Raw genomic sequence first — 121,896 nt, forward strand, 5'->3', positions numbered from 1 at the left:
ATATTAAGAGTTGTTTCTTAACCTCTAGAGTTACTTGGTAGCAGAAAGAACTGGTGGGCAGGCAATCAGTTTGTTGCCCCCACGAGAATACTGACAATTACACAGTAGCTCTAGAGGAGTTCTGCAAAACACACATGGGTGCACCCACTACTTTTTCCAACAGTACAATGCTGGGTTGTTATGGCACCAGTGTACACTGACAGCAAAACCACTTGATTGGTGAAGAGCCGGAGTAGCTGTCTACAAGTGCTGCTGAATAGAGATATCCAGGTGCTGAATCCCACTTTTAGCTTGCAAATTGTCCTTTAACAAAAATAAGTAATAATCCACCACTGAAATCTGAGCTTCAGAGATGACTATAAAAAGTAAAACTTGCTGATGAGAGCTCATGGTAAAAAAGAATGGTCAGCAAGCCCACACTTTCCTCCAGAAATAACATGTAACAGTACCAAAAAAGAAAAAAAGGCAGAATCACACTAGAAAGTTCACTTAACATTCCCATGCTCCTCCCACTTCTTTTATCAGTGGACAGACAGTGGGAAAGCAGTGGCAGCTTCTGCCCAAATATATTTCATCGATCCAAACTTGATCAATCTTAGAGGAGACAGAACCAAGAGGAACAAAAATGAGCTGCCATCTGTGGTGTGCAGTAAGATTTTGTGAGTGAGCTGACATGCATGTCAGACAAGAGATGCATGATACTTTAACAGAGAAACTTTTGTATCACTCTATATTTAATTTTTATAATCTATACGAAAGAAATATTGATGCCAGGAGAAGCGAGCTGATCTCCTGTGAAGAATGCTAACAAATAACTTGACAGTTGCTGCACAGCACATTAGCACGGCTGTCATAGCATCTTCACAGTGTGACACAGATCAACCCTGCCTGAAACTACAATTCACTACCAGCAACACACACCTGGAAGTAATTGAGAGCTCCTCACATGCCTGTTCATTGCAGGTGTTTGGACGAGATGACCTCTGAAGGTCCCTTCCAACTCTAAGAATCCTACGGTTGTATGCCCTGGTACTCCAAAAAGATCAAAAACCATGCTGAATGCACACAGTGAGGGAAGCTGCTAGCAAAAGCCCATCTGCACTAAAAGAAGTCTAAACCATTGTTTTCAGAGATATGCTCATTGATTTTGTGCAGTAAAAGTTGACTGTGGAAGCAAAAATAGAAAAGTCACTAAATTCACAAGCTTCAGTTTTCCCTTTAACAGACAAACATAACAGATTAATTACTGAAGTGTCATCACATCTCTGACAGAACAGACCCAAATGGTGCAGTGCCTACACCACTTACACAGTAGTCAATCTAAACCTTAAAGTTATAGCTCTTTTTCTCCTAAGACTTCCATGTAGGCACATCACAAGTATTTATTGGTATCTGCCAAGATCTTCAGACAAGAGACCTTTGAGCTACCACCTGGAACTCAGCAGCAGCACCTTTGTGCTCCAGTTAAACTGTTGTGCTACTGAGTGCTTCTGCACACAGCCACAGGAGCAAGAAAAGATGAGAGCAGGTACAAGCTGCAGTAAGAATGAGGGCAATTAAAAACAGAAAGATGAAGACCAAAAGGGAAAGAAATCCTGATAAAAGACAGCTAGGAAGCTCAAGAGAGGAGTACAGAAAGAGAGGGACATAGGAGAGAGGAAAGAACCACCACCTCAGCTCTGCAAGAAGCCCAGGGAGAACACAACCAAAAACTGAGCCACCATCCATGTTCCCCTGCCTTGCTGGGTCCTCTGGCTGCTAGGACCAGGCTGTTCCTGGCAGAGAGTGCCCAGGCCTGCTAGAACCCCTCTGTGCATCCAGAGCCCTGCAAACCACCCCAAAGCATGGCCTCACTGACATGAGGGCGAGCACCGTGCTGGAGAGCTTATGTAACTCTCTTCGTCCTATGGGATAAGCATGAGGTGACATCCAGCACAGCCCAGAAACACAACCATCACCGCAGCAGCACAAAATCCTCCACAACCCCAATGAGAAGGCACAGGTGCCCTCCTCCTTGCCTGCCAGGCACACAGCAGCCCAGAGCCCACCACACAAAACACGTAGTTCGCTACTAACCTAGCTCACGGCGTCCGCAGTTCCACCAGCTATTCCACACACCAAGAAGTAGAAAAAAAATGGAAGAAGTGCAGCGCTTTCCTCCTGCTTCTGCTGCCGACCCCTCCACAGCTCACTGAAAGCTCAGGTGCCCCTGCTTCCCTGCCCCGCTGCAGCTGCCTCCCCTTTGTGTGGGGGCCGCCCTGGGGGCAGCTGGCACCACTCAGGGCGTTCTGGAAAGTTCCACTCAGCCCCCTCAGCTCTGCACTGGGAGCTGCACGTGGGTGTGGGGGGGGTCAGCAGGGCTCCCAGGTGGTCTCCAGAGCCAGGTGGTGGCCAGTATCTGCTGACTGTGCTTCGACAAAAAATTAACTTGATCCAAAGGCAGAGCAGGTGTTGCTTGGTTTAAAATGACCTTCGTTGATTAGCAGCCTGTGCACCACAGCGACCGCTCAGAGGCAGGGAGCACAGAGGGGATGTCTCTACAGGGGGTCCTCTGGTCAAAGTTTCTGAAAACAAGGGCAAAGGCCAGTAAATTACCCCTAAGTTATTTATACAAGGAATATCAGAGGGCCTCCTCTGTAAATGGAGGGAATGGATGAACTTTCAAAAACGAGAAGAAAACATATTTTGCCCCAAATTCAGTTGAGCTGGAGGCACAAGCCTGTTGCAGAGATCTTTAAGAGAATGCCATAGAACTGCAATAGAGCAAAAGCTGTGTTTCTGCTGTCTGACCCAGTAAGAGATGTATGTGGGACCTGCAGTGTATTTGTACACCCAAAACTTACAGTTGGCTCCGTATCTCCACAGCTTCAAGAGCAAAAGATTTTCAGAATTTGCCTAATAATAGGTAGCCAGGCAGAAAATGGATTATTACATTATAAATAAATGGATTATTACATTCAACAGCCAAAAGAAAGTGGTCAATAAATACAGTAGAATGCAACTACAATGCAACATACAATGGTTACATTACTGTCTTAAATATCCCAAACACCGCTTCTTACACTGGGGTTTTGATTTCTTGCCCAGCTCTCTCCTGCACGGCTCAGTCCTTCCCACCCGTGGAGCACTGCTGCTGAGCTGCCTGTTTCTCTGGGAGCTGCTCAGCAGAAGCAGGCCATGCCATCAAAGCCAGACCCCAGCCCAGGGAATTCAAACCACTTGCACTGGGGGTCACGCAGATCAACTGTTTCTTCCAGAGGCAATTCTTAGCGATCCCTCACGTGAAAGTTCACTGAATTTTCCGCATTTTCTCCCACAGTGTACTCAAAAATGCAGGAAGTTCAAACTAAGTGTAAGGGTTTTTTGTTTTAGTACCAATTTTGCTGCATGTGTGAAGGTCTGTATTTAAACTAGAGAAAGCAATGCCCTCTAGTGTTCTGCACAGAAATCTGGAAGAAGGCTCCCAAAAGCCTTACAAATTTCAAGCTTAGAGCTGCTGTACTGTCTCAGTCATTGCCAAAGTTTTGAAGTCTTATGGCTAACACACAACATGCTTAAAATGTTCTGCAAATAAGCATGACAACAGAGCTGTTTGGGATCTCTTCCTTATATTTCTGATGCCTGCTACAGAATCCTGTCAGAAGTATTTTGTGGGCACACACTGATGGCTTGAGAAGCATTTGGGAACGAGAGGACTTTTCAAAACCTGATCCCTTCCTCCTCAGAGTTCACAGAATAGATTTATTACACCTCTTCCTTTTATCTCCAAATATTATCTGTGAACAATTTTATGTTTTTTTACTGCTTTCCCACTGACACACAAGTTTTTTTTACTGCTTTCCCTTGCACCATGTACACACATTTGGCAGGTAGTGACTCACCCCACCTCAGCATGTGGCACTCTGAATGTATTGATGAACTGCAGACAGAGCTATGAAACTAAAGAGGTTTAAATAAAGAGTACAGCATTCTCACTGTTACACAAAAACTACAGAACTATCAAAATGTTCATTTATATTCATATAGATTTCAAAACTCAACTTCACATCACACAAAGGACTGGAAGAGGTTTTTAAAAACTGGACTTCAGAAGAGCAGAAGATGAATTCCTTGCTGATGGCAGTCCTTAAGTGGGCATCTAGAAGTCCTTAAATTTCACTGTGCAATTACTCTCCAAAGACAGCTGCTTGGACTTAAACCATCTAAAATGAAAACTTGCATGCCTTCAATTGAACTTTTAATCACATAAAATATTTTTTAAACAATTTAACAATAAAAGTCACAGTTGACTACTTGGTACTTTATTACATTACGTGCTATTAACCTCAGCAGACCAAAAATTGCAATAGGAAAAACAGCAACAATGAAAAAAAAACAATTAAAATCACACATCAGTTACACCTATGTTCTATCTGAAATAAGGGGACAAAAAAGGTGAAACTTATCTTCTAACCTAAGGGGTACTGGTAGAATTAGAAAATTGTCTGATGAGTCTGAGAGAATCTGAAGTCTTTAGGATAGGCATCACTATGCACCTCCCAGAGGATTTTATGCATAATAACAATGGAAAAGAAATAACAAGCTTTGTTCATAGAAGTTCTACAAACAAAAGCCTGCCAGACTGACTGTAGTTCTACAAGAACGACTGGATGCAAGTGAAACATCCACCTCACTGAGATTACACTTAAAGAGTAAATTCTGGGCTTGACCTGGCACACGTGATTAGTCTTGTAGGGCACTACATTTGTAGTCCTCGTGTTTGAGGCTGCAGTACTGAGTTTGCATGTAAAATTGGGATCAAGTAAGCTTTTTTTAAGAAAGAAAAAAAAAAGATGTAAACTTAGGATCTCTGCTTCAGAATTTGAATTACATTCTCCTTTCCTCAGAAGGGAAACAATGAACCTTTTAGTTAAACAATCAGATTGTTTTTCCTCTAATAGGGAGTGATTAATATTCTGCCTACAACAAAATTACTTCAGATCTTGTTATATGTGTAACTAAATAAGGGAGAAAAGAAAGCAGTTTAGAGGCTATCTAAAAGACAACCAAGGTAGAATGACCACTGCATCAGGATCTGTTGTTTGTTAAAGGTATGACACAATAAAATCTGACTGATAATGTGCACAGAATACAATCCTCAAGAAATATCTTGGAGAATCAAAATCATACAAAACAAACAAACAAACAAACAAAGCCCTCACAGAAATCAGTTTTTTCCTCCCGTGTTGTTACTCTATTTGCTGGGAACTGCGGGGGAAAGGAACCACTCAAAATCCAAGACACAAACAAGCAAGAGGAAGACAGACATCATCATAAGAATTCACAATCCCCTGTTGGAATCAATGAAACGTTGTTTGTTTTTCCAGTTCTTTTTGTTTATTCATCAGTCCAGTGTCTCTCAGACACATTTTTACCTCCTCCAGGATGAAGCAGAACAATCTGAAAGAGTATTCTGGAAAATGCTCTAGCATTCATAAGAAAGAGACCACATACACATATTGCCATATCTTGAGAAGATCTGTGCTGTGCAGCGGGGCTGGGAGCACTCTATCATTGTTTCACTTTGCAGAGATTCCACAAGTGTCAAAGAAAGACACTTCAACAATCTGAAAATTGCATATTCTCATCAGTGAAGCATCATTTTCTTCTGCTCTTCCCCCTAGCTGTCCTCTTCTATAGGTGTTTAGCTATGAGATAAGCACTGGTGCATTCCCCTTATTGTCTTTTTGCATCACCATCTGCAGGTACTTCAGTCGTATAGGAGGGAGTTGCTCATAAAGGTCAAAGCCCAAAGGGCTCTCTGCATTCAGCAGTTTGTAGTAGAGAAGGTGCTTTTTCAAGGTCTGAGGAGAGAAACAGCAGCCATTAGACGTGTCTTAAAAGTACAAATCTAATCTTTTCTCCTACTTCTGACATAACAAAGTAAACATGACAGACAATGCAACTACCACATCCAACATATTTAATTGCAATGCTTTCAACAGAAGAGCTGTAAAAAAAATAATCAGTTTCTTCAAAGAAAGTCTTTTGATTTGCATGAGTTTTCCTCTTCTGAACTCTTTCCTCAACAATCTCTCTCAACAGTCCCCTGCAAGAAGCCCAAATGGGGTTTTGAGTGGGAACTTATAACAATGGACTGAAATACTAAACAAAATTACATAGCTATGTTACACAAATGATAAACTTCAGCAAGATCTGGTATGGTAAGGCAGGATGGAAAGGTGAAAAGTAGAAACTTAATATCTGTTTAGTTCTTCTGTGGGGGAAGAATTCAACTAAATGTTAAGGGAGGTCTGTGCTGGCTGCCTGTTCATAGCTGTGCTAGAACCAGCCCTGTAGGATCTAACACTACACAGAAAAAACTGCTCAGGCAAGGAGCATGGAAATAGAGTAGAAGAAATTCATAGAATCACAGAATCACTAATCTATGTTCCAGAGGGCTCATTGTGTTGAGTTTAATTGTAACAAGAACTAGATAACACTACTGGTAGATACCGTATGTTGAAATCCTGCTGCCAATCTCTTCATTCTCAAGTTAGCAATGTAGATAAACAACAATTTCAAAAGCCAAAATGCAAATCTGTGAAGTACCATGCCTGAAAAACCTCAATGGTACACATTGATCCTTACAGATCTTACCTCATCCACCAAGAGCCAAGTCTTTCGCAGCATGCTTTTCCGAGCAGCATCAGCCTCCTAAGAACAAAGCATAAACTTCAATTAATATAGCACAATGCCATCTCTGCCCACAGGCCTTGCAGCACTCTAGAACAATGCTATACTTATTAAGACGATGGTCCAAAGAACAGCATGTTCTATCAAAAAAGCTTTAAGGTGGCAAACTCTTGGGTCCTTCCCATTCCTCCTTCCCGTGTTGACATCTCAACAATCAAGTAGAATTGTAGATCAGAGGAGAAAAGAGTTAGCAGGAGGAACCAGTGCTGGAGATCTGAGACCACGGTAGGGCTCCTGCTTGGTTAACTCAGGCAGCGAGTTATTCAAAGAAGGTAAAAGGAAAAAACACTCCATACCTTTAGACTGTCCCTGGCAGAGGCTAAGACTATTACAAGCCCTCTCTGCATGGTCAGCAATTTCATTACACGTGCTTCATTCTTTCCTTTTATACATTCACCCATAGATGCTTACATTCTGTTTCTGTAGGATTGGCTATGATTAGTGCAAGCTTCTCAGGATATTACAAACAACAGTGGCTGTCTACTGTCTCCTGTGTGGATTCCAAATTTCAGATCTCAGACAACTGCACAATCCTCTAGCCATACTTATAATCTTTGTTTTCAAGTCCAAGGCGGGTGATCCATCAACAAATCACTATGGTTACTGGGGAATACCAGGTGCAAAATCCAAAGCTCCCAGCCCTGAAGCACTGATATTCCTTACCTACCTGAGTTGTGACGTCTTGGGAGAAAATAAAGCTGTTCACATGAGCCACGGCCACCACATAAAGAACGGGGCACCAGGTGCTGCGCAGTGCACCTGTGACCAGTGTTCGGAAGTAATGTCGCAGGAGGTTCAAGTTATCCTCAGCAGGGGAAGTGTATCGCTCGAGAGACACAGGAAACTGCAAGAAACCCACCCAAAAGGCAACATTACCTTCTGTGGCAGAATCTAAGCAGTGAGGAATTCCCCAGCTGTTAAGGCACATGCTGCCATGTAACACAATACATTTCATTGGCACAATTCCCATTCAGAGCAGGACTATTACTGCCCAGGCTGACTGATGTGACATGCCTTTGACAAAGTGCCCTCAAGATCTCTTCAGCCTTACAGATAAGTGTTTTAGCAGACAAGTGATGGTACTTGCTTTTTGGCACAGGTAGGAAAAGGTGTTTCAAAGTGAAAAGACGAAGTGCTTTCAGCAGCACTATATCTTCTGCTAATGTATCGGAGAGACTTACAACAGCCTATGCATTTAGCAAGAACAGGAAAGCAGATATATATGCCAGAGTTAATGCTGCTGTTAAATTAAACTTCCAACATTTTCTGACTTCACTGTCTGACTTTGAAAAATAGGTTAGAATCACTTTCAATAACAACTTAGTTTTGTTCACTTCTCCATTCTCCCAAAATCCAAACTGCCACCTTCTCTGTTTTCACAAGTTCTGTAGGTCTAATGTTACGTATTTCACTTTGAAGTATTTTCTTTGCCAGACTAAAGAAAATCATTGATTCTACACATTTCAGCAACAGTCTTCAGTGCAAACACAGCAACTATGCTGAACTTTTAGCGTTTGGCGACAAAGGCAATATTACTAAAATTTTTTACTGCTCACTAAGGTAAGTTAAACATATCTTAAGACAAAACAAAAGAAAAAAAAAACCATCTCCCTCTACATTGATTTTGCTCCGATGAAACTAGAACATACATAGGGAAGGGCTACTGGAAGCACCGTGAGTACAGAGAGCTTATCACAAAAGCAGGCCAGAGAATCCTGGCTTACTTGGCTTAAGAAACTAAGGCTCATCTGGCCGTAACAATATAGAAAAACTGGCTGCAGGGCCACTACAACCAGGACAAAAGCACTGCAATCACATGAGGCAAAAAACTGCTAATTCACAATTTATTTATTTTTTTTTCAAAAGTTGTCTTTGTATTAGCAAACTTTAGGTTAAATCAGGCATCATCTGCTATTTGGCAAGTGACAAAGAACATAAAGCCAGATTAACTCAATCTTTTTTGCTCTGCTCATTCAAAAGAAATGCACTCCTGCACTTTACAGATAAAACTTTCTCACCTAGTGACCCAGTCAAGCACAACTCCAGTATAGCCAACTGTAAACACAGTCTGAGAAGAAAAATGTTGTTTGCCCATGCACTGCATAGGAAGATTCTCACCAGGCTGAGAGAAAAGTTAAGGGAAAGGTAACTCATGCAAGAAAAGCATGGGGTGCCAACTAGCCCTTCATACATAGCAGTCATAAATTAGGAGCTTCTCAGCCACTCGACCAAGCAGGACATGGGACAGCATCCACTGAAGACTGAACAATCTCATAGCTCCCACCTTTCAAGTTATATGTATTATCAGCTCCCAAAACTAAGTTCAAAATCTTTCTTGAAAGGATTCTTTAACAAGGGCAATCTACAGGAACTGGACACTATTCTCCAGACTTACAATCAATAACATTGTTTCCCTCTCCAAATCCCTCCTTCCATTAAAAAAAAAAAAAAAAAAGCCAACAGGATACACTGCTGTAATGTATCTCAATAAAAAAAAAAACAAACAAAAAACTCACTGCTCTCCATTCCTACTTCATTTTACATTCCATGCACTGGACTTTCTTCAAGGAGAACTTGTAAGTGAAGAAAATGAAGGAAGAATGAGAATTCTACTGGACACTGAGTAGTGCTGGAAGAATGACCAAAACAGGGCTGGAGAAACACAGGCAAGAGCCCAGTATCTCAGAAGTGTGCAGGCAACAACCATAAAGCATGATTACCTGCTGGAGGGGCACTCCCAGTGCCCGCAGGATACTTGTGTGCTCCCCAAAAACAGAGAGACGCAGGTGAACGCTGAAACGCTTCTGCAGAGGTAGAAGAACAAAGACTCCAAAGAGTGGATCTCCAAAGGAGACACCTTCAAACTGCTCCAGCAGACTTATATAGAGATCATGGAAGGACGCCAAACCAGGGAGTGGAGCATCCAAGTTCAGAGAGTCCAGAGCCTTGGGCTGACAGTACACAGAAAGAAGTGCAGCCGTGTAACAGTGGATTGGTGCTTCTAGAAAGAGGTCACCGCCTGTGAGGAAGATGCACATAAGTCGTGCAAGTTTGGCAGCAGTAGGGATGGTCTGAAGGGTTTTAGGACGCCAAGTTTCCAGCAACAAGACCCACTGAAGGTTCCAGGTCACAGTGTTGACTAGATCAAGTGGGAGAGAGTTCAGCACAGCCCCACGCGTCTCTGCATTAGTCACTTTGTTGTAGAGGCTGATAAGTGGAAAGAACGGCCAGTCTGAAGGCAGGATGGGCCCTCTGACTTCAGGAAGCAGCATTGATTGGATGAGGTAATTACGTCCTTGGTAGGATGCTTGGGAATGTACAAGGGCAGGCTGCAAGTGAACAAAATGAGAGAGGTAGCAGGAGCGGATGGCAGGCAGATTCTGGTATGAGTCTCTCAGCAGGGCGCCACGAGTAGGCTTTGAAAAAGATGCTGCTGCAGAGCCAGGCTGTGACAGTTTGGCACTGGTACCCAGATGCAAAATATCAGAAAAGTCAGCTGCTTCTGGCCCTCCAGTTTTCCCTTCGCTGTAAAGTAAAAGCAGACATCAGTTAAGAAAATCCCAAACACATTATGCATGGATTATCTTGATATCTACAGGAAATTCATAGAACTACACTTGGAACTACCAACATAAATACAAAATAAAAATAAAATGAAAAACTTCCACAGAAAGCCAGTGGTCTGGTGAGGAGGGTGCAATTCTATGTCTAGGGAGACAACTTACCTACCAGAACAGATGTCAGGGTGCTGAAGTGAAATACTGTATATCATATAAGGACACCTTGAGTCAATAGGACAACTCCTATAGTGGTAGCTTTGCACAGTAAAAAGAACCACACAGACTGGCAAAAAGAAATTAAGGCAGAGGAGCTGTCAAGCTTGTGTGCCACAGTCTCAGATCACACACTTATCATGGTCTCAGATTACTTGCCAAACTTTTGCAAAATGGCATATAGCAAGTATCTGCAAGGAGGTGTGGGGAAGCTTTCCTTTCTTAAAGGAAAGTTTGCTGGAGATGTATGGTATTTCTTTGTAGCTGACTGTGAGGAACAAAATAAACTGCTACCATCTTGGTCAGATGGAGGATGTGTCACATTTGAGGTGCTCCATATTATTTCTAATACAATGTGGAGAATACATCATAATCAAATAAGAAAAAAAAAAGTCTGTAAGAACTTGCTAAGCCTTCCTTTTAACCCTTACTGTACAAGTTTTTCAGAATAGGTCAGGATCCCATGTGTTTCTTAGCCTCGCTACCATCAGTGCAGTAGATGCTGGACCTTAGTGAAAATGAGTTCTACCAGAAATCACTGGACTCTTGCCTCTGAGGGGATCAAAAGAAACTGGTCATATTTCTCAACATGGATACAACCAAGATAAGTTTACAACTACATTGCTGGTCTGACTAGGAGGCTCCATGACTTAAGAATACGCCAGCAAACACCTGAAATTTGAATAAGCCCTACTGAAGGTCAAAAAACATGACCAAGTTCCATTGCCAACAACTGCTTTTTAATCATTTTCAAGTCTTTCCATGTATCAGACTAACGAAAACAAAAACAGAAAGAAAAAGCACAGCTTACAGAAGAAACTCTGGATTAAAAGCAAGATCCAGCAGGATCTCATAAGCCAGATGCTCGCTCCCCGGCAACAGACGGCTCAGCAATGCCATGGCAACACAGTGATAGAGCGAGGCATGACGGCTGTAATCCGGACAAGTGCCTGCCTGCACAGGAAAGAAACAGATAAAACCACTGTTTGTCAACAAGGCATCAGCAAGGACCATGGTGGGGGAGGCAGCTGAGGGAGAGATCTCGCTGAAAAGTGAGAGGCTGAAAGAGGACCGCAAGAACAGCATTCTTGTTCAGCATTCACACAGACATCTTTCAGGAGTTTTGCTAGAAAAGTTGTTCTCACTCTAGCCCAAAGACAGGCAAAAATATAATTTTGCCATCTAAAGTATTTTGGATCTAAATCCCCACGTCAGTAACTATAAAGATATTACTTGCTCATGGAGCAGAATAGTCAAGACAGCAGAAGACCAAATCTAGATCAGCTATGCGGAAAGACCAGCTGCCAGAGTTAGAGAAACTAAAGTGAAGTCAACTCCAGGAGTGAAAGAAATGAAAGAGCCAGCAAGGATACCATTTTCCTAGCCAATACTAAAGCGAAGTACTGCAGATGATACTCATGGCGCAGCATCCATGCAGATGCGGGAGTTACTGAGGGGGGTGCAGTCTGCCAGCTTTGATGCAGATAATCCTTCAGGCCTTCAAAGCTCAGCACAGAGCTATACTATAAAGGAAACAGAAATGGAGACAACTATTACTAATACAGTCTGCACTGATGTCTCTGATGTCTATCATCTCCTGCTTTCCCCTTAAGAATTCCTGTTGGCTGCTATAAGATTTTCAGAAATGGCCTGAGAAATATCTGTACTTCTGCCACAGTGCTCACACCCGTGTTCAATATCAGAAGAAGGAAGAAATTTCCTCTTACGTTTAGTTTGATCTCATTTTTCTTTGTTATACATCCTCCAACCATCTCTCTTTCATTATCTGACACTTTAGTTCAGCCAAACAGTTGTTTAACTGTTCTCAATGTTCTTTATAACTCCATCCTTTAAGCTGCATCATCATTTGGCACCTGCTCTATAATCCCAGCTTCCCAGCATGAAGTGGATATGGCAATTCAAAGACTCGCCTGTTCTGAAAATGAAAGTATTCCTCTCGAAAGTACTTTGATATTTTTACATTAAAAACACACCAGTTCTATTTTAATAACGTGGGACGATACAAATACTGATCTCCTTCCAAAGCATGCTATCATTCACATAGAACTCATAGTGAAAAAGTATATTCTCACCTTGCTGATTAGTCCTTTGTGAATATGGGTGATGCTATTGATGAGAAATAGGAGGGCAGTGAGGAAAGGGAAAGGTGACTTGGAGCCAACTAGGCTCAGAGGAGGTTTGCCTCCAGTACAACTCAAAGATACAATGCTGAAGACAGATTCAGGTGCTGGGGAACAGGACAGAGGGTTGCACAGAGCAGAACATGGCCTGTGTGAACACAGAACGAAAGAGATTAGGTCAAAAGCACTCGTATTACTGAAAATTTATCCTGTAGGAATGTTACTATCCAAACCATGCCACACATTGCAGCAAAATGAAAGCCACAATGACAGCAAAATAGAAAGGAGAAAAAACAAAGCAGTATCAACAGCTCATCAAGTAAGGACTGTCACATAGAAACTAATGCCAGTGAGCTGTCACAGATTCTAGTCTTCAGCTATATTGTTCACAATGTGCAGAAATATTGATGCAATGATGCACCTCTGGTGTCAAACATTTGAAAGCTTTGGACCTTTATTAAAAAAAACGCACACTTCCCTACATGCATATGTAATCCAGGCTAATAAAGCTGCCCACATACTTCGGACATTTCAAAAATTATCAGACAGGCAAAGCCAAAAAGCCAGCTCATATCCAAAACTGCCACTGCAAAAATATAGCCTTGTGCATCAGAAACTTTGGTGCTAGAAGCTTCAGAACTCAGCTCTCAGTCATGAAGGAACATGAGCCAGATTGGTGAGCATTCAAATATCATCTGAAATCAAAAATTTCCAGTGTTGCTTACATAAGACTGGATGTTTCCCTCAATACAAGTCAAATTTCTCAGTTTACTTCTCTCCAGAGAACTGATTGTAGGGTGGTAGTGAGGCTCCCTCTACAGCAGAAAGAGGGAACATCCACAGCACTGAACAGTGCCCAGAGCCCGAGATCAAACTTATGTTATCCAAATGTCTGAAAGGACAATTTGGTATCCAGCCTTTCACTTTCTGTCCTGCAGGGCCTTTCAAGGAGCTCTGCAAGAACTTAAATTATTTTATAAAAGTAGTTCATACACAGCATTTGAATGGTGCATGTACTCCCACTGATGTAAGGACTCAAACTGACATTGCTTTGTTCTTGTTTTTGAATCAGGGAAACTAAAAAAAAAAAATCAAAGTCAAGAATGGATAAAATCTATTTGAAATTAAAACAAAATACAGCTACATGGAGGGGTAGAGAGGCAGGCACTGCAGCAGTATCAGTAGGCAAGGAGGAACTGGAGAACCTCTGCAGTAGATGCTTTGTGTTGCGAGGAGAGAAAGGACAAAGAAGGGGTGTAGACAGAGCCTTATTGCACTGTAATTCATCCAGCTTTCAGTATCACACATATTTATCTTTTAACGTGTGTACCTCATAAGTGGGAAGGGAGAAAATCATCTAAAACATAACTGTACTTTTTGATGTATTCTAGGCCAACATTAGAAAATTTCTTTGCTGTGAGTGGATTCCCAGCCCCTGGAACCACCGTGTTTCCTGCCCTCCTGACCGCGCAGTATAGAAATGAAGCAATGAAATAATTTCACCTGAGCAAATCCCACATGCTGTGCATGGCTGGCTGGCTGAGCAGGGGCTGCAGCACCTCAGATGTCAAACGTTCCAATTCCTCCAAGCAGTCAACTGGATTGACTGATGGCTGCATAAAACAAGAGGAAACAGAGGAATGCAAAAATACACTGATTTAGTTACGTTCTTTTTTAATGTCGTTACGACACACCACATCATCTACATAACAGCACTGCTATAGGTTAGAGCTTAACTGCTGAGAGCATGGAAGCTGAGAGCTGGCACCTCAAGGTGTCCTCATACTCAAGTATTAGAATGCATCAGAGAGAACTCTTATTTGGCTGGAAGTAAGGTATGGGATCTTTGGGAGAAAATTCCCTAAATGTAAATTTGCTCTATGTGGTTGACATTCCCTCTTCTTAACATTCTACCTATATGCTGATGATCTCATTTAACAACACAAAGGTGATCAGGACTACCTTGAGAAAACAAACTGGCATCATGAGGCTCTCAGGAAAAAAATAAAAATAATAATATTCGGCTGTATAGAGCGCAATTAACCTACCCATCCAGACAAGGCTGTGGATGAACACTGTACAGGGGAGGATCTGTGGTTTTGTTTTGTTTTGTTTTTTTAAGAGAACCATCCAAATTCTTCTGACCCTAGTAAGCAATATTCCAGATTGAACGAACAGGCTGGCACTTCTTTTTTCACTATACTTTGCCTTTGTTAGAGAAATACTCATTGCTGTAACAAAATCTGATTTTCTCCCAGTTGAAAGCTGTCTCCAGAAATCAGTCAGCAAAATCTAAATGTTATCCTTAATTCTTTGTAGTCTAGGAAAACCATCCCATGGAGGTCCCTGTGTTCACTAGTCTAGTAACCATACAGGTTGATTTTTTTTTTCTAATTTTACTTTTTTTCCTCTTATCCATTCAAATACACTATGTGTAATTTTTATTTTATCTTTAAATCAGATCATCTTAACCACAGGCTGCTGCTGCTGATGATGATTATTATTATTATTTTAAGTGGAAGTTAAAATTCATATGGCACAGTTCAAGGACCTAAGAAATTATTTAGTCAGCTGCTTTTCTGGAACATCTATTGAGAGTAAAAAGGAATACTAATCTCTTTGAATGGTCTTCCTGGGTCTCTAAATATCAGGACCTAATGACAGCAGGTCAAAGGAGCTAACTACCTTTGGAAAATTGAAGATATCTTTGAAAGACACGGGCAGTTTCCACCCTAGCCAAGGCAAACAAATTCATTTGTTTCAGACAAATTTCAGTGGAGTTAGAGAGGTCTGAATAAATACAGGCATTAAATTATCCCCACATCTTGAAGATAACTCTCCCAGGTCAGAACTTGGGCATATCAGCTGGGCAGTAAAGAGGAATCCTGCACTTATCTTCAGAACATGAATCTTTAAAGTAGCAAAACTATAAGACACTGTTTTTTCAACAGCATAGCACTGACTTGCCACCTTCAGAATACTCTGCTAAAAAGATGGTTACAAACTGCAACTGTGACCGGGTTACAGAATTTGACTTTCAGTGTCGGTGGGACAGTAAATAAATTCATCTTTTTTGCCTCCTGCCCAAAGTTCACATGGTATGACCCTCTGTGTTCTATCCTCCTACAAGGTTCTTGCAATAACTGTCCACATGCAGGATCTCAGACCTTCACAAATGCAAAAATGTGCAACTTAATTTAGCCTACGAGGAGGAAGGACTGACAAACTGAATTAGGTCATATTTACTGCATGCTGGGTATCTCTGCAGTAAATCAAATGAGTCATTGCACTACCACACTCCTTGATTGAGATTCTGAGCCCAGAAGAAATTAAGACAGTGACATTTGGCCTTGCCAATGTGAAAGATCAGCATCCAGCCTAGGTAACGGGTGCGGCAAACAACATCTAGTCCTCATCTGTGCTCTTCAAAGCCTTCCTTTCTTTTTTCCAGGTTTTCAGTGGTAATACAGAAGTGGATACTGGTGACATGAAAAGACAACCTATGCTTTTTGTCCTTACCTGTTGACTGCAAGCACTGTAATAAACTCCCAGGTAGATCATATAAGTTGTGGTCAGAGGCTGAAGAATTTGCCAAGTTTCTGTCCAAGATATCACCTGCAGGAATTTTTTCATACTGGTCTCCAGAAAGGGCTGTAAGCCTGACACTTGATTCCATGTTATTGGAGGAGGTGGAATCTGTTCACTGTCTTCACAGCTATTATTGAAACACAACGGAAGAATGACACTGGACAGTGAGGATGCCTTGAAAACAATTCTCTCTAAAATACCATTTTAATAGCAAGATTTCTAGTTACATGTAGCATGGAAGATGGATGACTAATGACAGCTACTAGGGGAAAAACAACTTCACACATTCCCACAGACCAGAACAAATCATTTTAGACAGAAAAGTCAAATGAGAAACTATACGTGAAAGCTAAAGTTTCTTCACCTGCATTACTCTCTCCTTAGCTAAGCTTTGGTTTTACTGAATTTACCCCTTTATCCAATAAAACTAGCAAACCCACAGCCCACTTTTCTTAATCCTCTTCCATCTTGTTCTCCACAGCTTCTTTCCTCCAGACCTCAGAGAAGTCATTTCCTTTTCCCTGAAGGAAAAGACAAAGGAGTTCTCCAGTTCATTCTGGCAGGAATGCTTTGCTAAATGCAGATTTTTACCCCTCCCCCTTATCAGGTATAGCTATCTACCAGTCTTCAATCTACCTCTTCTGTCCACGTGTCAAAAGCAACACATCCCACCATGCAGGGACTCACATGTGGGACAGCACGCCATATGAAATGAATGAATAGAGAAGGGTAAAGCCAGGTCTCCCAACTGAAGAGAATACAAGACAACTGCTCAGATGCACGAAACAGGTGACAGAGGGCCCACCTGCTCAGTTTGGCCTGCAGCTCCACCGTGCATCCTGCAGTTTGTGTCACATGTACCAGCAGAGTAACCACTGCTGCAGCTCTCTGGACAGATAACTCAAACATGGGATTCTTCTCATGGCTAGTGCTGAGCAACTCAGGCAGGGACTGCAGTATCCTCACCAGCACAGGATAGAGATCCCTACGGTTTAAAATACAAAATATATGAGGTTGGAAGTAGTCCAACACCTTGTTCAAGCTTAGTCGTCTAAAGCAGGTTTGCCTAGGAACATGTCTAGTTAGGTTTTGAATATCTTCAAGGATACAGAGTCCAGTCTTTCTGAAAAATCTGTTCCAGTGTTATTATCTCCACAGTAGAAGTTTTTCCTTTTACTTAAGAGAAATTTCCTTCATCTTGATTTGTAGACACTGCTCCTTGTACTTTTCCTGCTATCACTGGGAGGACTTGGCCCTTTTTCCCCCCGAACACCTTCTCATTGCACGTTGCTAAGATGAGATGAGAAACACCAACATCTCCAAAACAGAACAATCAACAGACATGTAAAAAATGAGAAAGAATTCTATCATTTCCAACTCAGCTGAATCTACCCTGCTTCCAAAGATTCCAACCAACTCTTGAAAAAACACAAAATATTTTCTTTTTTTCCTCTAGTTTTCAAATGCTCAGAGTATACACAGTTGTAATGATGCAAATTCAAGCAATCTGCTGCTGCTTCTCTTTCCTCATTATTATCTACAATGCTAAGAAACGACACACTGCATTTTACTTTATTAACCAATACACTGTTGTACTCAAAATGCTATTGCAAACAGAATTTCCCTTCCAACAATTACTACTGGCCTCTCCTCCACTCCTCTTCAGGAGAACTCCACAGCTATCTCCATGCTTTCAAGGAAGACTCAATGCTTAAGGAAGGTCAGGTTTATTCCAGAGCAGACCTTGAAGTTCAAGTACAAGAACTTGAATTTTGTACTGAACTGAGAGTCGATGCAGAGTTTGTCTGCACGAGTCTGCCTCAATTTTCATACATGCTGGGGACTGCTGCCCAGACTACCTTTAGCACATCATATTCAGTCCTAGGTCTGCTGCACTCAGCATGTCTTGAGGTCACACAAGCACAGCTGATTCAAAAGCCTCTGAGGGGAAAAAAGATGTAGTCCTAAAAAGTTTAGGTTTATCCCACAGGACAGAGAAGAAAGAATAAATTAAAAGTGATTAAGCACAAGAAATAAAAGAGAGCCAGAAAAAGAAAAGAACTCAACACTAACACCTTCAGAAACCGAATTTTACTGCAGGAGGCCAGAGGAAGGGAGGTAAGACTCCCTGAAGGGAGTAGCAACTGATTCTAGAGATCCCAAATTCAACCCTCTGGAACGTGATGCCTCAGTTGTGCTCTCCACCCCCACTATTTCCACTTCTCCAGCTTTGGACTGTACCGGTAGAGGTCACAGGCCTGACCATAACCAGCAGCCACTGCCCACAGCCGGAAGGCTTCAGTGTTCAGTCTGATGGCCTCTTCCCTTGGCAGAAGCAGATCCTGCGGATCTTCAGCTGTAAATCGAATTAACCGGCTCTTCATTTCAAACTTGTTAAGCTGTAAAACAAATGAAAACAAGTAAACAAAGACCAAAACACAACCAAAGAATAAGAGACTTCACTCACATGCGTTACAACAGTCGCTAATCTGACACACCAAAAAAGCTGCGGATTTTACTGCACTTTATTCTATTCCCCTAACACTGTTTTCATCTTGTGTAATCTTAGGGAGCTTACTACAAAGAGTCAATAAATCATTAATGGTAATTCAGATGGATGTATCCCTGAAAGAGATGCCTGGATGTTATCTAATCCGTTCCACACAAAGAGTACACTTAAACCACAGAGGTTTGCCTGACCCCCACACACTCTTGTTTTAGGGACTCTTTGCAGCATTAATTGACTTTTAAACAAAACTTACTCTTCCTTAACTAGTCATAAGTCGAACTCCAGTAGTCAAGATTACACTGAGATTTATCTTATCAAGAACACTGTACACAAAGATCACTGAATGGCTTCTTGCATTCCTCTTAAGAGGTTACATTAGATGACTTTCAGAGGTCTTACAATCTGAATCTTTCTATAATTCTTTGTTTGTTTTACAAAAAGGGTACCTCCTGCCTATTAGTTTTTTAAAAAAATATATAGAATTCTAGTGCTTTGAAAATGTTCTGAGGTTATTTTAGTATTTAATTAAGCCTGACATGACTCATTTGCAGTTCTCCAGAAATAACTTTTATCCTCCCCAACAACTGGATATTTTTGCTTAACCATAGAAAAGAGCTTCTCCTTCCCTCTCCCACACATACAAAAGCTTATGTGAGCTCTGTCTAAACAAATGCACCGACAATGTCTTTCTCACAACACAAGGACACATTACAGATAATTTAAAATTCAAATGCTTTAGAGCCATCTTGTTGGGAAATCACTGCACACCCACAAGAAGCAAAGGAGCTGATGAATCAAACTATGAATTCTGACACCCCTCCTACAGAACAGAGGGCAAAGTTAAATTTACTTCCTGAGGAGGAAGATAGAAGAATTCTGTTTTTAGGTAAAATTCCTACGCTATTTTGTTTTTTAGTATCTTCCACTCCCATGTTCAAGTGCCTGCAACTAGTCATATGAGAGTAAAACAGAACCAAGCCCTGAGTGGTAGCAACCTTGTAAACAATGTTTGCATGCCTGGAACACCTGGACTACTCAAAATCCAAAAGAGAATGAAATGTAGAGATTTTCTGTTATGCTCCTACCACTACTTACAACTTTAAATATCCCACTATTATCAGCACGTTTTTCTATGTATTTTATAGCACAACTCAGTATTCTCCTGCTGATGCTAGCAATTTCCTGCATAGCCATTTATTAGATGCTATTAAGAATACTGAACCAAAACACCTCAGAGAAGCACACTGCACTGTAATGGGTGTTGCTTTGAGCTGATGCTATGTATTTATAGCACCTGTGTTGCCCTGTATGAATGAATACAATTAGCTCTGAAATGGAAAACCTGTCCAGAAGTAAATAAGAGGGGCTGGAAGTACTAGCTGGAATAACCTGAGCTGTTCAGGTAAATACATGGCAGGAAAGTTCAACTAGGGCTGTAAAACATGAAGACACAAATAAGATCTCTGGTTTATGAAGTCCTAAGCTGCCTATCATTGGAGCCACAGGAGAGTACAGAGCAATACATGCTGATGTGCACTCTAAGCATCTGCTGCTGGCCAGTATCACTGAGCTGTGCTACATGATTTTTCATAGTTGCACTACACAGACCTTCCAACCTCAAAAAAAAAAAAAGGAAAGAAAAGACTGAAATAGCTTCCCCAGTGCTATACAACAGAAGACACATTGTAATACTGTCAACAATTCCTTCAGAACACATACATGCATCTTCTTCACAAGGATTATTTTGGCTTCTTTATTTCAGCTCACACTCTGTCTTAAAAGAGATTTCTGAGGTTTCCCTGCAAATGGCAGAAAATACCTATAGAGGTAACCTCACAGAGACTGTAGTTAAGAGCTACATTGTGCTTGAACCACCAGCAAGTCTAATTGGAGACTCACAGAGTCACAGAAAAGTTGCTGGTCAGAAAGGACCTCTGGAGACAGCAGTTCTCTCTGTTTAGAGCAGGTTGCTCAGAGCTAGGTCCAGCAGAGTTTTGGATTTCTTCACAGATGGGAAGTCTGCAGCCTTGGGCAACCTGTTTTTGCTAGTTTCACCACTTTCACTTCAGAAGCAAATTTCTATTTTTAACTGTCTTTTATTTCAACTTGTGCTCACTGCTTCTCATTAGTATATCCACTGAAAGGGTAAATTTTGCTGTTTTCTTTACTCCCTCGACAAAATACACATCATCACCAGCTTTCTATTGCCAAGCCTAAGCAATTACAGGGAAAGATTGAAAGCTGTATGTCAGATACTTCAATCTCTTACTCATTTAAGTGGCCCTATTGCTTCCATTCACCATAGAGGGAGACTGAAACAGGAACCCTAACCACGTATCTCCCAGTTTCATATGTACTGGTCAGGTCTGAATCACGTTCTTCAGCTTAGCCACCCCCAGTTAATTATCCATCATTAGTGAGGAAGCAAGGCACGGAAAACAATGGTATTTGATAACCGAAAAGCTCTTTGATAATCACTCACCAGCCTGGCTGTTGCACTTCTGCCTCCAGATGCCAATACTCTGATGAACTTCATAGCAGCAGCGCAAGCAACTCCATGGAGACTGGTGAGTAAACATCCTGGTTCAGCCACATGAGGATCCCATCGAGTAGGGAGAAATTCCCTGACAATGGTTTCAATCAACCGAGGACAGTCAAGCAGCTGCAGAGAAATAGCAGGCACCACAAATAGCTGAAAGCATGCAATTCCAGTAGCCATACATAAAGAACACCCAAGTTTGTCTTATCTCCTTGTCATAACCTCATCTGCTTCTTTCTTCCCTTGTTCAAATCCTTTCCTACCATTCCTCCTGTACAATAACAGATTTACCTGGATGCATGCTTCAGAGGAGTGCCTTGCTATGCGAGTCAGGATGTGCAGGATATCCAGGACAACCGTTGGAACAGGTCGTACCACCTCAAGGATATACCTCAGCCGGTGCTGAATCCGTGTCTTCAGAAGTCCCTGGAAGGAAAAAAAATATTCATTATGCTCTTATTAACTGCTCTCTGAGAAGCAGTCGCAGGAAGGGAAAAGCAGATGCACGTAAATCTTTTGCAAATAGAAAGCATTAAAATTACCACTGGGGAAATGAAGAGAGAAGCTTCTGTAGATTTGCAAGCTAGTATGCTAGCAAACAATCAAAAGTTGGCCCAACAGAGCAGGAACATCTGAACTTTTGTTCTGTATCAGACCACCAGTGAGCTTTTTGGATAGTTGTGTTCTCCAGAGTTTGAAACTGCAAGTAGCAGGGAATACCTCTCTACAAATGACTATTAAAATGTAATGTGGCTGAAAAGGGTTCTCATGGCTTTCGATTCATTTTGGCTAGCCACCACCTTCATCTAACACAGTACTCTTTCTTTAGTCCTGACAGTGCTTGTCACATTGGAGAAAGCTAACAGAAGTGGAGAACAGATACCAGTTTCTATTCTGCAGTAAAAAAAGACAGATGCAGATGGATTATGTGATTCTGTATTGCTCACAGAGCAGAAGATCAGTGACTATGGTAAGAATCAATCTTAGTGATAGTGTTATGCACTTCTAGTTTAGGGAAAAGGTGCAACACTTGAGTTCATAGGACTGATACTTTTAAAAGTTGCAGCCAGGCAAGTCGGAAGCTCTATGTTTGACTGGATTCAGCTGCTCGTTTAAATATTATTTTTCCAATATGTGGAGCTGGGATGTAACAACCAATTAGCAGGTGTGAAATGGAATTTATTTCACAACAGCTGGAACAACACAGAATTTTATGCCAAATCTCTTCTGAGTTCAAACCATGTAACTGTTTGCAGAGTGACAAACTGACCTCATCTCTTATCTACATCTCTTTTGTTAAGCCTCTTAAGCAGCACAGCCAATTAGAACAAATCTGAACTCACAAAGTCACTAACTGAAACCAGATATCTAAGTACAGTAATTCATTTGCCCACTGAAGTTTATAACCATTTGCCATTCAAATACACAGACTAAGAGATGCGACCACGGACCTTAACAACAGCAGCTTCAGCAGGGTGGAGTTTGAGATGGTAAAGATTACTGTTGTTAGATCTCATATTTAAGCTAAACTTCGCATCCCTGGCATATGCGACACTGATTCTGAGAGATGCAACATGAAGAGTGATATTAGGGAAATGCTAAGTAGTCATTGCATCAAATGCAAAGAGAATGGCATTGTACCATTCTAATTCAGAACTATGCAGCTGTAATTCTCTTGCTTAACTTTAGTAGTGTCTGGAACTGTTTCACTTCAAGCTCAAGTAAGCGAACATGAAAATCATGTCTGCATTCAATCTTTCAACAAACCATGGTCATCAGCATGCTCGTTGCCAATTTCCCTACAGGAAGCTAGAGATAGTTAATGATGAAACCACACTGGTCAAGTCTCAACATTTTTAGAGGTTAATATATTCACACTACTGATAACGTATGACAGAAACAGGACATCCAACAGCCAAGGAAATGTTCTAGTTTATGTTCATAACACTACTAACACACACAGAAGAGTACACATTTCCCAAGTGCACACAGCCCTGTGCACAGTCTATTCCAGAAAGATTTCAGGCCAAGCTGTGTGCTTACCTTTACAACGTCGTAACGGGCTACGTCTGCATCTGGCTTGTTTTCATCCTTTTGTTTTTTATTCTGAGACTTCTCTGTTCCAGTTAATTCTTCTTCTTCTTCTTCCTCTTCTTCTTCCTCATTGTTGGGGACAAACGGGAATGCAGCCATCCCTTGGTACCATGAGAAAGTGCAATCAAGATATTTCTATGAGGAGAGTAAAAGCACACAAAAATCTCTCACAAAGAGATCACATAAGAAGAAAAAAAAAAAAAAAAAAAAAAAGAATTACAGGATGCCTTACGGATTTCCACCTAACTCAGGAAAATAGGAACACAATAAAGGATACTCTAAACATTTACAAGTAGATGAAATGATTTTTCAGAGAAGTGACTTTAATCTATGACCCACAGACACTTGGGAAATCATGAAAAGCAATTAATGTGACACAAATTAAATTCACTAGACAAGGAACAGAAATGCAGCTTAATTGAAAAATGTTTAAAATAAAAATAAATAACCACCAAGGGCTCTAGAAGTTAAACTGGAATTTGACGTTTATTAGCTCCATTCCCATTTCTGGGTCTGCATGGTAGGCTTCTAGAGATCTAACCACTCTTTTCTAGCACCATTCTCTTTGCAGCTTAACATAAAAGGAACCTGAAACACAGGCCACAGTCTGCTTTGCCCACAATGGCCTGCTTCTTTTCAACCAGGAAGACTCTTTAACCTTGCTGTTCAAGGTCCAGTATATCTGAACATCCAAAAGAAGTTCCAGCTTTCTAACAAGAGAAAAAGCATCAAGGAGAAAAACCCATAAGAATGGAAAAATAGGTATACAATAGTGAAAGAAAAGTATGTGAGAACAACAAATGATGGACAATGATGGAGAGAGGCTAGTACTACTGTGAGGCCTGACAAAGCAGCAAAGCAGGGATAATACTTAGTCACTAATTTGTTCAGAAGCAGGAAAACTGCACAGCAAAACAGAACAACAACAGAAGAGGTTGTATTAAAAATAAATCGTACACACACGCTAGAAGTAACATGCTCTATATTTTAAAGGTGTCAAGAAGAAAGAGAACTAGCACAACTGTATGCACTGAATTTAATCATAGGTAGAACTCATTTAAATAGGAGAAAAGAGGACTGAATCTCTTGAATTTGAGTAGTACAGTCCTTTGTCCCAAAGCACAGAAATAGCATTCTACTGACCATTAAGCTAACCCATCCAGCAAGGCTTTTTTAGAAGTTACTTACCTCTCTTTTCATTCTGATTCTATAAATTATTCAGATGATTCAGAATGAAACCAAAGCCAGGGACGTCATGATTTTCTCACCTCATCATCAGATGACACCAGCAGAGCTCGGAGAGCACCAACAGATGCTGCCATGACATTATCCACAGCATCATCCAGAGAGAAGCGTAGCAAGAAGAGAAATCCAGCATCGAGAAGCAGACGCAGAACACTGCCCTTCAAGGAGGAAGCAAATTCTCCAGCCCTGGCCTGCAATGTATACATACCATACAGAGATGATGTTAAAGCTGTCTCACCTCAACTGTGTACAATTTAACATCTGCATGTTTGTCTCTTCCCAGTTCTACTGCAAAGCAGCTACACTGTGCAGTCAGCACAACCAAGTGCTCTACTGGGTATTCTCCAAGGAAACTTTAGAACCATCTACAGGGACAGAAAAATTTTGTATCATTCAGTCCAAAGTAGTGATATAAAAGGACAGAAGAAATGCTTAAGACTTCAAGGATCCTCAAAGACCTACAGTGCCAGCCATGCAGGAAAATCCACTTAAAAACCATAAAATTAGGCACCTGAGTCAGATTTTGACCACCTGCTGTTTACATCAGTTAGGAGTCTTCCATGCTACCTAACTTCAGGACATCACAAACTGATGCAGATTTGCCAAATTCCAGCGCTGCCCCATACAGTAGGTTAGAAATTGGTAAGAGCTCATAACATAAACGAGAGAACATTTTGATTTCTAGGGAACATTGCCTATGGATGAATGGCTCCTGTTTCTGCATTACATACTCTCTCTCTGCATAAGTGAAGGGTCACATACCCCAAGTGCAATTACAATGTGCAGACTGGAATCCGCCAGGATGTACACCCTGCTTTGCATGCTACAAACACCTCTTCCCACTTAAAATTCTATGACTCAAGGGCCAGGCCAAGAAAAAAAGAAAAGTTCTAAGAGAATAATTGCACATTCCTATGGTATTTCTGTAAATTTGTGGTATATTTCCTATTTGGTTTGGAGGACAAGAAGTTCTTTTCTGCTTAGATCAATAGTGGGACTCCATCTTTGAGTAGTCTACGACTATACCATAATGATGCTGCTGCTGCTTTAGGCAAGTCAGCTGTTTCCAACAGAACAGGTTTTAGGAAAGTTGTTTTGTGCCTCTCTAGAGAATGAGGAGAAGAGAAAATACAACTCCACTTCTTTAATGCAGAAAAGCTTGCTTTCTTATGTCGTCTGGACACATATTATTACTTCATCCTGTTCTGCCCCATCTTTCTTCTCAAAATCATGCTGCTACTTCATCTCAGCCTCCACTGCTGTTAAAGGGAAGGTTAGCACTTCCCCCAAGAGTTGGGTGGGCAAGTGCGTGGAGCTAAATATTCATATTGCTTTATGCCCTCCACTGTAAGATTAGGCTGGCTCATTTTCACCACCTACAGAACAATCACATCACATAGCTGGCTCAGGCAACAAGAACTAAAGGGTCACTGCAAATGGGAGTTTTTGCCACAGAAGTAACACTGTAAAAATAACTCAGTCCAAAGAAACAGAAGAACATAAATTGCAGCACTGCTGCTGAGCAACACTTGAAAGCTACAAAGCTTCTTCCTGCAGAGAATCCTGAAATTCAATTTGCTATGTACCAACATTGTAACTTTTCTTAGCAGTGAGATCTTTGGTGTAAAAAGAAACACTCTGTCAGTGATTTTGTTCACCTGCATTAAAACAGAAGACAAACAACTAGCATCAGAGAATCTGGACCCTGATGCAGTGGAAATGTCAGCTATGGGGTGGAGTTCTATGGAAGTGACTTACCTTTTGAACAATACGACCCAAGACCTGCAGGGCCAGTGTCCTCTGCTGAATAAGTTGGCTGCGAGACAAATGAAAGAGCTCTTGGAGAGAATAACCAGCCCTCTACATGGGGGAGGAAAAGAAAAAAACAACAAACAACCGAGTATAGACAAAAACAGACCCCTTAAAATAAGATTTGCTGTAAATAGTGCATAACAGGAGATAAATTGCAACACAGTTTTGTTTGCTGTTTCACATCAATTGCAGAAGAGATTGCAATAAATGACGTAATGGGAGAAAACTGTACTTAAAAAAGGACGTGTACTCGTTTTCCATCACCACAGATCCTTAATGGCATTGAAGAAGAAAAACATTAACAGAGTTGTCTGAAAACAAAGAAAGCAAGCTAGTGCATGGCAACTAAACTTCGCTTCAGAAGCTTGTTTCCAAAGGAAACCACCCATCTACACTTTCTTGAGGTTTTTGTCACTAAAACAACTTGACACAAAAGGAATCTGACAAAATAAACACAGAAAATGGAAATGGATGTGCTCTTTCCTTTCTGCTTCATTACACCTACCTCTGCCTCTTCTCCATGGTGATGCAGACCTAGATGAGTAGGCAAATCAGCATCTGCAGGAATCAAGTCTCCTTTTAAACTGAATCGAGCTTGCATTCCCTGGCATAAAGAAAATGGTGGAGGGAGAGAAAGATTATTTTTATTGCCTTACTCTATTCACCACATAAAATTTCTGAGGTGTCACCTAACAGCTGATTTGACAAACTCCCCAAATCAGATCTCAGATTCTTAAAAAAAAAAAAAAAAAAAAAAAAATTTATTCCACTTTTTTTTTTTTTTCTTTTCTTAGCTTTCAGACCTGTTTCACCACAGGTCATCTGAGAGTTATCAAACTCTCACTTCGTAGCTCTCTTTGACACTATAGGCTAAAGTGATCATATAGCATCCCACCCTGTGAAGAACACTGGGTCTCCCCTCAGCCTTACAAAATCTCTCAGATTGAGAAACCAGGGGATTATTTAAGAAAACTTCAAAATTGTCACTGGTGAGAAACATGAACCAGACAATTCAGAAACAAGAAAAAAAAATCAGTTTCTGCTTTTAAACCTTTTTAGTTTTCTTCTGCCGGGGTGAAGGCAAATCTTTCATCCACTCCAGCTTCTCAAACTCCACGTTGTCCATATGAATCCATTCTTTCCTTGGCTTCACAGGCAGATCATCATCTTCGGGAGAGAAAATGACAGCCTTACCTTCCAGAGCAAAGATGAAGAAAATCCTATTTCACAGAATCACAGAATCGTAGGGGTTGGAAGGGACCTCCAGAGATCATCGAGTCCAACCCCCCTGCCAAAGCAGGTTCCCTACAGCAGGTCGCACAGGGAGGCATCCAGGCAGGTCTTGAACATCTCCAGAGAAGGAGACTCCACCACCTCCCTGGGCAGCCTGTTCCAGTGCTCCGTCACCTCACTGTAAAGAAGTTCTTGCGCAAATTTCCTACTTGAAAACCCACTTGGCTTAAAGTCTATATCAAATAAAGGATCCATGTAAAATAAGGAGAAAACAATTTTCTAACGAACTGCTGACTGATGCATAAACATCAAAGACAGCTGTTTTCATCCTTCAAGAGAGCTAGAAGAGAAATTATGCAGCACTGTAACAAAATCCACAGAGAACACTAATTAGGGTGAAACTGAATGAAAGTTGGGACACAAATAAGGCCAAATGTTCAGAACAAGGGCAGAAAATATCAGCTCTACTTTTGCCAATTAAATGAGTATCATTCAAGAAGGGAAGCATTAGGGGAGTCAAGAACAGTAGCAATGCAAAGAAGGCTAAATGAATTACTGGCCTGGCACGAAATATGGTTTTAAAGAAGCCAGGATAGTGTCAGCCTAGGTACACTGAAGGGAGCACACCACTGCTACCACTCATGCTTCCATGGCACTTCCATTACTACTCTCTATTCTGTGCCTCCCTCTAAAGAACTGAGGAAATCAATTTGCAAGGAAAGAAATAATAATAATAATGATGATAAGAGAAAAATTGACTGAAACTGAGAAACAGCCCAGTGGGAAAATGGGGCAGTTGAACAAGGATCTCAGAGGTGAAGGCACTACAGGAAGAAATGACTGATTTAACTTGTCAAAGAGTTTTGACCAGAACAATTTGAGAAACAATACATTTCTGCTTGACAACACAAGAATTGCCCTAAGATCAGCACATGGAAAAATATGACAAGTGAATGGGCAGGAGAGATTTAAGTGGAAATTATCTAAATGCTAGCACAGCTAATGCCTTGCTAGTACAAAACTGTCCCGGGCTGGTGTGAGAAAGGAGAACTAACAAGTCCTTGCTATCTCAAGAGAAATCACTCAGTGACAGAAGCAGGCGGACTGAGGGCATGGAAAGCACGATCATCACTCCTACTGGAGCAAAACAAGACCAGAATTCATTTGCACTGTAGCTGTTAATCCTAATGCTCTTGTTTTCTCTTGTGAACAACAGAGTGTCCCACTGAGATGCTCTTCTTTCATCAGAGATTTCCCTGCTGATAAATGGCCTGAAACCCAACTTTCTACCTTCCTCCAATTAGCAAATAAACTTTCAGAAAGGGCACTCATCATTTCTAGGATGAAGCTTCACCCTTATGATCAACGTGGCAGTGAGTCAGGCAAGGAACCAAGTACACAGTTATCTTCCCCAGCCAGAAAGCTGTTGCACAGAATTTCAGCCAAAGGCTCAACACACATTTTAATTGATGGAAAAAAGCATCTGATATGTAAGAAAGTGGAATGTCTGTAGGTGGTTGATGCAAAACCAGAGGAAATAAAAATCAACAGGAAAAAAAAAAAAAAGAGATCGATTGACATTTGTAATTCAATAAATAGTTTTTTCCTTCTCCATTAATCACTAAACTGGATAATCATTCTATGAATAGGATTACGCATATTATCATCAGCCTGTAGCATTCTGATCTTGTCAACAAGGAAAGACAGACATACATTCCAAGGCATCAGCAGATTGCTCAGTTACTGAGAAAACCATTTACAGAAACAGCAGCTGGCAGTTTGAACGCAAAATCTGTACTGAACTTTTCAGAGCTGCATTATATTAAAGACTACCAACCAACTGCTTCCTTTTCTTGTTTGCTTTCCCTTTTGTCTTGGTGCCAGGGTTTGTTTTTCTATTTGATAAGATTAGAAGTTGCTACATAAAGGCTTTACTGTCTTCTTTATTAGAGACAGTTGCCTTTTATCTCATTAGAGAGGCAAGTTTGACTTTTGAGCAATCCTGTTCTTTTGTGTCATCATCCTCATCCTTAAGAAATTCTGAATGACTGTTTCTGCCAGATTATTCAGATGAGTTAAATTCTGGGCACCAGCAAATGCAAAATCCCAACACCTTTTTAGAAAGTCAAATTAATGTTTTATGTCTCCTGTGGGTCAAGATGGGCTAGAAAGGCTTCCCTTGGTTTCCTAACAGCATTCTAAATCACTCTTTCTTTGTTATTTCAAATATTCCAGGAAAACTCCATTTCTTCTTCAGTCTGCAGTCTTGTAGCAGTAAAAGATGTTATCAGCACACATTTTGTACACTGAGCTTTTCGAAGAGCACTACTACAATTTTGTTCAGTCTCTACAGCTAAACAGCCCACTCCTATTGCTCCTATGAGTAAGAGAAAGTCACTTAATCTGATGCTACTTTTGCACTCAACTGTTCTGGGAAAGGCATTAAAGCCTGTTATTTTGATTAATGCGAGTTCATGAAAAACAGAGACCTGGGAGAAACAGCAAAAGTGTTTTCTTGAGTACAAGGCTAATCATCTTTCCTTCTCCTGCACATGTACACACACACACACAGATTCATCCCTCCCATCAGGAAAATGGTAAACACTTGTTATCTCTTGCAAACACCAAGCTAAAATCCAAGAGAGATTTGGAGACCTCTTTAATCAGACTGCATGTTGCAGTGGGAGACAAAAAATGCATCAGAAGAGAGAATCAAGAGATGAAGACAGCCAAAGATTAACACGAAATTGGAAGAAACGCATGCTAATAAAGAAGAGATGCTTCTTTCACACACGCTACAAACAAAAGTGTTCTGGAAGATGTGAGTGGGAGCCTAACTAAGGAAAGAATCACAGAATCACAGAATTGTAGGGGTTGGAAGGGACCTCCAGAGATCATCGAGTCCAACCCCCAGAAAAAAACCCAAAGAAGAAAGCAACAATAAGAGAAACATGAGGGATAAATGCTTCTTTGGGCTGTCATGAAGAACACAAAGACTGTTGTAGCTGCCTGCAAGAAAGCAGCTTTCTTCTCACATAAGCATAGAAACTGCAGATCCAACACAGCATCAGTGCAGGCTTCCTTAGCACAACTGAAGTAAGTCAATACTTACAAGTAGTTAATTAAGCAAGAGGTAAAATCCTCCTCTAGTAACTCAGCAAAGACTCCTTGTGTCATTTAGTAAGGAAAATAAGAGATGTGAATAACGTGGAGATTCACAGGCACGCAAACCTCAGTGAATGCAATTCTGATATCAAAGTGAGCATACAGACACACTCAGGTCTCTTGCCAGTTGGATGGCAAAGATAAAGATTCCCATCTACAAACTTCTACATCTTCATTCTTTTAGATACATCACCACTCTTCTATCATCAAAATATACAAGGTAAAATTGAGTATTAGAACATCGTTGTAAAATGCAACAGCTCTGTACGATTCTTCTGAAAGAAAAGAACTCTCAATAAGTCAGCATCTCCTTCCATCCACAGCACACAAAAGAAAGAACCATAACTTTTGGAAATGTTTGCATGGGCTCTGCGACACAAGCCACACAGTGGAGCCACCAGGAGCAGTCTCACATTCAGACAAACGTGCCATATGAGCTATTTAATGGGCTGTCATCTCCATGCTATCCTGTGAGCACAACAGCCAGTCTTTTTAGGGAGATCGACCCACCAACTGTCCCAGTGAAAAGAAATCAGTGAGAATCAAGTGCTGCTTGAATATCACGCTCTTCTATTTCTCTGCTTACATGACTAAACGAGAACAGCAACGATGCTTACTTTTAAAACACATTTTCCTTCAAGTGATCTCAGAACAAGTTTCCAAAATAAAGCAAGACCTGTTACTGCATGGCTCACCACCTCCATTATGTAGTGCATCATCCTTCTAATCTAGAGCTCAGCTAGAAACCAGAATGCTCTTCCTTGAACTCAAAAATCTTTAAATATCATGATCAAATTCTGATTCGGATAATTAACAAATTAACAATTCCACAGAACTCTAATCTGGGTCGATGCAAACACCATAAAAAACCTTACATTTACGTTCAGAACATTAACGATACGTACTACGTGTCTTACCTGTGATTTCCATTTTCATATTTTCATCCCTCCTTACAGATTCTTCCAGACCTGACTCCTGCATGGCAAGTGACGTTCCTACACCGCACTGAGGCACAGTCAGAGATTCCACAAACTCCTCCGGTCTGTTCTGTTCCATTTTTATTTCGTTTTTCTGGCCTACATTACCACTGCGTCGTGACTTTAAGAAAGCAACTAAACTGGGATCTGCAAATATTGACAAAGAGACGGACAGATAAGTGTCAGCCTCAAAATACCTAAGACATCTACAGATACATCTACGTCCTGCCATTTGCGTTTTAGTCTTTCGAATCCCATTCCACAAATCCCTTCTTCTCTGCCAACTGTCACTCGTTTTCAAATGAGGCATTTAACTGTTTATGTTCAGCACATAAGCTGAGGTCTACCAATTGAAAAAAAAAAATAGTATATATCCTTCCCTTTTTAAACTCCAAGTGTTTGCCTCACTACAATCTGTTAGTGATTGAGCAGTACAGACAAGGAGCAAAGGTCACAGATCAGTCATAAAATGAAAGCGCAAAAACAAGGTATTTTTCATATACATGCCATTGTTATAATTAGTGAAGTTAAATGGCAATAATTTTTGGCATTTTTTGGCATACTATGGCAATCTTTCTTATCTGCTTCAGAGAATTATCTTTTAGGTCCTCAATACACATACATGTAGCCAGGTATCAGATGTGCAAAGTAACTGTGTGCATGGACCATCTTATTCCACAGCAAAGGCGAGACGGGACGGTCTTCAACTAAGCTTCCTCTCAAATTTCTTCACACTTGATTCTTATTCACAATGATACAGATATGAGATGGAGGTTTAGCTATCTCCATATGCAATGACTAGTGATCCTAAGCTCCCAACTTTGATCTGCAAATCTGTTGAAGTTTCAAGACACCAGTGTGTACAGTAAGCTTTCATACTTCTAGGAGAATTCACTCCAAGAAGCACATACCAAGCTGAGCCAGAAGCCTTTCCTGCTCCTTCAGGATCTCTTCCTGGGACATGGACTGTAGTTTCTCTAAATTCTCTTCATGAATAGCCTGAGCTTCCTGCTCACTCTTTTGACATCCAAGCCCCTCTCCCGTTATGATACAAGGCCGCTGAGAGATGAAAACGTCATCAGCTTTATCTGAAAGATCCAGCAAATAAAGCAGTTAGTCACTAAGTATTGAGCTCATAATGCTGTCATTTAGATTTTGTCATTAGCAAGCCTGCACTGAAACCTTAGAAGCCAAATTAAAAAGTGTGCAAAGAAGCTTATCTGGAAACAAAATTAAGTGATCTGGGCTTTCAGGTTTTCATCGCATGTATCAATAAAACACCATTTCTTTCTTGTTTCTTTAGGAGTTGGAGAGGGACAGAAAAGAAAATATTTTGTTTCTTTAAAGCAAAGCAACAAAAGGTAAATTCACGCATAATTCACAAATCAGGATATTATTTTGAGTTAGCTTCCTTCTCTGCCCAAGAAGACCTGAACTGGTACCTGCTGAGCAAGAAAGAGAATGAAAAGTACTGTGTAACCCAGTTTCCAGTGTGATACAGAATCCACCCCCAAAACAGGCAAGCTTTCCTCTAGCAACTTTCTGTATTCACTTTAAAGGTTAAACATAGCAGAAGCTGCAGAAGGGCAGATATTTCTCCTACTCTGAACAAAATCAAGTCTCCTTTATCACCTGATCTAAGGGCTCATTTCATTTAACCATAGCGGTAGGATAACATGTTCCTCTGGTCAAACTGAGCCAGACTCTCTTGCTGGCCCACTGTACAAGGACTTGTCTTTGTAGCTTTATTCCACATATTGTTTTGTTTGGGTTTTCACATGCTCCACGTAGCAACCTGGATAACCCGTGACCCTAAACCAGCCCATGAAAACATCAACTCTTGTTCAATCAGCACTAAGGTCTGATGTCATTTCCACAGCAGTTGTCTTGCATACTGAACAAAAAGAAATGAGAAGACAGAAAGGTCTGGTAAGAGATTCACTAAACTTTTTACCATTCAGCAACTCACCTGATTGCTACCAGGCACTACAAGAAATATGGCTATTCTTCTTTTGTGGCTTCTAGCAATCCTCTCTCAAAAACTCTTCTCCGCAATTTGGCAGAGGAGGACACACAATTTGCTGATCCCTCAGTTGTATTAATACATCTATCAGTGTTCTCTGACTTCAAGAGGGTCACAGCCAGAGGACAACTGTTTCTCAAAGGGTTTCTCAGACAGTAGTACATGTGCACACTTGTAACAGGGTACATAGCAAACACAGTAATGGACCTCAATGGTGGATCTGTGCACACACAGCACGATTCAGGGTTTTCTTACCAATTCTGAGAGGGGTCAGCATAAACAGAAACCTTACTCAGATGGTGAAAACCTTCAGACGACATCTGGCATCCGTTCCAATGTGAAAAAGAGGATGTCAGGGAAAAAGACAGACATATTGGTCCTAAGCAGATAAGACTGCCCAAGACACCTGCACACCTAGAGATGCCAGTACCACTTGAATTGGTTTCATCTTTCCTTGTCACAGTGCTGTCAGATAAATAACTGCTGGAGGTGGCACTGACTCATCAGTGCTGCCTCACAGCATTCCTTATGGAGCAATGTGACAGTCTCACAGCACAGCAGAGAGTGATGGAAGATTGAGCTTTCAATTTCTAGGTAGGTAAGAATGAGGACCTGCATCAGAGGTCATGCACAAGATGAATCCTTCTCCAAAAATTGCAGAAACTACTGACAGAACAAGAAATACTTTACATGTGACAAACAAAGGAAAAGGAGGGCAAAAGCCTTGAAAAAGAAATCTATTTGACCCTGTGTAAAAACAACAACAAAAAAAAAAGAGTGATACAGCTACTCTATCTCTACAATTTTAATTTGGATCTCTGGCCATTTCAAATCCTTGCCATGTTAGAGATCTTCCAAGTGAACACAGTTTCTGAACTAAGGACAATAGTGCTTCTCTGACTTAAAGACTAGGTGCAGTAATGTAACAGTTACTAAAGCTATGGAAGTATAGTAGGCTGTATAAGCAGAACCTTCTCCACTTACTGTCCCCATTGCTGGAATTAGCCCCTGGTGCCTCTTCTGCTGATCCCTCAGGATTCAGAACGTCCAGAGAAGCTGATGCTATTTGAGTGCACTCAGCAGAGGGAGCTGTTGCTGGCTTTTCAGCAGCTCTTCTTGCTGCCATCTTTTGTGCAAAGATGCTTTTTCTTCCAGATCCCACCTTCACCTGCAAACAAGGAAGCTATGTGTCACCACTCTCCTTCAGACTCCCCCACACACCTGGCATTAACAAGTGTATAGATCTGATCCTAAAGACATTTTCAAAAAACACTTTGGGATGTGACATGGGAGAAGCTACTGGCAGCCACCTGCCCTTTTCTGTATGTGTGCTATTCTATTTTAATATTTTAATGCTAGAACAGAGATAAAACATATGAATGTTTTTGCTACCTAGAGAGAAAAGATGATTAATCGTAAGTGAATTGAGGCCAGGAAAGTATACCTAAAATATCACCAAACATAACAGTTCCAGATCTCCTGCTGCTTAGAAACCCCACATAGATGAATACTTTGCATTTCTGAGGATAAATGGAGCAGTACTGTACTGTGCTCACCACATGCTTGGAAAAGGCTTCTTATAAGGTGATTAGAGAGCACCAGGGTGAAAAGATTTACACAGTAAGAAATGGGCAAGTGGTGCTACAGTAATCCTGACTAAATTATTGTGCTGCTCGCCTAAGCAATAGAAGACCAAGGCTCTGAACAGCTTGGTACACAGGAAATCCAAAGCACACTGAGCAAAAAGTCTCTTGCATATCCCCAGCCCAGAGAAGAAGCTTAAAAGGCAGTCTTAACGTTTAATGGCTACTTCGTACGCTCCTGCATCACGTAAACAGAATTGGTAGCTTTAAAAAGTACTACTTTTTCCTCTCAAAAGAGTTGTCCTTCAAACTAAACTCTTTTTTTAAAGCAACTGCAGCTATCAATGACATTCAATTTCCAGCATTTGATTCCCACTCAGCTAGCAGTTCTTGCTATTACAGTAACTATTCTGACAACAGCAGCCATAGGTTTCAGTTTTACAGCCTTAGAACAAACGTTTTCTCAAAATGCAAGACACTGTAAAAGATAATCCATACAACTGCATTCAAGTGTCATTCCAGGAGGAATCAGAGGCAACCTGAGTAAGAACAGACTTATGCAAATCTGGTGGGCTGAGACTGAGATTCACTGAGATTGTTCCTCAAAGAAAAGCAAAAAACAACAGGGCAGATTTGAACCTACTTCAAATTTACTGCTTAAGTTATGTGAAGGAGATTGCCTTTTTTCCTAACCTGAAAGGATTCCAGTATTATTTAACTGTAGGGTTGTATGGGAACTGCTGAATCACAGCCTGAACCTCTGATTGAACACCTGAGGTGAGCAATGAGTCGGCCAGTGAGCAGAGGTGAAGGCAATTCACCTGTGCTGCTGGAAGGGGTGGAGCCTGGCTACACCTCTCCTAGACCCATTTAAGAGCTGACTGCCAGTGGGAAATGATCTCTTCTGGAGAACCACTCTGCTGGAGTTTCATAAGCAAGCCCAGGATATGGGTTAAGTGTCCTATCTATTCTCTTTGTGTTATTATAATCTGCTTTGCCTAACTCTCTTGTTTATTTCATAATTATAACATCTTAATATTCATTGATTATACAAGGGTATAGACTACCTACTTTATGGCAGTTCTGTAAGAGAACTTTCTCCTATACTAGAAAGCAATGCCATGAAGATGCTGAGCCACCTTCTCATCTCTAGCATGTTAAGTCATGCATTCTGAGTCCTATCACTCACCATGCATTGCCTTTTGTAGTGGGAAAGTTTTAATAGTTAATGAAGACAGCATAGAACAGCTGGTCCTGCTCTTACCTCACTTTTTATCTCAGAACGGTGAAATATCCTTGGAAATGGGTCTCCAGTGGGCACTGGCATGGTTACTGCTTCTGCACTTGTGTCTCGCTCCTGCATCAAAAAAAATCCAACTCAAAACCACCACAATAGCCAGACACGTTTGTACCATTTTGCTGAGAGTAGACTAAGCTCTCAGCTCAGCAGTTTGCAAGATTATTCTATGTAGCCATCAGATTCAGAACACCTTGTGCTTACTTAGAGCCAAAGTAAAGCTATTTTCCAAAAGGCTGCGCTGCCAGCTCCACTGACCATCAGAAAACTCAGCTAAAAGGAAATTTGGGCCAGCACACAGCAACAAGAACACCCCACTAGAGAATCAGAATTTCACTCAAATTCATACTAGAGCACCCAGCTGCACGCAAGCAGCATGACCTGTGGGCAGTCTGAACTGGAAAGCAGGTTCAAACCCATGTTTAACTGACAGCAAAAATATACTCGGAATTTTCCCCAAGAATGCTACAGGACGCTGGTTTATTGTGCTACTACTGCTTCATCATGTTGCAGAGATAAAAGCAGAAACAGTACTCTACATCCCTGCCACCACTCAATTCACAGCATTCAAAATACGCATCACATAAAAGTTAGACGTACAATGATTTTGCTGAAGACTGCTGTAATGTGTTGATCATGATTCTCTAGTCTTTCCTCTGGATCTTCATCATCAAAGTGGACACAGGCACTTTTGATTTTGGACTTTTTTGGAGGACCAGGAGTTAAAGCAGGGAGAATATCAGGAAAATCTGTGGAGGGGAAAGAAAAAATATAAAAAGGAAAAAAGATCCAAGTTACTCATATATAACTACTGCACAATAGGCACCAGACCAAACAGTCTTCAACAGCACATATTATTGCTCTGATAAGAAATAAACAAGAAAAAGAAGCAGTAAGACAATTATACAAGTTTCATCTCTGACTTGTGCTGAGCATTGGAGAGCAATATGCCTAAGAGCTTTATTATTTATGTTTTGGCATCAAGGCCATTTCAAAGGGCTGCGTAAGTGAGAAAGTATATTCAGGCCTGACTTCAAATATTAAAGGAAGAGGCAAAAAACTATACAAGAAACAAATTGTATCCTTGCAATTTGTGCTCACAGAAAAGCACACTTCCACTGACAGCTCCAAGTGAATGATTAGCATGATCAGGAGCAAGTCAAGGCTTTTCACTGTTCATAAACAGGGATCATATTTTCTTACCTGGAAACAAGCACTGTAAGATTTAAATTGTTGCTTTTAAGAAACAATATTGAGTTTTTGAAACTATTAAGTGCATGACAAGTGCTACAGTTACTGCTGGTGAAGGAAAAGAAAAACACAGGAAGGAGGCTTATCAAGATAGCCTGCTGGCTGGAACTGTTAGCAGAGTTGAATCTCAGAGACACTAAGAGCAGGATCTGGCTAGGTGGTAAAATAAGCACTCAGGAATTGAACGAGTGCAAATTACAGGAAATACCTCCTGCAGTGGGATTGTTGGAGTACTGCAGACAGCTGATACATGGGCTGAAGGCAGTGTGTTGGAAAGGTGGTTCTACCAGAGGCACCAATATTGGACATGTGCATTTTCAAATGAGGCTAAGAATAAATAATATTGCAGGGAAGACACACGCAGGGGAAAAAGCAAGCTGAGAGAGGTGATGGGGGCAAGCAAAGAGGAACACTGAAAGAGACAGAAAAAAATACATGTAATTATGAAAGAACCCCACAAGGGAAATTACCGTCCAGCATGACCACATCCTTGCTGTCCTGTAGCTGGGGTCTCTCAGCATCTGAGTTCCTTTCCTCTCCCTTCCTCTTGTCTGCTTTCTTCACAATCTTCACTGCAGGTGAAGCTCTGGCTGCCAGGAACTGGTTTTGAAAGTGTATCAGGTCTGCTTCGGACTCCCCAGGCTTTGGTCTTGAGAACATCTTGTCTTGTTTTTGTGGGCTGATCCCACTTACCATTCACATGGAACCTACTGAACACAAGGAAAACTGGTCACAGAACTGGCTTTCCTAGGGAGAGGATAGAAGCAATAAGGGAAAACAACTCACTTTTGTCCTGCTCTGCTCTTTCTGTATATACCGCAGCTGCCCCTCACGACCACCCCAGGACACAACTAATTGTACCAGCATCCCAGACAAACAGTTTACTGGTTCTTCACTGCTAAACAATGTCCTAATAGGCAAAAAGCTTTTCTTCCCCATTTAGTACTTCAGCTTTAGTTCACTCTATTTCACTGTCTTTATCCTGGTAGGAGGTGTGCTGGTATGCTATTTCCAAGCATTTCCATTCACTGCTCAGACCAGTTCTGGGTTGAAAGCCGGGAGTAGTATTTATAAACACCTGTATCTTGGTGCATATCAGAATGTATGAGGAAGACAACTCTTCCACCTTTCATGGTCTACCGGCCATGAAAATACTTGCAAATTTACTCTCCATCTCTCATTCCCAGAGCCCAGGACCATCAATCCATCTCTCGTACACAGCAAGTAAAGTGTTTGCAAATACATTTCATGCTAATTGAATCACTGATCACCACTAATGCTGCAGACTTGACACCCTCCCACACATGGTATTTTGAAGTATTTTGTACATATTTGATCTCTTCTATGTTTAAAAGACCATCGGGACTCAGTGATGATTTACTGTTAAATTGGAAAGGGAAATGGATGTGGATTTTTTAAACTATGATCATCCACCACGTGGACAGCCTGTACACACGACAAAACGCAAAGCTTCAAAGTGAATCTCTGTTTTAATCTCAGACCAAAACAAAGTCCAACTCCCATGAAGACACAGCCTGCCCTGAGACCAATGTTTTGTTTGTCTTGTGCTAATATCATCTTTCATTGTGAAGAATGTGGGAAGATATCTTCTGGGAAGGATGCTGATAGACACAAGAATTACCTCCCTCATGCAGTATTTATGACCAATGCTTGGAACGTTTATACCAATTTTAGTGATCCCATTCTTAATCAGCCTCAGTTAGATATGGGGCTGCTCACCACATCAATGCTAAATTAAGAGAGATCTGGGCAGTTTCATAGTTTTGTATTCTTTTGTTTCAGAGCTTTTTGGTGATTTTTTTTTTTTTTTTTTTTAATCAAAGCTTTCAAGCAAAACCAATGACAATACGAGACCTGTTGAAAATCTTTTTTTCTGTCCCAATTTTTGTGCAAAAAATGAATTTAAAGCATACAGATTTAAGAGCTTTGTGCACCAACTTGAAGTGAATTTTCCAAGGCTTTGAGTTTCCAGGGACTCCATTCACTTCAGCACTCATTACTGCAGAAAGAGACCTCTTCATATGATGCCAGCACCATGAGTTAGTTACTCAAAAATCAGACATCTCACCACACTGGCCTTAATGAAAGCTGTCAGCTCAAGAGTCCCAGAACAACAACCTCCATTTACACCAAGCATACATATGGCACAGATACCAGCAAGGGAACTCCTCCATGCACTCTGAACCATAAAATTCTCTCCAGCCTACAGTGAAAATGCCTTAATTCTCTGTCAACACCATCAAGGACAGCTGTGGAACACCCTCACCAGTGAGGGGCAACTTCAGAGCAGGATGGGATTGGAGCATGCTGATATCTTGCCACAAAACATAGCAAAAACACCTGGGATGTCACCACAGTTCTGACTAATGCTGAAAAGGCAAAAACATTCCTTTGAATCCTAGTGCCCCTCAAAACACACAGCAAAAATTGCAGCTCCTGCAGATGGCTCCCTTTTTTGTACTCCAAGTATAAGCACCTGCACTTGCTGTTTATTTATGGAGCTGCCAGCCTTAACAGGGGCTGCTACGGTCATACTTCTGTTGATAAGTCCTTCTTTGATACACCTAAGCAGCAGCACATGCATCAAAAGGCAAGTGTTTCATACCCTGTCATCCTGGGCTTCAAAGACAAAAGGAGGACAATGACAGTAGGATTAGCAGACGCAAAACGCCTAGTTATAAGTAAAGTGTGCTCCTAACCTTTCTGTGAGAGGATTCTTCCACACTGGGACACACGTACACAGTTGTCTGAGTCTCCACATATTACATTACTCAGAAATAAATTGGAGCTTGGAACTGCTTTCATTTGTCTTGAGAATTGTTAGTCACAAGAAGACAATTTTGCGGTCGCTGCCTAAGAGGTTAGAAAGTCATCCAAAACTAAGTTGTTATAAGATGGTAATACAGAGGTGGCAACTATTTTGGTGTAGCAAATAGATAGAAGACTTAAACGTGCTATTTCCATGTTCTAACTGGGTCTAGAAATTTAATAAAACCAAGGCCTCTGACTTGATTCTTCTACAGTCCAACAAAAGAGAAATTGTTCAAATTGTACTTGACTGCTAAAAAAATGTAAGGAAAATAGTTTTCTTTCTAATAGTACCTGTTTCCATACCCACCAAAGGCCATTAAAAAACATTAGGAACACTTACCTGGCCATCATAAAGCACAATTCTTATCCATCAGCACTCCAAGAAAACATGTAAGAAAAATAACTACCAGTATTCATCAGCAGCACTGATGCCACCTCTATGCAGTTTGGTTACCTCCAATCTTGAAGCCTGCTATTTAAAAGCTAAGTGAACAAAAGCTATTTGTCTAAAGGAACCATCACCTATCTGACACACAGCCCAGGGGGGTGCTGTCCTAGAGAGGTCTGCAAGGGGTCAGAAATGCAGTGAAAAGACCACGAGCACCTACATGCACCAGACACGCAATCATTTGCTGCTATATTCTCTGTCTGTACTAAGAATCTCAAAATATACTTTTCTGATATGCTTTGGACTGCCCACAGATACAGTCGTTAAAACGCCTGCCAGGTCCTGCAGATAGTTTTACAAATACAGCTGGAAACTGGTTGAGGTTGAACTAAAAAATGGTGTAAAAACACAGAGGGCAACAAAGCAACAGCTTGCTTCAACTGCCAAGACACACTTGGATTAACCAATTTCAGCTAAAGCTTCACCCTGAGGATGAAAGCCAATTGGGCAGTAAGGGGCTCTCCCATAAATGAATGCATCACCAGTGCATCACAAAAGACTGCACTTACTTTACAAAAGCACAGACATATAATACCTCTGGCTCTCCTGGAGCAGCATTTAAGCACCTGAGGCACATGTTATCCATCCCTGCCACTACCCTCAGCAGATGTAAGGCAACACAAGAATCAAGCATAGCTTTGTCCAGAGCTAAGTGCTACTACACTTCAGCAAAAGAACTTTGACATTTGCCACCAGGCTACAGAAAAATGCACTTACTTGATATAAGCCACTATCATATTGATTTTTATTTTCTTTAGATCATCTGAATTTACAATGCATTTTTCCTTCTGCAGCAGTAGAGATCTACAGCCCATGAGAATAATTTAAATCACAACAGCTATGAATCTGAAAGGGTTAAAGAAGGAAAAGCAGCAACTATACGCAAAAACAAAGATTCATCTAAGAATTCTGCCGATTTCTAAATGTTGTCATCTTCTTGTCACAGAATCATTTGAGTAGGAAGAGACCCTTGAAGGCCATCTAGTCCAACTCCCCTGCAATGAACAGGGACACCTACAGCTCCATCAGGTGCTCAAAGCCCGGTCCACTGTGACCACGAATGTCTCCAGGAATGGGGCACAGGGATTGCGTCTCTGGGTAACCTGTGCCAGTGCCTCACCACCCTCTCTGTAACAATTTTCTTCCTAACGTCCAATCTAAATTGGACATTCTCTTCCAGTTTTTATCCCCATTTTCAAGCCTAACTTGCATTCAACATCCAAGTCTGCATTCTTTTACAAAAGAAATTAGGTTTGGGTCAAAGAAGAAATCCTGCTACCATACCAGTGCCCCCAGCCAATGTATTTCTGGTTTACACCTCAGACCTCGCTGGCTGACATACAGAACTAAAGCGAGAAGCAGTCACACCTCAGCCTCACCGAGGCAGCCCAGTTGTCAAGAGAAAGGCACAATTTCTCTGCTCTAGGTTATCAGCCAGTGACAGCATCACACGGCACGGCTCAAAGCAGGCCTGTAACACTTGCTATTACCAAGCTGAGGAGGCGAAGTGCCCTCACGCCTCTAGAGCTGAGCCAGGCCCTAACAGTGCACCTGAAGAGGGCCGTTAGAGCGGGAGCCCGCAGCAGCCAGCATTCGGGGCAGTCGGGACATAGGTCCGGCGGGGCCGCGGAGCGGCTGAGGCGAAGACAGGCCCGAGAAGCGGTCCCGAGGCCCACGGTGCCGCTACAGCCCAGTGCGCGGGCCGGCCCCGGGCACCACTCACCTGCACCCGGCCCGCGGCGCTCCGCCAACACTTCCGCTCTGCGCCGCAGCGCTACTTCCGCGGCCACTTCCGCCCGCGCTTCCCTCCGCAGGCTGGGGCGGGGCGCCGCCATTTTCCCTGCCCTCAGCGGCGGCGCTGGCTCCTTGTGCCCTCGTCGCCCGCGCAGGAGCTCCGATACGCGGCTAGCGGGCCATGCCGCATCTCTGCTGCCCGGGGAGGAGATGTGGCTGCGTGTGTTCCGGCGTGGCGCATGGTGGATAAGGGGTCTCATCGCTGAAGTATTTCCCCTAAATCCCTCTTGGTTTGTGCGGTCCAAAGGCACGTCCCGCCTCAGGTGTAATTACAGGGCTCTCGCTCCTGGAAACGTGTGCCCACACATACAGAAAGCCATCTCTGTAAATGTGTCATCTGCGCCTTCTCGTTATTAAGAGGTGTTTGTGTGCTCGAGAGTGGTGGTGTTTCAGGAGAAGGGATACACAAAGCTATATAAATGGAGCAATAATTTATTATTCATGTCTGAATATTCATTTATTATTCATACACGTCAGCTTCTATTAAAAACTGCTGGAGAGCAGTTGTACCTACCAGAAGCATTGGTGCTTGGCCACCTTTCAGCTTTTTAACCTGTGTGTAGACTGGAGATCCTGAGTCAGGTGGGCCAGCTGCATGGGGAGGACTTGCCATGAGTGCTGTGGTACTGTAAGGGGTGACACGTCCTCATCAGTCTTTTTATCCCTTCAGAAGACGGTGTTAGATGCTACAGCAAAACTGTTGGCAGACACGATTTTGACACAAATCTCCATAGAAATTAGGATAAGTCATAATCCTATCAAAAGACAACCAGCTTTGCAGCAGTGGCAGCAAACCAGTGATGAACTCATACAAAGTGGAAATTTTCTGTGAAAACACTGGGCAAAAATATCTCTGTCAGCTGTGAGTCTTCTGATGAGCAATACTGTTCCTGAGATGGTGAATTTGAAGGCTGCCCTGCTTTAGATCATTAAGAACTTCTTAAGGTAGGAACCACCAAAAACACTTGATGATGCCCAGTTAGACCAACTAAATAGCCTAGAGTGAGCCCAATTCTGTCCTCTTGAGCAGACATTTTTCTGCCTGATTCTGGCACGAGTGTTTGAGCAGTTACTACTGGTGCTTATAGGTGGCCCTGGCAGGAGGAATAAATAGATCCACTCTAAATTACATTTGGAGATTATCAGAAGAGAGCCTCAAGAGGGTTTAGAGTGCTTCCCTGATACTGCCCTGCCGGGCTGCAGTTCATCAGATGGTAGAGCTCTGCTTTGCACTCCCTAAGGAACTGAAATCGAAGTCATATGTGTTCTATTCTGGAATAGCAGTGACTGAGAAACATGAGGTCCAATTCTCCATTTCACTGAAATCAATTGTTTCCCTCCTGCCACCATCTTGCACTTAGTTTTGCCATTCCAGATTCTGCTGGTTTGGGATGTAAGATGCACTTCGAAATAACTGATCAAGTTTTTTGTAGTTAAAACTCAAGAGCAGCAGTTCCTATAAACCTTTTCCATAGAACCGTCTGATGTTGCTGATAGCAATGGGATTCTGTGGATTCACAGGACTGGTGTCTGGAAGTGACAAGTTTAATATTCCCTTTGGTGCATTGTTGGCTTTTGTGCACTATCACTTGTGGCTCAGTAAAGACTTTGTAGTGCTGCTTTAAAATCTTTGTCTGAAGCAAAAGGTGGAACTTAAATTTTAGTTTATTGCACTGTTCATCTTTAGACAAGACAAGAGGGCATTGATTTTACTGAAGAGTTTGGCACATGTGCTGGTGAGAATAGACCTTTCCAACTCTGAGTCTTTGCTGGTACTAAACTTAGGAATGATTTGCCTTGGGCCTCAGAAAGACATTTGGGTTCTGTTACTTGGTAATAAGACAGGAAAGCTTTGGCACTGGTTGCACTGGAATGTTTTCCAGTTAAGTGTTGAGACTGTGTAGACTGTTGGACAGCCGCTAATGAGGTTGAGCTGTTCTTGTTCCAGGGAATTTAATAACTATTTGTAAGGTCACTTTGACCTTGCTAAAATTGTTAGTTTGGAAGTGATGTAAATAAGTTACTATATGTCCAGTGAGAAAATATATATCCTGATATTGTTACAGGATATTTGACCGTATGTATCTTGAACAGAATCAATTCAACAAAGCAGATGGCCTGAGACATCACAGGCCCTGTCTGAGTTACTGTTCTTAGGGCTGATCTGCTCATCATCTTTTCCTCTTGAACTCAAGAAATGTGTATATGAGATATGTAAACAGTTGCTAGGAGAATTTTGCTTTGCCTGGGTAATTCTCAGATTCTAATAAAAAACTTAACTTTGTTTCTTGCTTTCTGCTGAAGTAAGCCTGTACTTTTCTGCAATACTTGTCACGTGAATGGGCAGAACTGGATTTAGAAAAACTAGTTGTATCTAATCTGAAACTAAACTGAGGGTTTACCAGGTGTAACTGGTCAGTATGCACAGGTGGTAATTCTATCCTGAGCGTAGAGTGGTGTTCAAACTGAGCAGCTGTAAGCATTTCCCTCCTCTCCAGTTTTGCTCACGTTGGCTGCACAAGTTCTGCAGCCACACACAGTGATTCTTACGGGTACACAAAGTAAGCAAATAATCTTTTTTGTCAGAAAGATACAAAAAAATGTGCTCCAAATATATTTAATCTTAATTACTGCAAGACAGGAATACTTCCTGTCAAGACTGACTGTGCTTTATGTATCTTTTCTTCCTTCCATTAATTATTTACCTTTTGTTTTAATAATACAGTTAAGAGTGCTATATATAGCTCATGCTCTATCAATAAATCATGTTTCTGCATCTTCATATTTATCCTATAAATTATAAGTATCTACACGCTTGCATGAATCTGCTAACCTATTCTGGCAGGGAAATTCCCACCAGAGCATCTGTAAGAGTCACTGGAGGTAAACTCAAACATTCTTCACTTGAGGAGAGCTGTTTTGTGAAAAGTTCATCAGTTTTGTCATAAGCCCTAATATGCTTCCTCACTCCTTTCTTTGTGCTTGCCACAAGCAAAAAGCTGTATGTGACTCTCTGGTAGATGTTTTTGGTCTTCCAAAGCACAGAAGCATGAGAGTCTACAACCAAATGCTTTCTCATTGAACTGTAAAATGGAAGGGATCATAACAACAAAGACAATATGGCAGTGGCCTTAGTGAGATTAGAGAGAGTAAACATGTAATTGCAACAGTATGTGTTGCAGAGAAGGTGCATATTACAATGAGTTGCCTAAGAAGCAGACGGCCAAGGAGACGGGTTATCCTAAAAATTAGTTAAGACAGAGAATAAAGTCAGGAACAGAGTAGCTGAAAAGCAGAGTGGTGGGAAGTGCACAGGTTTGCCTGGGACTGGAGGATTGATGATAAGTTAGAATAGATCCAAGATTCAAGACCTTGCAAATTCTTCTTTGTAAGAAGGAGTTGAGACTGATGGGAGAAACATTCAGCAGCAAGTTGCTATTTGTGCTGTAGGTTCAATTCTGCAAGGGTCTGAGCCTTGAGCTTGGAAGGGACAGTAATGTATTGTTCCTCAGATTAGTGGTTGCAGCGCACATCAACACTTTTCTCCACAGGAATCCAGTTGGAAGAGTCGGAGCCCAAACCAGCAAAGCAGGGAAGCACACACAGCAAAGCACAGCAGGAGTTTCAAGTGGCAATAAAAAAAAAAGGATGTGTGTTCCTGAAGAAATGTGCATGTGTGAGAACTGGATTGTGAGTAATCAATGGCAGCTCTCTAGCTGATGGGAGAGCACAGTAGAAAAGGAGAGATGGTGATCCGCCCATAGAACTTTGGGTGGCTTTTTCTGCAGTTCTCTGGCCTACCTGCTGAGTGGAAGCACAAAAGCATTGTCTGTGACAAAAGCACCTCACTGATTGTAGGCTGCTTGGATTCCTAGGGCTATGTAAAGCAAAGATATTTTAAAGCAAACCTCCGTGTGCTCACCAATAAAAAGCATGGATCCATGCTCTATGTGAATTGATTTAACCATGTGAGGGGAAGAGGTTACATATTTTAAAAGCCCAAAACAGCAGAGTATTTACTCATCTCTAGCAGTGCATCTGCTAGGGCTAGGCATTATGTTGGTTCTTAACAGTTAGCATGGGATTTCCTCTTGGTTGTTTGCTTTATCAATTGTTTCTATAGAAATGGCATTTTTATCAGACTAAATGAATATATCCTGAAATAACACACATCTTCAGCAAATAAAGATATTTCTTGCTTGATATATATAACGTATGCCTATCATACTGGACTTCTTCACCTCATACAAATGTCAAAATAAAATCCGACTAAAAGTGAGCTGACATACAGCAGAGACCCCAGAGGACAGACCACTGTGGAAGTCAGAAGGGGCAGTTGTGCAAGTGTGCTTCCATGGTCAGGTCATTCAAACATTGCATCTGAAGAGTACTACAGGTGAAAATCACTGTTTGCGCAGTGGCAAATACACTGTCGTTGACATTCACTGATTCACAGAGGCTTAAATGAAAACAGTCTCTGAGCTGACCCTGTCTGGCAATGCCATCTACCTCTTATATCATGGAGAGGGAAGCAGCATCTCTGTACTTCAGCTTCCTTGGGCTGAGGATAGTGTCACTCATGGCTGTTGCTGGACCTGTCTGCCAAAATCTGAGCAAAGTGGTGGATGCAATCAAGTCCACTGTTGTAGATTTTAAAGGAAGCCTGTCAAAATGCCTAAGCCTCATATTTCACACAATTTAAGACAGTTTAAAGCACTGGATGTGCTCAGATGATTATCCTCAGTGGCAAACCTCAGTTCAGGATTTTTTCCTTTCTTGACTTCTGATTATTTCCTTATGTAAGGTTGGGGTAAACCTTCTACTTCTGCATCTAAGCAGGGTGGCAGTTATACATGCATCTTTATACAAATCCCACCTGCACCAAACAGAATGTGCACCAAAAGGAGTGCCCAAAGTAGCTCACTTCTCTCAGAATCCCAGTCTCACACCCTTGGAACAGAAGGCATGGCCTTTGCTATGTGCTTGGTTTGGGGAGCTCAGTATTCACTGAAGGTGCGTGTTCAGCAGCTAGCTCATACTGCCAGGAGAACCGAGCCTGAAGTACTTAACTCTAAATAGCTATGCTAATGCTGCTAGATCTGCCAAGAGTTTTTAATAGTGATGATCGTGATGTCCTGATGATTTAAGTGATCTGGCAGAACTAGCTGCAGTCACACAGAGTTGGGGTTTTGCCTTCATCTTTGAAAATATCAAGGGCCATTGCAGATTGCTGTACCTTGTCTTTGCAAGGATTCACCCCTGCAGTCTCCCTAGGCCAAAGCTGTTTTTCCATCTCCTTGGGAATGACGTGAGATGCTGTGGGTTGCCAGAGGAGCATGCTGGTGGTATGCACTTCTGCTTCTCCAGGAGCAGCACACACTGCATTCACCTAGCTTCCTGGGTAGGGAGAGACCAGCAGCCTAGCAAAAGGCATTTGTCTAAAGGTAAGTGGAAGTGGTGTTAGGAAGAGGAGTATTCAAAGGAAACTTCTAGAGCCCTGATGATCTAACGCGTAAATGTGGTAGTGGTACAAAGTTGCTTCTGAACTCTTCTGTCGCCTTGTAGACCAAAGAAATGCTTTTACTGGCCTTCCATACAGTAGATATTATCACCCTCTTTAATTCATTTTTTTTCCTGGAGGCTCAATACTTGCAAAGTTTGGTGTCTGCCTAACACCAGGACGGGACTCCTCCCTCACTGGTAGTACTTGGTGAGGGGAGCAAAGTCATCAGAAAGCTTCAGCTACCCACATTTCTCTACCAGTTTGTTGTGAAAACATTTTTCTACAGTGCTCTCTTATGCTCATTATTTGCCTGACAACAAATTCTCTTCATTGTTTTGCTGTTGTTGTTTTAATTTTATTTGCAAAGGCATTTATAGCTATTGTGATCTTTCGTGACAGTTGCCTACGTCAGGAGCAGAGGAGTCGATGGTTCCCAGAGGAGGGCTGTCAGGCAGAGCTCCTCCGGTTAGCAGCAAGCAGTGCCGCTAGCAGCACCAACACTTAAAAGCCCTTTTCTTCAGTGACACAGTTACAGCAGAAGCTGCAGAGATCACACCAGTGGCTGCACAATATCACAGTGTTGGAGCACCGATTGCTCAGATATGTATGGGCACCTTTTCATTTTGGTTTGTCACTGAGGGCCATGCATTTAAAGATCTGCTTGGCACTGGACAAGAGCCCTGGGGGCTGGCAGGCTGCCTTCTAGAGACGTACAGCAGCAGCAACTGCCCAGCTTTTTTCCCATGGGAAAATACTGGGAACCCGCCAAATTATCATCTTGGCTCTGGAGTGTCACTGCCCAGATGGCTGTTCTGCACCAGAAGGCATGAGACGTGGAGGTCAGTGCATAGGTTTGGGCTCCTGGGTTTAACTTTGGAAACGAGATGGCCAAGATAGTTAGGTGTTCCTGCTAAGGACCAGAAGTACGCATTTGCTCTTTCTCCAGCTGTGCACACTGTATTTTACTTAAAGCCGCTGCTGATTGCTCCTCTGGTCAGCCACCGTGTCTAAAGAGCTCTTTTTCCTTTTTAAGATAACAAAGTGTTGTGATAACAAGCAAATTCCCTTTCCTTTTGTTTCTTCAGTTGCTACCCCCTTTGATTCATGAAGCCCCTCAGTGCTGAGGAGAGATTCTAGGGGCTCAAATTCCTCTTAATTGTGTGTAGCAGACCATCAAAATTGAAATGCCTTTGCAATACTTATAAAAAGACTTTTGTCCTCATTTGCTCCAAAGCACTTTGTGAGTAGCATTAAAAAATCCCTCTGAACAGCAGGGTACATCAACTCAGACTTGGCATTACATGGGCAAAGTCCTCTCTCAGACTCAGGCCATGGTGGGCATGGCCTTTCACTGCTGCCTGCCTCTCAGAGCATCTCTCTGCTTTTATCCAGCTCTGTTCAGTATTCACAGAGTAGGAAATGTCTGCACCTGCAGAAAACAAAAAAACTGTGCATAGAGAAGGGCAGAGGCAGCTCTAGGTTCTTCATGCTGCCTATAGCCCTTTGTGTCCTACCTGGGGCTGAGAGAACAGCATGTACTCTGTCAGTGGTGGCTGGAGACGTCCTCTCTCACAAGCAGCCCCTAAAGGGAAGAGGTTGGATTCTGCTGCAGTTCAGTTAGCAGAGGAATGCTCTTGCTGAGTGCTTCTTGAGAACAACTTGAGGGAGTACAGTAAGAGGAGGTGCAGTTTTCAGTGGCAGTGATTGGGACAGAATGGGGTAAGATTTCTCAGGACTGAGAAACTGCAAAGCTGGGAAAGGAGGTGGCTAGGTCATTTTGATTGTTCAGGCATTGGGAACAGCACGTCACAAAGAGCAAGACAGGGGAAAGAGAAATAGATGGCTAGTGCCAAATTTGAAAGGCACAAGCCAGAGAAATAGATGCAAAGGAAGAACATTTCATTCTGATGAAAAAGAGCAAATGTCAGTGCAAATTCTGGCATATCTACACAAGACAGCAATAGCATTACTAAGCCTAGAGCTGAAGAGTCGGCATCACTGCCACCAGGAAAGGGAAGGTAAGAAGCAGGGCAGGGACACTGGAGGGAACTGGGGGGAGGGAACACAGAAAAAAGAAAAGAAAAAAAGCCTGGAATAAAGAGATTGACTGAGAAATGAAGAGAAGGTGATGAGCAGTGCCAGGAAGTGACCATGGCAGGAGGTGACAAGGAATGAGGAGCACTTTGGCCTCTGGAAAGGGCCCCTGTCTTGGGCTTCACATCTCTCTGAGTGGTACCCATGCTGTCCAGCCATATTGGCTCCCCGTAGCCACCACAGTTTTGTACATTAGCTATTTGAAGCCCAGGCCTCTCTGGACAATGATCTGTCATTTACAGCAGGGCTACCTGTGTACTAGGCATGGTACTGCTGCCTCCTGTGTCATTTCATGCTGGTATCTGGAAAGTATCTTGCACAACACAGGGCTGATGGTTCATCCCACCATGCTTCCTGGAGCTGTGAGCATTATGCTGAGAGGCACGGGTATTGTGGGAGTCAGAATACCACTAAAAATGAGGCTTCCCTTGTCAACACCACCATGTTAGAGAATGCAAAAGCTTCACAACCCAGGAGACAATATTGCCCTTGTCCTCTTTTTCTCCAAGAAGGCAATAAACTACAAGTGCCAGAGGATGTAATCCAAGTGCTAATAAATTATTGATGTCTCTCTTCAGCTTTTTACTTACTAAAAGAATATCAAAGCTCATTTTATGAATGGTCCAGACAGATTCTCTTTTGGTATGCCCACAATTTAATTCACAAATATTACACTAAGCACTAATATTGAAGCAATGCAGTGTTCTCCCTTTACAGGCTTTGCAAAGGCTAATAGATGTTTTAAATTATATCGGCTCATAAACAGGTACAGTGAGGGAAATGCCACTTGTGATTCCAGTAAATGTTTAAATTCATAATTTCAGAAAGGAAAGAGCTTGTTATTAACTAGAGATGCACCTCTTTTTTTTTTTTCTTTCTTTTTTTTCCCCTACATTAAGGGCTGATTAAAATCCTGTTGAAACAAGTGGGCTTGCTCCTTAGGGATAGGCTGTCTCGTTCTTTGGCAGCTCACACAAGTGGTAGGACAGCATGACTTATTTTATATTTAGCAATAGCTCCTCTCTTCCAATATGCCTATTTGCATAAGTCAACTTAGAAACCATCTGTATTGGAAATACTCTTCCCATTCCTGTTCACTTTGGGGCAGCATGTGGCAGTTTGTTAACAGTATATATTAATTTATGCTGTTTCTTGGAGCAGCAGAGAAGTGATTTGAAGATGTCACTGCAATTTCCCTAGTAGGAATCTCCCCCAGACAGGAGGCTTAATGTTTCTCTTTCATTAAAGTGCTCTGTGACTTTTGATGGCTGTGAGCACTCATGATCCCCACAGCTGTCTCATCTTTAAGACAAGCAGCAAGCTCCTATGTATACCTCATATCAGACCTTTGCAAATTTAGCCCAAATAGTGTGTCTCATTAAAGAGCGGAACAAAATTCCGCCTGTTAAATTTGTGCTGTGTCCTAGCCAAGCTCAGAGGAAAGACGAGTGGTGTTCCAGCAGAGGCACACTCGGAGTGGCATCCACACCAACACGGACTGCAGTTCCTGACTGCACCAGTTCCTTGGTGCTCTGAATAGGAGAGGCAGCACCACAAACGTGCATTGTCTCTGTTCTCTGCTTGCCATTTAGAGAGAGTGAGTGACCAGGCACAAAGCCCAAAAAAAGGAGCTGATTTTTACAATATGGTATACATATTTTGCAAGCCAGCCTGCAAACTGCTCATCATATTTTTTTGTAATATATATATAAATATTCATAATTAATCCATGTTAAAATAGAGGAAAAAGCTTCTAAAGAACAAAAATAGCCTCTTCAGGCAGCTTACACCAGTGACACTGATCCTCTGCATTTCTGAAATTAAAAAAATGAGCTTTGCACAGCTTTTCCAGTACTTTCTGGAATTCCTTTTTTTTCTTTTTTCGCCTGTTTCTTCAGGTTGTGAAAGTTGATAACGGAGATTGATGCACTGAATCTGGAGCCACAGAGGTGGAAATAACAGCACCGAGTGATAGATGACATTTCTAAATCTTCAATCTCAGGGCTAGCAACCTTCATTATCCCTTCTCTGGGTCTGCCTTATCTTCAGGCTTTTTCCCATGATTTTCAGGTGCCACCAGGATGCTGACAGTATGTCAGGTAGAAAGATGTACAAACCTTTGCCTTTTGGATCAAAACCCTGTGCTCAGCTGGGGGTACATCACTTCAGAAAATGTCTTCTTCTCTTAAAGGTGGAAGGGCTGGAAACCAGTCCCTGAGACTGCTTGCAGACCTGAGCACCAAACAGGATTGGTTTAGGTTAAATAAATCACAGGTTATTCAACATCAAAAGCAGAGTGTCTGCGGAAATGAAAATAAATTAAAAACCATCCTGAAGCTGTTCAGGCTGCCGCAAAGCCCAGTGGGTATTAGATGTATTTATTAAACAGAGGTGACTGTTTGGCATGGGTTGACAGACAGACCTGAGCTCTGCCAGGTCTTTGTTTTCTGTCCTTGTGTGACTCAGCTTTTAAATCTGATGCTCTTACTCCTGGTCTGTTTGGCTGGGCTGCTGACACCTCCCTCCACAGTGTCTCCCTGCTCTCTGTAACAGCTGAGTCCCTGACTTCAGAGAACTGCTCACCCCTGTCACCTTATGAAATAGGGATGCCCTTCCTTGCTGCCTCACAGCACAGTGAATCCCATTTTTGCTTCTTCCCATCATTGCTGCTGGTGCCTTTGACAGTACTGTGTAACAGTCCCTACCAGGAGAATTTGGCTCTCATGTAGCACTGGATACAGATACCTCCAGGGACAGTTCTCTGGCTTGGCACATTTCCCCTCTAACCGCAGTGCTCCATCAGCACTGCCACCATTTTTACAGTGTGTGTGATGTCACTGAAAGCAACCACACAAACGCACAAGCTGACCAAGCAGACCGGGATTTTCATCTCTCTTCCCCTATAGGTCTTGCCGGGTAAGGCAGGGGCACTCCTTACGCATTCTCTGATGCTCCTTCCCGCACCCCAGATGTGATCCACTCCCTGCCGTCTGCTGGCCAACTTAGCCCTGAGGGATTGTTCCCCGTTGTGCCACTTAAGGAAATGAAGCAAAGTATTTTAAACGTGCGTTTTCTTGTGGTTTAGAAAACCTGCACTGTACTGCCTAGCACCGTGTGCTTCCTGCAGTTCCTCTCCAGGGCTGACGGAAGCAAAAGCCAGACTACTTTGCACATACATGCTGGATGCAGCAGAACAAATGCAACTCCTGGCAGAAGGAGGTGAGCTCAGGGGAGGAAAAGTCCCATGTGGCTGCAGTTATGGTGGCAGTGCACGTGCTGCAATGTATTCAAAAGGTACAGAAGCCAAAGGGAGGCTGCCAAGTGTCTCTCATTGGTGTCCTTCACCTCCAAAGCCAGGGGGGTTGCTCCCTCTGGAATCAGCCAAGAGTCATCCCATCCAATCAGTGTCCTGAAATCCAGATTTAGCAGACACAACAATTCTAGAAAATCCCAGCTTTGGGGCTTTTCTCTCTGTATGTTCACACACATGGGCCGAGCAACCCACTGCTCCACAGGCCCCCCCAGCCAACCTCACATGCAGCCTTTATGCTGGAGCAGAGTTGTGCGGAGCAGCACGCCTGATAAGCTGCAAGCATGTTGTGGCAGGAGTTGAGGTGAGAATATTAAAGCTAAGGTTGATGCTTCAAGTCTGCTCACTTGCCTGCTTGCAAGATTTTACGAAGCATTTAAAATACATACTGCTGTAGGGCACAGAGAGAGAAACAGATCAAATGAGATGAGCCTCACAAGGCAAAGAGTGTAATGAAACATGAAGCAAACATGCAGAGATAAGATGGTGCAGTACACCAGTCCTGGATGCAGGACAGCAGATAATGCCTGGATGTGCTGGGCGCAGGCGGGAGGAGGGAATGCTGACAGTGCAGGGGTTTGCGGGAGGCTGCTTGGGGTGAACCTGTGCTGGATGGATGAACCCGCAAGGAAGGCTGAGGCAGAGGGGAGGGAGGAAGGGACAGGAGAAGCGGGGTTCCTCCATTTCCTCTGTCGCAGGCATCGAGGCAGAAATTCTCCGAGGGTACACGTGTGTGAGAAGGCTGGGGCAGCCCCAGGGCTCGCTCCCGTTGCTGGTCTCAGCGGACGGGAGAGGAGCGGGTCTTCTCGAGAAGTTTGGCCATCCGGTGCCAGGGGCAGCCTTCCTCCTCCTCCTCCCCCTCGTCCTGCCGCCTCGTCCAGCCGCGCGGTGCCGCCGCCAGCCCGGGAGGGGTGCGGGCTTCAGGAGAGGCGGTCGGGGGCTACGGTCGGGCGGCGGAGGCGTGAAGCCGCGCCGAGCATCCCAGGGGCGGGGGCAGCTCGCTCCAGGAGGGGGGCGGGAAGGAGCCCCCGGTGCGGGAAGGACTCACCCCGCAGCTCTCAGCCTTCCGCAGAGGCTCTCCGGGAGCAGCCGGGCGCTCGCTGCCCACCTGGGGGGGCCGTGAGCGGCTGGGGCACCCCCCCTCCGCCTCGCCTTTCTCTCCTCCCCTCCGCCGCCTCCCTCCCTCTCTCCCTGCCCGCCTGCCTGGGATGGTGGAAGGAGCCGGGCAGACCCGGCGGGGCGGCCCTGGGCGCGGGGGGCGGCTCGGGGGCCCGGAGCCCCCGCCGCCGGTGATGGCCAAGGATGTCCTCGGAGGGGGAAGCCGAGGCGGCTGCTGAGAGCGGGCCGGGCAGCAGCCCCACGCCGGGGCCGGCCGCCGCCGAGCGGGAGGAGGTGAGCGGCGGCAGGGGCAGCCGCCCCGGCCCAGGGGGGGCTCGGGAGGCAAAAGGGGAGATGGGCGTGGGGAAGGGGCCGGCGAGCCCCTCGCCGGGCAGCGGGAGCGGGTGGCCGAGGAGGGGATCCGCAGAGCGGGGGAAGCCGGCGAGGCAGCCGCGGCCCCCGCAGCCCGGCCGGGACCTGCAGCCGCGCCGCGGGGGCGGCCGCCAGCAGCCACCGGTAGGGAGCCGAGAGCGGGGCAGTGCGGAGCGGAGCGGGGCTCTGCGCGGTGCGGAGCGGACCTCAGCGCGGTGCCCGCCGCGCCCTGCAGTGCCGGGGGTGCCGGCGGGAGCGGGCGGAGTCCCCAGCGGCCAGGTGTTGGGGGCGCCGGGCTTGGCTCAACCCGGCCGGGCGGGGAGCCCCTCTGCGGTCCTTCCCCGGTGCCGCTTGCCGCCCCGCTGAGCATCTCCGTGCCGGGAGGATGCGGCATGGAGCAACGAGGTCTGTCGGGTGGAAGTTTGTCTCCAAGAACGCCTTGGGCTTTGTCCTAGGGGTGCCTACCGTTTCACGAGGGTTTCTGAGATGGTTAAGGGAACTGCGGCTCTCAGGCACTGGCGTGAGTTGCGGGAGGGGCAGGATGAGTGCACAAATGGGTTTGTAGCCTGGAGCTGGGTGGCGTTCAGGTGTTTGGGCCAAAAGACTGAGGTCATCCCTCCCATTTTCCCTTAGGGTCTGGGTTCTACCGATGCTTAATTTGCAGTAGAAAACGCTGTCGCACATATGGCTAAACGTATTTCTTTGCATCATCTGTGAAGCCCTTACTGCGGCCTTGAAGATCATAGGCAGGGGATGACGGATGTGTCTGAGCACTGACACAACAAATACTGAGCCACAAGGCACCAGCCAGACAGCTGCAGGGCTGTGCAGCAGCCAATGACAATATGCTCACAGCCCTGTATATTCAGGACAGCCAGCTATCTTGTGTTCACAGTGCCTGAGATTTCCCTCTGCACCTCATGCAGTCTTTGCTCCCAACTGTTCTGACAGGTCTGCCACTTAGACTTCCTAATCCATGTACAAATCATGGAAGTGGTTGAACTTTCTTCATGACATGGAGATAACAACAAATATAGACACTTACAGGGATGCAAGGAGCAGCCTTCAAGCAATGAGAGAAGTGAAAACAAACCTTGAACATTTCTGTGGGCAATTGGTCAACTTAAAGCTTTTGCTAATGGGTCCCATGGCTTGTCAACAGTCTCATGATCCTGTAGTTGAAATAAAGTTGGCTCAGCAAAGCCTGCGTGAAACTGCAAGATGCTTAGGTTAAACTACAGTTTTTAAAGTACCTAGAGTAGAAAATTGACTTTTCAGCTTACGCTGAAAAAAACTGTCTTCTGTGGGTGAAAATGAGGGTTTTCACCTGTCCAATTGCTTTATAAACACCTGCGACACAGCTCACTGCTAAGAGCTGTTACTGGGTCCAGGATACAGCTGCTGTTCTGACAGCAGAGCTCCCCAGTGTAATTACAGCCCCGCAGAAGATCAATAGATGGTTAATGCTGAAAGGGATTTTTTTGATTTATTTGGCCTACAACCACGAGCTACAGAAGATTTTCCAATATATTAAGTCCACCATAAAAATATCTAAGTCATTTCTAGACATGAGAGCACTTGATCTTTCTGCTAAGCACATTATATCTCACTTCAGTCATCCTCCTCTCTGTTTTTCTTCTGTTCCAGCACAAACATTTGCACATGAATCTATATCCGAAATGCCTGTAACAGTGATGTCTTAACCCTGCAGTCCTACTTCCTTGGTCTTTTCCTCTTGCTTCTTCCATCCCAATGTAAATAGTCCTTTTTGCTTGGATCTGCAGTTGTACTGAAACGTCCTGTATTAAGCAGGCGTTTAATGGACTTCTCTATGACTCTTGTCATTTTATGGATTTCCCTTGGATCAAATACATAGACTTAAATCTTAACAATGGTTTTAAATTGGCTTTATTTGGGGGTACATCAGTGTGAGATAAAATCCTCAGTGACTAACTGAGAATGTGTCTGAAGTCCAAGCTGTTGTTCTTGAAAACAGCACAAATGAGGATGCTGCTGCGGAGCAGAAAGAAGAGAGCCTGCTTGGTCCCCAGCTGCAGCATGGATCCAGTTCTTCCAAGGGCCGCTTGGGTTTACAGCTGTTGTTGCTGAATGTCAGAGCAAGCTCTCAGATTACCTGCCACTACTCAGATGTTTTGTGATTTGTTGGGTTTTTTTTGGGGTGGTTTGTTGGTTTGGATTTTTTTTTTGTTGTTGATATTTCTTTTTCTTCCTATTGAGATATCAATTTTTTGAGCTGAATGACCTGAAATTGTCGTGGTTTCAGCGGTGGTGTTGGATTTTTCAATCTCATTAATTCTTGTGCATTCACTCTTGAAGGAAAGGAATAGAAGGGCCTTATTTTTCTAAACATTTCAGCAGTTATTGTTGTTGACTGTTTTTCTGATAGATTCTCCTTTACTTTCCTCCCCTCTGCTCTGTACTGCCCTGGTTAAGCTGTGGGCTGGCTGTCTTTCTTGTCTTACTTGTTATTGTGACAGCCTACACCTACACCGAAGACTTGATGGTGGCTTTTCTGCATTTTTTTCCATTTAAGAAATGGTCTTAAATGTTTACATTTTTAAAACTTAGCTGGATTTTTTTTTTTTTTTTTTTTTTTTTTTTTTTGAGGAAAATAAACCTAGTGAGTACAAATGTCATTTATTTGCTACCAAAGCCAAGTAATCACTCAAGAAAGCTGAAGGCAGCAGCCACTTGACATTTTGAATTATGTATTTGTCTTGTTTGTATTGGCAGAGTCAAACAGCAGTTGTCCATGACTGGTTTTATCTTGTCTTCCATATTTAAGAACTCTAATTGGGCATGACATAGTGCAATCGGTTGGCCTGTTTAAATAAAGAGAGAAAACCTCCTGGGTAGATGCTCCTGAAACCAGTGGTCATCAGCCCACCGATACTCTTGGAAATGCTGTGCAAGAGAGAGACCACGTAAACTGTCTCAGCTGCCTCTTGCTGCCAATGCTAAGTGGAGCAGAAACGTGTTTCCAAAATGCTGTTTGTGGCCACAGCAGCACCAAGGAGTGCAACAAATTCAGAAAACACATGTGTGGCTTGGCTTGTTTGCAGGCTACAGCTTTGTAGACCGTCAGGTCAAAAGATAGCTGCGTCCTTTCTGCTTAAGTGTGCCACTGGATAGTCACTTGCTACTTGGGGCTTAGTCTGTATTTAGCCCTCCAGCTTTTTATCCCTATTCCCCTATGTAAATATTAAACAGATTTATTTTATTCAGGCTTATTCTATGGCACTGAAAACATCAGCCAAAAATCCTTTCATAACTTAGATCAGATAGCTTTCTATTGTCCCCATCTTTGTGGACAGTTTCTCTCCTCTCTCACCAGCAGATCCTCATGCTCTGACAAAGCTTTTCCTCCACAGATCCACAGGAACCTCTTGGCTCCTTACTGTCTCTGTATCTGCCTCCTCCTCCTGCAAGGGTTTGCTGTTTCACTGTGGCTTCTGGGCCAACCAGAAACAAAGTCAGGTACAGAGGGTGGAGAGGAAGGAAGGCACAGGGGTTGTGATGGAGATTAGTGTTGGTCCCTGCCACCACTTCCAAGCAGAAGGTCAGGGGGGACCTTTGAGTACCAGTTCTCAGAGAAAGGCTATTTGCTTGCTAAATCTCTCTCCCAAAAGCAGCACTGACCCTGTCTTCTGGCTAAAGGGAGAACATGAAACACACACACAAACATATACATACACGTATATGAAATGTGAAGTGCTTTTCCTTCCCCTAAGTTCTTCTGAATTTCTTGCGTAAGACCTGCTCGAGCAACATCCTGAATAATAGCTTCTGGTTCTTCTATCCAGAGCAAATATGATTGACCTAAGAGATGTTATTCACACGGAGTACAATATTGCCCCTCTCAAGTGAGAGTCAAACAGGTAAAGTCGTTTTCTATCCCTCCTGCAGGGAGGGGGGTTTCAGCAGGCAGAAACCAAAGAGGTCTCCTTATTTCTTGATGCAAATAGTGTCTCTCCTAAAGACAAGGAAAAAATTCCAACAATAGTTGCATCAGAGGAACAGCAAAGCTCTTTTTTCATGACCCTGCAGTTCCAGGAAATATTTGCATTGCACATCCTGTCAAAAGAAAATCTGTGCTGAGACATCACATCTTCTGCTTTTGTTCTTTCCTTTGCCCCACTTTATCTTCTGTTCACGTGCTTGTTCTTGGTGTTCAGAAGTTGTCTCTCTTTTCTGTACTTTGCACGAAAAGCTGCTGAGAGTTTAAAGAAATAGATAGGAAACATCAGACAGATGTGTTTGAGCTCTGAACGGCATCTTGGGCTCTGGCTGTGATGGTTTCTGAGGGCACTGGCCTCTCTGACAGAGTGCTCCCTTGGAGCTCCATCACTACAGAGTCATAAGGACAGTTGGCAAGCAGCTGTTAAGTGCATCAATGGGAAAAGGAGAGAACAGGTGGTAGGTCCCATGCAGGTGTCATTTCTAATGCTGTGCCCTCGAGAAGACAGATGGTCAGTTGATACCAGTAGAAAGCAAGGGGTCTGCACACTGCTTTGAAACTCCAAATACGCTTCTTGTTCTCTCTTTCTCACTTCAGACATCGTAGAAGATAATTGTCATCCAGAAGGGAAGGGTGGGTACCAAGTCTCCCTTTCACTCAAGTGAAAGCCATTGCAGGGATGAAGCAAGAGGAATCTTCTTCCTGTGAACACAGCGTGGGATTTCTTCTCATCTCTTCTTACACTCTGGAGTTGAAGTAAAGTAGCTTAAATTATTGCTGGTGATCAAAAGATTAAAAACAGCAAAATGTCCCAAAGTGGTCCATAGTCATTGGGGGCTTTTTCTAGATGTGTCCTGACATATGGTAGTGAGTAAACACCTAACCCTGCGCTCTTGAGCTGCCAGCTCTGCAAGCCATTGAGTTGTTCCAGTGACACCGTTGTGGCACTAGAGATAAGGCTCTGTTTGATTTTTCACTTATAGCAGTTCTAATTTTCAGAAAAGCACAGCTAAGTAGTCAATTAGTTTTTAAATTCTAATCATGGAAAATATAGTTCACTGAAGAGTTCACTGAAGAATATAATCATTCATCTGGCTCCTCTGAGTCTCAGAACTACAAAGTTAAAATTAGCACATCATGAAACATCATTGAGGTCACAGTTCTCGTAGCAGGGGGCTAACTAACCAAAACCCAAATGCTCAAGTCACCTTTGCAGCAGTGTAAGATGAGACAATCCCCACAATGCTGCTGGTAGCAGAACTGCCCATGCTGGGCTCTATCTGAACTGCATCTCATCCCAAGACACCAAATTAAGGAAAAGAAGTTCCTGCATAGGCGTTTATGCTTTCTGCTCTTCCCCCATGCATCCTAGCCTTGGAAGAGCTACCATATGCCACAGGCAACACCCACTGCAACCTTAACTCTGCCCCAGCAGAAGGGGCATCCTCAGCCCCCAAGATGTAGTGGGAGATTTTGCAGAAGCAGGCAGGACAGATGGTGAGTGGGAAGGCTGGAGAAGCATGGCTGCGTGGCGTCAGGCTGGTAGCCTTCCCTCAGCAGAGCTAAGCTTGGGAAGTGGTGTCTGGCATACCTGGCAGCCCTTCTCATGTGCTGTGTCAATGCCTGGGAGAGGATGGAGGGGATTATAACTCACAAGGTGATGAAGTTTGCAGCTTCTTTGGCTCTACATTGGGTGCATAATGTACAGGGAGTGCCAGCTGACATGTAGCATTCTTTCTGTGCTGATTGATATATTGTACATCCCAGTTCAGTTTTCACCTACTTTGTTGTCATATGTTATTGCAGAGTGTGCACCTGAGAGGGAAAAGAAAAGTATGAGAGAGAAAGGAGTGATACTCATCACAGATCCTCTTTTCTCACTGCTGGGATGCTACGTCATCTTAACAGGAGAACCATTATTAAAAAGTCTCACATTGCTGAGGTTCCAGCTGTGTTCAAAAAAGTACAGAGATAGAGAAAGGCACTCTGTGAATCTGACAGACCAGTGTTGGATGTTATTGCAAGAAATTCTTAGCCATAGCCTGAGCCCAATGCCATGATGCTGGGAAATCTACTGTAGCATGGTTAGCTGGCTCCAAATAGAAAGTCACACACAGGAGACAGGAAGGGTGGAAATTGAGAGGCCAAATCACAGATATATTTTGTTCTGTTTTACCAGTGGTTACCACTAAGATAAAAGCACACCATTGCAAAAATAATGATGATGATGATGATGATAATAATAATATATAAAATAAACTTTGTAGTTCTGGATCAGGCTTGGTTCACAGTTCACTTTTAAAGACTTCTCTTGAGTTCATTGGAACTTGGATCAGTTCCAGATCACATTTCTTCTGAGCACTTACAAGATTTTTCTATCCTCCATTCAAAGCTCAGAGTGTTCCTTTAGAGTAAGCAAAGATTAAATTGCATTATTAATAATGAATAACTTTTCTAATTTGCAAAGTCTGTCTAAACAGAGGCATTAGACAACTAGACTGCCAACAGTCAATGAGAAGCTGACAAGATGGTGTACATGGATTCCTGTCAGATCCATCCAGGAGATGTCAGCCACATGGAACCCCCCCATTTCCACTATTCCTGTTTCCAGGCTGAAGCACCAGGAGATGGTCTCTTGTTTTCTCTTGGCTGGTGGGCCTTTCCTTGCCATCACTTGCCCTCATGGATGTGGGGCACGACAGAGTAAGTTCATGGAGTCCTGCCGCTGTCTCTTAGTGTGGCCTCTCAAAGGTCACTCCTTAATTTTCTCTCAAGGCAGTAGCTGCAGGATTACCTCAGATGTGGTTCTGCTTGCCCATGAATAGCTTCTCCAAGCCAAGCAGGAGGAAGTAGAGTCACCAGTAGAGGTAGCATCCCAGCAGTCTCACTTGTAAGCATCACAGCAGGCCTTGCTTGGCTGGAGCCATCCAGCACTCGGCATGAAGCAGGTTACTGGGCTGGCGCTGACAGTAGCAGCATGTCACGAGGCACCAACTTGGACTACAGCATGCCAGCTATTGCAGTCAGTCAGCATGACGAAACACACTTTGGATGGAGCAAAAACACAGTCAGGGAAGCCTGTCAACAAGGGTCTCGTGCCATCGTCTCTACATCTATCACTTGGGTTGCACGGTGCACAGCTGCTATAACCTCCCTCCTCACTATGTGGGACTGGTGTCTTTCCAGCCCTGGTCTGAGCAGATGATTTGGCAGAAGTCAGGACTTTCTGCCTTCTGAACTTTCCTCCACGCTGAATGAGTGTCTGTCTCTTGACATGATGACTGATGAAGTGTAAGTTCAGCTCTGACCTAAGGGGACATTTCCTTCCCCATCCTAAAGCTCTGTACCCATCTGTGAACCTCGTACCAGTAATATTTACCATGTGTCTACTGGGAACTGTCTCTATCCAAGGGAGATGTACAGGGAATTTGGCTTTGTGTCACTACTGTCAAAAGCCAGCAGTAGCAACATCAGCACTCTGGAGAAAAAAGGGATTCTTTTGTAGTGCAGTATTTTGTAAGCTGGTAAAAAACTGTTGTTTTTTAGCCCTGATTTCTGTTTTGCAAATGGTGACCGCTCTGTTGCTAGGATTCCTTTGTGCCAAAAACATACCTGCACAGCTTCCCTTGCAACAGCATGTGTGTGCTTCACCAATGGAGGTGACTGGGCACAACTGCTTCACATCCCTCAACTTCCTTACATTTTAGCAAGCTTATTTCCCATCCTGTCATAATGTGTGCCTACATACTGTCTGCCTACAAACATCTTTTATTTTCTGGGATTTCCTTTATTTCTGCTTGAAGAACTGTTAAGTATTAGAGTACTGGAAGCTCCTTCTGTCCTGACCTCTGCTTTCTTCTTCTGATGGTATCTTAAGTCCTCAAATACACAAGGATGAAAAGTGTGAAGTAAAAGGCTGCCTTTGTGCTGTACCTCAAGGGGGTCCTATCAGCTGGCATCCAGGTGGATCAGCAAGAGGTGCCATTTCGTAGTTTGTCTTGTCTGCCGAGAACGGAATTGAATGCTTCCATTCTGTGCACCTTACCAGCCTGAGACCTCCCCCTTATAGCTCCGGTGAAGGAGGGATGAGATTAAATCTCCACAGGGCTTTAAACAACCAGAAACCCAGCAATGTTGGCTCACCACAGGAGTGCAGCTGCCAGAGCAAATGCCTTTCTATTGGTGATGCTACTGACTTGTGTGCCATGCACACAGGTTATTCCTTTTAAACCAAGTCAAAGAGCATCTCTGCTTGGAAGTAGTGTGACAGCCTCTGCCTGCATGAGGTTTTCATTCTTGCAGGAGCTTAATGGCAAAGGAGCAAATGACGTGTTCAAAACATGCAGCTACAACTGTACCGTATCCTCAAGGACCGAAAGTAAATTCTCTTTGATGCTAAATGTTTTTCTCCAGTGCTTTCTTTCCCTTATATTTCCTATCCCCTCCATGCTGGCAGCCATGCTGAGAGCACTTTCTATTGGCTCAGCATGAGCTGGGGGTAATGGGCTTCTTGCAGTTTAAGATGGATGGAGGAAGGATTTTATTTCAGGCTCCCCAGGAGAGGATTTATGAGATGGTTGTTGTAATATCTCCTTTTTCCCTCACCAGGCCTTATTACTGATGCCCCGTGCGGTGCCCAGATTGGGTCACATAATGGAGGAGCTCTTCAACCCATCATACACCAGCATCTGGGTTAGCATAGCCCTGCAGGCTCCTTCCTCTTTGTACTAATGAACATCTCACATAGGAGTTCATTTGGCCCTGTGAGGCAGGAAGAATTGTACTCTTAATCTTCTCCTGTGGTTGTCTTTTCTATAGTCACCTCAGCCTCTTTGGGCCAGCTTTTCACCACGATCACCTCAGGACTTGCAAGGTGATATCTGCACCCACATCTATGTTGTCTTCTATGGGAATGCAGATGGAGATCTCCTTGCCCTCATTGCATCATCCTGTCTTAGTGCACAAATGGTGAAGCTGTTCTCTCAGAACACCCAAGGCTGGTCCTGGTGTCAGAGATCTCCTCAGTTATCTTCAGTAGCACAAGTGAGGATTCACCTCAGCAAAGTTTTGGTGCGCCTCTCTGTGTTGTGTTCTGCCATGTCCATCAGGAACATTTTCTACTGCTCTCCCCTGATTAACATGGAACAAGACATAGATAACAAATATGCTTACATCCAGTCTGGTCACAACACCAATGTGTGATTTGTAGTTATTGATTGTTCTTTACCTTTCATTTATCACACTGGGATATGTTGTATAAATCCACAAAAGCAAATTAAATTGTGGCTGGCATTAATTTTTCCCCAATTTTTGGTTCTTTCTTCTCTGCTTCTATTTCTCTTCTTCTAGCCCTGTGCCAGTGTTTCTTCCATGTAATTTCCCGTGGACAGAAAGACTGTTTGCAAATTAAAACAGGAAGAAAAAAAATAAGACAAGACTGACTCGTTGCTCACGTGAGCAATCCCAAGCTGTGAGGTCACTTTGCTGTTGAAGACAGTGATAAGGTCACACTACAGTGCTGCAGCCAGCTGTGGGAGGTGAGCAGAAGCACACTGTGATGCCAGGCTTTGCCGCGCATCTCTGCTTGCTGAGGCATGACCACAGCATCACCACTGCAGCACGGTGTCACCACTGCGGGACTCTCTGCCCCCTCTTAGCACATCTTTATTCCATTGTAGAGCAGACAGGGCTGTAGATCTGATTTTTTTTTTTAGAGAAGTTCCCAGCAGAAAGGGAGTATCTGGTGAGGAGGAGCTTCTTTCAGACTGTAGATGGGCTGAGAGGATTGCTGGCTCAGTGGGTCCCTCAGTGCTGACAGGGTCACTCCTTTCCTATATCAATCCTTGCTCAGTTCTTTTCCTGGGCTGGCAGATCCCCATCCTCACCTGCTGCCTCTGTTTTCCTGCCTCGGTGACATCTGCATTGGTGACATCTGCATTCAGAGCATCTCTAGGCTATCCTCGCCTCTCTTCCACCTCTTCACCCCCCCTTCCTGTATTTCCCACTCTTTTCTCTATTTCCATTCGGGCCACGTCCTCACTACCCTCTGTTTTCTCTTATTCTTTCATTTTAGACATGATAGCATTTTGCTTCAGCAAAATTGAAGCTCTTGAGGTCAGCCACCAAGGGCAAACATGTTCACACATGGGGTTTCAAAGGACAGGAAACGCTTTTGGCATGATTTCCCTGAAGGAGAATTTGAATGCTTTTGAAATCGGGGAACTCAGATATCTGACTGCAAACCAGACACAGGCGGTCGAACTTGGACCCCAAACTGTCCACAAAACAAGCATTAGAATAAATTCATGCTGTTGCAGCACATTTTCTGCTTATCCAGCTCTTGCTGGAGTTTTCAAGGAGACTGAAGCACTGAATCTGACAGAAGAGGAAAAAGCCATTTTGTCATTAGAAGCTACAGAGAAGTAGTAAACATCCGGCAAAATTATATATAAATTTTTTAAAGGCTAACTGCAAAACAGTTTCATCAGCTTCCTTTGAACTTCACAGGCTATTTCTTTCCTTCTATAAGGGTCAGTTTGGCAGCTTTTGGTTCAAATTTGGTACAGCAGTCCTAATTAGGAGAGTGCAAAACCAAAGGTTTGTAATTGTCAACACAACCACTTGTGTGCTGTGAGTGGCAAAGAAAAGGAAGTAACACTTTGAACCCACACAGCCATGCACCCACTTTTGAAGTAAAATGCAACTACTGATTAATAGTGTATGACTAGGTAGGTAATGATGTGCTCTGCTGAAGCTTTGGCAGGGTTTGACTGAGCATCGAGAGCTGCACATGGAATTGCCCCTGGCAGTAGCACTGGAAGTGTGAGAAGCACCTCAGTGCACACACAGCACCCACGGCCTTGTGCTGATGACTGATGTTTGGGTTTATGAAGACAATTGCCCTGTATAAGTTAATGGGATATTAGCCATTAGATTGGCAGAGTTATAGAGAAATAATTGCTAGATTTGTCACTATCCACTGTATTTAAGCATAAAATCACTGCTGATAACATATACAATTGACACAAAGATGACGAGGCTGGTCTGTAACAATGAGCACAGTCCTGCAGAGAGATCTGCTTCGTTTGATAATTTCATTATTCAATTCAAAGCCAAATCTGAAGTTACACATTTCAGGGTGGAGAGTGCACTCTGTCCTTTTACCTGTCCTTGAAATAGCATCTCAAAAAATACCTAGGAGCAAAGTGGGTGAATGCTTGAATATACACTCCCAAGCCAAAATCTCCTAATACAACTCTTGGAGATTTTTAAAAAAGGTAAAGTGTGTGGAAATTGGGGGTGATTTTATGGTTGAGTATAATGCTGGTGAAATGAGTGCTGAAATCCTGCACTTGCAGGATGCACATTAAGAAGGATCTAAAGGTGATAGAGAAAAAGAAGAGCTCCAAAGAGAGCTGGGGAAAAAAAAAAAGAAAAAAGCCGTGCAGTGAAGGACTTTGAGACCTTGACCCATTTATTTTGGAAAAAGAAAGCCAAGAGGTGTCATAATTAGAATGGAGAGGCACCTTCAGAGAAAGAAGGCAGCAGTATGAAGAGTCTTTCATTACATTCAGAATGGGAATCCCCGCTGCCATCAATGGGGGCTAAAGTGAGAGAAAATTACAATGGCAGTGAAATTCAATCATCAAGCAAATTGCAGAAGGGGTTGTAAGTTCTTAATTTGCTTTTGTCTGTAAAGGAAGTTTTTATGCAAGATGAGCTTTTACCAACTACCAGTCATTGGGCTATACATAGGACTGTAGCATAACACTGCATTGCCTGTGAAGTACACGAGTGAGAGAGAGAAGATGTAGTGTCCCCTGGTCTTAAGATGTAAATGCAGTTTGACTCATAACAAGTTGATAGGAGAAATTCCTACTACTACCTGGGAGTACTAAAGAACTATTGTATTGTAACTATCCCTGCCATCACCTTGTGCAGCCATGTGGTCAGCTGGTGAATCCAGCTATCAGAGATGCTGATGTCCAAAGGTCAGCAAAGCAGCCCCCACTGGCAAAACTGAGGCACTAGACATTCAAGGTAGGCACCTAAAAACCTGAGCTGATGGAAGCTGTCTAGGCTTCTAGCATCCCTTCCATCTCCTCTAACCAGTGGATGCTCACAAAGGGGAGCAAGGATGCCTGCCTCCACCCACACCCCAGCACTCATTGGTTCTTATGTACCCATCAAGAGGAAGAAACCCAGGGACATAAGTCATGCAGAAGCATGTTATTACATTTCAAATGTGCCTTCAAAGGCGATACTGTGGCATGGTGGGGCAGTTTTTAATGTCTTGCCTTCTTGGTCACCCTCAATGCAGTTGCTTGTAAGCTTACTTAGGATGGTTGTCAGTTACAGTCTAGCTGAGCATATTTTCATGTTGGTGGCTCACAAGTTGTCCAGGGATGAAACCCTGCCCACCCACTCCTCCAGCCCCTGGCCATGCTCTGCTCCAGCTGCTAAGTGCAAAGCCACACTTTCTCCTCCCGCTTTCTCCTCACCCCTTTACATTAGGCAAGATTAACAGCCCAAATCTACATGCTATTACAATGCAAAGTAATTTTTAATGATTTTAATGACTGCTGCTGTACCCAGAAGCCGATCTGGCTGCTGCAGAGCTGGGACAAGTGTGGGTTTGGTGTGCCGGTTCCACACCGGTCCCTTCATACAGGCATTTGATCTTAGGTATCTGCCATCTGAGGGTGGCTTTGAAGGCAATTGCTGTTTCAGCCACTGCCAGTGTGCTTTCTCATTTGCAAACTAAGTTCTGCACAAAAGTTCCTTGAAGGAGAAATAACCAAAATGTTGCCAGCCTGGAAACTCCTGTCTGCTGCAGGTGTCGGTTGAATTTCCAGTTCTCTGTGAGCAGCTAGGGCTTTCGAGACTATTTTCCAGCAACTACAGCAACTCATTAAATAGCATCTATCATTTGGTGTCTTGGAAGATTTCATACCACCAGACAACAAACAGAGCTCAGGAGAACATGGAGCTCCCTCTCCATTTTGAGTAGGGCACAGACCCAACGCTCTGCCTGAGATTTTTTTTGGAAAGGACCAGTCAAAAGCCCCAGTACAAAGGCAGGATGGGATCAAGAGCAGCTCAGGGGAGGGCTGCCCCAACTTTTCATGTTTTGGGCTCAAATCTGTGAGTTCTAGTTTGCAAATAAGGTTTCTGAGTTTTTGCATGTTATGGGACAGTCTCTGCTTGCCTCTGGCTGTAGAGCTTGCTGTCCTCAATTTCTTCAGTTACATTTGTCTTCTAATATATTCCAGGGGGTTAGGGTTTTGCCCCACATCAAACTGACACAGCAGCCGCAGCATTCCTCAGAGAACACAGCTTTCATTCGCTGTCTGGCCAAAGTTATCATGGAAATTGTTAGTTTCCTTAAGCATTTATTGTAGTTGTCCCAAAATACAGGCTTACCCTGTTCTGATCTGAAACACTGTGCTTGGAAAGGAGAAAATTCCGCATACTACCACAAACACCATGTTTGCAAGAAGTTGGTATGTTAATTAATAAAGTCTGGGAGCCACTGGCTTAGCATACTAATGAATTTGTTATGCAAAGACAGATGGAAAGGTACATTTCGTTATTAGACTTTTGAATGTGTAATGCTTTTATTGTAATTATTTGTTGCATTTCCTGTCTTTCTTATGAACACACTGTTATTATTTCTAACACTATAGTAAAGTTAGATAATTGTTGCAGCAAAGGGAAGGAGAAATAACGAGATATAAGCCAGAGGAACATAGTCAAGACTCGAAATGAGAGGGACAGCCAGTGGGGTAGACCCTAGAGGAGATATCCTTTGGTAACTGAGGACCTGCAGAGAATGAGACCTAGTCAGCAGCAAAGAAGAGCCTTTTTCCCAAAGAGTTCTGAACACGAAGGTTGGGCTGAACTGACTGATAGGTGTGTGTAAATCTGAGAGGTCTGGCAGTAGGCACTATGGCTGCATGTTCTCACTAATGCCAGGAGAGAAGTTGCATTTCTTACAAGCTACAGTGAAAACAGTGAAGGTAACCCATCTCAGGAAGATCCAGCCCTCTCTGCACAGGGGGCTGATGGCCCTTTTTGAGGTGTCTCCACAGAGCAAGCCTTGGAGCAGCCGCCAGCCCAGCTCTGATCGAGACTGGTAAGACCAGAGTCACCCTCTTTCCCAAAGTGGGGGTGGCATTTTGTGCGGCTAAGCACATAAAGAAGCATCTGCCAGCTCTCAGACTCCAGTAGGGCCACTGATAACCCTAACCAGCAGGGCTGGTTGAATCAGTCCTTGGGTAGGAGCCAAGCTGTGGGTTGCAAGTTGGACCACAGAGCTTCAGAGATCAGAGAAGTTATTACTCAAAGGGAAGCAATATAAAGGAAAGGAGAGGATTGCAGTGCCTTTGGCAAATAGCACCTTCACTGAAACAGGACAGCCTTCACATGGCTGCATGCAGGGCCAGGCTGTTGGGGTTCCTGATGTATTTAAGCACATACTTTACATTACAACTGACTACTAGACATCCTTAGATGGGTCCATAGGGAGAAGCCTACATTGGTCAGGAATGGCACTGGGACAAGAGTTTCTGGAGATCAAATTTTTTGTGACTGGATGTAGACTCAACAATTCACCCTGCAGAACTCCCATAAGTAGTGACTGCCTAAAGCCACTTCCTCGCTTTCCTTGAGACTTCCTGCAGAAAAGTTAGGAAAACAGCCTTATTCCTTCTTATACTGAAGTCTTTTGTCTTCTCTGCTTGCAGCAAAGGCATATAACCTGCTTTGTTCCTCTGCATCCATTTTGTTAGTCACAAGAATACAGTCCAAAATAATTATTCTTCATTTTGACACACAAATATACATAAAAGGCTTGGGATAAGAATAGAAATCTTTATAGGCTCCTTCTAGATGCATCAGGAAGAATCAGGAGCCAAATTCTGCCCTTCCTTGCTGCAGATGAATGCTGTCGCTCCCTAAAATAAGTAAAATTGCTCTGCACTTGCACAATGTCAGATTAGAAGCTAAGAAATCAAAACCTAACCCTGTGAAGTCTAGTTTGGCAATGCTCACAGCAAGCCATAAAAACCTCTATAGTTACTCAGAAGTGGCTCTCTGTTCCAGAAAAAAAAAAAAAAAAAAAAGCAGTATTAAATCTGATCTGATAGCCCTGCAAGGTTAGGTGCCAATGCCTCCATCTCATTGAGAAAACAGTAAATTCTTTCTAGTGGTGCTGTGCTACTATTTCCTGAGTCATAAGATGCTGGTCCTTAAAATCCTGGGTGATTCAAGCTTGCTTACAGAATCCTAACTGCTCTGGGTTTAGGAAAAGCTATACTAGGGGAGAACCTTATCCCAGTAAAAAAAGAGAAGACATTTCCCAAACCTAGCATCTGCTGGCATCTGTGAAGTAGTTTAATGCATTAGAGGTGGTCCCCTGGGAGAAGGAGTAGTTGCATGCTTCTATTTTTGCATGAAATCAGGCTCAGCAGAGGGCATGATGATGCACAAATATCAGCATGTCATGCTGTCTTTTTCTCAGACTTAAGGAGAGGCAAAGGACGGCAGTGACGAGAAGGATGAGTTTAGCTCTACACATTACCTACTGGGTGAGCAGGGGGTCTCATGTCACATGCTTTCTACAGACCAGCTGCTGCCAGCCAAGGGTATAACCCGTGCTGCTACTGCTCTTTGCAGAGAGACAACTCTGCTTCCGCTAGCTGCTTGGCTGGATTTCATGCCTTTTATTATAGCCCAACATAGCACGACAACACAGCTGATTCACTGCAGCATCACAGGGGTAAAACCACAACCACTTCATCTTGGTGAGCATAGCAGGAATACAAGAATGCAAACTCCCTCTCCACTCCCAGCCTGACTTTTGTGACTTCAAAGAGAAGGATATGCTATATTTTAAACGTTTACTCACAGACCCTTAGCCCCAGTGGTTGAACCTTTCGGTTATTTTAGGTAGGAACTTGTCTTCTAACCAGCCTGAAGCTATGTGCACCATGCTGTAATCCTGACAATTTTTTCAAATAAATGTGCTCGAATCTGGTAATTTTCCTGATGGCTCACCTCCAAGAGAATGGTGTCAATCACCCAGTAGGTTTCAGGGCTGGGGCTGAGTCAGCTCTGACTCAGTCAGTAGCTCCAGCTTTGCCAGGCACTGGAGCTCTGCATTGGTGCAATCCATTGGGCTGTGGCCCCACAAAGGACACTGTTCCCCAAGTCTGCAGCAGCATAGTATGAGGGGGAAACCCACAGCCCTGCTCCAAAACCTTCTTGGCCCTATAGTAAGGTGTGTAGATGGGGATGGGTGCTGGCTCCTTGCAGGGTGCAGAATCTGAGGACCCATCTCACCCTCATCAGGATGCCCATCTGACCTGAATGTGGGCATTGCCATATGAAGGACTTCCTTCCTGGGAGCTGGAGGAAGCAAGGAAGTGGTTTTGGCCACAGACCTCTGTCCTGTCACAAATTCTCTGGCAAAATAGTTAATATTCCCATTTCTATGAAGTAGGGTGGTGTCCCCATCCTCAGGCAGTCAAGAGCAAACCCAGTCTGGAAAGCAAAAGGCACCATATGTACTATGTAAAGCAGTGCGACTGACAGGTTCCTCTCTTTGTCTTTCTCCCTTTATCCTTGGTGGTGTGATTTGAAGCAACGCCCTGTGAAGCAATCCCTGAGTGCCTGCATGTGCAGAGAGTCACACTGGAAATGCCTCCTCCTCTCCATCCTCATGTATGGTTGCCTGGGAGCAGTCGCCTGGTGTCAGCTGGCCCGAGTCACCAAGCTCAGCTTCGACAGCTCCTTCAAGGGCAAGTCCATGATCTACCATGACAGTCCCTGCTCAGATGGCTATGTCTACATCCCGCTGGCCTTCCTTTCCATGCTGTATGTGGTGTACCTGGTGGAGTGCTGGCACTGCCACGTCAAGAGAGAGCTGCAGTACAAGGCTGATGTGGACAGTGTCTATGAATGTATCAACCGCATGCAGCAAGCCACTCCGTGCATCTGGTGGAAGGCCATCAGCTACCACTTTGTACGGCGAACCCGGCAGGTAACACGGTACCGCAATGGTGATGCCTATACCACCACCCAAGTCTACCATGAGAGGGTCAACACTCATGTGGCCGAAGCTGAGTTTGACTACTCTCACTGTGGATACAAGGACATCTCCAAAGAGCTCCTGGGCCTGGAGAGCTACACAGCCACCAAGCTGAGGTTCACCAAATGCTTCAGCTTTGCCAACATCGAGTCTGAGAACTCTTACCTGACACAAAGGGCTCACTTCTTCACAGAAATAGAGGGGCTGGATGACTACATGGAGGTAAGGGAAGGCATGCAGCTCAAAAATGTGGACTTCAAAGAGCTCATGATGGCCTACGGGGACCCAGATCACCTCCCATGGTATGTGTCCCACTATGCTTTCTGGGTGGCAGCCATCCTGATGATCTCGTGGCCTCTCAGGGTACTCATAGAGTATCGGACTGCATATGTCCACTACCATGTGGAGAAGCTTCTGGGCCTGGAATACACAGCACCCGCCACGACGGAGGAGCCCCTCTACCGTTACCGCATGCCCCGGGATGCCACGCAGGACAGCACAGAGCTGGAGTGGCACATCTGCACCAACCGGCAGCTGATCCCCAGCTACTCGGAGGCCATGCTAATGGACCTGGCCAACTCCCCAGCGTACAACAGCTACACAGTGTGTCGGTACAGTGAGGTGGCCCACGGCTGTGAGCGCTGCAACCGTGCCTCCAGCACCTCCTCCATCTTCTCACGCCATGCTTTCCACAGCTGCAGTGGCAACTCCCGTCTGTCCCTCAACACCAGCCGCTTCTCCCTCTGCCGCGTCCATGGCTCCCACAGGACAGGCCTCTGGCGGAGCCGCAGCAGCAGCATTGCTGACCGGGGCTGCCATGATGAGCAATGCTGCTCCTACTCCAGCCAGCTGGCTGTCAACGAGAACCCCCCTACCTACCACGACGCCCGCTTCTTCCCTGTCTTGATCGTGCATAGGCCGGAAGGGCACGATGGACAGCCCTTCTATGTCAGACGCTCCTCCTGTTTAGAAACATCTCTGTGATGGGCTCTCATGCTTTCTCAGCTCTTCAGCTCTGGAACAGCTTCACTGCTGTGCTTGCAGAGACACCACCAGCCTGCAAGTGTCAGTCAGCAGGACGAGCTTTCAGTTCTTCTTCTTGGCATTGCATGAGGATATGGTCACCCTGCCAAGTGGCCCACCTCATTTCTAAAGCTTCTCTCCCTCTTCCTATTCATCTCCATGTTTATTTTTCCCCTTCTTTTCACTCTTTTACTCCTCACTGTTTCTTTGTTTCTTGAGTCTCTGCTTCTCCTCCTATCCCACTCTTTCTTTTACATTTCAGTCAGTATTTGAAAGCTGTTTCCATGAGAGGATTTAAAAAGCCTGTGTTTTGCAATGCATTTGCCCTGCAAGGTAGGAAACTCAAGCGACAGCAAGGCCAAGCAAGATACTGAAAGGCCTGCAGCCAGTCAGTGTCAAGTCAGAAAGATAATTCAATTCTGCAGGCTCTAAGTCACCTGCTGCAAACCCCAAACAAGGCTTTTAAAAAAATTATTTCTGCCAGTCTTTTTGCCCCTTCTTTCATTTATTATCTCTGTTTTTATACTTCCTCTTCTCTCCCTATTCTCATCTTCCTTCTTTGTTTTTGTTTCTCTGCTTTCCAATTTCTCATTGCACCTTTCTGGGGTTTTGTCAGTGAGGGTATGTTTCAGCCCATAATTGTCTTTTGTTGCCCCAAAACAAGGTATTTGCAGCACAGATTTCAGTGTCCACTGACACAGGAAATGTCCCTGAGAAGTGCTGAGGACATTCACCGCAGAGTAGTGATACACAAACAAAGCAAAAAGCATGCCTTTTGCTAACCATGCCCTGCCTGGTCTGCAGCAGATACTGCTGCATTTCCAGATGTAGTTAACTTCCTTCAGCTCCACCAGTGTTAGCAATCGTCAAGAGCCGTAACGTAGATCAGTGCCCTGCTAGTGCCACTATTTTTAAGACTGTAGATCTGGTTTGTGGTTATTTCATTCCTACCACTTGCTTGGAGCTGCAGGGACTGGCAAGGAGGAGAGACGTCAGGGAGGAAAAGGTGTTAAATCCACTACAGCCCACTCACTGATGGTCTGAAGGCTTTTCCTGCAAGGCTCCCTGCGAGTGGGTGCAGAGCCTTCAGTAAGGTGTGAGATCAGCCTGGCATTGTCACCAACAGGAGGGGTGGCTGGTGCTTCCAAGAGCCAGGGACCAGCCCGGGGGCTTCTGGCCATGCTCAGGATCCCCAGGGCCTCAACAGGTGCTGAGCAAGCTCTGCAACATTTCATCACGTGGGTAGCTGAGGTGGGCACCAACTTGCAGGAGAACCCAACACAATCTCAATACAGTAACTACCAAAACCAAGGTGTTGTGCCTCCCTATGGTAGGTAGGTCAGAAGCTGATCCCTCAAAGGGACTAGCAACAAATGCTTCCTCCCGAGTCAGTTCTGTGTGTATCTGTGTAATATGAGATTTGTAAAGTCTGATTAGTATGTGTAGATTGTATGTAACTGCATATGGTGATTTCTTATGGCATTGACTGTTGCACTATGTTAAATACATTTTGTTTTGGTTTGATGACTGTTTTGATGCACTGTTTATTTCAACTCTGGAAGCAGAGACATTGTTTTCACATGGGCAGTACCTGGCTAACACACTGCGGAGGATGGCACCATCAGGAGGGTTGTTTAAATTTGTATGAGCCAATCTTTTTTAAAGTAAACACTGTATGTATGATTTACGTGACATTTTCATTCTGACAGCTTGGCATTTACTGTGAAAGATATGTAACACATAGGATGTGTTAGTTTGTCACCTCTAAAAAAGAATAACCATTCTAGACACGAGGAAGAAACCAGGTTTGGGCTTAGGATAATGATTATTGTTGGACTAGGGCCAAAATCCTGAAGTCGATAGAAGTCAAAACAAAATCAAAACTTAGACCCACCCCACAATGACCCAGTCCTGTTCCCTATTGATATCATGGCACTCCTGGCGGAGCTGAGAGCCTGGGATAAGGCTAGGATCAGACCCGACCTCCAGGCTCAGATTTGCCTCTGGTTTACTGGAGTAAAGGCAAGCCTTGCATAGGTTTCCCTCCTCTTGTCTTCACACACACAGAAAGTTTAAACCAGCACATATGGAAGATCTGAGAGCTGGAGGAGGCTGAAGCCTCAAGAAATAGAGAGGCTGGAATATTTCAACACTGCTTCTGACTGAAGGAGGTGTTAGGGAGGAAGATGAGAAAGAAAGGAAGAGATGGTAGAATAACATAAATTAGAAGGGAACAGAGTTCAGATGCAGCTCAGATGAATGAGCAGCAGAAATCAGTTACAGCAGGCTCAGGCACAGAGGCAGGTTGTGCAGCTGCTACATCTACCTGCAACTTTAAATACCATTCCCATGCCTTGCCATGGCCTGCTTAGTCTGATGTGTATTTCAGGACTGAGTGTTATATTTGGGTCCTCAGAAGTGGCCACATCAAACAGTGTTATTATCCGACATGAACAAGCTCTAGCAATCCCATTATTATGATGGACTGGGCAGAGAAAGGGGACAGTTTATGCCAAGTTTAACCTTTGCAATGTGCTCAAAAGCTGCTGCAATATCCAGAGCTCTTGGACTGTGTCCTTGTGAGAGGTTGAGAAGCCCAGAGGGTTTTTATTTCCTTACTTGCTCATGGTCTAGCCCAGCTTTGGGGCACTTATTTGAGAGCTATTCTCTAAGGTGTAAACAGCCCCATGTAGAGCTCCCTGCTGTTACACACCATGGCTGCTGGTAGAAGTGACTGGAAAGCTGGGAGCAGCTCTGGGCTGTCCTTGAACCAGCTGGCTTCAGCAAAGGGCCTGTGCAGGGAGCACCTGATCGGCCATCTCAGGGCTCCTGATCACAGAGCATGGCTGCTCCTGATGCCCTCAGGAGTCACACTGTTGTCACCCACTGCTGCAGCTCCAGATATGGTAGAACTGTTGCCACAGCAGAAGTAAGGAGAAGAGGAGGGCACTGAAGCCACCCGTGTGCCTCAGTGCTGTGTCCTTTGCCTTAATGCAGCACCACCATCACCGGTGTCATGACCTGCAGTACAAAGCCACACGGATTAATGCAGCAACACCAATGGCCAGGAGAGAGTATTTGTCTTCAATTCCTAAAAGCATTTTGGAATCACCAGTTTCTCAGATTCTGCACAGCAGTGCTGCACTCCTCTGTAAGTTTTCCCACAGCAGTTTGCACTCCAACTGGCACCGCGTGCCGGATCTTGGTCCAATTTCCATGCAGTTCTTCCTGTTGAAATAAAGCCCTTCTCAGACATTCTGAAGCCAGATCCCCCGCTACTGACAATTCCAATTGTTCCTCTGCTTCCAGCAAAGCGTGACTGCCTCCTACCAGCCCAGAGCGCACAGGAAGGCCTTCCCACTGCCATCTTACGACTCTGTCCCTCTGTCCCTTCCCCACCAGCCCCAGCAAGGCTCCTCATTGTGCCCAGTGCGTCAGTGCGGATTGCAGGGGCACAGAGAGTTGCAGGGCCACCAGTTAAGTGCTGTAGTTGCTACTGCGGAGCTGAGCTGAATGCTGCACCGTAATGACTGTGCTTCTTATGGCATCTTTCAACTGAGATTCTCACCATAATCCCTGTGAAAAGGCAGTGCCAGATTTTGTTTCGTCAGTGACTTTCCCCACACTTTGCGGGTCACTTTGTGAGAGCCGAGATCTCCTCAGCCCTCCTCTTGCCCTCGCAGCAGCAGAAAGGAGGCTGAGGGTGCACATCCCTGCAGGAAGGACGGACGGAGCAGGGGTGCTGAGGTCTGCGGTCCGCACCAGAGCCTTGGCTGAGGGGGGCTGAACCCCCATCATCCCCTCTGCCCGGCGAGGGCGGCTCCCGAGCCACGCTGCCCTCCGCTCCCACATGGAGGCCCCGAGGGAAGTGGCGTCCTCTCCCCGATGCCCCGTGCGCGCCAGCCCTTCGGTGGTGCTGCGGGAACGACCCCCCTCGGCCCCCCAAGGCCCCACGGCTCTGCCCGCCTCGGGCCGGGCTAGGAGAGGCCGGTGGCGGCGGCGGGGCGGTGATTTTCCGCTCCAGGGGCCGCTCATGTATATTTATTTATGCCGTGATGTCAGAGGGGGACCACGGCTCGCGATGACCGCCCGAAAGCGCCATTTCCTGGCGGAGAAGGCGGTGGCGGAGGGCCGGGCTCGGCCCCGGGGGAGGAGCCGCGCGGCCGCGCGCCGACAGGGGGAGAGAGCCCGGCACTGAGCGGCCAGCGGCGGAACCGTGCCGTGCCGTGCAGCACCGGGAGCGCCGCTGACCCGGCCGAAGCCGCCGCGGAACTTGGAGCGTTCCCGCAGCGTCGAAGGGCGGCCCGGCGGAGCCGAGGAGCCGGGGGAGGATGGTCGTGCGGGAGCGATGGAGCTGAGGCGGAGCATGGCGCTGCCGCGGCTCTTCTTGCTGGGACTGTGGGCTGCGGCGCTCCGGGACGGCGCCGTGGCGGCAGGTGAGGCGCTGACAGCCCGGCGGGGACACGGGGCCGACGCCGCCACAGGTGGCCGGGTCTTACCGTGCCCGGGAGGCCGGGCTGCGGGGAGCGGGAGCCGCGGTTGGCGGCGGGCTCGGAAAGCCTCGGGGGCCGGCGGAGGCATCGCCCCGGAGCTTGCCTCGCTCGGGTCTCCTCGGAGGAAAGCCGGGCGCGAGGCGTTCCCGGGCGGCTTTTGCTGGTGTTCTTTCTGGACTGGTTTCCCGAAGTTTCACCTCCGGGACCGCTCGGTGCCCGGCGGGCGGGAGGCGGCGGGACGCGGGAGCGGCGGCGCCGCGGGGGGACGGGACGGGACGGGCAGCGGCCAGCCGGAGCGGCGGGCACGGCGGGGCACGGGAAGCTGCCCGCAGCACGCGCCGACAGCGGCCGTCTCCCCCTCGCTCCAGAAATAACTTCAGCAGACCGTGCTTCTGTTCCCAGCCATCAAAAGATTCAGCTGTCTCAAGAGTTTGTTTTTTAAAAAACTACCACAGGCAGATCCGCTGCCTTTGTGTTTGACAGCCGGTGTGTTCTTTTGCTGTCAGTTCCGTCTGTTGGCGAGGAATGTGACATAATTTCATTTCAAGCAGCCCTGCACGCTGCAGCGGGAGCCGCTGGTGCAGATCGGCTCGGAGGAGCCCCGCGGGGTGAGGTTGTTCCCTGTGCTGCCCGAGTGCTGTCAGATGGGAAGGTGTGAGTGGAGAGTAGAAGGAGGAAAGGGAGGTGTTCACATTAACTTTGATCGCCTCTGTGCTACCTCCCGATAACTGCAGGAAGGGTGCTGCAGATTAGGCTGCATTTTGTCAGAAACCTGTGAATTTACCAGAAGACTCTGACCTGTATTTCCTCATTTCAGTCGGTACTGACAGGGGGTTCGTTATACTTAGATGATGTGGAGAATTACAACTTGGGCTGAATGCTCACACTGTATGTTAAATTCCTCCAGCGTTACTTAGTGTGGGAACTGAAACCATAAAGGGTCTCTAATGACACTTCATTGTTTAATTTGTGGCTAACTCTTCAGCAGAGCCAGCCTGGGGAGTCCGGGTAGCTTGCTTCTCCTTTGAGGCACCTGAGGTGAGAGAGTGCCGGTCAGTGTCCATGTGCTCAGCTGCCTGCCCATGCTGGTTTGCTGTAGCACAGAGAGCTTTTGTGCAGCTTTCAGCTTTCCTGTTTTGCTCCAGCGCTGAGCAGTGGCAGGGAGGCTGTTTTCTGGCACGCACGGAGATATGCAATTTGTGTTACAGATGAGTTAAGTAATGTGAGATTAGATCATCCTCACCCAAGGTGATTAAATCCTTAGCCCTGCAAACCAGTTGCAGAGCCTAACCTAAAGCTAGCTTACTAGTTTTGCTGTGCTTTTTGTCAATTTTCTGAATTAACAGCAGCAGGTATGCAAAAACACAGTGTGCTGGCAGCAGCTGTTAGCAGCTGGTGGGACTCCATGGGGGAACATCCTGCTGCCAGCATTCAGGACTGCTTGGGGTGCTGGGCTGCACACTTTCCCTGCTGCTGCAGGAGTTGTGGGGCTGGGGGGGAGTGGCATGCAATGCACCTCTGTGTTTGGTCACCTTTGGGTGTGATGGAGTAGTAGAGCAGCGGGGCTGCTGGCTCAACAGTGCTCTGTAGGGCAGTGAGGCATCCTGCAAGCAGCTGGCAGCCAGTGCCTGTAATGCGTGGTGCTGCACCAGAGAGGGGGAGTGGTGGGGTGGTGGTGTTGGTGTTTGTTTTTGTTGTCTTTTCCTGAAGGATGCGGAAGCCGCTCTCAGGACATAATATTGAGCTGGGCTAGACCTGTTCTGATCTGTCAGTCCTGTGCCACTGCATAGGAAATGGCCACTCTCCCTAACAAAACTAGCTTCACATTTATTTTCCACATTCCACCTTTCCCACGGTCTCCTTTGATCCTCTGGTTCCTTTTTTATTTGCCATCTTTCTTAAACGTGCTCCTCCAGCTGGCTTCCGTGCTCTCTCATGGTAACACATTCCATAGATGCACTCTGCTTGAGGGAAGCACTCCCCACCCACCCACCCACACACATTGCTCTGGGCCAGATGCCGACTGCTTCTGCGGCAGCATGGCAGTGAGCAGCTTCACTGGCGCTGGTCCTGCTGCTTTAGGGTAGCAGCTCTATGACCCGAGCACAGCACAGTCCTTTGGCCAGGGCCAGAGACCGGGGAGGCTGCTGGGGCACACGTTTGCGTTGGGTGGCAAATCCCTGCTCAGCAATGAAGTGTGCTGCAAAACAGGCTTTGCTTTCACAGGTCTTGTAAATGGCAGGGAGGCTTCCTGTAACACGGAGGAGCTGTGTACACTGAATAACATGGCATAATTGAGTCTTTCTTGCGTCCCAGCTCTTTTCAGATGTGTACAATGGAGCAAGCAAGATGCTTTCTTAGCAGCACAGGAGCTCTGTAGCTGAAATGAAAGCAGGGGAGAAAGAGGGAGGTGTGGTACTGCAGTGAGAATGTGCTTAATGTAGCTGGACCGCAGGCATGGCCAAACTGTGGCCCTTTGGGCTGGTTCTGCCTGGTAGCATTACCTAGTGCTGAGCAAGCAGAGCTGGGAGCAGCCCCATGTACAGACTGAGCACCACCTCTCTCCACTATAGCAATCTTGGTGCCTTTGGCTGTTGCCAAGCAGAGGCAAGACTGCTGCTCTATTTGCAGAGCATTCTGGTAGGGTATGTAATTCCAGAGCGCCAACCTGGAGTAATTTGCTGTACTCCAACCCCCCTTTTTTCTGGGGGTGGGGAGGAGTAGTATTTTTCTTTTAGGTATGAAGTTTACAGGATCTCCAATCAAATTAAAGGTGTCCCAGGGTCAACCCGTCAAACTAAATTGCAGCCTGGAGGGAATGGAAGATCCCGAGATGTTGTGGATCAAAGACGGAGCAGTGGTGCAAAGCGTAGACCAGGTGTACATTCCAGTAGATGAAGATCACTGGATCGGCTTCCTCAGGTACACCAGATGTGGAGAAAGAAGACTATCATGGAAGCTATTGCAGTGTTCTGCTGTCAGCTATAGCTTTGTGACTGCGGTGACCTCGGTGGGCAGGGTCCTTCGGCCTGCAGTTCAGCATATGGCTAAGGCATAACTGAGAGCAGAACTGAAGCCACTGAAGGCTGAAGCGATACACTGGAACCCTACTGGTTTCCTGACTGCTGTGCTAACAGGTGCTTTGCTAACACTTGTACTGCTTGAGACATGACTTTGAGGTGAAAGGCTGTTCTTGCCTTGTTCGTTCATCTTGCTCTGCTGCGCAGTTGGAAGACTAATGCCTGACTTACAGGTTCTCTCTCTTGTACTCTGTTTTCTTTTTCTCTCTCGAGCTGTCAGTCTGCCTGAGGGGTGAGCCTTGTTCATTGAAAGGGAGATTCCCAGGACTCCATCTGCTTTCTCTCTTTGAGGAAGTGTATTTGGCATCTGAACCTTCCCTGAGTTATTTTGCAGAGATTTTTCTAATATGTTTACTCCACACGATACCAGGCCTGCCCTGCTCAGAGGCTCAAGAACTCCCTTCTGCAGCGCAGCTTTCTGCGAGCTTAATGCAGCAGGAGGTGAGTGTTGGTGAGTTCTTGAAGTGAGTTAAACAGGATCCAAGCCTCTGGCTCTTTTTCTTTACATAAGGAGAGTTTGTACAAGCAAGCATGCCATCACTCTGAGGGCTCAAAACTGTTAACTGACTAAGAATAAATCTTCTGAGCTGAGGCTTCTCCTCTTAGGTCTCTTGGTGTGGCATTGCATGGAGTCTCCAGTTCCAGCCACTAAAAATTTTGTGACTTGCCTGTAATAAATGTTCTCATAGGAAAAAAAAAAAACACCTCTATGCCTTGTGAAACTGTTGCATAACGTTATGTTATGGAAACAGTTTGTCTTGAATCTATACCATTTACTTCTTCCCGTTCTGCTTTGCCTCTGTCAATCTGATCTCTTCTCACATCTTGCTTTTTTCCACTGAGAATTTTCTGCAGCCCCAGGGCTAAGTTAGGGTGCTAAATCCAGATGTCTCCATGTTTCTCTCCTTTTTCTTTTCTGCTACTGAACTGGTCATTTCTCTCCACTGCGTGACTCTGCAATCGCTGTGTTTCAGAACATGTGTCTGAATGGGCAGGACTGCAGCTTCCAAGGGAAGGTACAGCTCTGAAAATCAGGCTGTAATGGGACCATTGTGTGTATTTCACCAAATACTCTCCCTTTTCAGTCTTCTGTCCTGATACATCTTTCCCTGTCTCCAAGAAGGACTAGTGTTAGGAAAGTGGGTCTCAGATGTGCTGAAGATCCCTGCATGACAGTAGGCACATGGCTGCTCATCGTGACGGGGCAGTAGACATTGCTATAATGACGGGCACTCAGAGTCACACTGGTACCTTTGGTAGCTGTAGCAGCTTTGGGACCAAATTCTGCTTTACTCACTACGCTGTCTTCATATCAGAAGCAGCTGAGATGCTGCAGATATCCAGTGGTGGATGGAGGAGCAAAATTTCTCCTATGAACAGCTCAGTTGCCGCAACTGCTTTCCCCTGTTTAGGTGCATGCTTTCAGAAGGAGAGTTGATGCTAAGCAAGTAACAGTGTAGAAAGGTTTGTAGGGTGAGGTCAGGGTGTGGAGTAAGCAGTGTAACCTCTTCAAAAGCACAAGCTGAGAGCTGCAAGTTGTTTTGCAGTGTGAAATGCTTTAGAATAACACTGAGCACAGTGAAGTGACCTATTTATTCCCACAGGAAGCTGTCCAGGCACCTAACTGAGGAAAAACAGTTGGGCTCATTGGAGGCGTGTGATTTGGAGTTTTCCGCTAGTTCAGGCACTGTGGGCTGAGCTGTTGCTCTCAAGGAGTAGATAGTCACGACTCAGGATCAAGGAGAGGACCGACCTCTTGCAGTTCTCTAAGGACACAAATTACAGGTTTTCTGCAAGGATATTTCAGAGAGAGGTTGTCTGCTCTTCTGGGGATCCTTCCATCCACTCTAGGGAGGAGCCTCCTTTCTCCACTGGTTTCCATGTGCTTTGTGCTGGCTATTGCCCTCCTCCCCAGAGCTGGCTGCATTTCTGTGGCTGCTGTCTGTGCATCTGGTTTGCCAAATTCTAGAGGGTCCTTTGGGGCAAAACGTGCTTTATCCACATAAAATATCGATATGGCTTTTGACTTTTTTCAGCCTGAAATCCGTCGAGAGGACAGATTCTGGGAAGTACTGGTGCCAGGTTGAGAACGGGGGGAAGAAGGAAGAATCACAGCAAGTGTGGCTCATAGTGGAAGGTAAGGAGGAGTAGTAGTGCTGGTTTCCTTTCAGATTGACCCATCAATATACTTCAGGTGGAAGCGATGAGAATGGTTTTCTTGAGTGACAAGCTTCTTTGCTCTGAACCACCGCTGATAACTGCAGTGAAGTCGCTCCAGAGCAGGACTAAGAAATGAAAGGGTAGTAGCTTTGAGGAAAGGAGCTGTCAGTTTATTAGCCTTCTGGTTTTATTTTGGCACATTTCCCTCCAGTCCCTCAGTCCACCAGTCCACCATTGCTTTGGTCTTCAATTATAGAATAGGCTGAAAGGGATCCACGGGGATCATCTGCTCCAGCCTTCTTCTCAAAGCAGGGCTTCAGATGGTTCTGTGTATTGGTCAAACAGATCTTTGAGGGCACAGTACAGCTTTAACCCAGTTCTGAGAGCTTCGGGTGAAGCACTGTACCTCAGTGCTTCATAAACAGACCTCGATGTGGCACCGTTTGCCTAGCTTTATCTGACAAAATACAACTTGTGGGTAGTTGTCTAAAAGTTACCTGAAGCAGAGTGGTTTGGCGGCTTCTTATTGCCTGTATTTCATTTCCCTTAAGCCTTGTTAAGTCCTTGGAAGCTGGTAGTAATAGGATGGTGCAATATTTGATGAGGCAGTTGACGGGAACAGTGTATTTGCATAGAGAACTGGATTCTTGGGTGTAATTAGTAACATTTTGGGCCAGAGTTTGATCAGTGCTTTTAAAGAGGGGGCATAGGTTGGGTGCCACTGAAGATGGTGTCGTTTGGATGGCATTTTACAGCAGAGGTCTTGCTCATTCAGAACTGTGGAAACATTCGTAGTGGTTCTCGTGGGAAGAGGAGTGTTGTCCTGCAGTTGTCTTCATGAGTTCCAGGGGTTTGTTCACCTAAAACTTCAGGCACAGCTCCGCCTGAGAAACATTACTTGTAGCTTAAAATTTGCTTTTGTATGGGGTTTCTATTTCTCTTCCAATTGTCGTGGCCCATTCCAGAGGTGGTTGCATTTGCATGGTGGGTGCATTAGGAGTGATTGGGTAGCTCAGTATGCTGAGCAATCTGAAAAACAAAGGAGCCCTTCTGGATAATACAGGCAGAAAAGAACAAAGTCACAAAAACCAGCTGCAGCTAGAGAAGGGGGAGTGCTGTGAATGAAGGCCAAAGCTTACAGCAGAACGAGCTAAAAATGCATCTAGTCATTTTTATGAGAAAAGCAAGTATGACAGAAACTAGTTAAACTTGAACTGAGTGTGTAGTCATGTGAACTGGAAGGTAGTGGAAAAAGATAAAAAAATTAACAGAAAATTGAAAGAAGTGATAAAGGGTGGATTTAAAAATAACAAACTGAAACTAGCTGCTGTTAGCGTAAGAAAATGCTTGGGAATGCAAATGCCTGTCAGTCCCACCTTCACTGTTATCTCTGAGTGTATTTCTTCCTTGGGCATGCCAGCTTTATCTAGAAGTGATTTGCTGTTTTAATAGTGACTGTTCTCCTCTTTGACTGAGAGGGAATCTTTTCTGGTCACATACATAGTCCTCTGTAGGCGTTGACACCCTTCACTATGCTGTACAGTGCAATAGTAGACTTGGGGATCTGACTTACAGTGAGATATGTAATATCTGTGGGTGGAGATTCACTTAGTCTTTATCAGACAGAAGTTGGTGTTTGAACTGTGTCTGTAATACAATGCAAATGTTTGATTGTATGAAACACTCCTCAGAATTTACAAAAACAAAATGACTGAGAATGTTTCTGGCGTAGCAACTAGATTCTGGCTTTACTAAGAAGGTGATAGTGTTTGATGCTTGAAGAGGTAATCCAGAGGCATGCTGTAGAGTGACCATCTGAAAATAAGGATTATCCTTCTTATAGAACTTTCCCTCTGAAATTACACCCCTGACCACGGGGCTGTCCCTGAGGCTGCTGACCCCCATTGTGCCTATGGAGTCAGCACCCCAGCCTGACACACACAGATAGGTTCACCTTAATACTGTCTAAAATCTGAGCTGTAGAAGATTATCCCTGTAGGGTGGATGCTGGAATAAAGAATGCACAGGCTCATTTTCTGATTTTTGCCAATGCTTTCCTGGCTGTTGGCTGCTAGCTGCCTCCATGGTGCATCTGTGAGATGTGGGTGCTGGCACTCACCTCCTGCTGGGAACTGGGAGGCTCAAAATGCCGCAGACAGCGAGGTGTCCGGGTAATGTATTTACATGGGCAGTGCAAGTTCCTGAGCCAGATGAGTCAGCTGCACTCCCTAAACTATGAGAGTTTTTAATTGTGGTCGTGGCTGATCTGGTTAGTTGCTACCAAAGTGAGAAAACCTGCTGAGCGGGACAGGATCCTCCCAGAAGGTTACCTTGGGTGCCATGGCAAAGGAACAGCAGGCAGGGATCCAGCTCACGGGTAGAAAGGGACACCGGTATTTTCCCCTCTGGCCTCTCTAGAAAAGGAGGACAAAGCAGGTGGAGGTTTCACAGGTGGTATCTGAAAAGTTCGTTCTCTTCTATTCTTTATGCATGACTGCAGTAAACAAGTAAAGCATGTAAGCACAAATGAGTGATGAATCGTGGCAATGGCTATACGTGTTCTGAGCCCTGGTTTTTGTGCAGATTGGCAGTGTCATTCCTGAGGTGACCTATTTTTAGACCTGTTTAAGATGATTCGTTTACATCACTTGGAAGGGACAAGTGGCAAGGAAGAGAGGAAGGCACGGAGAAACTGCCACATGAAGGACACAAATGGTGACCAGGCTGTCAGTAAAAGATGGAGGATGCCACTTTTAGTTGTAGAGCAGAGGGAATGACAAGCATTAGGCTCCTAAATCTATCTCAATACCTACTAATTGCCTGCTTTTGCACGTGCACTGTGCACTGTGCCAGCTGGAGCCATGCGGACCTGTCACCTCTGGCTGAGGGCAGGCAGGTGACCTAAGCGTGTGAGGGACCAGTATTGTTCATTGCTCTTTCTGTTAGCAGTTTCCCAAACACTTTGTCTGGGGGTGCCTCATTTCTCCTTTCAGTGTAGACACTGTCATTAGCTGCTGTGCTTGAGTTTAAAAGGCGCTCAGCACTTCTCTGGGCCTTCAAGTCCTCCACTGGTCACCAGAACTGGGTGTCACTTGTTACGTAGTACTGGTAGCTGCTGAAACTGCATGACTGGTTTGAAACACTGAAACCACCAGAAGCTTGGCACTGCCTGTAAGAGGAAGCATATCTCTGGATGCACTGCATTGCACTGGGCTGTTACCAGTTGAGAGAAGTCCTGAGGTAGCCTTACTGCAGCTCCTTAAGGTTCTGATCCGAGGCCTGTTGCACCACGCTGGACTTTTGCCACTGTGGCAAACAGATACTTACTGAGCTAATTACATTTATGCTAGATCTGTAACGAATCATCCCTAATTTCAGAGCAGCCTGATTCTCTCAGTGTTGAGCATGCTGGGCAGCCCCTCCATTCAATTTGGCTGTGCAGAATGTTGTGAGTGATCCCTGCATCTCATCAGAGGAGTTCTCTCCTCATTCACACATTACTAGTTTAATGTGTTCGGAAAGTTCCGTTTTTAATGTGTGGCAAGAAGTATCTGCAGCTGGGTTAAATGTCTTAAAAATGGTGTCAGGCATGGCTATGGATATGGACTGTTGCTTCTTAAAGCTCCATTATCTCCAACTGAAAAAATTAGCAAATAATACTGTTAAAAGCTACTTTATAGGGAAGTTTTGAAGGAGGCTTGGTGAAAGAGAGATTTTCAAAGGCATTTTGGGGAGGAAGCATTCTTTTCTCACTGACTTATAGTAGGAATGAATGGCCATTCACATCCTGAGGTGATCTAGCATATCTTGTTAAGGGCTTGGGCAGGATCAGATTAGGCACAGGGGCAGGGTAGATGGGTGTCCAGTGTTGAGCACTGGTATTAGAGGTAAAAAACAGAGTTGGAAAAAGCCTCTCAAGTTCCTATCACTTGTCTGTTGCTTTTCTAGGTGTGCCCTACTTTACTGTGGAACCTGAGGATGTGTCCGTGTCCCCTAATGCCCCATTTCATATGGCCTGTGCTGCTGTTGGTCCCCCTGAACCAGTGACAATTGTCTGGTGGATGGGAGACTCTAGAGTGGGGCTTCCAGACATCTCCCCCTCCATCTTAAACGTGTCAGGTAAGGCTGCTGCCAGTGCAGAGGGTCACTGAGCATCAAAAGTGTGGAAAGGGAGAGGAGAGCTCTCTTCCATATATGCCTAAGTGACACTGAGTCGCCACACAGTTTGGGAATGTTCTTTGACTGCATGTGAGGGCTGAGAGATCATGAACACAACATATGAAGCCAGATCATCTTGGAGGATGATGGCTGTGTTTTCTGCTGGGGCACAGGCTCCTCCGAGCTCAGGTGGAGCTGGCACTGTGATGAAGATGCTACTGGAGACGTGATGCATTGGGTGCCTCTTCTGTTGTTCCACCTACATGGAGTGTGTTTATGGCTTTATTAAATGACTCTGTTGGTGATGTTTGGCTTAGAAACCTGAAAGCATTCACATGTAACAGACACCACCTCCTCTTTCCACATATAGCCATGTCGTGCACTGCTTTCCCCTCTCCCCCTCACTCCAGTCTCGCAGCTATGCTGGATATTGTTGTCATTAAAACCTGACCTCCTCATGTATTTTGGCACTTTTAGGCTGTTTGTATTGGTGCTGAAATGGGCTGGTTGACAACCTCAGAGACAACAGTTTGCTCCAGAGCTTGTGGTAGTGTGTGGTGGTAACGCTGCCTTCCCACCAGGAGCCAGTAGTATTTTGGGCTCTCCTCAGCCTGCTTTCAGGATAGGGCGGTGAATAACTACCAGTAGCTATTCTTGTCATTATCCTCCTACAGGTAACTTAATTCTAGTTACTTGTCCAACATCTTTGTGATGCGTCTCTATGCTGCTATTATTGTTGGCAACCCCGAGCCAAGCTTGAACTAACTAGGTTTTATGACTCAGATTCATCTCTGGGGCCTCTTCCTCAGTGTTAATACAGTTAGCACCCAGAGGGAGTTTGTTTGTCTAAATCTCTGGCCATCCTTCAAGCTATCCAATCCAATTAAGCATTCCCTTTAAACCTAATTTGTACGTAAAGCAGAACTTGGTTTGTGATTTGCGATGGTTTTATCATTAGTTCCCTCTTCTACGTAGTCGCTGGATGCTGTTCCAAGCTGGAAATGAATACTGCTCCCTTATGATATAATCTGCTGGTTGAAAACTGAAAAGACTGATAATTGAAAGGGAGAAAGTGATTTAAAAAAGTGTCCTTTCTTCTACTGACCTCATCTTTTGGTGCCTCACTAAACTTTTGACATTGTAGGGCAGTGGTGGAGCTGAAAAGCCAGGTGCTGGCATTTTATCTCTTTTATTTAATCAGAAGGAAAAAGGCCAAATTGATAGTTTTCTCACCTGGAAACTCGCTTCTGAATTACTTAGAATTTTAACTGCATAGGACTAATTAGGATTTTCCTTGGGGGCTCTTCTCTTTGCTGAGGCATGTCAAAAGATGGTTGGTCACGCATTGTAAACTAATGAAAATGTCAAATGATGGAGAAAATAATGATTAAGTAGTGTCCAGAAAGCAAACCTTTAAAAGATTTGTCAAGCAATTTGTTTAAAGGCCTGTTGTGTTTGGGAAGAGGTGCTGGCAGTGGTATTGGAGAGCAAAGAGGTATTGGTTCGTGGTGCCCTTCGCATTTTCCTGTGTTTGATCCTGTCTTTGGGAAGTGCCTTGCATGTCAGGTGCTTCTCTGTTCTGCTGCGTGCTGGCAACCCTTTCCTCTGCCTGACTGGGGTGACTGAAAGGATCTAAAATGTATTGGTCTTTTATTTTGTGGCAGTCCCTCCTGTCCTCTACTACATCTTCTTTGCAATGCTGTCAGTCTCAGGCTCCTAGAAGATGTATCACAGGGCAAAAACAGATATTGTGCAAGCTGCACCACGTGGTTCTGAGAGACCTTTCCCCTCCTGAACTGCATGCCCGTAGTGTCCCAGCACTTAACCTTTCTCAGATAGAGCCCTGTAAGGCAGCTGAGGGCCAAACAGAGTGGAAAAAAAAATGCTGGTTGGTCATGATTCTCTAGGCAGCTTTGCAAATGTGTCCTAGTCATGCTCGATTAACAGTACCCATATGCATCTTGGAGCAGTTGGATATCAGTATGATGACATGTTCAGGCCCTGTGGGATGGATAGGTGCTCACAGAAGAGAGCGTGCACAGCCATCCCATTTATTGAATCACCCCTGCAAAGTGCCTCCATACTGATGCAGCAGTGTTTTGCTTTTATTTCCTTTACATGTCTTCCAAAGTTGGATGCAAGGCGAGGGGCAGGTGGGCATTAGCTGGAAGCCCACACACCTGGCTGGAAGCCTGCCTAGTGGTGGCTGTTGTAGAGGAGCTCAGGTGTCAGGCTGAGAGCTGGAGTGCTGATGAGACACGTGGTTCAGCATGGTCCTTGCTCCAAGAGAGCAGTGTGTGAGAAAGGGACATCTTCTGATCAAGTGCTGTGATCTGCTGTTCTGCCAGGTTCGTCCTTTTGCACTGCTTTCTGAAGCTTCGAGGAAGGCTCTTCTATGCTGCCAGGTTCTCTCCATTAAAAATGTAGTTATCACATTAATTACATTGAAATCCATGTGCTTTTGATTGGCACCCAGCTCAGCTCTCCAACTGCTTGTACAGCATAAGCTAGATATCGCACCATTGAAATTCTGCTGAAGGTTGGAGCTGGATTATATAGCTGTTTGTTTTCTTTCCTTTTCTTGGCTGATTTCCAGGTATTAATCAAAGCACAGTGTTCTCCTGCGAAGCTCACAACGTAAAGGGATTGTCTTCTTCTCGGACAGCCACGGTTCAGATTAAAGGTGAGAGGATGGGGGTGGGAGGCGGGTTTGCACTGTGGGGAGTGGAGGAAAGGCTCCTTAATGTGAAGGGCTGCCTCGGAGCTGCCGGCAAGCTGCTGGCTGCGGCTCTGAGCAGCCAAAAGCATGCTTTGTGCTCTGCTGGCAGATCCTACTTGCTGCGCAGGGCCCTGTCCCAGGCTGTTGGAAATAAAGCACATCTGATTCAGGAATGGAAATGGGATGTCAAATAGCACTTTCTGCTTGAAAAGAAGGAGGTCAGAGCTGTCAGATTGTTTGTGAGAGATGTAGCTGGGTATCATCTAAACCATCTCTGGGGAAACCTTTACTGCCTGGAGATAGATAGGTATTCTTAGTGCTAAAGAGGCCATTACTTCTGCTTGTTTCATTTGGCATCGCATTAGATGCTGAAAAGAGACATGGAAGGCAATCACCAGTGGCCAATAAAACCTACTCATCCACATTGGTTTTATGGATCTTACTTTTATGTTCTTCACCCTTCAGAAACTAATTCAAAACAATTCCTAGCCCTTCCATGGGCAGATGCCATTCAGAGCCCCCAAGCTGATGGCAGATCTCCTTGCATCCAGGTGACTGAAACAGGAATAAGCAGAGCAGTCAGCGCTTCCCTCCCTCTTCATGTTGGGATGCTTCTGCATTTGAATTTTTTGTCATGCTTTAATGCATGTTCAATCACTTGATTATCAGTTCCAGGAGACATGTCACGAAAATCATTTGTTCCAAGAAACAGCTTATTGCTCAGCCTGTATAACAGCAACTGCTTATGTCTGTATCAGATTTGCAATTGTAGCAGGGAGTATACACTAAAATATAGCTCAAAATCCAGCTGTAGATCTGCCATTCCTACAGTGTATTTTTCTTCAGGACAAACATTGTGGTTACTGCTATGCCAAGAATGCAGTGTGCTGCTCTAGGAAGATTTACAACTTAATTTAAAAACCTTTGGAGTTGTTGCCTTAGAGGCTTGTCTACGCAGGGGAATTGGTTATTGTGAAATATATCTTCCATGGATATTTTTATCCTGGGATGGAGTTTAGTTCACAGAGCTATTAAGCTTTAAAAGTCGCCTAAATGCCATAATTGGAGATAACGTTTGGCATAAACAAGCATTTCTCTTTCTTTCTTTTTTTTTTTTTTTAATGTTAACACATGTTTAACCATAGATAAGATGATGGGATAAAGCAAAAAAGTGCTCTAAATGCTTCAGGGTTAACCATAACATGATGAACCAACACCACTTATTTGTGAAGGACTTAAACCTTCACATACCTGTGTGCGCTTCAGAGCTGAGGAAAGTGAGTTTCAGTGGTATGGCAGATGATATGCCAGAATGTGACGTCTTCTGAAGAGGCAGAAAGAGGTTTTAAATGTCAAATCCAGAGCTGTAGTTGTACAGTTCTAAATGTAATGCCTCAAAGATCTATCTAAAAGAGAAGTTATAAACCTAGGGAAGGAGTGAGGTGCTTCTAAAGAGCAACAGTTAGAAAATCTGGAACAAACCCTGTCAAAATTCAAGCAGAGCTTCCTAACAGGGGCATCAGCAGGGCAAGGAACTGGCCCAGATAATGTTCATTTAGTCCTTGATCCTATAAACAAGTGGACTTGAAAGATACTACTCCTGGAAGTAGTTGTCTGTACATGTATGGTCAAGGCCTTCCTCTTTTGCACAGATCCGTCTGTTAATGAGGACTCTGAAGTCTTTCTACAATTTATTAAACCATTTGTTTCTTCTGTGTTTCCAGTGGCAAATATTTTTGCTAGGGCATTGACAAACTGGTAACATTTCTTCCTCTTTGCTACTGTTGTTGTTCATTATCTATTCTTGGTAGTGCCCACAATGTGCTCGTCTACTCCGAGCAGAAAATTACTGTTATTGTAGCTCACAGTCCCCAGCAGTGCACAAAGCCCCATTGTTTCAGGCACTCTGCAAACACAGGGGAAGTTAACTCACATAATCTTAACACTTAAGCTGCTGTTTTCAGCTGCCTTTGCTCTCATGTGTGCAGCTAAGTCTTCTAGGGTCATATCATGTGTCTCACAGTATGACCACAGCCACTCCTTTTTGTTCAGCGTGTGATGGGGAAGTGCATCTGCCCCTCATGCATGCTGTAGAGTTAGGGGAAGGAGCAAGCAAGCTGACCCTCTTCAGCTTCACAGTGTAGGTGTGTTTATAGCTCATTATTGATACTGCTACTATAGGTCATGTCTCCTTCAGGCCCACAGTTCAGGATTGAAAATAACACTACAAACCCAAAAGTTATCATAGAGTCATTGATGTTGGAAAAGACCTCTGGCATCATTCAGTCCAACTATCAGCCCAACATGCCCACTAACCATGTCCCTAAGTGCCACATCCACACATTTCTTAAACACCTCCAGGGATGATGGCTCCATCACCTCCCTAGGAAGCCCATTCTGGTGCCTTATCGCCTCTTCTGAGAAGAGAAGATATTCTGTTTCCTAATATCCAACCTGAACCTCCCCTAGCACAACTTAAGGCTGTAGCCTCATCCTATTGCTGTTACTCAGGGGGAGAGGCCACTTCGCTACAATCTCCTTTCAGGCAGTTGTAGAGAGTGATAAGTTCTCCCTTGAGCCTCTGTGTTTGCAAAAGACTCGAGGGCAGTGTTTCGGTGATACCCAAGCAAGCAAAAAGACAGCCTTTTTTCTCCTTATGAACCTGAGTACCAAAATCAAAAGAGGAAGAAAACAAGACACTGGGAAGTCATAAGTTAACTCCCAGAGAATGCATTGCCCATCCCAGCCCTGCGCTCTGCCCTATGACACATGTGTGCACGCGACACGTGCACTGTTCCATCTGGGTGGTAGCCCCCCCCTCCTGGTGACAAATTACAGGACAGTGAAGGCTTTATAGGGTTAATCTGTGGCATTATCTGTTCCCTGCCTCATCCTTTCCCCCATATCTGCTGCCGTGTGTAGTGGCCCCATGGTGTTGCTGGTAGCAGAACAGTGAGATGAGGAGCGAGGATTGCAGATGGAATACTTTTGCTGTGTGATTCTCCACTGCCTCTTTTCACTGAAGGTTGTCCAGGAGAGGTGGAAAATATGATCTGTAGGCTGAACCTTGTCCTGAGGACCTTAGATTTTTGAAAGAGAACTTCTGAGGGTATAATCTGTTGAGATGCAATAGAAAAAAATTTTTCAATGTGGCAGTGTATGATTCTGAGAGGAACATAAGGTCAGGGAGAGATTGGTGTCTGTGAAACTGATTGTTTTTCAGGAGTGAGATGTCTAAATTAAAGCAGAGACTCAGGAGTGAAAAAGAGTTGGGAGGAATGTGTCAGGAGGAGAGCCTGGAGGCCCTTGTGGTGACGGAGGTATTTGGTCAGAGCGAGTGCAGAAGCGATGCTGCAGTGCTGCTCTGTGATGTAGGAAGCATGAACGCCTGATTAAATGCCTGTCTGGGAATCCTGATTTCTGTTTCTGACTCTGCCATTAATTTGTAGTGTGGCATTAACCACGTAATAGCACTCTGCCTCAAATTGCCTCTGTAAAACAGAGAGTGCCCTAGAGTTTATTAACCCCAGAGCTGAAGGAGCAGGGTTCCACCCAGGTTCTGTTCCAGGTGCTGCTGCAGCCCAACTGTGGGGAACTGGAGTACGGTTGTACAGCGCACCCCTCCACCTGGTGCTGGCAGAGCTGCTCTGGGGCCAGACTGAACTGGGAGAGGAATTTTAAAGCCCTGATTTGTTCACTGCAGGCCCACAGACTGGGCTGGATCACATTTTGCAGTGGAGGGGGCAAGGAAGGGGACTGAATAATGCAGGTGAGGGCATCACCTGCTGCACTGCTACCGAAGAGTAGCTGCCACTGTGCATCCAGCAAGTGTGCTGCACTTGTAAAGAATGGATATGGATAGCTTGTTCAATGTTAAGGTAATCGTTTAATTCACCACAGTCAGGAACACTCTAAAGATATGATATTGTACCATTTCTGTCTGCAATTTCATTGCATAATTTCTAGCCTCAAGGCTCTGTGCATTTCCATGTGAATACCTGCTCAAATCTGTCAGTGCTGAAAAGTCTCTTTTTTCCTTTCCAGCCATGCCTCTGCCACCCCTCAACGTGACGGTGAGCCAGGTCACCAGCAGCAATGCCAGTGTGGTCTGGGTGCCAGGGTTTGATGGCCGTGCTCCCCTCCATTCTTGCACTCTTCAGGTACGAGTTGTCCCACTGACAGCTCTGGTTGTCCCCTCTATGACAACAGTACGCTCTGGGTTTTCTGCATGAAGAGTGAGCCTCCTGCCTGAGGAGTTTGCAGGGTGTAGGGTGGTACAGGAGAAGTGGGGATGATGGTGGAAGGTGATAAGTTGGGCTTTTTTAGACAAAGTCAAGCATGTTTGCATGTTTTCATAGAATCATAGAGTGGTTTAGAGTAATTTTAAGCCCTGCCTCTAAATCTTATTTGGCTTTCTGCTGTCAAAGACCAGTTCTACCCAAAGCATCAGGGGTGATGGTATCCTTGAGCTCCAGCTTATGCTCAGCACTCAAAATCTCTAAAAAATGGGATCCTGTCTTTAAATTCCTGGAAACAATGGTAGGAGTCCAACTTCAGGCAGAGTTAGTTTCCAGCGTATGCACTTACTGTAAGATTAGATCAAACAGCAGCCAAGCATCCAGGAGAAACAGCAATTCCTGGAGCAAGCAGCACAGCTCCCCGTGGGCTCATCTGTGGGTGTGGATGGGGAGCTCCTTTGCATTCCCCATCTGATTACAGCTCTAATAGGAGCTGCAGAGGAATGTCTGTGGGATGTAGCCAACTATGCAGAGGAAGGATTACAAGCACAAGGTATGCTGGAAGCAGCCTCGCTAATTTCCTTGCAGAGCTCTTTTATTTCGGAGGTGGGAAGGAAACCAGTGGTTGCATGCTCTGGTGTTTATTCCCATTCGCAAGTAAAAGAAACCATCATCCTGATTTGGCTGCCTGGCAGAGGGAATGCCTGAATATAGCTGGCCCTGGTCTGTGTTTTTTGTTGCTGCTTCTGTTCTCGTTCAGAGCTGAAAATGGCTTTCTTCCTCCTGCACAAAGCCGAGTGAGCTCCAGTTGGAGCAGCCCATTCTCTCCAGGTTGCATGTTCATTGGCTTCAGCAATTCTAATCACTCTGAGGTCTGTTCCTCTTGCACTTTTGGCAGGGAGTGAGGGAACAAGGACATGAGGAAAAGAGGCCAAACACTGCAACTCGGGTTCTGCCTGCTCAGCAGTCTGTCACCCTCCTCTGTGCCTTGCAAACTTTTCCTGTTCCGAGGACGAAGTTGCTGCATCTGGATCTGGGAGCAGGTTAACCTGCCTGGCAGTCATCTTGGCCAGCAGAAAGCTGCCTTTCCTCTCGTGGGCTTTGACAGCAGGAATGCCACAGTTTGTCTTCCCTCCTGCTCCCAGGGCTCTGGTTTTGTGAGAGCCAGTGACCCACATTCCCATGTGAGAATGCGCACGCTCCTGGCTCACAGTGAGGGAGCGATTGTCCTCTGCTGGAGCCGTGAGGGAGGAGGAGGGGCACTCGGCTCGGTGCTCTGGCACTGTGGCCTAGCAGCGGGTGTCCCACAAGCCCCCTGCTAGGGTGGGCAGATCGCTTCTGCCAGGGATGGGGCAGGAAATCACCGTGTTCACACAATGTTAGCAGGGAATAAAGGGGGCAGGTGTGAGACCCCTGCTCTTCAGAGTAATGGACAGAGATGCACCATCAGCATGAGGGGGTTTGCACAAAGGTCTGATTGTTTTTTCCCTGCTTTGGAGGACAGTGATAATGACAACAATATGCTTTTTTATTAAGGAAATTTGAGAACCTTCTTTTTCCCAGACAGATAAATCGGTGGGCCAAAAGTTCATGTGGGAATGAGCAGGGAGGAAGACTGCTATAGTCCTAGAGAATGCAGAGTCCCACAAGTGTCTCGCTTTTGTCATACAGCTTGCCTTTACTCCTAGCTCTGCTACTTTGTATGCGCTTGAGAAGAGAGATGGGCTGAGCCTGGGCGCTAGGCAGAGATCTCTGCTATTGTCAGTACAAAGCAAGTGGGAACATTGAAGCTGCCTGTGCGTTAAAAGCACGCAGTGCTGTCAGAGTGGAATTAAAATCCCTGTTGCGTAGGAGTTGAGATCTCGAGGGAGAAGGCGGGAAGAGGAGAGTTGCAGGAGTGATAAAAAGTTTATTTTCAATTTGGTTTGAAACAGTTCAGCTGAATCAAGCCATTGGTGTCTGCCAAGCCTCTAATCCGCTGCCAGACAGAAAGACCATGCACTTCTGAAAAAGAAGCTGAGTTAGGGGTGGTGTGAGGCTACAGCGAAAGGGAAGTTGATCTAACCGTGCTCATTGCCCAAACTTAGACAAGCCTCAAAAGCAAGAAGCACTCCAATGGAGGCACACTCCATTTTCTTTAGAGGAAATGATAATCAAGTGTAGAATTTTTAACATAGGTAAGGATGTGTTTTTAAGTATTTGGAACCAAATTTTCAACTGGTGGAAAGTCACTGTGTTGGCAAAGATAAGGGTGTGATGTCATTTAAACAAATAAAGCATTGCTCGTGGTTCTTATTTGACAACTCCCTTTCACACAGCTGATACCTTATCTATACCCCTATGGACCTGTTTTTCACATAGTAAAACACTGCTGTTTCATGCTTGGCACAGGTTGCTGAGTCCCCAGATGGCCAGGAGGTCTCCACTGAAGTTGCCCCAGTGCCCCCCTTTGCCTACGGCGTGCAGGGCCTGAAGCACTCAACCAACTACAGCGTTCGCGTGCAGTGCAGCAATGAGATGGGCAGCTCCCCTTTCACAGAGAGGGTTTACTTCCAGACGCTGGAGCTTGGTAAGCAAATAGCAGTGAGTTTGCAAGGTGGTTCTGAAGCTGAAAAAGAGATGGGGATAAACTTCTTTGGACTTCTTTCTTGTTCCTAAGCACAAGAGAGGTTATGCTGTCAGATTGCTTGTCTGCTCTGAGGATTTCCTAACAAAATGTTAATACATAATCCAGTGTGGGTAACAGCTATAATGCATGAGAAACAAACTGATCCTGCCACAGTGCTCCTGCATGCTCCCCTAGGTCCTTAGGTTTCAGAGAAAAGCAAGGGATGTTGACTGATCTTATCTTGTCAACTTGAAACCAACATAGTGGTTGGTGGCTTGCAGGATTGGTTTCTCCCCTCATGCTCTCTTCTGGCTGATATCAGGAAAGGGGGTCAGTCTGTCTTTTCAGTGACTTTCAGTGTGGGTAGGGCCTGATTTTCCTACACAGTGATTGTATTCTGTCTTCTTCATTCAGCTCCAAGCAGCACCCCACAAAATATCCATGTGATCCAGAGGGATCCTGGTTTGGTTTTGGAGTGGGAAGGCGTGGCTCCAGATGTGCTGAAAGAGAATGTCCTGGGATACAGGTTGGAGTGGATTCAGGATAACATGACTCAGGTAACAGATCCAGGGGGAGCTGAGTCATTGTGAACAGAGTTGGAGAACGGTCAGATTACATTTCTGGGCATGAGGGTCCCTCATCTTTTACCCAGACGAGGGGTTGGATTGCTGACATTGCTCTTGTGTAAATGGATCTGTTCTGATTCGCAGCAAATGATGATACTGCCTCAGTATTTGGACCCGGTTAATGTGAAATTCCTTTGCGTAAACGCTTACGTGTAGATAGACCAGTTCCCCTGATGTTCCTTGTACAACAAGGACGACAGAGAGGGATTTGGTTTATCCCTACCCCTTTCCAGTTCTGTCCCAAAAGCAGCTCAGAGTGGAGGATCTCTCTTCTGTGGCAGAGGTTGGTTTTCAAATCCTAGCAGTGGAGTGTACTTAACAAGTGGACGAGTTACATAGTAAATGACAAAAAGAAGGTTGCAGATTAATTTACAGTATGTGGGGAGTTGAAAGAACCCTGTCAGGGTAGGCCTTTCATTTGATTCTCAGTGTTGACCTTCCCCAGGTATCTGCCTTTGAAGTTCACAGCATTTCTTATGGTTTCTCACTCCTTAATATACATTTCACCAGCACCCATTAATGATGAACAAGCTTGTAATAACAGGCAGCGAGAGAGACTTACTTCCTTTCTTTCATGACCCATTTTGTACTAGGCCAGCATCACTGACTTTCTGAATGATAATATTGTGAATTCCCATTGAGTTTACATTGTGTCAGCAGTGGAAACTTCATGTGGCTTTGCTGCAAATTATGTGTAAGAAGGTCCCCAAAATTGCTGCAGATATGTTGGTTTCATTTTCCTAAGTGGAAACTAGCCGTGAAATTCAGAAGCAATTTGAGATTTGGCCAGTAAGTTAAAGCAGACAAGATTCCTCCCTTGGATTAAAACTGTCAGATACCTTGCAGTATGTTGGTGCATCTTTGTGTCTAAAACAGATGAAACAATTGTGTCTTCTAATGAGGAAAAAAAAAAATTATATGGGAACTTTCATAGAAGGTTCTCAAAGAAGTAAATCATTAAACTTTCTATCTTCCCTACAACCTGGGAAGCTGTTAGTGATTTCTGAGAAGAGAAACCTAAGGTGACATCCCTAGTTAGTGGTGAATCTGGGACTAGAGCAGGAGTCACAGATCCTTGCCCTTGTAGCACCAAGGAAGTACGCAGTAATGGTTTGGTTTAGACATTTTAGCTCCCTTTTTGGGCATCTTACAGCTTGTTGCCCTTTGCTCTTAGGGGGAGATGATTGTGCAGGAAACAAAAGCAAATCTCACAACGTGGAACCCTCTCAAAGATCTAATCATCAGGGTGTGTGTGCTGAACTCAGCTGGGTGCGGACCATGGAGTGACCTCTTCCTGCTGGAAGCCCAGGAGGTCATGGGTGAGTGTCCACTGCCACTCCTTCATATGGGGGAGAGTAGTCAGCATTAGAAGAGGTGCATTTAGAGCTTTGAAATCTTTCGTTTAGGTTTGCATTTAGCAGAGTGAGTATGAGAGAACTTCTCTAGTGTAGGTTCTTGTAGATTTATTTTAAGGCCATTCCTCACTTGTTAAAGTTGAATCTGATTTAAAGCATATCTGCATAGTTTTTTGTGATGATTCTAACTGAACGTCTTTATATGAAGGCAGCATGGCACACTCCATGGAGAGGCTGAGCTACTGGTAGGAGGGGAAGGTTGTGGTACAGCAGCTGGGCTGTACAGATTGGACTCTGTGGAAAAGTGTGCTGAGGGCAAAGAACATGTGTGTACAGAGGACGTTCCTAGAGGTAAAGGTTGGGTCATCAGTGCTGGTTTGCTTGCCACCTGCATTTCACAGTAAATGGGAAATAGAAGCTGTGGTTTGGATAAGGTCTGAGTTGTGTTTGAGGAGATGGACTCTGTCCTGCGACAGGATCTGGAAACAGAACAAGACTAAAATCCGTCATCTCTGGTGTTGACACACTTCTGTTCCTTTCTTCCCAAGCCACGTGTCTCTTTTGGTTAGTCACATGAACATGGATCCTTCTAGGCTTAGAAATGGCAGGGCAGCCTGGAGCTGGGGAAACAGAACAGAGAAGCAAGGGAGAACTGCAGCCCTACCTGCAGCAGTGTACTGATGCTGGCTTTGACGTGCAGGTATCTGAGAAAGGCCTTTGGCAGCCCAGTTCTTGTAATGAAGGCTGTACTGATGGTTTATGTGAGCACACTCACTGTAGAATCAAAGACTTCAAATTATTTAAAGAAGAACCCATAGGCTTGGGTTGAAAGAGGCATTAAAGATCATCTACTTCCAAACCTCTGCTATAGCAGAATTGCCATCCACTCTATCAGGCAACAGATCAGGCTCCATCCAACCTCATCTTGGACACCACCACGGATGGGGCTTCCACAAACTCTCTGGGCAGCCTATGCCAGTGCCTCACCACCTGAGTAAAAATTTTCCTCCTAGCATCTAATCTAAATTTTCCATCTCAGTTTAAAGTCATTCCCTCTTGTCCTGTCACTATCAGACTGTGTAAAACATCAGTCTCCCTCCTGCTTGTAAGCTCTCTCTTCGAGTACAGGAAGGTCTCAGTGAAGTCTCCCCAGAGCCTTCTCTTCTCCAAGCTAAACAAGCCCAATGTCTTTAGTCTTTCTCCATAGGAGAGGTGCTCCAGCCCTTTGATCATCTCTGTGGCCCTCCTCTGGACCCATTCCAACACCTCTACATCCTTTCTGTACTACAGGTCCCAGGCCTGGGCACAGTACAGAATGGGGTCTTAAAAGGGTGGAGTAGAGGGAACACTCACTTCCTTCTCCCTGATGGCCATCCTTCTTTTGGTGCAGCCCAGGATAGCAGTTGGCCTTCTGGGCTGCAAGCATGCACTGCTGGCTTGCGTGGCTTGCCTTAAGCTTTTTATTCTCCAGAACCCCCAAGTCCTTCTCCATGGGGCTGAAATGGAAGAGTGGAGTATCAGAACTGTCTCTACTAGAGGATGATTATCTGCTCCATCAGTGTGTTTCTCCTGTTGGTCTTTTTTGTGGCACCCAAACGTAGAGAAAAGCACCTAAAAGGACTAGAAAATCCCTTTGGAAAATGTCCAGCACTGGCAAGAAGCCCCAGGGAATGTATAGGATTTGCATATTACAGGGATCTAGAATGAGATAATCTTAAAAACACAACACGTTTGCTTGTTTTTATTTACAAACCACTTCAAAAAAGCATCAGGGAGCAGTGCATGCTTTGGCCAAGTGCTATCTGAAAGCGTGTATATTTGTTCTGAATCCTTTGTCAGTTTTCTCGGCTTCAGTTCACAGTAATAACATTCTGGAAATAAAGGTTCACTGTGAAAAAGCTGATAGGCCCTAAACAGCAGAACAGAACTGCAGAAATACTGCAGTTCTGTTGCAGGCCTGATAGAAAATATAAGTTGCTTCCCTTCTTAAAATAGCAGGCTGGCACTGGTTGCTTTCAGTGAGAAATGCCAGGGGTGGTTTCTGACCAGCTCCCAGTGCGGCAGCAGGGATGACTAAGCTTGTATAAACTTTAAGGCATATTTGTCATCACAGCAAGCTTGTAAAGCTCCACCCTGGCTATGCAGAGATCTTGTGCACCATTAACAAAGAACGTTTTAGTATGTTCAGAGGCATCCTCAGTGTAAACCTCTCTCTTCCACTGCAGAGAGAGGAAAGGAATAGCTTAATAGTACTTTTTTCTATCTGTAATCTTCATGATTATAGGCAGGAGAGGTCTCTTGGATTGTTTTTGCACACCTTTGCTATAGAAGGCCTCCTACAGAAATAAAAAGGCTTCTTTCATCATCAAAGGCCTCCTAAATCCTCATTTACGCTCATCCGGTAACACTGGCTTCCATCTGCCTTGTGCAGTCTTAAGGCATATGCTGGTCAGAAGAGAGGAGAGCAAGAGATGGGAAAGCAACAGAGCTGGGGAGGGAGAGGCAACTCATTCTTGGGCTGCAGCCATCCTCCTTAGCTCAGTGGCAAGAGGGGGAAGCCAAGAAAGATTTAGGGCAAAACAGTAGAAGCAGTGAATTTCAACATTCATTTCTATTTCTGACATGTTTGCTATAAACTGGGATGGGCTCCTGACTCCTAGCAGTTTAGAAACAAGGAGAATCACTTTGATTTGTTTTGTTTTCATCTGTCCTCCTTTTGGAGGAACTCCTCCCTTGAAGTGACCTAAATCCCTTCTCTCTACCAGACCAGAGCAGACAGAGTAGATAAATAGACTGAGAGAGGCTTGTCTCGCTGTGGGGCCAAGGAAACCTTATTGTTAGCTATCAGAAAGGATCTTTTGCATCAGTGTTGTTCTCTGTTTCTCCCCTGATTGTTTGATGGTAACGCCCCAAGTGATTGGCTTGGGAATTGTTGCACTTCTGTTTCAGATCCCCCTCCCTCCTCATTAACAGCCTTGAAGGCCAGGTCAAAAGGTTCAGCAGAAAAAGGTATCGTAAAACCAAGAGCCTATAAAACTCTCTGTGTGGGAAGAGAATCAGAGTCACTGAAGGAAGATAAGATGCTGATGGATAGATGCTAGCTCTGATGATTTTTTGTAAGAGGAGAATTCTCCAGAGCTCTGTTTCCTTAAGCCCCACCTGTTTAATAGACTAACAATGCTTCCTTGAAAACATGGATGGTAAGGCTTGACAGTGCAACCAGTAAGCAAACTGCAGAAGCCTTTTGCCTGCAAGGACTCTGCCTGCTGGAATATTTCACTCCTTTTCAAACATCTGTGCAAAGGTTAATCCAAATCTCAGCCCATTATCCTAGCACCTCTTTTAAGGACAGGTTTACCTATACTTTCATGATGTATACCACTATAGAATTATTTATACCATCTGAAATGACTCATCCTTAGCTTCTGGTAAAGCACAGTTGACAAGGGAGTGTGAAGATGACAAGTAAGCTGCTTAGTGATCTGTTACCTGTACTTGTTTGTTCTTTAAACAAATTGGAGATACGAGGGCTGTACTGGGTTTTAATAAACCTATTCAAATTGGCATTTAGTCATCGGCAACTTTTTTTGGAGAAGAAGTCTCTCAGGGAATTGGATTAATTTATCTCTTGTTTGCCAAGCATAGATCATATTCTTCTCTTCATAGCCATATTGCTGCAGTGTCTTCCTTCCCTTGTCGCTTACTCAGGTTGGCAGCGTGTCCATTTCCTCTGTGAAGAGGAGAGGTTTGTAGTCAAAAATATATCTAATCTGAAAGCATATATTAGACAAGGCTTGTAACCTGCATGCTGGTTGAATTCTTTCTTGACTTGCAGGGCACTTTGAAAAACCTGCTTCTCTTTGGTAGAGAGGTATTACAAAGTAAAAAAGGAGCAAACAAAATTGAGAGGTTAACAGCCAATACCAAGGCTCTCTTTGTGGGAGGGGAATTGTAAATAGTCCCTATCAGATTGCTGTGAAGAGCTATTGTCTCTCAAAATCTGGTTATCTGGTTGGCATTTGGGCAGAGTCTGGTCAAGGCTCTGCTGGCTGCCTCCAACAGGACAAAGTGAAAATTTTATGCAAAATTCCCTTTTGAAGTATTTTTTTTTGTCTTGAGACTGCAGGTCATGATTCACATAGTTTAATCTGGAGCAGTGCCCTTTACTTTATGGGTGGTCAAAACCAAGGTCTAATAGCTGCATGTATCTGCTCTGTCCTTGCTGTGTCCAGCAGCTAGACTGATTGGGTAGCTGTTTATGCAAAGTTCCAGTGCACAGTGATTTGCTGTGTACATCAAAATCAGCAAGATGGCTTTTCCATTTAAAAACAAAATATTTATGTATCCCAACGTGGGCTTTTTACTATTGGCATTCTTCTATTTGCTGACTAGTGTTTTCTGCATCATCTAGGTGGTCAGAGACAGCCTCCTTATGGGACGTCCTGGGTTCCTGTGGCATTGGGCATTCTCACAGCTCTGGTCACAGCTGTTGCCCTGGCTCTTATTCTCCTTCGAAAAAGAAGAAAGGAAACTCGATTTGGGTAAGGGAGTTTCTCCTAGCGCTGCTTAAGAGACATCTTTACTTCTTCCCCCAGTGTGGTTTTCTGACTGATTATTTTACAGAAAAAATGTGGTTTAAGTATAATCACCCAATCTGTCTGTCACACCCTTCAGAAGTGAATGGCCTGTATCATCATGGCTCCGTATGTCTTTTCTGCTTTCTAGCCATGCCTTTGGCAGTGTGGTTGGCAGAGGGGATCCAGCTGTTCATTTCAGAGCTGCCAGATCTTTCAACAGGGAAGGCCCAGAGCTCATTGAAGCAACGTGTAAGTCCAGTTACCTCGGTGATTCTACTTGAAAAACTGTTCATACATGTACTGTTCTCTCTGTTTTTCCTGAAACTGATGGTTTTGGATCAAGAATATGGGAAATAATTTCCAGTGAGATTTAAGTAATCTGCGAACGATGACAAATGTGAAAGGCGAGAGTTGCTGTTACCATCTTAGTTACATAACAACATTTCCTTGCCAATTATAGTTACGCTCATTCTGTATTTTAATGCAAAGCGTAAATTCACCACTTTCCTGTCCCTGTTTCACACTGTTTTGACTGTACTACAATGTAATAGTCAGATGAGTGAGGCTTAACAATGTTAGCAGTATGCTCTAAGCTCAGTTTGCTACAAGCGTGAACATTCAGATAGGCACTGTGAGAACTGTAGTGTTCTTCAAATAGTGTAAAGGCCAGTGAGATTATTGAAAACTGGTTCAGTTCCATCAACTTAAATGAGTCCAAATGAGCCAGTGTCCATCAGGTGTCCCTTCTCTTCGCACTCTGTCTTTTCAGTTATTCACAATAGTTCTGTATTCCAGTTCTTGGCATTATTAAGGGCAGTGCAGTCACAGCCTCTCCGTTTCAGTGCTTTTGGTAATGAAAAAGATAATGAAAAAGATGTTTTCTTGTGGCTAAACGTTACTGGTCTTGGCTGTGGTGAGACTTGAAGATGTGGGAAGGAACTCTTTCTTTTCAGATTTTCCATCTTGCATTATGGAAATAAGGCTGGAGATGGAATTAAAACAGATGACTCTTGATGTTGTGACAGAACATTTAAGTATCCCTGATTTTACTCTTTTTTTTTCCTTTTCTTTTTTTTTTTTTTTTCCAGTGGAGAGTGTAGGGATCAGTGATGAGCTGAAGACAAAACTCAAAGATGTCCTTATCCAGGAGCAGCAGTTCACCTTGGGACGAATGTTAGGCAAGGGTAAGAACCAAAAGCTGAATAAGACTATACTTTAAAAGTCTGCTTGGGTTACCTTTACTGCTGAGTAGGGAGAAGCAATTATAAGTAGCTTGTTTTCTGTCCTTCTGTTTGTAGATGGCATTAAATGGCACTTTCCTCTAGCTAACACAGTTCAAAGGTTTAGCATAACTAAGGGGATATTGGCTAAGCCAGTGTGGCTCTACAAAGTTGTGAACTACAGTGTATGTTCAGCTTTCCTGAACTGTTGATTCATTGGGGTATGATTTTTTTTTTTCAGAGTTTTAAACAAAGGAGTATTCATTTAAACTTCTCCTGCTCGTTCTGCTTTAAAAGTGGTGCTGTAGAATTCCTTCAGTTTACACGTTCAAATATGCTGCACCAATACAGAGGCAGATGATCTACTACAGACACTCCAATGCCTCAAAAACACACGCTGATTCAATTTCGCATATTTCTGTCATGTCAAGTGGTTTGTCTCCAGATATTACTTTGAGCTCTTAAAGAGGCATATCAGGAACAAGTACTGAATTTGCTGGCATTTGTCCATATTCAGGACCTTTGGAGTTCTTACTTCTTACCTACCATTTCTCTCAACTTTTCAGGTCATGAGGAATGGGCAAAATAAAGTTGGGATGCTTCTCACCTAACTTGAGCTAAAAAATTGGCCCAAAAACTCTCTGCAAAAGAGGGTTTTGAATTTAGATTTCCCAAATTGCAGACTAGTGTCCCAGCTGTTGAATCAGACTTCTTTTAGACTGAAAGTGTGTAACTATAAAGCAAGTAACTAAGAAAGGATTGTGAGTCAGGAGTCACACGCAAAAGAGAGCTGAAGTGTTTGGCTTCCTTTTTCTTAACGAGACCAGTTTTATTGCATTCTCTTGACCCTGTCCCACTGGGAGCTATATTCTGCTCCAATCCTTCCAGAACAAATGTGTTTCTGAAGACTCTTTCAGATCAGGAAGATGACCTTCCTGACGAAGGTCAGAGGGCTGAACAATGCTAAGTAATTCAACAGTGTCAGCTTTTGGCCAGTTTCTGGGATCCTTCTAACACTTCTGGGCTGTCCCCTCAACAATTAACAAAGTGGAAATTGGCTGTCGTGGGGTCCTTGGTGGAAGGATGCTAGCTGACAAGATCTGTTCTACATTGTCAGCCCCACTCACCCAACCTCTGTTCAGCATACAGGTTAGAAGAGGGCACAGCTGTGTTATCTTGGGTCCTGCTGACTCTGCAGCTGAGAAGAGCTGCACAATGCAGAACCAACACAAAATTGCTTAGATCCTTCCCTTTCTTCTCTTCTTTGGTCTGATATCCACTGCATATGATTATTGTGAAATAAGTACATGCCACACAGCAGTGAAGGACACTGTGAAAAGCCAGTGGAAAGATAATGTTTTGGGGTATGCGTCTTGAGTACCACATTTTACTTCCTCCTCTTCAGTACCAGAAACTCTCATCAAAACAGATTTTGGATTGAGTAATCAGTTACAAAATTAGGGAGAGCAAATCTAGAGCCAGAACTAATGCAAAGAGTCTGTTACGCTGTGGATGTAAAGCCACTTCAGGCTAAAATAGTTTGAAGATTTGACTGTTTGCATTTCCTCTCATCTCCCTTAGAGAAAACACAAGGATAAACTCTTCCTTGTATTAATTGATGTGTCACACACACAGAAGAAGGTGTTGTATATTTTGTCTAGCCTGCAGTGATTCATGCAAGTCGTTCCCTGCATTTTGAGAGATAAGACCTGATTGTGTCCCAAGTGATTGAATGCTGGCACCATTACTGGGCTGTCAGCCCTGACAGCTGTCACCTTCAAGAACGGTCAGCACTGGGAGCATCCTCATCCACCCGTCCTCTTACTGGCTCCCGCTCACGGGCCCTTCTCTGTCCAGAATTTCACTTGGCTGCATTCCTCATGATGTGATTTCCCCAGAAATGTCTGCCTGAGGTCCCAGCCCATACTGTGACTGCACTGTCCGCTTGGTAGAGGATTGCCTGCTTTCCCTCCTGTTTTTCTTTCTGAACTGCTGGCAGAGTGGCCTCTGTCAGCTGATTGTGCTACCTCTTCGAGGCACGAGTATGCTGAAAACTGCTGACTCAAGTTGCAGAATGAAAAATGAAGCTGGTAGCTGCATTTCTTACGCTTACTCAGCTTCCCTGTTAGCGACCCCCAGTGTGATCCTGCTGTGAATCATACTTTCCTCGCTAAAAGCTGTTCCCTCACTGCCTGCTCTGATCTTTTCACAGGAGAGTTTGGGTCAGTTCGAGAGGCACTATTGAAGCTAGATGATGGCTCTTTCCAGAAAGTGGCAGTGAAGATGCTGAAAGGTAAGTGGGAGCGGGGCTACCGGAAGTACTTAAGAGAGAAGAGAGCTTGGAAGGATTAAATGTAGTCTGTCCTATTCTCTATCAGATATCTACTGACATTCTTCTTTATTCCTCTCTGAGTTTCCCACCCAGCCCTTCTACCAGTGTTCTCTCCATCTCATTATAAGTCTTTATGCAGTGGAAGCTCTTCAGGGAAGGACCTATACTACCTCGGCTGGTTGTACAGCATCCAGAACGTGGTGATTGCAACCAAAAGCACGTCATAACTGCAGTTTTTGTGTGCAGAGGATCTCGTTCAGTTGCTTGATTCAACAACAGCACTACATCATCTGGCATAGGCAGCTCAGGCAGGACTGCTTTGTGCTATGATGTAGTCAGCAGTAGGTGGCAAAGTAGTCCAACTCCCTTCCGATTAGTCACTGGAGGAGTGAACAGAACAAGGGCAGCTAACATTCATCAGGTAGAGATGTGTGACACAAGAAGCAATTAATAGGTGTAAGTGAAAGCAAGTATGTGTGCATATATTTATACATGTGTTAACCTATGTTATTTTAGCCCTGTTGCCTGTAAGGCAGAAATGAACTGTGACTGACTGAAAGCAGAGTCACACTTGCGTACCTTTGAAGTTAAAATTGGCTGCCACAGAGTGCCAGTTTGTGCTAAGTATACTGATAACACAGTTGTGTAAGTTAAAACATTTTCTCCAGTCTCAACAATCATTCTAATCAGTTTGCAAGGAGTTTAGTGGGTAGTCAAACTGTCTGCCTCCAAGCATCTGACTTGGAAACTGTTACCCTCTACTGGGACCTTCCTTTCTCCTCTGGCTGTAGAAAGGAAATCATGTACTTCTGTCTTCTGAATCATATTAAATGACTTCCCTAAAGCAAAGAATATGAATATTCCCATACAAGTCTGAGTCTGATCTCGTAGCAGAACTGGAGGACTCTCACTAAATTCAGCAGCACCAGTGGAGGAAGTATTCTGCTGGGCTAATTCTTGATTATATCATACTTCTGTAAATCTGGACTAACAGTGACAAATTGTTTTCTCCAAATTTATATTCATGTGTGCCACTAACAAATTTGGTCCAAGGTCTCCAGTACTGAGGTTATTTAAGAAATCTGAGCTATACCAAGACTCAATTGTGCTAAGAGATGGATAGGTATGGATCTTGCATGCTGTCCTCATTAGAGATGAATTGAGCTTTGTGACCCCTGTTGGGGTCTCCAGCCATCTCCTCAGTCTTAGCATTTTCTTTAATTCTGTGTGCCATCTCCTCTTCTTGAGACTGTAGTTTAGGTCCTTTTAGCTAATTTATTCTTACATCTTTAATGCACATGTGATTTCTATGGCTTCCAAGGAAAATTGTTACTGAGAAAAGTGCTGCTAATTGTCAGGTCTTTCCTCTGCCAAAAAGCAATTTGCCAGATGTCTCTGATGCATGCTTACTGACCACTGTCCCAGATGAAAGTGTCAGGCTCTGCCTTGTTGTAAACTGGCTCATCTAGCTGTAGGTCTGGGAGGATGTGCAAAACCTCCACGAAGAACAGGCTTCTGAAGATCATTATCTGTAATGTCCTTTGGAGCCATTCACTGAAGGACCAAGGAAGAAAACTTACAGTGACCTTTTCTTCCAGCGGACATCTTCACCTCCACTGACATTGAGGAGTTCCTGCGGGAGGCTGCATGCATGAAGGAGTTTGACCACCCACATGTCACTAAGCTGATTGGTAAGCCAGCAGTGCTGCTCACTCCCACAACATCCCCCCAGCCTCACATGCCCATCCCTCACTGCTCTCCAAAAGCAGAATTGGTGCAGCCACCTCTGCGCTGTAGGGAGCAGCACCTGCACTTTCCAGGCTTAGAAGGGCTTGGAGTGTTGAAAACAAATACGTGCAGCCCTCATACACCTGCAGTAAACACCTGTTATTTAAACTAATTCTCTGGTTCTTGAAACCCCTACAGGAGCATACAAAGGAGTTTAGATCCTACCCGCCAAAAAATGCACATTTTTTCTGCAGTTTCAAAAGAGAAGAGCATGGTGACCTCTAAGATTCCCCTTGGGCCTGCTGTGCTTGCTAAAACCCCTTTGCTGTGTGTATTCACTAGGAGTCAGTCTACGGAGCCGTCCCAAGGGTCGTCTCCCAATTCCCATGGTGATCCTGCCCTTCATGAAGCATGGAGACCTTCATGCTTTTCTGCTGATGTCAAGGATCGGGGAAAATCCTTTTGTAAGTCTTTCTTACTGTAAAATTCCTGTAGAGAGGGCATGGATTTTCAGACAACGTGCTCAGATCAGTTTGGGTTCAGTCTTGCAGAGACATTGGCAGATGATCAGATTTTTACACTATAGGAAGCTCTGATCAGATGTTGACGTATTTAATCCCATGCACACTGAGAATCAACTCCTGCTTTCCCGACAGCCTCCTGTCCCTGCCTAGTAAGCTAGTAGAAAATGTTGCAATCCTGCCATAAGAGGTTGAAAGTTGAAATAACTGAGTTATTTCTTTCAGAACTTGCCTGTTCAGACACTCCTCAAGTTCATGATTGACATTGCCAGTGGGATGGAGTACTTGAGCTCAAAAAATTTCATACACAGAGACCTTGCAGCTCGGAACTGCATGTAAGTGAACCATGAACCATGAACTTTTAGAGAAAAGAAAGACCAGAGTGGATGAGGGAGGAATGAGAAGCCTTTCACACAACAGAAGTGAGGAGGGATCCTCTTGGGGGATGTTGGCCTTTGCATCTAACTGACAGCAGTCATGGGAGAGTCTTGTCCATGAATGTACATGCACATGGTGGTGGTGGTACTCTGGGAGGCAACTGTTAGCCTTCAGCTGAGCTTCAAACTGACCATATTTAGAAGAAACTATCCCATCATTGGTTTGGACATACATATGTTTTCAGAGGGTTGATTACAATGCTTTGTGTCAGCATGGGCTATTTGTTCCACTTTATAATGTAACCAACAGAAGAGAAAGGGTTTGTCCGGGTCAGAAAGAAGCTTTAAATATAGTCTGAAATCTCTATTCCTTGTATCTCTTTTGAAGACTTGATTATCGCAGTATAAGACGTGTAGGATTTCCTGGAAAGCAGGTGAAGAATGGCTAATGTGGAGAATGCCTTTAAAAATAATTGCCTGGTGAGCACTCTGCGTGATCCCACATTGCTGTTATGTCCCCAAACTGCCTTGCCTGCTTTGAAGTGATGATAAAACCCTTTTTGTTCTTTCCTCTCTGCTTCTTTCCTGGGAATAGAAAGGAACAGCCCATTCTGACAGGCAGAACTCTGCCTCTGAACAAAATGACAACAACCAATGAAATCTGCAGTGAGACACAGATTTCCAAAGGCATCTGAATGTCCAGCTGTACAGACAGGAGGCTGATAAATCATAATGAAAAATGATGAATTAGCCTGCATTGACACTGCTGAGAAACTCCTACTGTTTTCCTATTTCAAAATACTAAAAAAACCCAACAGTCTTCCTTCAGAGGAAGCTGAGTGCTGTGTCATCACACCTTCCTTTAAGCAGCCTGGAGGCATGATGTCTTTATGGGCTTTATTCTACTACCTACTGAAGTGTCTAGGTTTAAGTAAGTGTGTGACAAGAGCAATTCAGGCTGTTAACTTGGCCTGAAGAGAATGGCTTGCAGGTGTAGCTTAGGCAGCTGTGATATGCAAGTACCTTGTGTTTTTTGATTGCTTATACAGGGCATGGGCCTTAGTGATAGCAGTGAACAATGCAGATAAACACTGTTGAACTTTGAGCCTCTATAAAGTAACTGAGTTCACTTTGGATGACAGTGCAGGCCATCTGAGCATGGCCATTTGTTTATTTTCTTATTCCTAATTATCTCTCTATTAGTCTCAAGGAACTGATTTGAGACCACTGAATTATTTTACATCAGTTGTCAAGTAGATTAAGTCATTATCCTTCTGGGTAATACTTGATGATTAAATACCTCACTTCCCTGCCCAGGTACTCCTTTTATTGCCTGAGGTGGCCAGTGAATGCTTTTCTTAGTCATTAAAACTTTCCCATAGGCTGGATGAGAACATGAATGTGAGTGTTGCAGACTTCGGGCTTTCTAAGAAAATCTACAGTGGAGACTACTACCGTCAGGGCTGTGCTTCCAAGCTGCCAGTGAAGTGGCTTGCTCTAGAAAGCCTGGCGGATAATCTGTACACAACACACAGCGATGTGGTGAGTTTTGCTCTGGGGCATTTGGGGACCGCTTGTATTTTGGCAGAAGTGGAGGTAGGCCCTGGTGGTGGGAAAGGGAGTTTGCCTGGTAGTCTGTGTTTGAGGGGCAGTGTCACCTCTGCCTTGAGTGCTCTCAGAACCCTAGCTGTAAAATATGAGTGATTTATGGCAGACGTGATGAACCCTTTTCTCATTTTCCTCTTGTCCTTCAACCCTTCATTTTTCACTTCTTCCCCCTATGCTCTCCTTTACTTGTCTCCCCATCCCTGTCATTTTCTACTCTTTGAACACGCTTTTACTCTTCTACCTTGCTCTTCTGCATTACAATCTGAAGGTGATCTAAATTTCTATTGCATACACTCGTGTACATATACAGCAGTGGCACTCCATCGTACAGAAGGCATTGGAGGAACAATGGAATGAATACATCAGTGCTTACACACTCCTCCACATAACTTCTCCCATTCGTCTGAGATCTTTGCTTCCCTTCTCTTTGGCATGGGGTAGTTTGTGGTGGGAGTTTTTTTTTCTTTCTGTTATTATTTATTTGGGAATGCAGAGCAGGGTAGGGTGGTTGTTCCTTTTTTCTGTTCTGATGCCTTATCCGTTCTTCCTTGCTGCCTTCTGATCTGGTTTTGCAGATCTGGTTTTGCATTAGTTTTCTCCTTCAAACCTGTGGACTTACCTTCGAATTCACGCATGTGTCTCTGAAGGGACACCAAGAGTGCCTTGTAGCTTGGCTACTGTGTTGCCTGGTGATTGTTATAACCACTGCAGGCAGTGTTCAGTGATTGCTGATCACAGTTCAGCCAGTTTACAACAGACACTGGGCAGGGCTTGCTTATGAAGATTTTGGTTTTTTTTCCACCTAACAGACCTTGCAGTTTTGATTTAAAGTTAGAAATGTGACAGTACAGAGTACAGCACAAATCAGTGTGAGCCATAAGCAGTTTGCTCATTGCCCTGCGTAAGTGGCTAAACTCTTTCATTTGTGCCTGTACATTTCCAGTAATAGAGAATCTCTCCATGTATTAAACAATTAATTTGTGAGCTCCCAACCAAACTCTTAATGTAGCTGGGGACCACAAAGCTGATGCTACATCTCAAGAACCATGAGTAGGAGGAGTTTGGGAGAAGTTTGTAGGTGGGAGACAGGGATAGCTCCAAGAGCCTTCTGCTCCACTGCAGGATGGGACTGGTCAACAGATGACATGTTGGCATCAGCAGCATCTGATCTTATTTTGTTTTCTAGCTAGAATTGAGCCAGCATCACTGCTGCTCACATGATGTAACCCCAGCAAGCAGGGCACTTTGTTGATCAGTTCTCTGTGCTGTTCTTTCAGTGGGCGTTTGGGGTGACCATGTGGGAGATTGTGACCCGAGGGCAGACCCCTTATGCTGGCATTGAGAATGCAGAAATCTACAACTACCTCATCAGTGGGAACAGGCTGAAGCAGCCGCCGGAGTGCCTAGAGGATGTGTGAGTACTTCCTCTCCCTGCAGACGTATGGTTCCTTGAGAAGTTTGGCTTACAGGAATGAAACGGGAGCAGCTGGCTGACCCTGCAACCTGAATCCATCCACTTTCCATCACACAAAAGCATTCACTATAGAGTCTCTGGGTTAGCTATCAAATTCTCTCTGCTGGCAGAACTCCCTGGAACCTGTGGTAGCTTTGCAAGCAGCCAGCTTGGCTCAAGAGTTTGAACAGTGTCAATGCTAGAAGCTCTTGGCTGTGTGAAAACTATAACTATGTCTCCAGAAGCTCACTGCTCCCTGTCTTCTCAGGCCAGCATCTAAGAAAAGAGATGAGTTTCATGGTGCAGCCTGAAGAAAGATTACAAGGAAACAAGACTGCAGAGGCTGTGTGAGCCTTTCAAACCTAGGTCCAGTTATCAAAATTGCATCTAACATTCACATAGAAGTAGTTGGATGACAGAGAGATAGCAGACAGGAATATATATAATGTTCTATAGATCAAGGTCCCACCTTAAATTGCAGGTGGAAACAAAATCAGAACAGTGTTGTGGATATGGGTTTCAGACATCTCCAGACTTAAAGAAAGCACTCAGGTAGTTTGCTGGTGTGTTGCACCCCATGCTCCTGCCTTATTCCTGTAGCATATCTACAAACACTGGCTTTGGTGGCCTTGTAAAGCTGTACATTTTGTGTAAAAGGGACAACAAGAAGTCCCCTTTCTTCCCCCCTTCTTCCTGCTATGATGGTGGAATATATTTCATGTGCCTTCCTTTTCCCCTGCTTTTTTTTTTTTCTCCTTTTTTTTGATGTAAAGGAATAATCTATGTCTTGTTACTGAAGCTATGCACTTTTGTCTTCTCAGCAATTCATTTTGACTGTTCCCAAGCTTAAATGAAAACATAGTTATGCCACTTCTTAAAATCATTATATGTCTGCCTCTTGACTGCTGTGAGTAGCTTTGGTTCCCAGTTGTGGAACTTTTAAGATGCTATAAGGGCCAAAAATAGAGAATGGATGCAATGAGCTGCTAGACACTGAAGAAAAATGTATAAGCAACCTCATTTTGAGAGGCCATTGAGCCTCTTTTGATTGAGATCTATGGGGATATGCTCAAATCACTTCCCTACATGCTCACCTTCGGCTTGTGCTGATGGCTGCTGGCAGCAGCAAGGTCCTGGTGGGCTGTTGGTCTGATGCAGTACAGCTGGTAGCTCTTTCCCTTTCTTTCAAATGAATTTCTGCTGTTCACAGGGCGGGGTAAAAGAATGTATTTAATTTGTTGCTGCAGAGTAGGGAGTTTCTGTTTTATATGGAGCACTTACAGTTATTTCAACCACTCGCAAGGGGCACAATTCAGGATTGAGATAACAGAGGCATTGAAGCTTTCTATAAAACTAGTGTGAAATCCGAGATGCTCATAAAGTTGATAGAGAGCAAGGGAGGTAAAAGCAAAGTAAAGGCCATCGTGAAATGCTTCATTTCCCGCTGAAGGCCATTTTCAGATTTTTTTCCACTTACGAGTTTAACTGAGGTTGTTTGTCCATGGTGTTTTCCAGTGCCAGCACTGTGTTTTGTCCCTACCCCCCAACACAGAACTGGTGACAATGAAGAAACAGGAGCACAGCTGTGGCTTTGGTGGGTGATGTGCAGGAAGGAGAACGATGGCTCTGGCCATTCTCCAGCCATGCTGGAGGCATCACCCTGTGTTCTGTGTGGTTGCTGCTGCTGATGACATCTTGCATCAGCCCTCAGGCAACCAGAACTCTCAGCTGGTGTTTGACCACAGGATAAACACCGCCTGCATGGCAGGATGAGGCCTGTGGCCAGTAGCACTAAGCAGGCCTTGAAGTTCAGGGTTTGGGGTTTTTTTTTTTTTTGGTACTCTCTAATTATTTTGATTAAAGTGTTTTTGAAAACAGGGAGAAGCAAGGATTTTAAGCCCATAAAACCTGCCTAAGTGCCATTAGCTACACAGGGTCAAAACCAATGAATTTTGGAAAAGTTTTGGTGTTTGTTAATTGTGATTGCAAAAATAAATGCTTCTCTAAATGTTTGCAATACCCAGGGACATACCCAGTCTCATTATGAAAAAAAAAAGTTGTGCAAATTTTATGCAAAAAATCACGCACCAAAGCTAGAATTCTTGCCATTCTGTTTTCCCTGCTGAGTGAAGCCAGTGCCCTGGTGGAGGTCAGAACCTACTCACTCATGTCCTACGTTAGGGATTTTGGAGGCCTTAGGGTAGCAGTTCTTTTCCAAGGCACACTTGAAGTGGTGAAGAACTGCATGAGCTTCAGTGTTACAGAGGTGAGATGGAGACTTCCGACAGCTCGTGAAGAGCTGGCTCTGTTCACCTCTGCAAAGCTCCCCTCATTTGATGCCCGTGCTGCACAGCACAGAGTTGCTGCTGGGATGTGCAGGGCTCGATGTGTTGTGTCTCAGTGCTCTTCTTCTGTGTTGCAGCTACGATCTCATGTGCAGATGTTGGCATCCTGAGCCCAAGCTACGCCCAAGCTTTGGAGTGCTTCGGTCCCAACTGGAAATGATTCGGGGGAGGATGTCCACACTCTCTTTAAGCCAAGACCCTCTCTATGTCAACATTGGGAAGGACAAAGAGTCATCTGTCAGTGACCCTGCCGCGCACACCTCTTTTGGGAACACGGACGGTGACGAGACCGTTGCTGGGGCAGCAGCTGCTGCTGTCACAAGTGACTATCGCTACATCATGAGCCCCTTGTGCCTTGGAGATGATGTCGAGGGTGAAAGGCATCCAGATGGGCAGGAAGGGGAGAACAAAAGCCTTCTGTACGAGCTGGAGACAGAAGGAGAGAAAAGTTGTTAGTCTGTACATAGCAGTGACACTCTGCTTCCCTGGGAAGGGATGTGTGCAGCCACAGTGCCGCGTCGCCTGGGTCTCTGATGCCGGATCTGGAATGGCTTTAAACAGCACAGGCCGGAGCTCTTGGGCAGCTTTGGCAGCTTTCATTTCTGTGTGGGCTGCAGTTGCGGACAGCTTGTATGGACCACAGCCCTGACATGCCCTTGGATTTGGGGAGGGAGGTGGTAGGGGTGGCAGGCTGTTCACATCCCGCAGAAAGAAGGTCAAAGCCAAGGTGGGCAGTCAGAGCCTCTGCTCTGGTCTTTCTCACTGGCAGCTGGAGCAGAGCTGAACGCACCTTCTGTTCAGTCAGTGCTCGCTCTCGTGTAGATGTTGTCTTTGATCCTGGCTGCGTGACTTCGGGACTGGTACCTCTGAAAACACTAGTGGGTATTTACACCATCATCAGAACACGGGGGGAAGTTCCTCTTGTGTTCACTGAGCAGTGCTGCCTAGACTTCTTGCCTACCTCAGTGGTTCTCAAACTGCAATTTGCAGATATGCATTCATCCAACATTGAACATCTGGCACATTTCATGCAGTAACGCTTGCTGCTCCCTCTGCCCAGAGCTCTTTTAAGGTACTCAGACTTGCAGGGAGCGATGAAATTAGAAAAAAAGTGGAACATCCCTCTCCACCCACATACCTCTTTTCTGTGTTGTTTTTTTTTTTCCTGTTTGGTGCTGGTTCGAGCCTGACCAGCCTTGCAGTTGGCCTTAAGCGGGAAGGGAGGGAGAGCAGCTGGCATGGGTGAGGACAGAATCCAACTTCAAAGGAATTGAAAGGAAACTGTGTAGAGAGGACTTGCCGGCAGTGTGGGGAAGCAGTGCTAATTAATGCAAAATGCTGCCCTCCAGGAGAGGAAGGAGACTGCTTAGATAGAGAATGGCAGACACGCGTCGCTTTCAGCAGGAGCAGGTTTCAGCACTTGCTTGAAAGTAGGATTTCTTTAATCTTTCTCTTTTTTAACCATCCTCTGACTTCTTCAAACAGTCCAGTGCTGTAGCTGCTGTGGTGAAGGTCTGAAGTCACTTTGGGGAAGGTATATGTGAGATGGGGGGAAGGAACCAACAGGGAAGCCTCTTTCCAAAGAGGGAGTCCTTATCACGAACAAGCTTGAGAACCACTGGCCGTCTTAATGAGGAGGTCTTCTGGCACACTGTAAAAGCCACATCAGATCATAGACCCGTATCACTGCAGCCTTCCACACAGGGCAAAATTGATGGTTTTGCTCTTTGGGTTTTGTTTTCCAATCAGCATGTCTGACTCACTGTAACTGCAAGCGCTTTTGTGGTTTTTAATAATTTAATATTTTAATGTAAAATCAGCATTTGTTTTGTGTAGTGTTTCCCAGCAAGGAAGTGCAGCTACATCTTACTCTAGTTATCCTAAATATTTGCTAGATCTTCATTTGTTTTATTTTCAGTGTGCTGAACACTCAGCAGTATCACAGGACTTAGGATTCCACACTGCTTTTCCTCAGACACAAATACCACCAATGTCGTCGCTTGCCAGGTTGGCGAAGGTGGGACCAATGAGCCAAGATAGACTGCAGGCTCGGTGTCAGGACACTCTATCATTCGATGCCCCATTCTTGGCTGTTGCCAGGTGAGGGGCTAACTACAAAATTTGGGTCCAGTTTCATCCCTTGCTGAGAGCACCTTCCTAGGGAAGGGAAAGTTCAGTCTGGGGCTTGGGCATGGGTCCTTTCTGTAAGATTTCCTACTACCCAACGCTGCCCTACAGCTGGAAACCCAGTACGGTTTCTTGGTCACAAACTGCAAAACCTTACACCCCAGGCAGTACGGGGTTTTTTTGTCATTTAGCTGGATTGCTGTCAATGCAGGGGAGAAAATAACAGCTAGCAAAGGTTAGCAGAAACCCGTGCAGTGCACACATTGGCAGTGAGGGCAGAAGGCTATGCTCCCTGCAGCTGCCTGGGAAGCGCAGATGTACATAGAGACTCTAACTTTGGGAAGCATGTCATAGTTTTTATGCATTTTTTTAAATAATAAAACATGTACTGTGTCTGAGTCCCAGCCTGTTATCTGCAGCAGAGTTTGTGGGGATGCTCTGAACAGATCTTCCTTGCTGGGTGGGTACATTGGTAACATGGGCTTGTCTCCCAGGGAGCCTCAGCCCTAGCAAAAAGCCTTCGGCGGCCTCCTTGGAGGCAGGCAGTGCCACATCCCACCTAGGTGCCGGCAGCCTCTGCAGCCATTCCTTCCCCCTACCCCCCACTGACAGCGCTCCCTGGGGAGGACAGCCTTGGAGGAGGTGGTTGGAACTGTGCTGCTGAGTCAAATGTTCCCAGTGCAACGTAGAAGAGCCCTTGGGTTTCCAGCTCGCCGAGAAGAAGAGGCGCACATCACACGTCCGTTATTCATCAGCCAGCAGCACAGTGCACGGCCTCTGCCTATGCACTCACACCAGGAGGATGAGCAATGGTGAGCAGTGGGAGGGAGCTCTCACCCCCATCTGCTACGCAGGGAAAACGACTTCCGAAGCATGGAGTGGCTGACTTGGCTAGTAGTGTGAGGTTCCAGTGCTCAGTGCCATCCCTTGGATCTGGTTCAAAGGATGATTGAATCCTTTTGCACATGAGCCTGGTCAGATCAGGTACACAAGCAGCAGCAGAGGGGGAACAGGAGGGGAGGAAATAGTAAGATGGCATTGGAGGATGCAGCGCTGCTCTGTGCCAGGAATTCTGATGCAGGCAGTCGTGCCATACTGGTTTCTTAAAAAGCCTAACATTTCCTCCATGATCCCATTCTTTTCGGCTCTATTAATGTACAAAGAGAGATGCACGACTGTCCTGATGCCTGCACCTCCTTCTTGGCCTGTGTGGGGAATGGGGCCTTGTGGGCTTTACTCAGTTAACACACTCACTGGAGTCAAATACATTTAATTTTGAGTAATAGACGTGCCTTGCAGAACAGAGGAAATACACACTTGCATGTTTATTTGTTCCCAATTTACATTGCATTTTGCTGGCATTATTCATTCTCTAATGCTTAGCTGCCAGCTTTTGCCAATTCCCACTTTTTTCAAGCAGAAATTTCTGTAGAGGTTTTTTTGGAGCTGAGTTTGAGCTGAATTTGGTTTGAATTTCAGGTACTCCCACATATAGCCAGGAGCTGGACTCAGTCATCTTTACAGGTCCCTCCCAAGCGAGGATACGAAAGCTGTGAGGGACAGCAGGTGCAGGTGGTGATCAGGAAGCCTTGTTACCATGGGAAACCAAGTTGAAATCGATCACTTGGTCCAGGAACACCGACAGACGTGGGCTTTGGTCGCGTGGGCTCCGTCACAGATGAGAAACTTGGCGTCAGCATGAATCAGACTCCAGTCACTGTCCTGAAGTCTTGTGGCAAAGCCAGGACAATGGAGCCCTGCTTACTGACTGCCCTGGGGGCCCTCTGGCTTCAGGCATGCCAAATCAATGTGTTCCTACGTGCGGGCAGGCTGGGGAAATGTAAAATCTTTTGGCCGTGCTGACAACAGCACTGAAACAAGGGGCTGGGTAGTGCCAGCTCCTTGGCCCAAGTTGCCCAGATCCAGTTTCCTCCAGTTTCTTTTCAGGGCTAAAATCGAGCTGGAAGATACATCTGACCTGGGGCAGTGGGTTGCACTTGTTGCTTTAAGCTTTGATGCGTTCAGTAGGGATTTAATGGGACTAGATGAGCTTCTGGAAAGTCTTTATAGGAGCTGTGTTTTGGCAGTGTGCTGTGTGAGAGGATGGGACTTTGTGGAGAGGAAGGAGGGTTTGCATGCAGACACGATCTGGTTGTGAATATAAAATGCTGCACGACCTGCTGGAGAACACGACAGTGAAGGTGACAAAGAGTGGGAGAGCAGAGAGAAACTGCAGAGCAGGTGAGAGCAGCGCTCTGCCCACGGCCATTAGCACGGCAAACTAGGGAGCTCGCTGCTCTCCCAGCTAATCCGTATGACAGCGATCCTGGCCGCTACCCTGTCGTTAACCGAGCTGTGTGGGAGTGCACTGCCGGCAGCTGGTGTGTGCCGCTGCTGCAGCCACTGCTGCCTGTGTGCTGCCAGCCTGGAGCTGGGCGCCCTGGTCACTTGCTGCTGCCTCTGCTTCTTTCCCCTTAATAAATTGCACTGAAACGAGCTATAAACCCCATGAAGGCTCAAATTGCTAAACAAAGTATGCCAGATGCGCCTCCAACATCAGGCCTAATCAATATGTTTCCCAGGTTTATCTGTCTGCCTTATTCTTCCTCTTGCACGAAGGTATCTATGGAGAAGCAGGAGGGTTTTGCAAGCATGTGGGCTGAGCCGTAGCAGCCTTTCAGTGCCCGTCACCCTGTACCTGGGCTGCAGAGCACGCAGGTAATAAAAGATGCAGACCTGGGGACTACTACAAAAGGTACGGGCAGGATGTGATGCGGATGCCGAGCTGCCAATACCAACAGTGTCAAATCCTGGCGTCCTGGCTCAGACCAGCATTTACACTGACGGAGCAGCTTAAGACCATCCCTTTGTATTTGCTTGCTCCCCCTGCTGCAGTTTGGGATCCCAGGGCTGCGGATGGTGAGGTGAAAGACTGCAGAGGCTACACGCAAGCAGCTGAAGCACAGGCATGCGTCTCCACTGGCGCTGCTGCGGGGGTGGAAATCTCTGGCAGAGCTAGCAGCTGGGTAACTGCTCACCCCCTGATTGATGCCAGCCCGTTTGCCAATGCTCACAGCTGCGCCAGTGCCATCTCGTCGAGGCTGCTGCACCGGGTTGTACCTGGGGCAGTGACCTGCCTCACTGCTTGAAAGGGTGTCTGCATTTTCTGCTTATAAATGGAGACTTGTGGGCCAACGCCTGCATTGCTCAGGACTGCTGCCCTGCTAAGGGGACAACTTTTTTCTGCATGGATAATCAGGCAAAAACTCAAACGGAAAGAGCTGGACCTATTTATAGCAGAAAATAGCCTGCCTTGATTTTCTCCATTTTCTTCCTTAATACACCCAGGGAAATGTTCCCAGCCTGATGAGTCCCACATAACTGCAGGGCTGCAGCACTGGGACTGCAAAGAACGGCTGGCCCACGGGAGCTCTGTTTGGGGATTTAGCCCTTGCATTTGGCACTCACTGTGTCAGCAGAGCAGAGCTCACCCACCACAGGCCGGTTCCCTCCTGCAACACAGCACATAGCCTGCAGCCTGCCTGCCCACCTGGCCTGCACCTGGAGGAAGATGGCTTCCTGGAGTGGCTGAGATCGTTTTCCCTCTGGGTGCTTGTGCTGGAGTGCTGCTGAGCACCACTGAGCCTCTGTGCCAGTCCCTCAGCAGGGGTGATGAGCAGCTCCCTTTGGATGTCCATGGGATGTTGCCTGACCAAGGCTGGCAAGAGTTTGCATGATTTACAGCTTGCCTGTTTCTAGACAAATTCTTACAGGCATCAGAAATCTGTGACTGTAGAAAATCTGTGATTGCCTTCTTTCCAGGAAGGCTCTAAAATTTCATAGGAAAAAAAATAGTGGATTTCTTTTTTAGGTAAATATCTTGCAAGTGGTGCAGACAACAGACTGTAACTGAGAATGAACTCTGAAAATTAAAAGCTGTCCTTAGCTCACCATTAGCAAAATGTAGGTGAAATCCCAAAGATGACAAGGTTTCATTCTCATGCAGAGCAGGGCAAGGTACAGTCCAGTTTCCCCCAGGTTTTCTGCTCCTGGAGCTGCTAACGCAGCTGGAAGCACAGTGCTGCCTTGTTTTCACCAGAAATTCACAGAATCATAGAATCACAGAATGGCGTGGGCTGAAAAAGACTGTAATGATCATCTAGTTTCAACCCCCTTGCTTTGTGGGTCACCAACCACTAGACAAAGCACAGCAATGTGGATGAACCCACAAATAATGTCAGTTTTCCTCCCAGCCAAGCATCTGTTTGCAGGGAGGATACTGTGAACTTCTGCTCAGTTACGTTGGTTTTGCAATTCTATGGGAAGCAACCAAAATGAGAATTTGACTCCAAAGATGTCATTTTGCTGTGCGCAGACATTTGGAGCACAAAATCTGAAGAGATTTCTGGGTGTACAGTTGGGAGTTGTCCTGGAGGTCCACAACATGAGACAGGGAGAGCAGCAGAGATGCCTCTGGCATCCAGCCCCCTGGCAGCTACTCTGGATGCATATTGGTGAAATGCATCATATGCAAGCAGAGGCTTTGAGCGAGTGCCTCAGGGTTGGGGTGGGGGCAGAGCGCTGGCCCAAACCCTGCCTGCTGCCTGCCTCCGCCCTCCTTTGCTGGCAGGTGGGGAAGCTGCAGGGCACGGATGTAGTTTGT

General features: G+C 44.8%; 3 protein-coding genes across 12 annotated transcripts; 2 read left to right on the plus strand and 1 right to left on the minus strand.

Annotated features, from left to right (window-relative positions):
• Nucleotides 1-4,279: 4,279 nt before the first annotated feature.
• RPAP1 (RNA polymerase II associated protein 1) lies at nucleotides 4,280-43,056 on the minus strand. 7 transcript variants are annotated; one of them, XR_008208903.1, is made up of 26 exons: nucleotides 42,969-43,056; nucleotides 38,436-38,675; nucleotides 37,315-37,463; nucleotides 36,682-36,774; nucleotides 34,819-35,002; nucleotides 32,723-32,899; nucleotides 31,752-31,958; nucleotides 27,488-27,603; nucleotides 26,942-27,040; nucleotides 26,383-26,484; nucleotides 24,648-24,815; nucleotides 23,329-23,514; nucleotides 21,577-21,711; nucleotides 21,229-21,408; nucleotides 18,479-18,636; nucleotides 17,043-17,222; nucleotides 16,169-16,367; nucleotides 14,153-14,262; nucleotides 12,602-12,797; nucleotides 11,882-12,031; nucleotides 11,320-11,462; nucleotides 9,456-10,260; nucleotides 7,403-7,579; nucleotides 7,032-7,155; nucleotides 6,640-6,696; nucleotides 5,808-5,843 (listed from the first exon to the last, which is right to left on the minus strand). XR_008208903.1 is itself a non-coding variant. In XM_052692511.1 (25 exons), exons 2-25 carry the CDS (start codon nucleotides 38,659-38,661, stop codon nucleotides 5,688-5,690), a joined length of 4,353 nt encoding a protein of 1,450 aa, XP_052548471.1. In that variant the 5' UTR covers nucleotides 38,662-38,675; nucleotides 42,969-43,054; the 3' UTR covers nucleotides 4,280-5,687. The 7 variants fall into 7 exon arrangements, 5 of the variants coding, with proteins under 5 accessions (XP_052548471.1, XP_052548473.1, XP_052548474.1 ...); XM_052692511.1 differs by lacking the exon at nucleotides 7,032-7,155 and having other exon boundaries at nucleotides 4,280-5,843; nucleotides 42,969-43,054; XM_052692513.1 differs by lacking the exon at nucleotides 7,032-7,155 and having other exon boundaries at nucleotides 4,280-5,843; nucleotides 38,436-38,672; nucleotides 42,969-42,989.
• An 11,880-nt stretch (nucleotides 43,057-54,936) lies between these two features.
• On the plus strand, nucleotides 54,937-75,035 carry LOC128085896 (transmembrane protein 151B-like). Its single transcript, XM_052693885.1, has 2 exons — nucleotides 54,937-55,338; nucleotides 72,039-75,035. Exons 1-2 carry the CDS (start codon nucleotides 55,249-55,251, stop codon nucleotides 73,467-73,469), a joined length of 1,521 nt encoding a protein of 506 aa, XP_052549845.1. The 5' UTR covers nucleotides 54,937-55,248; the 3' UTR covers nucleotides 73,470-75,035.
• A 2,551-nt stretch (nucleotides 75,036-77,586) lies between these two features.
• TYRO3 (TYRO3 protein tyrosine kinase) lies at nucleotides 77,587-117,631 on the plus strand. Of its 4 annotated transcripts, none has more exons than XM_052693883.1 (19): nucleotides 77,587-77,944; nucleotides 80,720-80,923; nucleotides 83,118-83,218; nucleotides 87,190-87,360; nucleotides 89,996-90,082; nucleotides 94,163-94,278; nucleotides 96,748-96,925; nucleotides 97,379-97,521; nucleotides 98,765-98,909; nucleotides 103,357-103,486; nucleotides 103,671-103,771; nucleotides 104,611-104,706; nucleotides 106,955-107,035; nucleotides 108,673-108,765; nucleotides 109,145-109,266; nucleotides 109,549-109,658; nucleotides 111,083-111,242; nucleotides 112,586-112,722; nucleotides 115,184-117,631. In XM_052693883.1, exons 2-19 carry the CDS (start codon nucleotides 80,742-80,744, stop codon nucleotides 115,560-115,562), a joined length of 2,532 nt encoding a protein of 843 aa, XP_052549843.1. In that variant the 5' UTR covers nucleotides 77,587-77,944; nucleotides 80,720-80,741; the 3' UTR covers nucleotides 115,563-117,631. The 4 variants fall into 4 exon arrangements, with proteins under 4 accessions (XP_052549843.1, XP_052549841.1, XP_052549842.1 ...); XM_052693881.1 differs by having other exon boundaries at nucleotides 77,734-77,944; nucleotides 80,740-80,923; XM_052693882.1 differs by lacking the exons at nucleotides 80,720-80,923; nucleotides 83,118-83,218 and having other exon boundaries at nucleotides 77,734-77,944.
• The last annotated feature ends 4,265 nt before the right edge of the window (nucleotides 117,632-121,896 follow it).

This window comes from Tympanuchus pallidicinctus, unplaced genomic scaffold (genome assembly GCF_026119805.1).
Source record: "Tympanuchus pallidicinctus isolate F22 unplaced genomic scaffold, pur_lepc_1.0 scaffold3, whole genome shotgun sequence".
In the NCBI taxonomy this organism is placed as follows: Eukaryota; Metazoa; Chordata; class Aves; order Galliformes; family Phasianidae; genus Tympanuchus; species Tympanuchus pallidicinctus.

Excerpts from the sequence above, each read along its gene's own strand:
- RPAP1 (XM_052692511.1), bottom strand. The coding sequence starts at position 38,661 with ATGGTAAGTGGGATCAGCCCACAAAAACAAGACAAGATGTTCTCAAGA. Across the intron at positions 32,900-34,818 it reads TAATTCCAGCAATGGGGACA|ATAAAGCTGATGACGTTTTC; the intron begins GTAAGTGGAGAA and ends TGGATCTTTCAG. Across the intron at positions 14,263-16,168 it reads ACAGTGCTTGCAGTCAACAG|CCATCAGTCAATCCAGTTGA; the intron begins GTAAGGACAAAA and ends TGTTTTATGCAG.
- LOC128085896 (XM_052693885.1), top strand. The coding sequence starts at position 55,249 with ATGTCCTCGGAGGGGGAAGCCGAGGCGGCTGCTGAGAGCGGGCCGGGC. Across the intron at positions 55,339-72,038 it reads CCGCCGCCGAGCGGGAGGAG|CAACGCCCTGTGAAGCAATC; the intron begins GTGAGCGGCGGC and ends TGTGATTTGAAG.
- TYRO3 (XM_052693881.1), top strand. The coding sequence starts at position 77,857 with ATGGAGCTGAGGCGGAGCATGGCGCTGCCGCGGCTCTTCTTGCTGGGA. Across the intron at positions 83,219-87,189 it reads AGTGTGGCTCATAGTGGAAG|GTGTGCCCTACTTTACTGTG; the intron begins GTAAGGAGGAGT and ends TTGCTTTTCTAG. Across the intron at positions 107,036-108,672 it reads GGCAGTGAAGATGCTGAAAG|CGGACATCTTCACCTCCACT; the intron begins GTAAGTGGGAGC and ends CTTTTCTTCCAG.